This window comes from Patagioenas fasciata, chromosome 2 (assembly GCF_037038585.1).
Source record: "Patagioenas fasciata isolate bPatFas1 chromosome 2, bPatFas1.hap1, whole genome shotgun sequence".
Taxonomy (NCBI): domain Eukaryota; kingdom Metazoa; phylum Chordata; class Aves; order Columbiformes; family Columbidae; genus Patagioenas; species Patagioenas fasciata.
The window spans coordinates 117,871,636-117,993,531 of record NC_092521.1 but is presented as its reverse complement, the minus strand read 5'-3'; the positions used below and the strand labels follow the sequence as shown (position 1 = coordinate 117,993,531).

The 121,896-nt window shown below is 40.8% G+C and overlaps 2 protein-coding genes across 4 annotated transcripts; both read left to right on the top strand.

Moving 5' to 3' along the window:
* Positions 1-7,784: 7,784 nt before the first annotated feature.
* Positions 7,785-65,287, top strand: TRANK1 (tetratricopeptide repeat and ankyrin repeat containing 1). Of its 3 annotated transcripts, none has more exons than XM_071804812.1 (25): positions 7,785-7,876; positions 14,903-15,137; positions 18,827-18,961; positions 20,760-20,883; positions 22,245-22,395; positions 23,422-23,540; positions 26,010-26,093; positions 30,539-30,677; positions 31,255-31,386; positions 33,522-33,689; positions 36,318-36,476; positions 36,842-37,093; positions 37,952-38,128; positions 39,669-42,545; positions 43,053-43,252; positions 43,726-43,863; positions 45,213-45,353; positions 46,037-46,193; positions 47,343-47,431; positions 51,617-51,720; positions 53,859-53,991; positions 54,872-55,017; positions 56,767-59,825; positions 61,453-61,554; positions 62,561-65,287. In XM_071804812.1, exons 3-25 carry the CDS (start codon positions 18,828-18,830, stop codon positions 62,668-62,670), a joined length of 8,895 nt encoding a protein of 2,964 aa, XP_071660913.1. In that variant the 5' UTR covers positions 7,785-7,876; positions 14,903-15,137; position 18,827; the 3' UTR covers positions 62,671-65,287. The 3 variants fall into 3 exon arrangements, with proteins under 3 accessions (XP_071660913.1, XP_065687019.1, XP_071660914.1); XM_065830947.2 differs by lacking the exon at positions 7,785-7,876 and adding an exon at positions 7,969-8,071; XM_071804813.1 differs by lacking the exon at positions 7,785-7,876 and adding an exon at positions 9,175-9,193.
* A 20,682-nt stretch (positions 65,288-85,969) lies between these two features.
* On the top strand, positions 85,970-114,853 carry DCLK3 (doublecortin like kinase 3). Its single transcript, XM_065832981.2, has 5 exons — positions 85,970-86,361; positions 101,206-103,094; positions 110,480-110,612; positions 111,525-111,692; positions 112,558-114,853. The coding sequence occupies exons 1-5, from the start codon at positions 86,292-86,294 to the stop codon at positions 112,752-112,754; spliced, it is 2,457 nt and encodes an 818-aa protein (XP_065689053.1). The 5' UTR covers positions 85,970-86,291; the 3' UTR covers positions 112,755-114,853.
* Positions 114,854-121,896: the final 7,043 nt, after the last annotated feature.

Below are 121,896 nucleotides of genomic sequence, written 5' to 3'. Positions count from 1 at the left end.
TCTACTTGCTATTCTGTTCCTGCCACATGAGCATTGTATATATTTTATCAGTGTTTTTTTTCCTCTGGGATTTAGTATATTTTGAAAGATCAGTTCTTTTGGCATAGCCTCAGCTAGGGAAAGCTCAAGATTAACTTAAAAGTATTGTATTATATATAGAATTATTATATATTCATGGAAATAAATTGAAGGATAAACGTTTTAAATTATATACGGGTGTCCTCATCCTGAGATATAAGAAATAATTTTTTTACCATGGGAACAATCAATCACTAGAACAACTGCCCCAGGGATGGGGTAGAGCCCCCATTGCTGGAGGTTCCCAACATGCAACTGGACAGGGTGCTAGACAATCTCATCTAGGCTCCCTTTCTGTCATGGACAGAATGAAAGGGATGCGCTTCACTCGTAAGAGAGAAGCAATCATAAAATTTATCGATATAAAGCAGGTAACAAAGATCATTGGTAAATACGACAGTGGTTTAACAAGATTTGATGGCAAAGTACACATGATTATTTACTGCATAGGAGACAGAATCAGACAAGATTGTCAGGAAGACCCTCCTGTTGAGTCATGAGGTTCAGAAAGGACCTTCTTGCTTTCTAAACTTCTTCTCAGGCTGGGGTCTAGGTGCAGCTGGATCCAGTCCTAGTCCCAGACTTGGTCAAGGGTTTATGTCTAAAGGATTATATATGTACAAACAATCTTTTATATCGCTTAGCTAAGATTTCAAATTTTAGCATGCTGTTAGTCACTTACCGAGGATCTGTTGCAGCAAGGAGTCTCTCAACCTTGAGGAGCAACCTTGAGATGTGTCCCTACTCAAGGGGAGATCCCGGCGTGCAGCCTGCTGCCATGCAGAAGAGCCCAAAGGCCTGTGCACTGTTCATGGAGTAAGATGATTGACTCATATTTGCATATCAACTGCAGATGTTAGTTTCTTCCAAACTGGACATTGACCAGTGCTGTGGTTAGGTGGGCTCGTTGCCATAAATTACCCCTTGGCTGTTGTGTTGTTATCTGTCTCCCCCAAATCCACTTAGAGAGGGCTGCGGCCATCATGACCAGACGCATCCATTACCACTGCCACTGGTGGTTATCGCTTGAGCAGGGCTACAGGACAAGGTCAGGTCAGGGGTGGAGACAGGAGCACACCACCACACTTTCCTACCAAAAGTTGGACCAAATGATCTTGGGAGACTCCTTCCAACCTGGACTCTTCTACGGTTCTGTGATCATTGCACGATTGAACTGCAGGGAAAAATAATTGCTTTCTAATATTTTCTTTGGCAATAAATACTGGGAGTGTTTTAACCTAATTTTAATGTGATTGCTAGAGGATGAAAAAGCCCCATTTTGATTTTGCTCTTTAACTTAAATACCTTACAAGAATAAAGAAGATATATATGCTGAAGTTTTGATACCTTAGCCTTTCCTTTAGTAACAAACTAGCTCTTGAGAGATACCTGAGTCTGGGGCCAAAAGCTCTCTAATGACCTCCATATTCCTGAACCTTCTAAGATAAAATAATTAAAAAAAAAAAATTAAAAAGCCTAATTTCCAGAAAGAAGTGCAACAGAGGATAAACCATACTCTCTCACCTTGAGTCAGTGCTCTGCATGCTTCATATTAAATACGTAACTATTCAGTTACTGGGCAGCATTTGGGGAATTTTTACCACTGCTGTTCTCAGGGTATGTAATTTCTCTTCAGTGGATATCAAGAGTAGCAAAAGCACCATCAGCTGAGAACACATGCAGGGTTTTGGATGCACTGGGGTTTGCAGCACTGTGGCAACTACACCTACATTGGTAACTGAATAAAAATGACGTGGGGTTTGTGTATGGTTTACCCTCTTACTGTGCTGTAATTAGGAGGGGGGATGAGAGAGGAAGGAGGAAATCATAAGAGGTGGAAAGAGGCTTTTATGTTAGTGGAGGGCAAATGGACTGCTGAAGCTCTTCCAAATTCTCACTTCTGAGTTTCACTTCCATGAAGAGACCTTGTTCCCAATGACAATGAAGTCTAAAGCAAATAGCTACATGTCCAACCAGGGGAAGACCCCATTCTGCAACACGTGGCTGTTGTTCAGAGGAACCACCTAACCAGAAAAGCACAGTGACCTGCAGAATTTTGTAAAATCTGCATCATATTCTGCAGAAACTTCTTGGGCTTTTAGATAATAGTATCAGCAGTATGGAACTCTGGATTTGTTGCCTGCTTGTACTATGGTAAGCCTGTGAGTCTTAAAAATGCTGTGGAAAAGTTGGTGGGACATTTGAAAAAGGAGTATTCAGACATCAACTAAAGAGATCCTAGCCACTTTTGAAGTTAATCAGAGTATATTGCAGCTATATTTTTCAATTAGTATGACAATAAATGTGTAAACAAGATGTGCCTTTTTGCAGGATATGGAATGGAATGAACACAAAAGCAACCACTTTTTCACCACTTTCTTAACACAGTGGTCATTTAGTGCACGGGATGTATGTGAGGGAGAAGGATGGATATAGTGCATGGTAAGGAATAAGTGATTCAGGAAGCAAAATCTCCAGCGGCTCCAGAACCAGGCAAAGGTCTAGATACTGACTGAACAAGCAGTCCTACAGCTGGAGGAAACATCCTGCATGGATGGAACAGACCCAGCGTTGTCATGGCTGGATGCTTAGTTCTGTACAGGAGTGGCCATGCCAGCCATTCTGTACCCCTGGGATGGAGCGGATCATGCTGGCTTTGTTGGAAATCCTGGAGGATGGGTGGCAGAAAGTGTCGTTTTCAGTAGTCACTGTCATTAGCTGGTTTTGGAAGGCTGAATCACATAAGGGGAAAAGAAGAATTTGGAAAAGCAGTTTGCTCCTCTGCACACGTGGTGGCGGTGCCCACTATTGGCAGTAAAACCGAATACTTTCTGCTTAAAACTTGGCATGTCCTTATTACAAAAACAAACACGGACACTCCTGACAATGTCTTCAGGTGTGCAGGTAGGAGTGTGCTGGTGCTGAAACCTGGATGAGAACATCCTGTGCAGGTTCTTGATGGGTTTCCTGATGCACAAGTATCTCCCAGCCTTTGGGCATCTTTCCTAGGAGCATTCCTCTTTCTTTCTGTCACCGAGACTGTCACCTCTGTTTCTCATGAAACAAAGCTCAATGCTACTCTCTCTTCCTAAAATCCCATCCAGTTCTTGGTGTCATAGATGGATGTGTTCTTTGCTGATACAGGCTTACCTTCACGCTCCAAAGCAGACAGTGGCTCTTTGCTACTGTTATTTTTGTGATTGGCTTTATGTGGTCTTAGCTATCTTGAGGCTTATGTCATTCCCATATCACATCATCCATAGGTGGCTGCACCCCATTAGATGGTATGGAAGCACAGTGGCATGTATCTGAAGTTGTTGGCTTGAAATTACCTGAAGTAGAACTGAGGTAAATGTGTGGATTTACTTCAAAACAAAAGATTACAAAAGTATGCATCTTTGTTTTATTATTATTACACATTTCTCCCAGGATGACTCATGTCTGATGACAAGCCCTGTGTTTTTGTTTGTTTGGTTGCTGCTGGCTGTTGATTGCCCTTTCTCCGAATTCCTTCAGGCACTACTGCTGGGGAGACTCACTAGTTCCAGCTGGTACCAGTGAGCCCCAGGGTGTGCCTTTCCTCCAACCTTCATCTGCTCTGTTCTCCACCTTTCTCTTTCTGCCCCTACTTCCTCTTGTTCAGCTTTTTTATCTCCAAAACAAATAGACTGATATGACAGGTGCAGGAGAATGTTTCTTTACCCTGGTCACACCTATTGCTCTTCCTACCCGTTCTTCATCACTCACTTGGTTTCGTTTCTGCCTCTCATAAGACTGAACTACTCTTACAGGAGTGATTACACTTCATGTAAACAGTCTTGAACTGGCTGGGTTATTCCACATTGTTTAGCAAACAGAAAAGGAGATAGTAAAGGAAGAAAACTATTTGTGTGGTACTAAATGAGTTTTATGCTACTGCAGCTTTAGTGCTGGTATCAATAGCCAGATTAAAGTCTAGCTTAGGGACATCCTTAGAGCAGGCCTCATGGTGTAAACTATTGTATTTCTTTCATAAAAAGTTATACAGTTCTTGCTGTCACAGGACTCCAGTCCCAGCTCAGGACACAACTGTTTTAAATGTATAAAGAATAACACTGGAAAATGGCTGTTGGCTGCACTGGTGGCAAGCACAGGAGTAACAAAACCCCTTGTTTTGCAAAGAACACCAATGATTGTGTGTGGATTGCCAAAAACTGCTTCTACAATGATACAGATCTTTTCTTGGAGGGTTATAAAATGCCTTCATAGACAGTCAGATGGTTTACAAGTATACTAGCATACATGATGCTGACACAGGCAAGGTTAAGCAGTCAGGCTTTAAGGAAAAGGAGTAACAGGAAAGGATAATAAGCAAGATACATTAGACAAGAGAGATGTGAAGGCATTTTTTTTCACCATTAAGGCAACTAGAAGCAAAATGATAAAATAGACATGTATTTGCCATTATTTGTGTTGCACTATCCTTTACTTATTATGCGCTTATGATTCCATTTAACGTTCTTTTAAAGTTATTATTGTGAAGTACCTGCTCTGTCTGGGACAGGTTTCATGAACTCAGAAATAAATTAGGGTAAACACAAGTTCATCACTAACATTACTACGTCAGTTTGGAGATACGCTTCTAAAGTAAGCAAACATCCTGAAATAAGCACCCTGATAGAAGCTACAGCTTGCCTATCTCCACAAAACCACACCTACTACACCTACAAACACAACCATTTGCCCTCATTGCTCTAATAATAGCTGGAGGCATAATTTATGGCTATTGTATTTTTGTTGACTAACTCTCTAGCGCAGGGCAGTTATACCAGGAAAAACATGTATTTCTGTGTATGGTGTCAGGGAGCAGCAAGGGCCAACAGCTCCCCAAGGGACGGAGAGACATGGGGATCCCTGAGGGACCAGCTGAGCAGGGTCTTCCCCAGCCAGGTTACATCCCACTGCCCCCAGTGAGGGAACTGGGCAGGCTGGGGGGCAGCTGGGAACAGCCCCCTGCCCAGGGCATTGGGCAGCTCCATGGGGATGGGGATGAGCTGAGGCTAGGCTGGGATGTCAGCTTACAGGTGGGGATTAGGATCAGGTCCAGTGAGGGGAACCAGGGTCAAACACAGCCCCGTGATCACCAGGTCCACAGGCAGGAGCTGGAGGGTGACCCAGATGAGGTTGTTCAGTGCCCTTAAGTCTGATTGAGGTCCTCAGGGCTCTGAAGTATGCTGTAGTTTGTCAGTGTACCAGTTCATGTTCTATCGGTGTCGGGTGCATGTTGGCACTACAATAGAGACAACTCCTTCAGTTGGGAGCTGAATCTGCATCCCACCAGATGCAAGTCTCTCGCCCTGAACCCTGTGTTCAGTTTTGTGCCTCTCATCATAAGAAAGACATTGAAGTATTGGAGAGAGTTCAGAGAAGGGCAACAAAGCTGGTGAGAGGCCTGGAGCACAAGTCTGATGAGAAGCAGCTGAGGGAACTGGGGCTGTTTAGCCTGGAGAAAAGGAGGCTGAGGGGAGACCTTATCGCTGTCTATGACTACCTGAAAGGAGGTTGTAGCATGGAGGGTATTGGTCTCTTCTCACAAGTAGCAAGTAATAGGACAAGAGGAAATGGCCTCAAGTTGTGCCAGGGGAGGTTTAGATTGGATATTAGGAAAAAATTCTTCACAGAAAGGATTGTCAGGCATTGGAACAGGCTGCTCAGGGCAGTGGTGGAGTCACCGTCCCTGGAGGTGTTTAAAAGGCATATAGACGAGGTTCTTAGGGACATGGTTTAGCGCTAGAGTTAGGTTATGGTTGGACTTGATGACCCTGAGGGTCTCTTCTGAGTGAACTGATTCTGTGATTCTATGATTCTATGTAGCAGGATCTGATCCAGGCTCAGCGCTGTGCTCTTAGAAGCTGGGAGATGCTGGCTGTTCTGGAAAGCAAGAATTGTTGGTGGAGCAGCTCCCTCAAGCTCAGCATGGCTGAGGGCTTGTGACATGAGTTGCAACTGTCTTTCCTGGATGTGTTACGAAGCGTGGTCTTCCCCTCCAAGTGAGGTTTTCATGTCATTGAAAAAGGAGAAGAGCTAAAAAGCATGATTTCTAGCATCAGCTTTGTGCCAAGGCCCATCCCTTCTATGCAATGGATACACCTCCATCATGAGCTCCAATGTGCAGGTTCATGTCTGTAGTGACACGGCAGTTGCTGGATCTGTTACTCGCTTTCCTATCCGAAAGAAATGTTTTCCCTTGGAAATGTACCTGCTATAATGCCTGTACTCTATAGTTGTGACAGAAGGGGTTTAGGAGCTAGGTATAAAGGCCTTTATGCATAATTTTATGCTATTTTGCTGGACTTTATGAGCATGTCCTCCCAGTGCTCCTTCTTCTATGCCAATGCCCCCATATCAGCCAGCATGCCTGACTGCTTACCTGAGTGCCTGGGTGCACCTCCCTTGGTGGGTCCAGCCTTTCCAGTTTCTGTTCCTTCTCTGCTCTCTTAGAATGGCGAAATGCAGTAATTTGCAGAGTCAGTAATTCACTGGCAATGTGTGCGTGTGGCAGGGACACAGCTTTGGGAAATATTTTGCCCTTCATGAGAATGAAATGCCGCACTGCACACCAGCTTAAGGCTCACAAGCTGCCAAGGGTCATTTTTACTGCTGAGTTAAACAAACAAAAAAAGAGGTTTCGTTTTGTGTCTCATGACGCGTTTGACAAACAGACTCACGGCTTGCAAACATTGCTTGTTGTGCCAGTGTTTAGGTCAGTCTCCTCCAAGCCAAAAAGCAGCATTTTCCACTTTCTGTACCAGAAGTGAGGTGGGTTTGGTCCTTGGTGTCTCTGCACTGAAGTTAAACATCCCTAAATAACAACGATAAGGAGTTTGGAGTTTACATGAAATGCCAGATACCTTAGTCCCCATCAGCCACTCATTCTTCTCAACATTTATAATCTGGTGATCAATGCAAGCACTTTTGCCTGTCTAAGAACTGCAAAATTCCACCCATGAACTTTCATTTCTTTAAGTCATTTATTGAACAATATTACAATTGGGAGCATGCAGTTTTCCCAGCTTGTATTGATGCAACTTCAAAATATCAATTGTGGCTGTACTTCTGGCTGCCTTTTTATGTATGTATGTATGTATTTATTTTAAAGTGGCTTCACTTTGTTATTTCGATGCACTTCATGTGAAGTGATAAACACCCCCATGCTAAAGTGAGCATTACTTTGTTTCTCCAGTCCCTAAATGCAGGCTAAGTTACGTGAAAACTCAGCGCAGAAGATAGACAATTAGCAGAAATTCATTTTTACATGAGAAAGGTGTGCAGACGGTAATATTTGATGACAGAACAAGCCGATTAAAAATGTGGTGCACAGAAAAGTGACCTATTGGACCATCTCTTGTCAAGTACTGATCTTTGGCTTCTTGATCCACATTTCCCAATGGGAAACGATGAATTAGGAAACAATCACGACAGGAGACGCCTTTGCTCTCTGGGGTTTCCTTACACCGTGGAAGACCAAATCAGTGGCTTCTTCCTCTGAGCAGTGGTTGTCTTGAGAAATCACGGGTGACAGTCACGCGCCCCGGCATGAAGGAGTGACCGAGGCAGGGACAGACGCTGATTTTTCCACGTACGCTGAAGACACTGCTACGTCATTTAAAAAAAAAAAAAAAGGCATTTACACTCCTGGCTGCGGCGGGGCGGGGGGTATAAAGCCATCTTACAGGTTTCTCAACGTCCTGTGAGGAAATGGTTGCCCGGTAACACACAACAGCCACCCCCTTACCCCTTCCGGGACCCAGCGCAGAAGGTAGGGGACCCCCCCGCCCCCCCAAATCCCCTCCCCGGGGGCGGGGCAGTCTCGGTTTCGATTCCGCGCGCTCGCCCCCTACACCCGCGGTGATGACGCGGGGGGCGGAGCGGGCCGCGGGGTGCCCGTGTTTATGGGCGGCAGCGGGAGCGGGCTCCGGGGACCTCGGTGCACGGCGGTGGCGGGGGCCGGCAGGTAGGTCCACCCCCTTCGGGACATGTGCGTGGGGAGCGGCGGGGGCATCGGCCGCCCTGCGCCTGCCTGGCGGCACCGCAAAGCCACTGCGTCTGCGGCCGCTTCCTGCGGTGTTTTTTTGGGGGTACGGCTGATGGAGCCGCGGTCGGGGTATGTACCCGCCGCGGCGGGAGCTGCCCGCGCTGCCTACCCCGTAGGGTTCTGCCTTGCATGCATTGCGCGGTTCGTCGTGCACTGGACGGCTCTGCCTGCACAGCAATAGGAGCTGTTGCCCCGGGGGGGAAGTGGGTTCCCACCTTGGTGGAGCTGGCGTGAACTTCCCGTGTACTTAAGCGGGAGGTTCCCGTAGATCAGGAAGTTGTGTGGGGGGGAGAAAGGGGTCGGGCTTCGCGGGCGCGGAATTTAGCGTGCGGGGTGTCGGGGAGCGAGTGTAGCCGGGCTGGTTGGGAAACTTGCCAGGGAATGTGGGGGGTGATTGGAGGAGAAGAAGGGAAGAGCTCATTCCTGCCCCTGCCAGGCGTCGGGGAGTGTGTGCCGGCCTGGTACAGCTTGCGCGGAGGAGCTGGGGGAGATGGGGTGATGGATCCGTGCTTGAAAAGAAGAAAGAAAACTCCTTTGGCACAGCCTGGAGCTAAGCATTGTCCTCAGTGGTTTTGGATCCTTTCCCTGAAAAGCAAAACTGTTTTACAAGGTCGTGGAGTGGTCACTTAACAAAACAGACTTTTTGTTTGAAAAGGAGTTTGGGCACAGTGTGCACTTCAGAAGAAAAAGCAAAAAGATCTCTCATCAGTCTTCCTATTTTTTTCGCCAATTTACAGAAAATGAACTTCAGGTTGATAGAATGGGCTTATTGCAAATGGGAAGAGGCTTTGTTTTCTCATGAAAACGTGCAAAAGGGGGTGTTTTCTACCAGTGTTTTTGCCATCATGCAGTTAAACTTGTCAAGTGTTGGCTGTGAACTGTGCACAAGTTTGAAAACCTTGTTGTTTTGTTTTTCCCATTTCAGATGCGATATCATCTTGAGCTAATTTGTACCGAGGAAATATGAGGCTGTTTGTTGCCGTTGCTTTCTTGGCCGGTCAGCTCTGTTTGATGCTAGGCTGAGCAAACAACTGCAGCAGGGTAAACACCTCCCTCCTGGACTGAGTTGGGTCTTGTATGGCTGAGCTAGACTAGGAATTTCAAGGTTGTTGTTGTTTCAGGGAATAGGAAGCAGGGTTAACTTTTTCCACTATTTTGTGAGTTGTTTTTTGTTTTGTTTTTTAAGACAGTAGCGACACAGTTTAGATAGCATGTTGAACATGTTTTTGCATTATTTTTTCTGTATGTAAAATGGGAGGTGATGCAAGTCCTTTCCTCATTTACTGTAAATCCTGTATGTATACACAGAGTTTTTCTTTAAAATGCAACTCCATGCTTGCCTCAACCATATGTTCTGTTAGGTATAACTTGTTATTGGTAGGTTATAAAGAGGGGAGGATCATTTGAAACTGAAAGCGAAAAAGCCCATTTCATTTCACTTAGCAAAACAAGGTGTGCTGGTGAGCTAGGCCAAACCTGTCACTGCTGCAAGCTGTGAAGCGGTCTTCAACAAAAGAATAACCAGATGATCCTGTGTTCGCTTCCAGCCTGGTATTCCATGACTCTACGGAAAGGTAGTCCACATGTACTTGGTGTGAGTTCAGCTTGCAAGAAAAGGAGGAAAGATGTTCCGAGATGCCACCTTAAATCCAGGATGATATGTCATGGCCTTGTGTGAGGCCTGGTGTGAAATATTGTGTCCAGTTCTGGGCCCCTCCATTGGAGAAGGACAGTGAACTACTGGAGAGAGTCCAGCACAGGGCAACAAAGATGCTGAAGGGAGTGGAGCATCTCCCTTACGAGGAAAGGCTGAGGGAGCTGGAGCTGTTTAGCTTGGAGAAGAGGAGACTGAGGGGTGACCTCATTCATGTTTACAAATATATAAAGGGTGAGCGTCATGAGGATGGAGCCAGGCTCTTCTCGGTGACAACCAATGATAAGAAAAGGGGTAATGGGTTCAAACTGGAACAACAGGAGGTTCCACTTAAATTTGAGAAGAAACTTCTTCTCACTGAGGGTGACAGAGCACTGGAACAGGCTGCCCGGGGGAGTTGTGGAGTCTCCTTCTCTGGAGACATTCAAACCCGCCTGGACACCTTCCTGTGTAACCTCATCTAGGTGTTCCTGCTCCGGACAGGGGATTGGACTAGATGATCTTTTGAGGTCGCTTCCAATCCCTAACAATCTGTGGCATTTGTCACCAAATTAATCAGCAATGTGTTGAAGTCGTGCCTGTAAACAGAGAGCACTGTGATTTCTTGTCTTTCAGTAGTGTTATTTTTCTTTGTAATTTTTCTAGAGGGCTTCCGAGAATGCGGTGTGATGTCAGTGGTGTGAAGATACCTTATAGACAGACTCAGGACATCCCAAGTGGTCTGTAGGAGCCAGTCAGTCAGGTTTCAGTTGCCCTTTTCATGGATGTAAAATTCTGGTTTCACAGGGTGTGCTCACGGTATAAAGCAGGTAGAGAACTGGTGTCCAGGGATCTGTGCATCCATCTCATTTCATGGAAAGTGTTGCCTTGTTCTTGGTGATGTGCTTTTGATTTCTGTTTCCTTGCCACGTTGCTTCCTGGTCTAGAACCTTTCCTATGTGCATGTCAACCAGAAGTCTCTGCTCAGGAGAATTTGATTGTAGCACTTTAGTAGTGTCCTTGTCCTGAGGTTTTGCTTGGGTGAGTTGGCAGGGTCGGCCCAGTACTTCTGGCCAGGTTTGGGTCCTGTTTCTGTGGTCTTGTTTGCTGGTCATGCATCTGAAGAGGAACTGAGCTTGCTAAGCAGTGTGAGCTGTGTGAGTTTGGTGTGTGGCTAGATGCAGTTGTCAGACAGCTGGGCTTAGTTATGAGTAATTGTGCTGGTTTTGCAGGGGTTGAGTTAATTTTCTTAATAGTGGTTAGAATCTTTTCAGTAACTAGCACAGTCTTTTGTTTTGGATTTAGTATGAGAATAATGTGATAACACACTGAACTTCCCATGCCTTTGCCTGAGACAGAATTAATATTTTCCTTTCCATTAGCTAGGCTGTGTTTCAGTGTTGGTATGAAAAAATAATGTGAGGACTGGCTTGTGTTTTGCCAAGGGACCAAAGGCTTTTTCAACTTTCCAGCTGCAAGTGCATATAGAAACTGGGGGGCGGGTACAGACAAGACAGTACCTGGATTGATATCCAGGCTGACCAATGAGATATTCCCTACCATTGGTGTCATGCTCTGTATGTAGCCAGAGCTGGCTTTTATGGCTTGCTGTCTTTCTGGGATTTGTTCTTTGAGACGAGGGCACTTTTCTTCCGGGACCAGCAGTTCGGTGTGATCATGTTTTGAGTGCATACTACTGTCCAGGGAGACCGCTTTTCAGGGATCAGCTGTATGTGATCAGTGTTCACAAATCATTGCTCAGGGATGGGTTGGATATCATTGGGTGGTGAGCAATTGCATTGTACATCACTTATTTTGTATCTACTATTATTATTATCTCTTCCTTTGGTGTCTTATTAAACTGTTTGTCTCTCAACCCATGACTTTCTTATTTCCCTTTCAGTTCTCACCCCTATCCCATTTGGGGGTGGGGTGTGAGTGAGCAGCTGTGTGGTCCTAGTTGCTGCCTGGGGTTAAGCCATGACAGCTCCTGAAATAAGTATATGTTTTCTGCTTTACACCATCAGGGTTATGCTTATATGCATTCAAAGGAGGCTGTTGTTGTCAATAAAGCAAATAAAACTGGCTAACGGGCAGAGCATTGCCTCTTCAAGTTATGGCCTGCTAGAGCCTTCTCATCCTATATTTTTCCTGTTTTCTTCTTGGTCCTGCCCTGACATTCACACACATCTATACCAGGACATATGGAACACGTCATTTGGAAGATTTATTTGCAGTGTCCTTTTGCTGGTTGACTGCTGGACTACCTGGATGGATGGTACCAGTGTTGGGCATGTGGCTGCAGGGATCCCTCTGATGTACCAGGTTTGGGTAACACGACAATATGTTCTCGGTGGCATCATGCTCTCTGAGCCAGTGTGTGATCGTTGGGCAAAAGCTAATGAGAGCCTGGAGATTGATAAGAAAACATGAGTTATTTGAATGCTGCTGAAATATATTTAGTTGTCACTCAACCACATTTTAGATGCATTGTTGGGCTTTTTTTCCCCTTACCTGTTCCCAGCTGGTAATGTCTGCCTGTTAGGTTAAGAAGGAAGAAAGTTTGTTTATTCCTCTGCTTAACAGGAATGAGGAATGCACAGTCTTTAGCAGTTAGAATACTTGGAAATAGGAGGATGCTCCTTTTTCACCACATTTTAAATTCAGATTCAGAGTTCCTAGATTGCTATACTCCATTTGTTGCTTACATTATGGAAAGCTACTGTGCTTCAAGAATAAAAACATTATTATACTACCAAGTAATGCCATAGGGATGGAATCTCAAAGTTTAACTTTTGGTATCAAGAATAATTAAAACATGTATTTCCAGCTTCAGATGTTCAGAAAGCATGAGCTGGCCTCTTGGGGCAGGTAGCTGATATAAGGAATACAGCAGTTTTCAAGAATGACAAATGGGTTTTCTGAGCAGTCTCTGTTTTTGTTTTCAGGCTCATCTGCTGAAGTGAAAGGAATCAAAACTTAGCCTTTTAAACCCCAAAAGCTGCTCTGCTGCTCAGGACAGTCTGACTGAAGCAGTTCAGTAAGACACTGACCATCACAAAAACATAGGAGTTGGCAAAATGTGAAGTAAATGGGAATTTTGCCCACTGGCAACAGTGTGGTTTGGAACCGATTGTTTGTGACTTAACCGTATAATATTTTGATTTAATACGGAGGGATCTTGACTGGCTGGATCAATTGGCTGAGGCCAGTTGTATGAGGTTTAACAAGGCCAAGTGCTGGGTCCTGCACTTGGGTCACAACAACCTCAGGCATTGCTACAGACTTGGGGAAGAGCGGCTGGAAAGCTGCCTGGCAGAGAGGGATCTGGGGGTGTTGATTGACAGCCGGCTGAACATGAGCCAGCAGTGTGCTCAGGTGGCCAAAAAGGCCAACAGCATCCTGGCTTGTATCAGGAATAGTGTGGCCAGCAGGACTACAGAAGTGATTGTGCCACTGTACTCAGCACTGGTGAGGCCCCACGTTGAATCCTGTGTTCAGTTTTGGGCCCCTCATTAGAAGAAGGACATTGAGGTGCTGGAGAGAGTGCAGAGGAGGGTGACGAAGTTGGTGAGGGGCCTGGAGCACAAGTCTGATGAGAAGCAGCTGAGGGAACTGGGGCTGTTTAGCCTGGAGAAAAGGAGGCTGAAGGGAGACCTTATCGCTGTCTACAACTACCTGAAAGGAGGTTGTAGCATGGAGGGTGTTGGTCTCTTCTCTCAAGTGGCAAGTGATAAGATGAGAGGAAATGGCCTCAAGTTGTGCCAGGGGAGGTTTAGATTGGATATTAGGAAAAAATTCTTCACGGAACGGGTTGTCAGGCATTGGAACAGGCTGCCCAGGGAAGTGGTGGAGGCACCATCCCTGGAGGTGTTTAAAAGGCATATAGACGAGGTTCTTAGGGACATGGTTTAGCGCTAGAGTTAGGTTATGGTTGGACTTGATGATCCTGAGGGTCTCTTCGAAGTGACCTGGTTCTATGATTCTGATTTTTTGGGTAGAAATTAATATGCTTCATTTTGCTGTAATGCTTGTGCTGGTGGCCTCAGTCCAAAAAAAGTGAACAGAGTAGACCATCTTATCTGGTTTTGTTGGTTGTGTGTTGTTTTGTTGTTGTTGTTGTCGTCATTGTTGTGGTTTTTGTTTGTTTTCTTTTCTCTGAAGGACAAGGTCTCAGCAGTGTGCTGGGAAGGATCTTCCAGAACTTAGAGTGTCCCCGCACATTTATGTGTTTCATGGACTCCATAGTTTAGGAGAAATCCCGGCTTTATTGTTTTTGGCTGAGGTGGAGTTAATTTTCTTCATAGTAGCTCATATGGTGCTGTGGTTTAGATTAGTGACCAAAACAAGGCTAATAACACTAATGTGTTAGGTGTTGCTGAGCAATGTTTGCACAGTCTTGGGGCTTACTCTGTTTTTTAGTTTATGTCCCCCCGCAGTGGATAGACTGGGGGGCCTGCAAGAGATTGTGAGGGGACACAACTAGGCAGATGGCCCAAACTGACTGAAGGCAGAGTCCATGCCATGTAATATGCTCAGCAATAGAAAGGGAGAGGAGGTGGCTGAGTGAGATTGGTCATCTTTTGCTTGGGACCTGGCCGGGCATTGGTCTTCCTGTGGGAGGTGATGAATGATTGCCTTTGTATCACTTGTTTTGTTTCCTTTCTCTCTTCTTCCACTTCTCTTTTGCTTAGTAAACAATTTTTATCTTCCTTTTACTTTTCCTTTCCTTTTTCACCATCCCACTGGATATAGGGGGGAGGGAAGCAAGCACTTAGCTGACCACTGGGGTTAACCCACAGCACTCACCATGACAAAATCTTTCATTATTTATACTCAGATGCAGTTGTGACCTTTACCTGTATTGGTTAACCCAGCACCTGTCCTGATTTCAGCTGGGATAGAGTTAATTTTTTTTTCCCTAGTAGCTGGTATAGTGGTGTTTTGGATTTATTTCAAGCAGAAGGTTGATAATTTCGGGAATATTTAAGGGAAGATTGGGGAGGGGGATTGTAAACACGGTCAAATAGCTTGCACCTGGGCTGCAGAAAAACACTTATATCATAGTAATTGCTCTTTAGTCATGTGTGCTTCACAAGTGCAACCTCTGTGTTTAGGTAACAGACCTGTGGTGGACTCAAAGGCACTTTATCGAACATGCTTGAGGTTCCTGCTCTGCTGTGAGGAAGATCAAAGCATGATGGAAAACCTGCAGCTGCATGAGTCCTCGAAATACAGGTGAAAAGCATCAGGATCGGCGATCCTCTAGCATGGACTAAGCTCCTCAGTACCTGCATCTCTGCTTGTGTGCCTCTGCTGGAGTGCTGTGTCAGGGATCCTTTGGTTTGCAAGGTATTGAAAATAAATTTACTCTTTGCATTTCCTCCATGGTTTTGTAGTTGTTCCTGTGTACTGCTTGTGCTCAATCCCAGCGGTAATACACTGGTGTTTTGGTTGGTTGTGGTTTAACCCCAACTGGGAACACAGCTGCTTGCTTAGCGCCCCCTGGTGGGATGGAGGAGAGAATCAGAAAAGTGAGAAAATTCGTGGATTGAGATAAAGACATTTTAATAATTAAAGCAAAAGCCACACACACACGCAAAGCAAAACAAGGGATTCATTCACTACTTCCCAGGGGTAGGCAGGTGCTCAGCTATCCCCAGGAAAGCTGGACTCTGTCGAATGTCGCCATTACCTGGGAAGACAAATGCCATCGCTCTGAACGTCCACCTCTCCTTCGTCCACCAGCTTTTTTACTGAGCATGACATCAGACGGTGTGGAATATCTGTTCAGTCTGTTTGGGTCAACTGTCCTGGCTGTGCCCCCTCCCAGCATCTTGTGCACCTGGCATGGCATGAGGAGCTCAAAAGTCCTTGCCTACTTTAGCAACGACCAATACATCAGTGTATTATCAACATTATTCTCGTTCTATATCCAAAACACAGCACTATTCCAGCTACTAGGAAGAAAATTTACTCTATCCCAGCCAAAACCAGGACACCAAATCAAGGACATTTTAGCAAGGAGGCTGGTGATGAACAAGAAACTGGAAGGGGACTGAATTGGGACAGCTGACCCGGACTGGCCCAAGGAATATTCCATACCATATGATATCATGCTTAGTATATGAATTTGAAGAGTTGTCCAGGGGGTGGTGATCGCTGCTCAAGGATGGGCTGGGCATTGGTCAGTGGGTGGTGAGCAGTTGCTTTGTGCAGTGCTTGTTTTGTATATTATTTTATTATTATTACTATTAGTCTCCCTTCCCTTACTGTCTTACTAAACTGTCTTTATCTTGACCCATGAGTGGTTTTGTTTTGTTTTTTATTCTCTCCCCCATCCCACTGCTGGGGGAGGGGGATGAGTGAGCAACTGTGTGGTTCTTAGTTTAACCCCAGCTGGCAACCATGACAGTAATAGCCAACATTTTTATGTAATGGTCGCCGCGTTCAGCAGACGTAATATAATAGCGCTTCAGTTAATCCACTGGTTTTGAGTTAAAATTGTTTATGCTTCGGGAAGATGTTAGGCAATAGCAAGACATGCTGTGCTAGTCAGCACAGTGATTCTTTTGGATCATTAACTTAGATGGCAGCCTGCATATTTCTTGGGTCTGCAAAATTTGGTGTAGTTGCCGAAGCCTGCGGCAGATATCCCAATTATTGAAATTACCTACAGTTTGGAGCTTTGGCTGGGAAACTCCAGTGCTGGAAAAGGATGGGAATTCGTGTTCTGCTGGAAAACCTGCTGCCTGGAGTGGGGAGGGGATGCTGGCTCTTCATCTGAAACACAGGAAGCTCAGTTCCAAAACTTCTCAGCACAGGGCACGTTTGAAAGTCCTTTTAAAATGTGTATTGCAATTGAGGGGTTTTTGTTGTACAAATAAATACTTTTTATTTGTAATTGTACTTCAAGTAGTTTAAAATGAAAAGTAAGATAAGTATAATTCTGGGTAAAAATTTCACCCGAAGCAGAAGGATAGTCTTCTTAAAAAAAAAACAAAAACAAAAAAACCCAAAAAAAAAAAACCCCAAACCAAAAAACAACCCAACAAAAACCAATGAATGCTTGAAATTCAACTATGATTTAGAAAACCACAGGTTCATGTGTATTGCTACATGAAGAAGATCCTGTGGTGTTGAATTGTTTGGGTATAATTCTTGGTGAAAATAAGTTATGTAACCTTCTGATTCTAAAATGTTGCAAGCTGAAAGAATTAAGAAAACATGAGTTAGAACTATCTTTTAGCACTTGGACTTAGCAGTGTCATCCACAGCATGCCTCTTCATACCTCTGTGTTCAGAGTACAGTACTGATTCTTAGTGTTTCAGAGTCATCATGAGAAGTACTATAGAGAAAATATGCCAGTAGCATTTCTTGGTCTGTCCATAGGTTCATATACTTAAAAATATCTAGTTTGCTCTGTTGGGAAGAGACCCTGCAGATTATGTTGGCAGGTTGTGAAGTTACATACTGTTAACTGGTTTTGTTCCAGGCCTGCTAATGCCTGATAATAAGTGAATCTCTGCATTCGTTTTTGGTGAATTAAACTTATTTAGTAGTACTGAGATTTGTGAGTTTCATATAGGTTTTTTGCAGGTAATGGAGCTGGCTTTTGATCATAAAACCCATCTGGTTGCTAACTGTTAGGAATTATGGTGACGTTATTTACTCTAACAAGTAATGTGCTGAAGATAATGAGTAATAGAATGTCTATAATGAGTAGAATGTCAAAAGGATTTAAAACAAGGGTTATATATCCTTGAATGTCAGTATCCTTATCTAAATTAACTTGATATGTCAGCAAAGTTCCACAAACTGGTGTCCTGAAAGGGAACTAACTAATTATAATAAGAAAACCACACCTCTACTCTGGAAGTCGCCCACTGCCCAAAGACCCCGACCCACTGAATGTGAACAATGAATTTTTAAGATGCTGTATCTTTAAATGAAGGTGAGAAGACTCTTAGCCAATTAACATATATAATAGGTAGGAATGCGTATGTAGTAGAGAGGAGGAGTTCGATACAGACCAATGTATAAATAACCTAAGTCTTGGAAACTGAGGTGTGCTGGTTTAGCGGACTACCACCTAGCACCCCTTTCTGAGCAGAACTGTAATTAAATTAATATCTTGACTCTGTGTGTGGATTGGGTGGAGAATCCATCTTTGAGACAACACGTGTGAAGACAGTTCTGCGCAAGAATTTAGCATTGGATTTTTCTCTTGTCTGTGACTTTGATGTGTTGTTTCTCAACATACACATAGCTGTTTTTCCTCTTTTGTTTGTTGCCCTTATCTAGCTGCCTGATCATGTGCTAAGTTTTATGTAATGAACCTGATTTTGCAATTCTAATGATTAAATATGTTTTCAGTCATTTGGAGTTAATGCCTGTTTCAGCTTTTGTTTTCTTTAGGTGCTTGCAATATTCATTTTAAGAACTGTTTTATATCTGATTTGAGGTCCTTATGTACTATTAAAATACTTACATTAGAGTGTTTTCATGCAGTAATCCAGTTTTAATGTGGTTTTGTATCCCTTGGGTTGTTGAATGTGTATCCAGAGAGGCTGAACAAAAAGCATGAAGATAAATAAAAAGCAAGTTGATGAGTTTTGTGTTTAATTGCTTGAGATGTATAGCTTCATGTATTTCTTAAACATACAAACTCTGTTCTCTTGGGTATTTCCTCCTGCACTTAGTGTGTGTGTGCACGCATTTAAATAATTTGGAATCTTAATTTTAAAAATATAGTTTAAGACTTGAGGAGAAGAACTGAAAAAGTGCATACCAGTGATAGATCTGGTTAGCTGAAGTTGATTAAAAAATAGATGAGAAGTTGAGGCATCGACAGCAAAGAGGAGGCTGTCACCTGAGTTATATTTTACTATTCCAACTGCAGCTAACAAAATATATGTGCTCTTTTCTCCTTCTTTTCAAATATGCAAAAACTAAGGTGAAAATCTAAGTGGATTTTAGGGAAATAAGTGTCTCATAAATCAATGCTTCTGTTTGATTAATTTTTTTTCCTCTTAATTAGCATGGATGCCATGGAATATGCACAACATATGAGACAAGCTGGAAACCAGGATTTTAAAAATGGAAATTACGCTTTGGCTATCAGAAAGTATGATCAAGCTCTAAATACGCTTGGTTGTTTAATACAATGGGTCCCGTAAGTATTCTTGAATTACAAGATTTAAACCATAAGACAGTCTGAAATTTTTGCAGTATTACAGTTAACTCAGAACTGTATTTCTTGCCCTGGTACCTGATTTTCTTGTATCTTTTGTCACACTCTTCAGTGTACTAGTTTTATAATTAAAGAGGAATTGCTGTTCCTGCCACATATGTGGGAGATTAGTTAGTGACTGTAATCTGAATATTTTATATAAGTATCAATTATAAATTAGTGTAATTAAAACACAAATTAATTTTCCATAAACCATGTTGGTTTCTGTTAAATTACTTCTGTTTCTTAGCTGACATGCTGAGATTCTGCTATGTCTGTGGCCTGTTGCTGCATGGGTCATCTGATTAAAGTGATTCATGCAAGTTACTTTGTTCTTGTTATTTGATCTTTCTTAGTATTCTCAGATAATTTTTTAGCAGAAGAGTTCTTTGAGTATTTGTTTCCAAATGTTAAGTGCTTGTTTTCATCAGTTAACACCAGTTGCTAATGTTATTAGGGATTAAATAGTTGAGTATTATGTTAACAATCAAATATTCATTACCATGTATTAACACTGCTATTAATGTAATTTAACACCAGCCATTCATTTATTTTGATTGCTACCCATTTAGACTAAGTAGTAAAGTAAATCTGGAGCATATACAGGAAGTATGTGTGTATATATATGCATATATATATGTATATATATATATGTATGTATATACACATATATACACACCAGACAGAGCTGAGCAGGTTGCAACCAACACCTGCCCCTCACAGGCAGTGAGGCTTTGTCGTACCACAGGGATCTGCTCCTGAGCATCTCCTGTCCCCTTGCTGTAGGCTGCCTCATTAGGATTTGCCTGTGTGCAAGAGCATGCCCTGCACGTGTTCGGTGTAGGTGAACCAACTTTCTTGAGTGTATATTTGTAGATAGGAGTAAGATGAACGATGCAGCTCTGTAGCACGTACTATTTATTTGACCACAGGCAAGACAAGTTTTCCAGGCTTCCCAGTTCCCTTGAACTGTAGTCCTGTAATTTGTGTGTAACTCTTTCCAGAAAATCTGTTGGATCCAGCAAATGCTTTGCATACTTTAGTAAATTCTGTTCTCTAAAATACATTTTTTTATTTCTTACCTGGTGTAGATGTGGATAATTCTGTTGACTTCATCAACCGGTGATACAGTAAAATGTGTTTAGGTTGTTTTTCGGTTGACCAAAATGTGTTTAGCATTCTTTCCATCTAGCAGCTTCCATTTGTGTGTTTGTTTTCTCCCATTCTTGGTCACTGGCTTTCACTGAGACATATCTGGATGTGTTAAGATGGTCTAAATCAGTGGGGTCAAACTCATTTTCACCGGCGGCCACATCAGCCTGGTGGTTGCCTTCAGAGGGCCAAATGTAATTTTAAGTTATATTTATACAGTCCTAAAATTACATTTGGCCCTCTGAAGGCAACCACCAGGCTGATGTGGCCGCCGGTGAAAATGAGTTTGACCCCACTGGTCTAAACTCTTCCTAAATCCTGATACTGTGTTATTCCAGTGGGTTGGCTTTTTACTTCAGAAGAGACCAGGATATCACTAGGATATCACTTAGGATGTCACTAAGAGATTTTTATAGCTGCTGTGTGCAAGTGATCTTTGTTTTCTACAACTCCATTTTTACCTAGGATTTTGTTAGGTGCGTGGTATGTAGACCTTTTTCTTGTTGCTAACTATGAAGTACAATGCATCTTTTTTCAAGCGAGTAAACAGTTATAATGGTTATGCTAAAGACTTTTTTTTTTTTTTTAGGTGTGCCAGGGACATAGCTGTGTTACACTGCAACAAATCAACTGCCTTGTATAATCTTGGTAAATGGAACGAAGCAGTGTTTTCTGCCTACCAGAGCTTACGCTGGGATCCAGAGTATGTTAAGGTATGCAGATGTTTAAATATGTTTTTTATTGTGTTTTGTTTTTGAGGTGTGATAAGCAAACATAAAATAAAGCTCCAGGGTTGGTGTCTGAGTCTGTACATGAGTATCAGAATTACTACTGTAATAGTACTTCTGATGAAATGAAGCAGTGCTCTTTTTCACCAGGAGATGCTGGTTCTTTCTGGGTCCCAATAAGAGAGCCACCAATGCTTTCAAGAAACATAACTATTTCATTAATATCCCAGACAAGGTGGCAGCAAGTAATAAAATCTTATGTGCCCTTGTGATGCTGGAGACCCCGAGATGACACAGCACCGGCCACGTTTCTGCTGGGGCCATGGAACGCTGCGTAGATCCCATCAGTGGTGATGTTTACCAGCTCTGTGTTCACCTATGGTTTTGCAGAGCCTGGCTTATGGTACAGATCCATCAGTTACTGACAGCAGCCAGGTCTGGGATGGGCACTTAGCTTTGAAGGCTCCCTTGGACTGTGTGGCCTGATATTCTTTACATGTTAATGAGCCCACAGTTCCTGGGAGCAGTACGTGGCGCTCCAGGTCATGTTGTATTGCCAGTGGACAGAACAATACACTACACGTGCACTTGTGATTAAGTACACACTGATTAAATGCACATTGACTCAAATATGCATCTGCTGGGAATAAATAGAGATTGTACAATATTTATAATATGGAATCATAGACTTGGGTTGGCTTTTATGTACAATAAATAGTCTTCAGAACTAACCGCTACAGACTCCCAGAGACTTTAGTAGAAGATATTTGATTTAGATATGGTAAAATTGCACGGAAATATCAATTTAACTTGCACTGTATTGCAGCATGCCAAATACCTGGTTTGAACAAATTGACTCCACTGTGACTCTGAGCCAGTATAACCTAGTTGTGTGGTTAATATAAACATCTTTGGGTGCCATTGGCTGATGAATATATGCGTTTTGGTAAATTCTGCAAAATGCAGTGACCTGAGGATATACATTTATATTCAGGACCTTGTGATGAAAAACAAACAAACAAACAACAAAACAAAACCTGTTCAGAGGAGGTCAAAATATTGTTCCTAAAAGTATGTCTTTCATCCTGTAGTTCTTTTGCAAGTTTTGTATTCTGGGATCTGTCACTCATAGTATCTTTGATGACATCAGTAGCATATTGTGAATTTCAAGGGTGTTTATTGCACTTTTTTGGATCTATGTTTAAGAAGCTGTAAAAATAGTACTACATGTCATTTTTATAGTATAATTAGAGAATTTAGGAAAAATGATAATATTTTATTTTGTAGTAAAGATCTCTGAATATTTTCCCAACAATGATCTTTTTTGTTCTCTTTTTTTTTCTCAGGCTTATTATAGAGCTGGCCAGTCACTTATCATGTTACCAGACACTTATGAGGCGATTTCTATGTTTCATCGAGGTTTGATTCTCCTGAATGCTTCTGCAGATCGAACTCAAGTTGCTGATTTTGTAGCAGGAATCTTCATAAGTGTCAATGGTAAACTCAAATTAAGAGCTTAATTTTTCTAACGGCCTTTCAGTAGTGATGACAACATCACTACAACAATAACATCATCCTCATTAGGGCATCCTCTGTGAGATCATTCATTTGATCCTTAGTGCCTCAGGTCTGTTTGAGGATTATGAATAAGTTGAGTGGCCTGATCAAAAGGATGTGGTGAACTTGGTCCAGTTTATATATAGCAGATGCCAACAATCCCAAAACACTGTGCAGGGGAGTGTGTTGTGTCACAAGAACACATCAGTTGCGGAATAGTTAGAAATGGTTGAAATTCAGAGTCAGGGAGGCAAGGGTTGAGATTTGTGGCTACAGACCCCTAAGGCTTTAGAGGTTTTTGTCCAAACCACTCTGCTTTTCTTTTAGCTAGGTAGATTTGAAAATAATAAGAAGATACTCAGCTTAAACTTGAGTTCACAGGGCAGTGTATTCCAGTGTGGGGGACTTTCCCTCAGCTAGCAATGGGCAGCAATGAAAAGAGGGAATTCGACATTTCTGTGGCATCATGCGGGGTTTTTTTTTGTGCAATATCCACCCTGTTTCTCCCTGCCCTCTCCTCCTCTACTTGTGTTTTTGTCCAGTTCACAGGCTTTGTCTGGTAGGGCCTGCAGGTGTGCCAGGAGATTTCGAGTTGTGCCCCTACTGCATTTACTTGAACTTATAACCATGTGTTAAGGACCTTGATTAGCTTTAGCAGCATCTGTAGCTGGGCTCACCCACTGGTGGAAGAACCACCACGAGGTTCACAATGTCTTGAGGGTTAGAGATGTTCCTTGAGGGCAGGGATTAGATTTATTTTTCCCCTTGTTTAGTGAAGACTGGCTGCTGATAACAAGGTGCAGTATCAGTTGGGTGGCTAGGGATATTTGAGCCCCCATTTGGTGTTCTTCTAGGTATTAATCAGGCTAAAACTGTTGCTGTACAAGGATGTACTTTAGTTGGAGACCCCGACTTTTGACAGTGCTGTGTATACTAAACAATTTTCTTGATTGCTTATTCTTGCAGATGAACAAGTCTTCCCACCAACTTTTCCCCCTGCATATGATTATATTTTCAGAGCAAGGTTTGATGCCCTGGTTTGGCAAGGAGTGATAGAAAGGTTGGCCCAGAGAGGGAAATGGCGGGTAAGTCTGTTGCTGCATTACCTACTGCTACAGAGTGGGTGCTCATGTCCTACCTCATTGGGGGTGAGCTCATGTTACCTTTAAAATTCAAACCAGGAGTATTTATTGTTTGCTAGTTCAAATGTCTTTGTTTTTAAGACTTGAAAAATACTTTAAGTGATAAATAATTTCTGAAATTCATTTCTCAAAGGGATACAGTGAACTTGAAATCCTGCTTGTCTCTTGCTGTTGTCTCTGCTATAATTACAGTACCAGCTAGAGTCATTATTCTCGAAAGGAACCAGCAGGAAAAAATATGTGTTTATTTGTGGTCCCTTTTACTTTTCCTTCTGTATGATAAGCTGGATTTTTGAAACTGTCCATGAAAGACCCACAGATAAAGGGCCATCTCAGTGGAAGTATGTGGTTGTTAAAAAAAACCCAGATCATTTAGAAAAATCAGAAGGTGAATCACCTGAAATTATTTTAATCTTCTTTTCTATAGTGACTGTAAAAAAATTGATCGTTGTCAGGGTTACACCTGTATTGGCTGTCAGTGGTGAGGTGCTGGCAGGGGGGGCTGCAGGGGCTTTCTGAGTTCCAGTGGCCCCACCGCAGGACATGGCTGAGCCCCTCAGCTGTGGTGGTTTTGCCTCTGGGAGAGGGTATTTTAAAACGGGCAAAACCCTGCCTAGCAGAACAAAGGGGAAAAAAAAGTGAGAGAAACAACTCTGTGAGCACCAGGGTTGCAGAAGGAGAGGAAGGAGGGGGAGGAGGTACTCAAGGACAGGGGTTCCCTGGTGACCTGTGGAGAGACCATGCAGGAGCAGGCTCCTGAGAGGAACCTCAGACCATGGAGGACCCACACTGGAGCAGGGAAGAAGCATAAGGAGGAGGGAGTGACAAAGAGGGACTGCTATAGACTGACTGCAGCCTCACATTGCCCATCCAACATCCCCTGCAGCAGACAGGGACATATTCTGCTAAAACAGGTTGCTTAAAGCTCAGTGTAACCTGACCTTGAACACTTTCAATGCTAGGGCATCCACACTTTCTCTGGGGAACCTGTTACAGTGTTTCACCACCCATATAATAAAAAAATTCTTCCTTATGTCCAATTTAAACCTACCCTCTTTCAGGTTAAAACCATTGCACCTTGCCCTGTCATGACAGGCCTTGTTAAAAAGTCTTTCTTATAAGCCCTCTTTATATATTGAAAGGCTGCAATAAAGTCTCCCCAAAACCTTCTCTTCTCCAGGCTGAACAATCCCAACTCTCTCAGCCTGTCTTCATAGCAGAGCTGTTCCAGCCCTCTGATCATTTTTGTGGCTTCCTCTGGACCATCTCCAGCAGGTCCATGTGTTTCCTGTAGGGGGGCAGAATCACCTCCCTTAACCTGCTGACCATGTCTCATTTGATGCAGCCCAGGATACAATTGGCTTTCTGGGCTAGAAGCTCATGTTGCCATCTCATGTCCAATTTTTCAGCCCCCAGGGCCTCCTCCACAGGACTAATCTCAATCCTTTCGTCTTCCAGTCTGTATTAATACTGGGGATTGCCCTAACCCAGGTGCATGGCAACCTTGCACTTGGTCTTGTTGAACTCAAGGACATTCACATGGGCCTGCTTTTTGAGCCTGTCAGGGTCCTTCTGGATGGCATCCCGTCCCTCAAGCGTATCAACTGCATCGCTCAGCTTGGTGCCATCTGCAAACTTTCTGAGTAATTGAGTGTACCATGCAATCCCACTACCTGTGTCACTGATGAAGATATTAGATAGTTCTGGTCCCAGTACAGACCCTTGTGGGGCACTACTTGTTACTGGTTTCCATATGGACACTGAGCCATTGACTATAGCTCTTTGGATACAGCCATCCAGCCAATTCCTCATCCATCCAACAGTCCATCCATCAAACCCATATCTCTCCAATTTAGAGCTAAGTATGTTGTGGATGACTGTATCAAAGGCCTTAAGGAAGTCCAGGTACATGACATCCGCAGTTCTTCCCTTGTCCACTGGTGAAGCTAGGTGGGTTTTCAAGGAGCAAGGTAAAGTTTCTAGGGATACTGGGAAAACAGAAGAAGATACAGTATGCAATTCTTGCTTTCTGCTCAGGATGTTGGTGTAGCTGGGGAGTCTCATCTCCGTTAATGTAAAGGTCCATTCCTAAAGCAAAAGGTCACTGCCAAGGTATATTGGAGGGACTTTTAGAGCCTGATCTTTCTACATGTTTGGGTGGTTGGTTTGTTTGCTTTCTGAGGAAACTTTCATCAGCCACAGGTTCCCACAGTCTACTGTGTATTACATTAATTCAGTTGAAAAATGAAAAAGGAGATACACTGATCTGTTACGACCTTAAAAAAAGATCTGAAATGTTGTTAGCTCTCATTTGCTTTCCTACAAGATCTTGTGAGGCAATGAAAAACAAAGTCTCTAAGTATGCTTTTAAGATCGCTTATTTTCTTGTTGTTTGTTTGGGTTTTTTTTCAGTCTTGTCTGTTGTTGTTGTCTGAGAAGAAAGAGTTGCCCACCAATCTCAGAGTCAACCAGTTATCCCTGAAGAATCTCTTTGAGGTAAAGTAGCATCCTTTAAATTTTGTCTATTTCTTTTCTTCCTGTTCACTTTAGTGAGAGATTTTCTGTCTTGTGGGTGAGTGTAAAACAGATATAAGAAAAATCAAATGGAAAATAATATATGGGCTTTGTATGATTATGTAAAACCATCTATTTTGTCCCTTTTCACATGAAAATTTAAAAAATTTTTAATTTGCATAATTTCTTTATGTAACTTAATATTTCCTTTAATTTGATCAAAAGAAGACATCTTTCTCTCAAGTACAGCAAGCTATTCATGTCACACTTCTAACCTGACAATTAATGCTGAAAAATGCCTAACATCAGTTAAGTTGGGTATGTTTTCCAACAAGGAGAACATATGATATACATGAGATAGGGTATTTTTATACTTTGCTAGCCTGTCTCTGAACTGAGTATGATTACAGGTAGTTGAGCTGGGTGCAGGGTTGGAATTTTCCCTTCCCTCAACACCCCAAATTTTTGGTAGATTGCTTTATACCTGGGCAACAACTGCTAAACTTTCTCCCTAGAGGCTTTGACACATTCCACATGACCTTGAGGATTTTGTCAGGATGGAAGCGTAGTCATAGACTGAGTAACCACAATTCCTAATACCTTTTACTGAGATTATGTCATTTGCAGACCGCGGAATTTGATCTTTATGTTGCTCTTCTGAAACTTGCTCTTTTCTTTAGCTTGTAATTCCTCGTGTTCTGCCGCATTAGGCTCTGCCCACAACTTTGTGTGAGCTAGGTGGCCTTGTAGGGCTTGCTGCTGCTCACTCCTGCTTTTGTGCATGGATATCCCACCAAAACACTTTGAATGCATGAAGGGTGTGCACAGCCATTGCTTCTGGCCCCTTGGGAGCCAGGGTGTAGCTGGAGGCCAGCGGTGAGCCAGGAGCTGCTGGGAGTTCATCAGCTCTGCCACTCGGGAGCAGCCAGTGTCCACAGCAGTGATATACCAGTTTTCTAAAGGCATCTCACAATGCATGTGTGTTATCACACAGAAGATGTCCAACCTGTTTCAACTGTACCCATGTAAAGCCTTTCTTACGGACCATTAAAAAATTCTTCTCTATACATTTTTTTTGTTTTATTCTTTCATTTCTTTGTGTGTATAAGTTAATTATAGTTCTGCTGTATATAACCTATTTTTAAAACATATAGAATCATAGAATCATTTCAGCTGGAAGAGACCCTCAGGATTATCAAGTCCAACCATAACCTAATCTAACTCTAGCACTAAACCATGTCCCTAAGAACCTCATCTATATGCCTTTTAAACACCTCCAGGGATGGTGATTCCACCACTTCCCTGGGCAGCCTGTTCCAATGCCTGACAACCCGTCCCGTGAAGAATTTTTTCCTAATATCCAATCTAAACCTCCCCTGGCACAACTTGAGGCCGTTTCCTGTCATCCTGTCACTTGCTACTTGTGAGAAGAGACCAACACCCTCCATGCTACAACCTCCTTTCAGGTAGTTGTAGACAGCAATAAGGTCTCTCCTCAGTCTCCTTTTCTGCAGGCTGAACAGCCGGAGTTCCCTCAACTGCTTCTGATCAGACTTGTGCTCCAGGCCCCTCATCAGCTTCATCACCCTCCTCTGCACACTTTCCAGCACCAAAACTGAACACAGTATTCAAAGTGCAGCCTCAGGAATACACGAGTACGGTGGTATGATCACTTCTCTAGTCCAGCGGGCCGCATTATTCCTGATACGAGATATGGTTACCCATTCATTGTGAAATTCCATTAGACTTTATGCTGAAGTGTACTAGATTTCTAACAGTGCCGTGGTTCTCCTCGCTCTTCAGAGGGTGTTAACTGTAGGCTACGCAGTACATTTACTTGTGTTTTGCTGGCTGGCAAATTAACAGTTTAGGGCATGTTGATGGAATCTACCAAAATTTGCCATTTGACTGTTGCAGTGCTTGTGTTGCCTTTGTCATAATAATTTCAACTTCGGGCTTTTTCCATAAATTTATCTCAGTTCGGTGCCTGACAGAGTGAGCAGGAGTAATTCTGAAGAAGAAGGGGAAGGCAAAAGAAATTGATCGACATATTTTCATAGGCTTGTTTATAGCAATAGCATAATTAGAATCATAGAGTAGTTTGGGTTGGAAGGGACCTTCAAAGCTCTTCTAGTCCAACCCCCTGCAATGAGCAGGAACATCTTCAACTAGATCAGGTTGCTCAGGGCCTCATCCAGCCTGGCCTTGGATGTCTCCAGGGATGGGGCATCTACCACCTCTGGGCAACCTGTGTCAGTGTTTCACCACTCTCATTGTAAAAAATTTTTTCCTCATATCTATCCTGAATCTCCCCTCTTCTAATTTAAAACCGTCACCCCTTGTCTTATTGCAACAGGCCCTGCTAAAAAGTCTGTCCCCATTTTTCTTAAAGGCCCCTTTTAAGTACTGAAAGACTGTAATGAGGTCTCCCCAGAACCTTCTCTTCTCCAGGCTGAACAACCCCAGCTCTTTCAGCCTGTCCTCACAGCAGAGCCGTTCCAGCCCTTTGATCATTTTTGTGGCCTCCTCTGGCCCCTTTCCAACAGGGCCATGTCTTTCCTGTGCTGGGGGCTCCAGAACTGGATGCAGGACTCCAGGTGGGGTCTCAGCAGAGCAGAGGTGGAGAATCACCTCCCTTGACCTGCTGGCCATGCTCGTTAGTGGATGAGCATATACAAGCATGCCTTGATTAGCCATCATTTGGCAGGCATGCTGTCTTAGTCCGAACGGAGTAGCCTGTATGGGACTTCATGCTGCCCGCCACAATCTGCTGTGTGTTTGCTCAGTTTTTTTCAGGAAGGACGGGTGGCTCAGAGTTTGGTGCTGGATCACCCATGTCCATGGCCAGGCAGCAGCAGGGCTGTAGTGCTAGAGCAGAATAGCTGTGGTGGGGACAAGGCATCAGTGCTTGGGATTAAAGCAGCTCCAAGCAAAGGTGCCCCTTGCAGCTGCTGTGGTTTGCAGCTCTTTGTAGCACTCTGGCCTAGGGCACAACACCGAAGCAGTCCTGCAAGGGGTGTGAATGTGCTCCTCACACTCACACTAAAGCATGGCAGTGCAGCAGAGGACACATGTAAGGTGCCTTAGCAAAAAGTCCTCCTTCCTAGGCAAGCCAAACAAAATACCTCATTGATACAGAAGGATAAAAGTGGGTCACCTTTGCAAAATAGTATGTCCTTTGTTGCTGAATTGGCCCCACCAGTCTTGGCTATTCTAGTGGGTTGTTGTACATGTGAAAGACTGAAAAAATCAATATGAAAAATCTCTAAGCACTGCTACTCTTCTACAAAATTTAGAAAATGTGGCTTTCTGACAACTTGAAGTTCCCCTGCTGCCACTACATACTGCCTGTAATTTGTTCTATTTTGATTTTGTAACTGTGCACAAACACTAATTCTTGCCAGTCAAAATTTGGCATGAGGTGTTAGAAAAAAAGGTTCATTTGTGGATGTTGAAAGCATGTGTGAAGACTGCTATTTAAAAATATGACTGGCACAAATGGAGGAATTATGTCTGAACAGTGTTTCCGAGCACCCCCTCATGTCCTGATCCTTCTGGCATATTGTCTCAATTTCCATCTGAGCTTCCTCTACCCACGTTCAGAGTTCCCCATATTGCTGTAGCCCTTATAGACTGTGATTCTTGTTCATTAAGTCCTTGCTGGAAAATCCTTTTTCAGTTCAGCTACCTTCTGCTCAGGCTTTGTGCTTTCAATCTTGGTCTGTAAACTTCCTTGAAAATTCCAGACTTCTATCAGATCACCTTCTAGGAATTTTTCTGCCCAAAAAGCTGTCTCCCTAGGCTTAACACCCTGTTTTTGTGTGAGCAGTCATGTTATCATTGTTCTCTTATTGATGCTAGATGCTTCCTGAGCTGGGTGAGAGTAGGGCTTTCCCCTGTTCTCTGTCCATGGGGTTCCTGAGCTGTAGAAGGACTGGTTACCGGAGTTCCTTAAACCTCCTTCCCCCAGTCTCTAACTCTTTTCCCAGTTTCAAGTATTTCTCCAGCCTTTTCTTGCTTTGGAGTAACTGCCTGTGTAAACTGCCTCATCCAAGCTTAAAAGCACAGTATCTGGTTACAGCAATATTTGCACTGAGATACAGTAACACTTATGTAGACAAGTATGAGGAATAAAGTTGCAGTCAATTACAGAGAAGAAATATAGAAATTATTCTAAAAGAGACTTCAGGTTCAGTGTTCTTCAGAGCAGGACAAGATTCTTTTAAGATAAACATCTCTTTGGAGAAGAGTATTTGTTTTGACCTTCTACTGGAATTGTTTAAGGTATAATAGATGTTTCATTTTACAGTGGAATATGGTTTGATTGTTATTGTTCCGCTGCTTCTTGTTGTAAAAAACATGGAAATAGAATTAAAAAAGAAATGCCTTGTGTATGTTAAATAACGTGTTGTTCTCTTTGTTATCAGACCTCTGAGTTGTATGGTCATGGTGAGAAGATGCAAGAAGTAGCGGAGTTAGTCAAGTGGCTAATTTCCATGGGGGCGAAAGTTGAAACCATTGGCGTGTATCTACTTCATGCTGTTATCAGACTGTGTATCAAAGCAAGTGAGTGACATCTGCAGCTAAAGTAAAACAACAGTGGCCTTCATCAGAGAACTGACAGCTACAGCTTTCTTAATTTTTTTTTTTTTAGACTAATGAGATCAGATCATCTACGTATAACCTTGCATGTGTCAATAAGGCAATATCGTGGAAATGCTGTAAACAGTCTCTCTGATCATCTCTGCCTGATAGTGGTACAAGCCCAATGTGTTTGTCCTCTTCCATGGTTTGAAGCAAAAGTGTGATTGATGTGGGTCTTTCATAACCTGAATGTTTCAGCTTTGACAAAAATACAGTATTTCTTCCTGGCTCCCCAGTGTGGAGCAACAGTTTCTGTATGTACTACAGAGTCGTGAGTCAACCTCAGATTTGCACTTGCTGCGAGTCAGCGAGAATGTAGCGTCCTGTCTCCCACAATGCAGCTGGCTCTTACTGCGGTTTCTTTCACATTTTTATTCTCTCTCCTACTACCCATCTTCAATAAAAGATCTCATACAGATGCATCTTGCCACTCCAGGATCTGTTTCTTCTGTATCTTTGTTTACCATGTAAATCAAGTGGGGTTCTTTTATCATTTCAGGAAAGAACCATCTCTTCAGGTGGTTACTGACTCAGAGGCCGGACTTGAAGGATAGGATCAACCAGCAAGATAGAGATGGATGCACCCTCCTGCATATTGTGGCATCTTCCAGTGGATATTCTCAGAAACGCAGTAAATACAATTATTTTTGTGTGTATGTGTGTGGTGGCTCGTTTTCATATGGAAAAATGAATAATGGAAGAAAAATTCGGACCCCAGTGTTTACAGTTCCATGCTAAGGAGGAAGATAAGAAAGTCCTTTTATCTGAAGGTAGACTTTGTAATGGTAACGAGTATTTAAACATTTCAACAATTCCCTTTTAAAACTGTGATTGTGTCCATTTTCTTTGCTCTTTGGTTTGACTGGTTATGATTTTCCCACAACTATGCTGCAGTTTCTAGAGTCATAGAAGTTACCTTTTAAAGTTTGTTGTGCCCTTAAAATCATATTAGATAACCTGGAGACCTATCCTGTTCTTTGAAATAGATGAAGATTTAAAACATAAGTAGAAGTGTGCCTTGTCAGAGGAGGAAAATGAAATGCTTACCTTCATGTTTTCTGTGGGATTTGTTAGTTTAGCCTGGAGTTTCTTCTTGTATCTTTTACTCTCCCCAGTAGGTGGCAACAGGAAATAAACGTCAATGCCAAGATAACACCAGACTTCCAGGTCATTAAATGCAATGATATTCTGGTGGTTCTTGTTAATAGTATGAAAGAAACGCACACAACATGTATCTAAATAATTTCATTTTCTGGAAAGGTGTAACATGTCTTTTGCAGCAGTTCCATCTGTTGCTAAATGACTCCTGTATTTTCCAGAATAGTCCATATATATATATATTTATAAAAGTTTTTTTTTTATATTTATATAGTACATATATATTATATACAGAATAAATATTTTTATATGTATTTATTTATTAAAGTTTATTTCCTTATATTTATATAATATATATAGACATGGCATTTCAAAAAGATGGACCCAGTTTGAAATCCCACTGCTTTGAAATTGGGTCCACCTCTCTGAAACACCGTGTTATACATTTTATATATATATATAATATGTAATATATATAATATATTATATATCTACAATGTATTATAGTATAGTCTGTTTTAGTATATTATAGTATATTTATTATATTTATATTTAGAGTATACTTGTAAACATATCTAGAAATAAACCCTTGCACCCATCTGTTAACAAAACCAGTCCCTAAAATAGCTTGAATGGTCAGTCTTAGACAAACAAAGCAAGGCCTTTGTGTTAGTCTGCATCATTTCTCCCTCATCTAGATTTTGCCTTTGGCACATGCAGTACCAGAGGCCATGTGCTGTGGTGGTGTGCCGAGGGGAAGTGTGGTGGTCCAACACTTATTTGCTCACTGTTGCTCAGTCTTCTCCTCCATGACTTGGTGATCTGGTGCTCCTGCGCTCTCCTGGCTGTTCTGAGGACGTGGCTTATAGCAAATGTGCCTCTTTGAAGCAAGAGGAGCACAGGCAGCTGCTTGCAGGGGTGCAGAGTTTCCCCTGGTAGTGCAGTGTGACATACTACGAAGCGAGCATGTCATCTTCCAGAATATTAGATACTGTGTCAAGGCTTTAAATCACCACTGTATTTATGGTGTTTATCTGTTATCTGTAATACTTGTGAAATGCTATAGAGAATAGTAGTTTCTGTTGAATGTAATGGTACCTACCATTAGTCAAACTAGACATCTTTGTTATAAGGCTTATTACCAAGAAAATCATGTGGTTTATGTTCACTGGAGAGAAACTCAATGCCTAGCTGTGTGTATTCATGCCTAAATATGTGAAATATTCTGGTTTATTGAATCACCTTCCAAACAGTAGCAAAATCCCTTGTTTTGATTTTTGTTTTGTGTACAAACCAGTTTTCCTAGAGCCTGGAGAAGAGGGCTGAGGCATAAAGGAGGAGGTGAATTCCACATAGTGGCTCTGGCTAGTGAGATGCTCATGAGGCATCCAGTCACTTTGTGTTTCTGTGCTCACATTTCCCAACTAATAATAATAAAGACACAGTTTTAATTTTTTTTTTGAAAGGGTTTCTTTTGGGGAAAAATACTTGACAATATGTCATTCTTATGACACTGGAAAAAATGAGATTTATTTTTTCAATTAAAATCATGCTAGAAATTGTGCTAGGAAATTAACAATACAAACAAAAGAAATGGAAAATGGAAAAAAAATACCTGAACAATGAGAATTATTCTTTCTCTCATGTTTTTTTCATGTAATGTTTTAGACCAAACAGAAGATGTGATCATGCTCCTGAATTTTGGGGTTGACCCCACTGTTCCAGATGCACGGTCAAGATACGTCATAGATATCTTGAAAAAGAACAAAAACTTCGATGCTGTAAAAGCAGTCAACAATCACATTGAGAAACGTACTTCCACTGAGAAACAGACAGGTACTACATGGACTGTGTGCTCTTCCTGTTTTGAAATTATATCCTTTAGATACAGAATTGTTTTATTTGTAGTTGGTAATAGTAGGTGCTTTTTATGTAACTCTTCCTATGAGCTGTCAGCCTGATCTCCTATCAGTCAATGATGAACATCTTTTACTTGCCTGAAGGTGCATGCTGTCCAACTGATGGTCTTAGTTTATCATCTAATAAGTAACTAGAAGTTGCTCTAAGTTACTATAAGCCACTGTTTATTTTCCTCACCCTTGACATGATGCTCCCCCATCATAGAAACTGCTTCTTTTTGATGCTTTTTCAGTTTTAACCTTTTACCTTCACTTTAGTGTTTGGAAAATGAAACATTTTGTTAAAGCATTGGTGGCATATTTAAAGTGTTTTTAATAACAGAAAATATTGACAAAAAAAGAAGCTCTGAAACAATGAAAATGTGAGTGAGAAGTTGCTGACACTTTTAAAAACAAAATAACATTTTAGTGAGAGGTCTTTGTCCACAAGGTTCTAGCCTTTGATCTGTGTCAGTGATATGCAGCTAAAACTCCTGTATGACTTGGAAAATTTTAACCTCTACACATGTTTGGGAAAAGAGTAGCTGAGCAGACTATCAGGCTAAAACTACAAAAACTTTTCATAAGCAAAACAGGGAAACTAAAATGGAGTTGCACTCTGGAAGTATGATGAAACTTCAAAGTGCATTTTAAAAATTAGTAACAATACCTCCGGACAGTTTGCGAAGGACCAGTTGTCATATAGGAAGACACAAATCTTAATTGTCCCAGTGCTAATGTGAAATTCCAGTCTGCTTTTTTATAATAGGCTGTTAATTCTGAAAAGGATTCTGACTTGTCTGGGGTCTTTTTATAAGTTTCCATTCTGAAAACTCATGTGTCAAGTGTGATTACCCAAATAATGGCGATTTCCTCTTCCACTCCAATAAGTGAGAATGGGAGAACACACAAATTGTACAGTTCTCCCCCAGCGTGACCGTATCGAGACTGGCTACCGCTTATATAGTTTCTTGTCTGCCCTGATGAATGGAGCAAGCCCAAGCCGCCTATCCTGCAGTGAAGTCAGAGAGATAATAGCTGGGGCAGGAGGTGGGGAGCTGTCTACACTCAGGATGCCCTGCGGGATGCACTTTCTTGGCAGCACGGTGCTACAGCTTGGTTGCTATTTACATCCCAGCTCTGAAAAAGGCTGTGGTGGGCCACAGACATTTTGAGGGGAGGATCCAGTTGTAGGAGGCCACTTGGATAAGCTATTTAGAGTGTCCACATGAGAACTGAGGGACTGGCTGGTCAGGCAGGATGTTCCTGCTGGACTCTGAGGTTCAGAAACTGAGGTGGATCCTGCAGCTCATCCTTTCGAGCTGTAGTTTAGACTGGTGTTTAAAATCAAGTCCAAAGCATGGACATTGTTCATCTTGAAAGCTTTTCTTCAGTACAGTCTGAGATGGTTTGGTGCCTGATCTGCTTGTTTTCTGTGTCACTATCCAACCAGAACTTTAAGGTAACACCTGTATTAGCATTATTACTGTATTATAGCCCAAAGCATAACCTTTTCAAACCAGGACTTGCTTGTGTCATGCAAATCTCAAAGTACGGATGGAGAAAAAGACTGCACAGGCAAATCAAACTTGGCAAAAAGCCAGTTTCATGTCTGTATTGCATAGAAGTTTGCTGGAAAGCAACAAGTTTCATTGCACTTCCATCTTGTGGCTCCTGGCAAGCAGATTCCCACAGTTCTTCTGTCTTTACTGTAGAGATCTTCTGCTCTGCTCTGGAGAAGGTCTTAGCCCAGTGGTTCTCAGTTAGGAGGTTAACACCAATTCCCCTGTGGTGGTAATTGCTTTGGTTGTTGTTCCAGGTAGCTCACTCTGTCTTTTGTAGTCAATTTTTCTTTTGCCAGTGCACAGCCCCCAAGAGTTTTCTAGGCTTAATTGCAAAATGAGAGGCTGGAGACTAAGACACGGCTTTACAGGTGACAGTCTGAGGTTAATCCTGGCTGCTAGAAAGATGACCAATGTTGTCTGACCCTTTGTTTGGTCTTTGATGTACTCCTCAGAGCCTTTAGGAAAATCAGGCCAAGTCTTTCAGTTGTCATTTAAGGGCATTTATTAGGACATAATTTAAAATCTGCCATTGTCTGTTACCTACGTATCTCTTAAACTTGTAGCTGTGATTTTGGTGTGTGTGTGTCTTGTTTTTTTTTTTTTTTTAAGAGGACAAATTATTTTATGGCTGTGTTTCTTAAATGACACTGAGGAATCAGACAAGCCCAGGACACCTGATTAAGCTGAAAACATAACTGGTTTTAGTAATCTACTTAAAAAATTCTGAACAGTGATATCACTGCAAAGCAGCAGTGTTCTGCCTGCATGCAGATCAGCAGTTCAACCTGTGAACTATTACTATTTTCAGCCCAGTGTGTTATGGTAAGGAGTATATTTGATGAGTGTGTCAAATACCCTTTGGGATATGAAGTCCATCACAGGACTGTTTTGACAGTAAGCATTTGAACCATCTGTTTTTAACCTGCCACAACACATTTCTCAGAGCCCTGAAAACATGACAGCAAGGAACTGGATTTTTCAATTTCTGTAATGTTTTGCAGGGGGCAATGAAAGCAGATCCATAGCTGATACAGATTCTTTCTTGGATGTTATTGAACAGTTTGTCCAGTTCTACAAGCTTGAAAAAGGAGCACATCATAAAAATGTTTTGAAGGAAGATGCAGTGAAGCAATTTGTGAAACAGCTGTCTTCTGTGAAAGGTACAGCGAGTTCCCATTCTCCCCTTCACAAAACTCAATTGCTGTGAAAAATGTGTTTGATGCTAACATACGGTTTTGGTCTCTTGCCCTTCCTTTCCTTCCCTGCTTCTGCAACTGATATTACTGAAACAGTGCACTTTTACTAATTTTTGCTGTTGTGTTTTGCACTTAGAACCACCAGAATATGCACAAAATTTTGGTATGATGAATCAAAATGTTCAAACGTATTTGGCTGTCAGCATCAGGACAAAAAGATGCAAGCGTACTTTCAGCTTAATGGAGTTCATTATACTGAAATTAGTTTACAATGAGATTGATTTTATTCTGTGGTTTGAGTGAGTTGTGTTGTCTTGACTGTCTTGCAGAAATTCCTGAAGGGATGATTTGCAACATCTCCCATGACAGTGCTAACAGCTTCATAAAACAGTTGCTGGAAAAGCAGATGTGGCCTAAAGTTTTGCTGCTGCTAACAGGGAAAGCCAATGGGGAAGCGCCGTCTGGTGGAGGACTCTTCAAAAACTGCAGTCTTACTGATGTTGACATTGGCAACATTATCCAGCAGTGTGACAAATCAGATGAGCAAGTGCACCTCATAAGATGCTTGATTGAACGAGGAGGTGAAAAACCGTGCAATATTGATGTGTTATCATAGATCAGACATTTTATTTGGCATGTTTGGAGCAACATTGTTTCAGAAAAACCAACATATATTTTTTTGTGGCTCTGTATAACTGCAGGAGCTTGTTGGAGTGTAGTCGATTGGCTGCATCCGCTGTGTGTGACATGGGGAAGCTAGTAAGGCTGTGTAGGATGGAAGATGTTTTTCAAATGAAATTGGGCTGTCAGGATTGGTAAAAGATAAAAGGCCAAAGATTATTGTTGCTTCTTTGCTTGTAGTTTCTTTGTTTTTTAATTTCTCTGTCTTCAGCCACAATATTATCCTCATAGAAACTGTAAGCCAGGGTTCAGCCTGTTGTTGCAAGTAATTGACTACTTCAGTGATTTCAAAGGCATAAGCAGATGTCGTTCTTTTTTTAGCTAGTGTAGATGTCATAGTTTTTCTTTTTTCGCTTGAGGTTTGTTCCTAAGATCACTCTGGCATTTTTCATTTCATCTTTTAGCTTGATGTTAGCTATAAATTGTGGACACACAGTCCTGCTGCAACCTTGTGAGTGCCAGAGGTGCAAGGAGGCTTCTTGCTTCAGTCAGTGACTCACTTGAAGAAGATAGGTTCTCGCCTTTTTGTCTTCCTATCACAACAGGAGAGCTGGTTGCTCAACTTAATGGGAGATCAGAGGAGATTCTGAAGATTTTCTTAGTCAATAACTCTTTAACAGATGCATGTAAAAAGCTGACAAAAAAAATGTCACCTGCTCAGCAGTCAGCATGTACCTTCATCTGTTTAGAACTTCGTGTAATTTGCAGATTTGACCTATTGGATTTAACCCCTGATATTTTCATGTCCTTCACATCAGCTCTGCCAGATGGGACTGGGACCAACTCAGAAATACCGCTGAAAATATGCCTCAAAAAGAAATATTTTGAACTGGTATATTTGCTGTTGACCAAAGGTGCAGATCCTCGAAATGTCTCTATTGCACAAGGAGATACCCCTTTGCATGCTGCAGTTTCCATCTGTTTAAATAATAGAGGTAAGGCTTGTGTCTGCCTGGGCCGAGGCGTCACAAAGGGCTCTAGCAGATGTGCACCGTTTGTTTTCACAGCATCTGTTGAAAACATCCCCGTTTCTTACCTGTCCAGCCCACTGCCCCTTCTGCTGCTGTTTACTGATGTGGTAGCAGCAGATCAGGGTGTTTGACTGTGTCTCAGACCCCAAAGTTTGCGGGTCAGAGGATACACACCAGTCTTTGTTAAGCTGATGCATTCTGCTTTCTGGTTGCAGTGGCTGGGACTGTGAAGAGAGTTAATGGCAGCTCAGCTGACCAGGGAGAATCAAGCAGCTGTAATGTTACTGTTTTAGGAACACATTCTTGTGTAATCAAGCTGGTTTAGAAAGGAAAGCTCCTCTTTGAAACCCTGTAAAATGTGTACTGGGTAGGAATGAAGCAAACAGGAAAGATCTAGGAAGAAACAAAGGTAAACGCAGAGCGATGGCAGCAGACTTTAAAGGAAATCCTGCAGTGGCATCTGAAATCTGTTTCTCTGTTTAGTTGTAAATCAAGCAAAGTTTAGTTCAGAGGAGTAGTGAGTGAAAGGACTGTAGGACTTACATGAAGAAATTCGGATATAAGCCCCAAAATCAGGTTTGATTTTAAATTAAGAAAAAAAAAATGGAGATGAAGGATTAAAATAATAAAAAATCCTCAATTTATTAATTTTTAAAGTAGACACATTTAATTTAGTAGCTTTAGAGAGATTAAAAGCATAAATACTGCCAGTTGTAAATCTTAAATCAGAAGATTATGAAGTCCAGTGACAATATCTTAAGTATTTTTCACTATGTAAAGTTTTTGAGGTGGAATTTCTTTACAATGATTTTGGTGTGTCACTATTTTACAGTTAGGAAAGAAAAGTTGCACATATATTATCTAGTTTAAATCACATCTATTATCTGGATTAAATCCAGGAAGTCATAAAGTGTATATGTTTATATTTTGTTCTGTTTTGTTTTGTTTTTCCCTGAGGATGTATTGTGCTAATCTTCTTTTGTAGGAAATTGTTCTAGGGACCTCAGATATCTGGAAATAATTTGTATTTGCCACAGGTTACTTTAGTAAGCCAAAGTTATCTGCAGCAGATTACTTCTGGATGGCGTATTAAAATGAAGCAAATGACCCCAGAGCGGTACCCAGAGCTGCTGCCTGTGCACATGACCCGAGTCACCAGCCCACACTGGGTAGCAGCCGGGGCTGATGTTGGAAGGTGAACAAATCTATCTGCACCTGGAGGTTAAAAAAGGAATGAAACTGACTGATGCTGCAGGAACAGTTGCAGCACTAGGGATTTTTAAAGCTTTGCTGCCATTGCATTGTTTTTCCTTGGATATTAGAAAAACTCACTTTTGAGCCACTTCAAATAAGCATATTTTACAAACATGAAATGTAGATTTTTTTTTTTATTTTGAAAGCAAGTTGATTTTCATTTAATAGCTGCAAGAAAAGTATTAAAAATTATTGACCTTCAAAGCAGCCTTGTAAAGCAAGTGATTATTTTTTGTGTTCTTTCTTTCAGATAACACTGGTTTTAACATCCTGAACTATCTACTTGATCTCTTTGCTTCAAGACCTTCTGATTTTCCATTTCTTAATCCAAACATACAAGATGAGAATGGAAATACAGTGATGCATGTTATTTTTCAGAGAGGATTTTCAAAACAGGCTAAGAGAATAATGGAGTCATTGGCAAAATTTGATGTTAACTTTAATATAAAAAACAAACTGGGAAGAGATGTCAGGTATAGAATTAAAAAAAATGACCCACTGCTACTTGCTTGGAATAATGCCGCACTGGAGAAGAAGAAGCACCGGCAGGATATAGCAGGGCAGTCAGTTAAAACATCTAAGCCCGTTCCAGCCTCTGAGATTTCACAGCCAAAGAGCACAGGGCGTTCTTCATCTGGGTCCTCATTAAAGGCACCATCTGGCAACGCATTGCATAATGTTTTAAAAGCCCCATGTTCTGTAAAGACAAAGAAAGATCAATTGGTAAAGCAGGAAACAGAAAGAATAAATAGCCCGTTAACGCTGCGGGAAAGTCTAGTGCAGGCAATCACAGCTTTAATTCAGCAATTGAAACTGGGTGACACCCTGAGAAAGGATCATCCTCTGGTACAGAAGCCACCTTCAGCCCAGACTAATTTGGAGGAGGAAAGAAGTGAGTCCTCAGAACCTTCTGGAAGCATAGCTTATCCTGAAGGAAAAGGGGATGACTGGGAGAAAAAGAAGGGAGCAGGGGAATTTAGTATGGACCTACCTAGTGGAGGGAAGAAAGAACCAGAGGAAGAGGAGGGGACGATTCCAGATACTGAGGCATATGTGCAGGAGTTCGATAACATGACCTGGGAAATAGAGTGCACTCCTGAAATGCTGAAGACGTTGGGCAGCAAAGCGGTGCCTCATTATCTGAAAACTAAAACTATAAAGACAATTAAGCAGCTTGGCAATGGGGAATGGACTAGGGGTCTTCAGAAGCCACTGAAACATTTGAAAGCTGATATCCAGCTTTATGAAGCGAAGTTGGGCAAAGGTGCAAGAATGCTGTGGGAACTTGCCATCGACTTTTCTCCTCGTTGCAGTGAGAGTGCAGAAAAGATTATGGAGGCAGAACAGACAGAAAGTCTTCCAGAAAAATCAGGTAGAGTTTACACAGAAATAATCAGAATTTGGGCCATTGTTCTCGACCACTGCAAGCTGAACCGTGTCTTAGATAATATATGTATTTCCTACAATCGTGGTTTATCCTGCATCTTGAGGAAAAAGCTCAAGGGCATAAATGAAGGACATCAGAACCACAACATGACAACACAGAAGCGTGTTCCACGTTGTTACATTGAAGACCTAGAAGCAGAAAAATCGAAAGAACATACCATACCTGAGTATTTCCCTCCAGCTAGTGCAGCAGAATTGGAATACAACATAATGAAATTTCACAGCTTCAGTACTAACATGGCACTTAACATTATAAATGATGTACATTCTTCTGTTGAATACCCCTTCCGAGTTGGGGAGTTGGAGTACGCCGTAATTGACCTCAATCCAAAGCCCATGGAACCAATCATTTTAATTGGACGAAGTGGGACGGGAAAGACGACTTGCTGCTTGTATAGGCTTTGGAAGAAATTCTATTCATATTGGGAAAAATCCGCCTTGGCAAATGGTCCTCTGCTGGAGAGGCAAACATGGCAGCATAGGCAGTACAGCGGCATTGAAGAAGCTCAGTTACAGAAGGAAGAGAGTGAACTAAATCAAGACAGTGATGATTCCAGTGAGGAGCAGGTGAGTGATGAACAAGACGGGGACAGTGAGGATGAAAAGGTCCCTGCAAGCACAAGTGGTGCAGAAATGAATTTGTGTGATGACCATGAAAAAGACCAAATGTGCAGTGCAGAAGCATCCAGCAGGCTGGAGCACCTGCACCAGATCTTTGTGACAAAAAATCCTGTCTTGTGCCAAGAAGTTCAGAAGAATTTTATTGAACTTAGCAAGTCTTCCAAGGTAACCAGTCACTTCAAGCCTCTGGAGCCAAATGTTCACAAGCTACAGGACATTAAAGATGAAAATTTTCCACTCTTTGTCACCTCCAAGCAGTTGTTGCTGTTACTGGATGCATCCATGCCTGATCCATTTTTTCCAAGAAATGAAGATGGAAGCCTTAAAAGAATCATTGTGGGTTGGAGTCCTCAGGAAGACTTGGTGGTACCAAATTGGCAAGATGAAGATGAAGAAGGTAATGTTGAAGCAGAACACGATGATGAAAGAGCTGCAGATGTGTACTCTAGGGAAAGCGATCCTCGGACTTTTGTGACTTACGATGTATTTGCAAATGAAATATGGCCAAAAATGATAAAAGGTAAAAGCTCGTACAATCCAGCACTGGTTTGGAAAGAAATAAAGTCATTTCTGAAAGGCTCTTTTGAGGCACTCAGTTGCTCTGGGGGTAAACTTACTGAGGAGCAGTACAAAAAACTGGGCCGAAAGAGATCACCAAACTTTACAGAAGACAGAAGTGAAATTTATCACCTCTTTTGTCTTTATCAGCAGATACGATCGCAGAGAGGTTACTTTGATGAAGAAGATTTGCTATATAATTTATCTCAAAGACTCTCAAAGCTCAGGATGCTGCCATGGTCCATCCATGAGTTTTATGGTGATGAGATACAGGATTTCACCCAAGCTGAGCTAGCACTGCTAATGAAATGTGTCAATGACCCTAATGCCATGTTTCTAACTGGTGACACGGCCCAGAGCATAATGAAAGGAGTTGCTTTTCGTTTTAGTGATTTGAGGTCACTGTTTCATTACGCGAGCAAGAACTCCATGAGCAAGAAGCAGCGTATTCGAAAACCAAAAAGGATATATCAGTTGTACCAGAACTACAGGTCTCATTCAGGTAAAGTAACACATTTATTTATGATCTGAACCTGTGCTCTTCAGATGTCACTAATGATTGAAGTTTTCTACTGGTGAATTCAAAACATCTTTAAGCAGTCTGTTTTTGTAAGAGATCAGATGATCACGTTTTTCTGACATGCAAATTCTGTGTTTTGACACCTGAACTGGAAAACCAAGAACTAACTTTTTTTTGAACACTCATGCTTACTGCATGTTTTGACTGTATTTATTTGAAAGAAAACTTTGTTTCTCATTTAGGACCTTCATTTTGTGAGGATGCTGCTAAGTCTTTGTAACATCTGTTCTGATCTTTATTATGCCCAAGAATAACATGCACTCAGAATGGCAGAAATATGAAGTGTACCTTACAACTTTTCTTCTCTGACTAGTGTTTTTTGCCATATGATTTCTTAATTTCAAAATTCTAAAAAAAATCCTTTAAAACTATTTTGTGAGAGAGTATGAGACAGACTGAAATTTAAAATCTGCTTTCTGCTTATTACAGGTATTCTCCGTTTAGCATCTGGAGTGGTTGATTTGCTTCAGCATTATTTCCCAGAATCTTTTGATCGTCTTCCTAAGGACTGTGGTCTGTTTGATGGGCCAAAACCTACAGTCTTGGAGTCCTGCAGTGTTAGTGACCTAGCAATTCTGCTGAGGGGCAACAAAAGGAAAACACAACCCATTGAATTTGGAGCACATCAGGTTTGCTTTTCTTACTTACACAGCTTTTTCCAGATTCTTTCAGCTCTGTTGCTAAATCAGCATTTTATATGGACTGCCCACAACTTTCTTTTTGAAGCCCTTCTATCTCACTGATAAATTATGCTTTTTAAACTTAGAAATCTTTATTGAGTTGGTTTCTGGTTCTTCTTAGTACATGTCTGGCTCTTTCTGTTCTTTTTTGCATCAGGTGTTGCCTATCCCATCCCTTTCTAACTCCAAAATTTCTTACACCAGATCTGCAACTGTCTGCACATACCACGCGTTTGTCAGTCTTCTAGTGGCAGCTTTGTGACCTTTTTTGCAGAGTGTACTGGTATGTCTGTGTTAAATGTTACCTGGTTTTGAGACATCTCTGGCATTTTCGTGACATGTTTGTACGCTTTCTCTATGCAGCTGTTAACTTTTTTTCCCGCTTCCTAATATGTTCTTTTTATTAATGTATTTTGTGACAGGTGGTATTAGTGGCAAGTGAAACTGCAAAGGAGAAGATACCTGAGGAACTCAGTCTAGCACTTGTACTGACAGTTTATGAAGCAAAGGGCTTGGAGTTTGATGATGTACTCCTTTACAACTTTTTCACAGACTCAGAGGTATTTAATTCTTATCCATTTCCTGTATTTTTTTCTTGTCTTGATTTGACATGTGGTCTAATTGGTTTCCAGCTGGGGAAGGATTCTCTGTTTCCTCTGAAGATGGGTGGTTTCATCACAGTAGAAAATAGGGCTAATAGCTTTATGAATTGAGACTGTCTTCCCTTTGTGCTGCATTTTCCTTCAGACTGGCTGTTGCAATTTAAGGGAGAGCTTTGGGGTTCACACAATAGTGCAAGCACACACACACACACATTTCTGCTGCATACTGAGACTACTCTGCTAGCTTACATCTTGTCAATTCTTTTGGCGTGCTAGCTCATGGACTTGAAGTCGTGTCTCAGCCCCAAACAAAATGAAACAGAATGAGCAACCTCGTCTCTCCAGGGTTTCTTGTAACTCCAAACCTGAGAAGGCTGTGGTCCTCAAGGCTTCTTGCAAAGAGATACTGACCACAACAGCTTCTCTGTTGTTGCTGAACATCAGTGAGTTCTCCCCCTTCCCCCAGCCAGGCAGCATCCCTACTGAACATGCCTGCAGAGACTCAAAAATGCCCATGACTGAGCTGTTCTGCAGTTAAATATTCAGTGTGAATGTCTCTGTTGCAGATACCCTCTGCCTCTAGCCCTCGAAACAGTTTCTCATGTGATTTTTAGCTGAAAATGTATAGTCCACCCAAGGAGGTTTTTAAGTTTAATATCAAATTTACTTATTTGATGCATTAGGTGTTGCATATGATTTAGCCTTAGCAGAGTGATACAGCAGTATCCTGAATCACAAGACAAGCGTAATATAACAGTGGGCATATACAGCAGAATCACAATACAAATGTGATTCCCATTAGCAGTCCCTATATGCTCCACCATCATGGTGCTGGGTGACCCCAGGAAGTAATAGATAGTTTGAAGCTGGCTCAAGCCAGTCATACTCTTCCAGGTTTGTTTTGCTCGTTGCTCAGTTTTTGCACACTCTGCTGGGCTGCACTATATATTCACTTTCACCCTTGTTGGTCTGGGCGGTTCAGGAGGACGTTACTCTGTACTAGGTATTTTAGGGAAAATTGTTTATTTGGCTTGATGGCCACCTGCTACAGACATGTATCTCAAAGATTACCCTCTAATCCTGCTGGTGCTGAGATGAACTTCAGCTTTCTTGGTGAAAATTGGTGGTTATTCTGGAAATTCTTCCCTGAGATTGTTGTTGTTGTTGTTGATCTCCGCTCATCTCCTCTGAGCATTCTTCAGCTGGGGGAGTGCATTGGTCAGTCACAATGTAGGACCTTATCTTTTGCATATGTGGATAGTAGTGATTGCTCCTTACAAGTAAACCTCATTCTCCTGACTTTTTAGGCTAGCAAAGAATGGAAGATAATTTCTTCTTATACTCCTGATTCAGATGTGCAAGTAGGAAGAAAATTGCTAGTCGAAGTGCCTTTAGAGGATGCTACTGGTGTGCAGAGAAGAACTCCTTTTAGTGTAGAAATGTACAAGGTGAGTTTTTCTTAGCATTGGGAATTGGAAGGATAAACTAAATTCTTAAATCTTAGAAGTTGGGAAATTTCTTGAAGAAATCCTTTGATACTTTAGTTCCGTGTTTATTTAGCTTACTTTATCTTTTTGGTTGTTCACATTTGTATTAATATAATCTTGATTTTGAAACATAAGAGGTTTTTTGCAAATGTAATTTGATAAGAGAACAAAAACTACTTGTAATAGACTTTTATGTATATTTGCAGAACAACTGTGGTTAAAGCAAATCAGCTTGGTGATATTTAGTATTACTTTAGTCTGGTTTCAGATCGGTGTCACTACCTTAAAATTAAGGAAACTTTTTAGAATCCAGTGAGTCAGATATTTTCAGGATTGTATTGTAAAAAATGAATAATTGTATGTGCAAGTGATTAGAAGGAAAATGGACCATGACACCTGCAGCTGCTAGATTTGCTGTAGCAGTAGTTGTATGTGAATTAGCTGTATAATGGCTTATGTAATTGAAAATCTCATATTTAATATTTAGATTTGCTTACTTAAAGGTAGTTTTTATTTATTTTTAATTCTGCATATGTTCACTGTTTTCTTATAGTTGCAAAGTACGTATCTTTCTAACGATCTAGCTCATCTGGCGTTGTATTTTATTTTGGTGCATTGCTTTTTGTTTTTGGCTTCTGCTTCAGATGCTGAATGGAGAACTAAAGCAATTGTATACTGCCATTACAAGAGCCAGAGTAAATCTTTGGATCTTTGATGAAGACAGTGATAAACGGGCCCCAGCTTTTAAGTATTTCATTAAAAGAGAATTTGTTCAGGTTGTCAAAGCAGATGAAAAGAAAGGTAAAGTTATCCTAAAACTTTCTTGAAAGACTTTCAGACAGGACAGCCTACTTAGGCTTTCTTGCTTTTAGGCTGTGTAATAAAGCCGTTTAAATTCCTTGTTCCCTCTAACAGTATGCATTGATAACTGCCCTTGCAAATTTCCATTGATTTCAGCGTGTCTTATTTCTTTTGGCTCCAAAGATCAGTTGTATATGTTAATACGTAACTTCATTATTAATTCATTAGTATAAGTTTTCCTACTGTTGCAGAAGAGTCAGAGATCACTCAGACAGATCTGATCTAGTAGTTAATTGAATTCTAACCAGTAGATTTAGGTATGTAAAATAAATACCTAAATGATGGATTGGCAGTCAATACTATTTACAACACTTAAAATTAGTATGGGATACAAGGATTATCGCATAAACTTACTATACGTATCTTCCATGTTACGTGCATGCAAAAAATGTCACCATCCCGTTGATACCTGGTGTCGGGTAAGGGCAATTTCTCATCCTCAAGGGTTAACCCCGAGAAATGTCCCAACTCAAGGGAAGATCACAGCTCCTCAGCCAGCTGCTGTGAGAGGGATTGCTCAACGGACCCTGATGGCTGCAGATACTTATAGCGTGAAGTGCTTGATTTGTAGTCACATTTTCTGCTGTGTTTATACAGTTTCAGCTGCTTATCAGACCAGTCTCCAGCCAAACTGTTTGTTTTGGTGCTGTGTTCTCACTGGTAGCCTCACACAGTAGGATATACTTGGGTTAGACCTCCTTGATGAGCTGCTGCTCGGACCAAAGTTTGGTTAGTTCAAACAGGAGAAGTGTATCTGTCACACCTGCACAGTAACGAAGGCTGTTCACAGAAAGCCATCCCAGCTAAAAACGTTTTATCAAATGTAAGAATTTGGTTTCTGTAAAAACAGTGTATTTCCTCAAAGGTTTGTCTAAAAAGCAAGCATGATTTTTAAAGGTCTTTCAAAACCAAACCAAGCTTGTTGATTTTCAGTGCTGATAGGGAGGGATAAAATATATTAACTCATAGTTACCATTACTGGTGTGAGCTCAAATCATAAAGAGTTAGGAACATTATGAGATGTTAATGCTTAGTTTTTGGTACTTGATAAATGGTTTCTAACATAAAATGATTGCCCCAACCTTCTAGAGTTAGATGACAGCATGTTTGCTAAAACTTCAACTCCAGAAGAATGGATTGCACAGGGAGACTACTATGCTAAACATCAGTTCTGGGAGGTAGGAGCATCTGTTTATCTGAAATAAGGATTCTTGTCTATTCTGAAATATTACTTTTTCTTTGCATAATTATCTGTAAACTTTCAGTTGCTCTGTAGCAGTTTATCTTAACTTGTGGTTTGTAGTTGTGTAGGTGTCTGCAGACTACTTGTAAACAGCTTGCAAGAAGTAAGCAGGGAGAGCAAGCCTTCGGTCTGTAATCTTCAATTCCCTACTCATAAATTTGCAGTCCAATGAGGGAAAAACATTTTAATGCACACAAATGAAAGATTATTCAAAAAAATTATTATTAGCAACAACTGGAATTGACTGTAATTTGTGAATCTAAACCATGTGCTTGATAATTACACATTGCTGTAGGAAAATGAAAACATTTATTGGAAGTATATTGATTTGGGTTATGATCTCAGAGCCTTTTTATGTTCTTTTTTCAACAGTTATTAGGGATGGATACAAAATACACATTAAGGAGCAGCACGTAATAACCAAGGGAGCACTAAGAAAACTGCAGAAGAAGTAGCAAAATTATGATTTTGTTCCCTTACTATTTAAAGAAAATGGAGATTTGACAGTCTTTTATTTCCCAAATTGATTGTTAATACAGTCCAGATATGGGGTGACACTTAATGGGATGGAAGCAAAACCCAGCCAGGACACCACCACCAATTATTCTACAGGGAATTGTGGGAAGTCTCTAGATCAACTGCCCTTGTCCTTATGGATGATTTTAACTTCCCAGACATAAACTGGGAATATCATAGAACAGACAAAAAAGCCCAGGAAATTTCTGGAACATGTTGAAAATAACCTCTTGGTGCAGGAGCCCATTTAGATTTGTTGTCTGTAAACAGAGAGGGACTCATGGGCAAAGTGATGATTGCTGGCTGTCTTGGTCACAGTTACCATGAAGTAGATGTTTCAGGTTGTTGATGATACCCTGTTTCCCCAAAAATAAGACAGGGTCTTATACTATTTTTGCTTCAAATGATACTTACTCTTTTACATGTATAGCTGCTTGGATACTATTTAACTTTTTAAATGAACTGTAACTACGGCTTATTTTTGGAGTAGGGTTTATATTTCAAGCATCCTCAAAAATCTTGAAATATCATGCTAGGGGGAAACAGGGTAGGAGAAAGACTGCCAGGAAACCTTTATCCCTGTTTATGGTGAGAGCAGACTTTGGGCTTCTGAAGAAGCCAATTAGTCAAGTCCCCTGGAAATCTTACTTTGAAGGTCTTGGGGTCCATGAATACTGGTCACTTTTTAAGAGCCATCTCTTAAGAGTGTAGGAGCAGGCAATTCCAAAGTGTTAGAAGTCAAGCAAGTGGGGCAGAAGGCTGGCTTGGCTGAGCAGTGATCTTGTTCTAGAACTTAGGCAGAAAAAGAAAGTGTATGAACATTGGAAGCAAGGACAGGCAACACAGGATGATAACAAAGATGCCGTTTGCCATTGTAGGGAGAAAATTCATGCAGCCAAAGCTCGATTAGAATTCAAGCTTGCCAGCACCGTGAAGGACAACAAAAAGGAGTTTTTTTAACAATGAAAGGAGGATCAGAGATAACATCAGTCCATTAGTTGATGAGGTCAGTCATCTCACAAATTGGGACACAGACAAAGCAGAAACCTTTAATGTCGTCTTTGCCTCTGTCTCTAACACTGATTATGGGCCCTGGAACCCCAGAGCCCTGTGTTGGGAGACTGTGACTGGGGGGATGACACACTCCCAGCCAACTTTGAACTTGTTTAACACTTGCTGCTCTAGCTGGATGTGCCTAAGTCTATGGGGCCCGATGTGATTCATTCCAGTGTACTGAAAGGGCTGGCCAATTTTATTGCAGGACTTCTCCATTATTTTTCACTATTGTTAGAAGTCTGTAGAGGTCCCAGTTGACTGGAAGCTGGCAAATGTCCCAATTTTCAAGAAGAGTAAGAAGGAAGATCCCGGTAATTACAGACCTGTCGGTTTTACTTTAGTGCCTGGTAAAATTGTGGAGAAGGTTATTCTGGGAGTTACTGAAAATCACCTGAGAGACAATGCAGTCGTTGGTCACAGCCAGCACGGATTCACAAGGGGAGAGTCCCGCTTAACAAACTTAATTTCCTTTTATGACAAGATCACCCATATAGTTGACCAAGGGAAGCTAGTAGATGTGGTGGTTTTGGATTTTAGCAAAGCTTTTGATAATGTCTGCACAGTATCCTTCCAGACAAAATGTCCTGCACACAACTAAACATGTCCACAGTACGTTGGGTGAGCAGTTAGCTGAGGGGTCAGGCTCAAAGAATTATAGTGAATGGGGTTATATGAGGCTGTTGGCCAGTCACCAGTGAGGTTCCCCAGGGCTCAATTTTAGGACCAGTGCTCTTTAATGTTTTTATAAATGATCTGGACATAGGAATTGAGTGTACATTAAGCGATTTTACCAACAATACTCAACAAGGAGGAGCTGTAAACTCCATCAAGGGTAGAGCAGACTTACAGAGAGACCTGAATGGACTAAAGAGCTGGGCAACCGACCATATGAAATGCAACCAAAGCAAGTACCAAATTCTGCGCTTATGGCAGGGTAATCTTGGTTATAGGTACAAATTGGGCCACAAGAGGCTGGCGAACAGCCAAGTGGAAAGGGATCTGGGGGTCTGGGTTGATGGCAAATTGAACATGAGCTAACAGCGTGCCCTGGCAGCAAAAAGGGCTGATCATGCCCCAGGGTGCATCAAGAACAGCATTGCCAGCTGGTTGAGGGAGGTGATTGCCTGACTCTACACTGCACTGGTGCAACCTGACCTGGAACACTGTATGCACTTTTGGGTGCCTCAGTGTAAGAAGGACATCAGACTATTAGAGAGGGTCCAGAGAAGGGTGACCACTGTGGCGAAAGGTGTCAAAGGCATGACTTATGAGGAGCAGCTGAGGTCACTTGGTTTGTTGAGCTTGGAGAAGGCTGAGGGGTCTACAACTTCCTCAAGGAGGGCAGTGGAAGCGTGACCAGCGATGGGACATGAGCAAATGGAATTAAACTGTGTCAGGGGGAAGTTCAAATTCAGTATTAGGAAAAGGTTCTTCACTGAAAGGGTGGTTGGTCACTGAACAGGCTCCCCAGGGAAGTGGTCACAGCACCAAGCCTGATAGTTCAAGGAGCACCTAGTCAAATGGTTTAGTTTTAGGTAGTCCTGTGAGAAAGAGGCAGTTGAACATGATGATCCTTATGAGTCCCTTCCAACTTGAGATGTTCTATGATTCTATGAATAAAATTTTGGGATCCTTTTTTGATGATGAAGAAGGAAAGCTTCCATTTTTTGTTGCCAGCAACATATAATTTTTATCGGGTAAATAGATATTTAGAACAACGCAAAAATCAAAATAATTAGTTGCCACTATACAGTCTTTATCTTCCCTTGAAAAAAAAATAGACAATTTTCTAAATAGACAGGAAAGTATTTAGATAAAAACCACACAGCTGAAAGAATTTAATCTTGATATCTGGAATGTATTAGCTGTATTATCTGCTCTTCTTCTTTCTTTATAACCCTGATCTTTGCTTATCATTGCTACATTAAGAAGAAATTGTATGGTGAATTTGGCAGTTCTAAGAATGGCTACTAATGTGCAATTTCCGAACACAAGCAAACACTAAATTGCTAGATAGAATAAAGAAATAATAATGGTGTTGCAGAATAAGTGAGGTAATAATGAAGCAAACCTTGCTAGGAACATAGTGACTCCTGTTGTTTCTCTTTAGCTTATCACAGAAAGGGCCTGTTATGGTAAATGCATGAATAAATATTCCATGCTTTTAGGTTTTAACTTTGCACACATTGGTTTTCCTAATTTTTATTAATAGAATTTATGTGGTAGATGCCTGGTGACTGGTTTAGGCCATCATTCAAGTTGCATGTGCTATTTGTTCCATCAGTGTAGCAGGAATTTTGCTTTCACTACTTTCCTGTAAAAACATTGTAATTAAAATTCTAATTGTGCTAGACACATGTGGACTGACTTCAAAGCTTTTCTTTTTGTCCTAAAAAAACGCTGTAATGTTTTACCTTTTCCTTCTTCCAGACATCCTGCCAGTCTTTTTGTTTTCCATTACAGTGACTGTAAAATGAAGTATTGCTTTTATGTGATAAGCCATGGGCTCGGTGCACATTTGTGAATGCTGTGTGTGATTTCACTTCAGGTGGCAGCCAAATGTTACCAAAAGGGAGGAGCAGCAGAGAAGTCGAAACTGGCCCTGGCACACGATGCTGTTCTCAAGGTGCACTCAAAGAAAAGCAGCCCCAGGTAAGTGTAAATGCAAAGGAGCAAGTGTCATTCAGCAGCACCAGACCTCATGTGTGTGTATAGGGAGAGATTCCCACCACAGTTGTGGAACTGGACTGAGACATCAGAGAATCACATGGGTGATATGTCTTCACCTCTTTGTCTGGGGGTGGCAAAAGATTCAAGAAATTAGGAAGTCTGGCACAGCTCCAACAGGATCTGGGGCACTGCTCGCTTTGGGGAGTAGTGAAAGCAGTTGTACACCATGGGCTGTCAAAACCACATGTGGCCATTGAAAGGGCTCACTGGTTATGTGAGAGAAGAGCAACAGTGTGTGTGTTACCTCAAGAGGCTTTATATTCTTAGATATAGATAGAAAAGCATATAGAATCATAGAATCATTTCATCTGGAAGAGATCCTCGGGATCAGTGAGTCCAACCATAACCTAACCTAACCTAACTCTGGCACTAAACCATGTCCCTAAGAACCTCGTCTACATGTCTTTTAAACACCTGCAGGGATGGCAGCTCCACCACCTCCCTGGGCAGCCTGTTCCTATGCCTGACAGCCCTTTCTGTGAAGATTTTTTTTTGTAGCATCCAATCTAAATCTCCCCCGGCACAACTTGAGGCCATTTCCTCTCATCCTGTCACTTGCTACTTGGGAGAGGAGACCAACACCCTCCATGCTACAACCTCCTTTCAGGTAGTTGTAGAGAGCAACAAGGTCTCCCCTCAGCCTCCTTTTCTCCAGGCTGAACAGCCCCAGTTCTCTCATCCGCTCCTGATCAGACTTGTGCTCCAGATTCCTCACCAGCTTCATCACCCTTCTCTGCACTCTCTCCATCACCTCAATGTCCTTCTTCTGATGGGGGGCCCAAAACTGAGCACAGTATTCAAGGTGCAGCATCAGCAGTGCTCAACTCCAGTTAACCCCACTGCATATTCACTTAACAAAGAAGAAGAAATGATGCTGTACAGTTGGGAAGAAAAGTCACTAACAAAAAGTGTGCTCTGAGGTGAAATTAGTGTTAGAATCAATCTAAACTAAATAAGCAGAATTGGGTCTGAACCGAAGGGCAGTTTTAAAGGGACAGATTTTGAAATGACTCATTTACTTTGTTCTGTCAGCTGGGCAAGATAGCTCAGGGGAGGAAGTTTGGAGTTTCCTGAAGAGGCTGGAAAACTGTTTGGGACTTGTCTCAAATAAAACATGATAAAATTTCATGGGGAGGACTTTAGAACTAAGTGAATTAATTCCTGTTCATTCTGGGGAGGCTGAAAACTAGCAGAGATATCAGAGTGGGTAAGGAATGACTAGAGCAGAGAAAGCTAACACTGAAGGGAGAAGGGGGAAGGTCTGGAGAAATGACTGGATTTAATCAAGGTTTTACCTTTTTTAATTACCTTTTTTATATTAGTGTCTCTGACTAGAAGTATAAGGTTACTCATAAAATTTTGTGATCATACAGAAGTAGCCAATGGGACTGAAAAATCTTTTTTTTCAGTTGGCTGTAAGCTGGACTGCTTGTCAACTGGATACAATTTGAGAAGAAATTGAATATATTAAGATATGTTGACAGAACATATGTAATAATTAAACTGTGAAAGTGGCAGGCTTTTAAGTGGAGTTATTAATGCTGGCGTACAAAGCATAAGTAAGATTCCAGTGTGGTCTATAATATGAAATTCTCTGTATGGTTCTGATTCTCCAGGCTCAGGAATGATGAATTCAGACTAGGTCTAGGAGGAAGACAAGCATGCTGTGATGATATCAGAAAGGCTGGACTTGTTCAGTTGTACAGAACAAAGGCTGAGAACAAATTTGATTGTTGTCTTTATGGACATTGGAGCTAAATAGCAGAATGGAAGGAGCAAGTTAAGCTAGAAGAGAGGAGGAGCACAAAACTACACTAGTGTACTTAGTTTGAGAATTTAAAGAAAAAAACCCCAACTTTTTACTGCCATAGCAGTGAGGTTCTGGAACAGACTTTGGACAGAACACTGTCAGCCCAAAATATAACTAATTGTAAGGTAATACCTCATGAGGTTATATGTGAAGAAAAACAGGATGTCAGCTTTGGTTGGATTCAGTGACAGATCATGTGATCCTAAACTTAATTTGGATGTTATTTGTTATTTTCTCCTACTTTCTACAGGGAAAAACAGATGGAATATATGACATTGGCTAAAACTTACTTGGAGTGTGGAGAACCAATACTGTCACTAAAATGTCTGTTTCAATCAAAGGAGCTCCGGCTTTGTGCAGAATTGTGTAAAAAGTTAGGAAAGGTATTAAATCCTCTAAACTGTCCTCTCCTTGTCACTTTTGTTTTCCTACAGCTATTTTTCCCCTCATATTAGTCATAAGATAATAGTATTTTTCTCTGGAATTGTACTGGCTGAACTAAACCAGCCCTTTAAGCTGGGCCATTTAAGAGGAAGCATTTGTCACAGAGTAGCCAGAAGAGGGTGAAGAGGATAATGATGCAATTATGCAGTCTAGGTTTATTTCTTTGTCTTTCCTCAGATGTTACCATCAGTCATTTTTGCTTTGCAGTCAGAAATTAATTAATGACTCATTTAATGAAAATTAAGCTGTTACTTCATTCAATACTCTGATACTGAAACTTCACTGATTACAGCCATCTAAATGGAACCTTGAAACTTGCAAGGATTAAGTAATGTACTAACAATTTTCTAAGCATATGAGGATGTTGAACATTTTTTGTTTGCAGTGCATTTCCACTAGAAGAATGTAAAGTAATTGTTCCAAAATATTCTAAGTTACAACTTCCCATTCTGCATCCATAACTGTTTTAATTTAATCCTGTCGATTCTGAGAAATTGGCAAGTCAACAGTAGTCTGTGTGGTGTTTTTTCATAGCAGACAGAGCTGGGCAAATAAAAAGTGCATTGGAAATCCATTATAATACCTTTAATTTTACATTGTAGTTTTTAAAACACAAATATTTTGAAGTTTTTAAATAATATGTTTGGTTTTAATGATGGTGGCATTAATATGTATTTGATTACGTTCAGATATTTTAATTACATTTTACCAAAGTGTTCTTCTCTATGAGACACATGATGGAATTACTAAATTTATTCTATTCATGTAGTTTTGACTGTTTGGAGCACTTCAGTTTCATTACTGACTTATGCATTGCAGATGAAAGACGCTGCAGTTTACTATCAGAAAAGCCAGTGCTATAAAGAAGCATCTGAATGTTATGAACAAATTGAGGAGTTTGATCTGGCAATTAAAATGTACTGTCAGGAAGAACTCTATGAAGAAGCAGCAAAGGCAGTTGAAAGGTATGTCTTCCAAGACGGTACTGAAGTATAATTCTCTTTTCCATTTCCAAATTCAGTATAATACAGCTAGTTCACCATAAAATTTTCACTAGAGTTTTGCCTCTTGACTTTGTTTTATATGAAGTTAAATTAACTTTGTCAAAATTCTCACTTGGGTAATGATAACATGGTGGAAGCTATCTACCACATTCACAGCTGGAGCAGTGACTAGCTTCATTTTCCTCAGAATTTTTTGCAGTCTTATTACTTGTCATGTAGGTTCTCCTTCAGCCAGTCCTTTCAACTAGATTCTGGTGATAAATATGACAAAAACATTTAATAGAAGGATTAAATACTTATTTTTTTAAAGCATGAAATAGTGATGGACTTAACCACTTAGTCACTGACTTCTGTAAGGGTATAACCATTAGATGTGTGGTATATAATGTAGCAGTTGTTGTAGCAAATTAATTATTTGTCTCCCAAAATCTCTAACTTAGAGCAAAAAATAGTGATTTGAATGACCAGCTTGTGCTGCCTCTCTTAACAGATTCTTGGTCCCAGTCCTCGAGATGAACTTTTCCATCTCCCCTGTCCTGACTGGGGCAGTTAAGAACTGCCTTGCACTGTGCATGATAAACTGATTTTATTAGTATCATTTTGACAGAACTTTGCATCTGGCACCATCCCTGTGGCCTCCTCAGCACATTCTTGCATAACCAGTTCATTTATTTGCCACACCTTTCTTTGTACCTAAATCGATTGATGGCTTTTAAAGAAATACATGTAACAATTAGAATTCTAGCAAGGCCTACACTCACACAGCTTCACTGAAATCCTTTGTGAGGTACCTTTAAAAATGGCAACTTTTTTGAAGGACTAAAGCTTGTTTAATATGTGGAGATAATCTGATGAAAAAGTTCAAGCACTAAAGTCACCTTACCAACTAATGATTTTTTAAAATCAGCCTCCCCAAATCATTCATGCAAATTCATCAGCCAAGGTACAAAAATCTGTACTCCCACGTTTATCATGAAAAAGATGATAATGAAAGGCTATGATAATTTACTCACCCATCAGGAAAAAAAATAATTTATTCTCAGCACACAGGAGAAAATACTTTTACAAGACTGGCTTAAGGAAATATTGGCTGATAGAAAATTATTAAAATAATAATTAATAATTGAGTGTTTTAAAGTGCATGTTTTGAGAGATGCAACAAGGTACTTTGCTCGGGCACTTATTAAGCAACCAAGTATGTGTCGGTACATACAAGAGAAATTATAGAGTTCTCTAAACTGATTGGTATATGGAAATTTTTATATAATATTATTTATATCAGTCTGTGGAGAATTCATTGAAATTCTGATTTATTTCATTCTGGCTTCTGTTCATGTAAACAACGATTCCATATTGAGACTTACTTTAATAAATAAAGATTATCCCTGGCAAAATGTGATTAAATAATTTGTAGAGTGATTTGACAGCATGGAGAAAGATTCACTAATGCTGTAAACCTTGTGACTTGTTTGTACCAGAAGTTTTAATGATCTTGCCTTATTGTGTAACTAAACTCTTTCTGTAGATCTTTAAGATGATGTGATTGTTTTTCACATGACAGACAAATCACTTGAAATAGTTGGTCTTTTTAAAGGAAGGGCTTCTGGAGGTAGCTATTTGTTTAATCTTTTGGTGGCTTTTGGAAAACGCAGTATTTTTTTGTCTAGATTGCTCACCTGTGATAGTAAATTGGTGCATCTATTATTTCAGATATGAAGACATGTTAAATACAAAAGGACAAATGGTTTCCAAACTCTCATGTACCGCGAATCAGTTGTATTTGGAAGCAGCTGCAAAGTACCTGAGTATGAACAGAACTGAGGAGATGATGCGAGTCCTCTCGAAACTTGATATAGAGGATCAGCTTGAGTTTCTGAAGTCTCGCGGATGCTTGCGCCAAACAGCGGACTTATTGAAAAGGGAAGGTCGAGAGGAAGAAGCTGCCAAGTTAATGAGACAACATGGGTTTGCTCTGGAAGCAGCCAACCTCACATCTATAAAAGAGTTTCGTGCATCGTGTTTGCTTGCGGCAGCACGTGCCGGTGTGACTCGCTGTTCGGAGTCGGCCCTGGCAGACATGGAGGTCATCCTAAGAGAAGCCCTGGAACTTTGTGAACAAACTGGGCAGAAGTCTGGCATTGCTGAGGCTGTGTTTTTGCAGGGAGCTCTGAACGGAGACTGCGTCAGGCTGAGCAACGCGTACTGTCAATTCCTATCTCTGAATCATTCTGCTGGTGCAGTGGAAGCTCTCTTTGCATTGTCTCGCTGCAGCACTGATAGCCAGAACATCCTCTTCATGGCACCGCGTGGCTTAATGGCTCTTCTGAGCCTAGTTAGGGGTTTGAAGAAAGCAGCCACCAATGTGGAGAAAGATATGGTGAAGTCATGCTTTGCCTATTTTGGGATTGTCCCAACAGGTGACAGTTGCCAGGTGTCTCAAAATGAAGCTGAACCCATTCTCAAGTTTTTGTCAGACAAGCCAAGTCTAAAAGAGAAGAAGACAAAAGGTGATTTCTCAGTAAGCACAGAGGAGGTAAAATTGGCTTTGAATCAGCACTTGTTAAGCAGATTGTGCTCTATCACCCATGAGTTACTGAACAAGCATTACCCTGATATTTGTATGAAGTTCATTGCTGGCTTGAACTGTGAAGATAAAACCTGTGAGAATTACCATAGGCCCTTGTTGCGTCATGAAGCAAAGACAATATTTCAGTGTAAAATGCATCTGGTGGCAATAAATGGACTGCTGTTGGAAGCCACACGCACTTTCCCTAAAGAGCTACTGAATCAGTGCAAAAGCTTTGATGAGATTTTGACTGCTGACAAATATGCATCATGTAAAGCCCTCCTACAAATGTTTTTTCCTAATCATTTTCATTTGAGAATCCTGTCTGAGAACCCAAAGGCGTGCAAAGAAACACTGGAGTTCAGTAACATTATTTCCAAACCCTGTAGAGCGCTGTTGAAGGAGTACATCACATTTAAGTTTAAAAAGGAAGACGCTGTAGCCAGAAGAGAATCAACTGACTTGTGGCTAAGTGCCATGCAGGTTTTCATCTTATCTTCGGGATATCCTGAAGAGCTTGAGAAACTTCTTTCTAAGGAAGAGGATGATTATAGCAAAGAACTAAACTTTGTTCTAGTAAAGAGTAAAGGCCGAGGAGGAAAGGCCAAAGGAATAGAGGGCAGACATGGTATGTTGCTACCTGACAAAAATGATGAAAATGCAGGGAAAACACACTTGTGCTTCTTTCGACTTCTAGAAAATTCACTTGAGCAATTCTATGTTCATAAGAACCCGGAAAACTGTAAAAGGTTTTTTTTCCGTTTTATGAATGTCCTGGTCAAGAAATGCACAAGGTACCTGATTCCAAGCATAGGAAATACGGTGATGTTATTGGAATTCCAGTATATTCTTTGCTGTGCTGTCCTGATGCGTCTGTCCAAGAACCTTACTCTCTGCTTTCCGAAGAGTTACATTGCTCTTCTTCACTACTGGGAGTTTTTGTTCAGAAGCAAGGAGCATAACAGAGAACTTCGAGACACGTTTTCTATCATACAGGAATACAGACCAAAGGACCCATATGTAGCTGTACAGAATTTCATGTTCCATCTCTGTTATCTAGCAAAAGTTTTGTGTGGAGTTCATGGAATGTTCAATGTCCTTCTGGATGCTTTCCAGGATCCTGACTGCATAACTTCAGGGGAGGCTGAGCGGACTGTAGTGCTGTGCTTAGTGATGTTACTGAATGCTGACCAGGTGCAGGATTCTAAATATAGATCCCACTTATGTCACTACTTCCCTGAAATCAAGGCAATGCTGCACTCAATGAGAAAAGACTCTCCCTCTAAAGTGCCTGAAAGATTGCTAAGGGTTGTGGAACAAGTGAGTGATGCTACACATGTAAGAGAAATCGCTGTAGGCCTGCAAGAGCTTCTGAAAGAGCGAGATGCAGAGTACTTGGTGGACTGCCGATGGAAGTGGGACTCTGCGTACACTCAGGGGCACCCACCCATACGGGGCATCCTGTATGAGACCATAAACCTTGACAGGTTTGTGACTTCTTTGGATAAGACAGAATATGCTGATGAGCTAGAAAAGGAACTTGAAGGGGTTCCTTGCTTAGAAGACCAAAAGGATCCCCTGGAAGTCATTGCACTCAGCAAGCAACAGAAGCAAGAACAGAAAGCATCTGCTCAACGCCAGCTGCGTCGTGTCTTCCTTTTCGTTTCTCTGTGCATGAAGTGGAAAAGGAAGGCTTGCTCCAAAGCTGAACCTGTTGCAGTGGAAGGAGAGGAATTTTTATCAGACATCTTCAAAAAAGCAGATATTGACCAAACCCAGTGTGACCTCTGTGGAGTCAGGTTCATCCAGAGCTCTGAGAACTATTTCAGCCGGTCAGAGAACGTGGAGCCAGATGCTTCTGAAGCTGTGACACCAATGGAGATCAGTGGGGAAGAAAAGTTGCATGCAGAAGGAAATGCAACTTCTGTGGCCAGTGAGGCTTACACAGAGCACAGAAACACAGATGAACACAGAAAGAATAATGCTGCCTACGAATACTATGCTGACTTTTTCAGAAGAGAGATAGATCCAATAATATATGATGGACTGGAAGTCGTGGAAGCTGTTACAGAGAAGACTTACACCCGAGATGGCTTAGCGTATAAAGAGGGTTCCAACTTACGCCAGAGAAAAATCAAAGAGAATATTAAGAAGATTTCAGATGCAGTAGAGGAAATCTATGAGAGAAAAGACTGGGCTAAAGGTAGGACATTTCCAGTTTTACTTCAAACAATTTAGGAAGTTATTTGTGGCCAAACTTCTCCACCTGACAAAGCTCCATTTGAAAATCTTAATGTTGTCAATAGAAGGGTATTTACAGGTATTTCAGGTAGCTGGGGAAAAGAGTAACTGAGACAGCTGAAAATATTTAAAAAATATATTCTCACCTCTTCCAAACACAAAGTAAAATTCAGGTAGTACAGGTGAAGTGAATAGAGGTGAATTTTAACTACATGATCAGATGTGCAGTGTTCTCTGAATTTATACAGTCTTATGGCAGCCTGTTACATTAGACCGGATAATATTTACTAATTTTTCTACTATTTCCTACTTATTTAGTTGTGCCAGCTGTAGTAATTTGGATATGCAGGGGCAGAGTGTTAGGAGTACTTGGAATCTTTGGTTAAGGATATCCCTGAACTTGTAATTTTGCTAGGGCTGAACAAAAGTGAATACTTAACTACAAATCTGTAGGGTGTCAGGCACTCAAAGTCAACCCTGGTATTATAAAGTTCAGTAAATTATGGTACTTAAGAGGTACGTATTTTGATATTTGATTTATTTTTAACTCATATGCATAAAGCATTATTCTATGCTGATTTTTGAAAGCAAAATTGAATTGCTGTATGAGTAGCCTAGGAGCAAAATTGTTTGGGGTACTTGATGTGGGAAAGTGACATCTTAAATCAAAACATTGTTATTGGCTTTAGTTGTAGAAATCCACCAACCCTGTCAAGTTGTCACTTTGCCTGTGATGTCTGACAGTAATGAAAAACTGTGATATTTGATATGTTCATCAGCTCTGATCAGTGAAATGCATTAAATTTAACCTAACTAAGAGTTAGGTTGTGGTCTTCATGTGTAAGCTTTATATTTACTCCTTGTGGAAAGCTTTTACATATGAATGAAGTCCGTAAAGTTTTGCTTAGTATTTAGTTGGCTTTCTGTTCAGTGAACCATAATACTGATGAATATTATATATATCATAGACTTAGTTAGGTAATAGTTGATTTTCGTATGACAGTTGTTTGATATATGTTACCTTGTTCTTCCACTCAGTGAAACTATATTTACAGAAATTATTTGCCTTTGAGATTCATTTTCCCTCACTTTGTAACAAGCATTTTTCCAGTCCTTAATGGTGCAGTTAAGCAAGGACTACAACATCTTGGGTCTATGTTTTACTTTGACTTGTTTAATTTCATAGGGATAAAGAAAGCCAGGAACTCAAATGCCCAAAAATAGATCACAGAATGGTTGGGGTTGGAAGGGACCTCTGGAGGTCATCTAGTCCAACCCACCTGCTAAAACAGGTTCACCTAAATAAACCAGAATGTTCTCAGAAGTTTCAGGTATACCTTAAAAGGGACAGCACAAGGATGGAGAGCCTCTCTGATAGTGCTAGAAATGTTGACTGAAATGGGGAGTAACACATACAGCATCTTCATCCCCATTTGCCTGCACATGAGATCACTGGTGATTGAGACTTCTTGCTTTTCAGCATCATCATAGAGCACAGCTCTGAGTAACTTAATTTTGTACTTGGCTTTTAGCTGCTGTCCATCTCTTAGCTAGCGTTCTTACAGAATGTTAATTGTGCTCCATTTCAGCTGAAGAAATAATAACCAAACAAGCCAACAAATTGGTTGCCACCGTTGACGAAGCTCGTAAGTGGTTGAAGAAAATGGACTCTCATAGGATAAAAGAAGGAGGTATGTTTTCAAATGGATGTTTCTGTGCCCCTAGAGAACACTGTTCTGTGATGGTCTCTTAGCATCACTTCAGTCTCAAAGTCAGCAGTGTTGAGGATATTCACTTGCCCTCTAGGCAACAAGAAATGGGCACCTCCGTAGGGCAGGGAGATTGAAGAGGAGCCATCTTCATCTTCACCAGCAAGGCAGTGCTGTTCCTTAACTCTAGTGCAGCAGTGCATTTATGGGCAGTGTAGATCCAAGTTCTTGGAAAACAGCTTCCTAACAAATCTAATCCTTAGCTTGCTTTTAAGGGTTCTGTGGAAAAATATTATAAGCAGTTGGTTTTATTTTGTTCTCACTTCCATTTCACTTGGTTTTGCACCAAAAGTAACATACACTGATGCAGTCTATTGCATCACAGACCTCTGAGGACAAATTTAAGACTTCATTGTTCCTACTTGTGTGTTTAGGTTTAAGAACATACTTAGGTGGTGGGATTGCAGCAATTGCATTAAAAGGCAGCAATGAAGTGATCAGGCTTACAAATTGCGCTACATGTAAAGCATTAAAGTAGCTGTATTTTAGAAAATGTGGTTGTGATAAAGCCTTGTGTTAGACTTTCCTATTCCCAGAAAGATCTAGTTAATAAGACTACATGGAAGTGCTCTCGGTGTCTCACAAGCAATATTATAGTCTGTCTTTTAAGTCAGTAAGCAAATATATTGTCTGCTGAAACTGAACCTTGAGGGAAGAGAGACATACTTCTTGAAGTCAAAACCAATAACAATAGAAATGGATTTTCAGTGTAAAAATTAATTAGTAGTGGAGCAAGTGGCTTAGCAGTCTCTGGTTCCTAGCAGAGCTATTAAGGACATTATCATATTAAGCCCAGTACTTCTTAAACATGATTATATGAAGGTATATTGCTGGCATATAAAATGGCAACGACATAGCTTGTCATACTATCAAAAGGAAAAGGTCCTGAGGTTTTTCATTCTGCATTAATTTCTTGTTTTTAATATAGGCTTTGTACATGATAGAGACTTGGAAAATGAAGTGGAAGATGAAAGCATGGCTTTTGAAGAACTTGTCAATAAAAAACTCTCAAGAAAAAAAGGAAGATGCGGGAAATGATAATTAGAAAAAAATATGCAGGTGGCTATTCTATCCTCAACAATGTAATTTTAGAATTTTAAAAAATGTTGAAAAGAAGAAGAGAGGGATGGGGTCAGAAATGAGAAGAGTCTGAAGAGAAAAAGCAACTTATGCTGTTGGGTTTTTAATCACTTGTGTCAGAATAATTACCTATGTGCTGATGATGTAGTTGTTAAAATACGTGACAAGATGAATTTCCTTTCAAATCTATGTGGTAGCTTGAAAGTAATGAAAAGCCAAAGAAAAAAACAAGTAGGAAAAAATAATGTTTCTGCCTCCTATTAGGGGTATTTTTCCACTCAGTCTTCTAATTTTTCTTCTTCCCTGTTTAATTACATCATCATTCTTCTGAGCTGGAATACTCAGAATAATAGAAGGATAGTTTCTCTCATTTAAAGAGGTTTTAATCGGTGTTTTTAGGTTACCATTGTAAATCTGCTGTATTCTGAGTCTTCCTATGTTTGGAAAATTTTGAGTCTTTGGGTGAGGTACTTGCAATATCTCTCTTTTCTATTTTTATATACAAGAACAGTAGTTTCTAAACACATTCCTATTTTTGACAGTGTGAATACTTCTAATTAGATATGAAAGTTATATATTGTATGTCTTCTTTTTGATCAAGTTTTGATATAAACTGTTACCTGTACATATTGAAATAGAGATAATCTTTCTTTAAAAGAGTATTACACATTTTAAGTGTTTTGTAATTTTAATTGACAAAAGGCTTTTTGTAATGTATAATAATGTTTTTATAAATTCTGTAAGATATTGAAAATCACTTGATCTTGTCTTATTTTTTGAATGCGTTCTGCAAGCCGTATGTGACTTGACTGCATGAATGGGATTTACAAGTTGGGTCCAGCGTATCAGTTCATACTGATTCTGTTTTACTTCCTTGATTTCAATGTCTCCAACATATTGTAGTCTCCTTTGGAAACATTTTAAATGAATGCATTTGAATGTTAAACCTAATTAATTAGAGTATTATTTAGTTGTTAAAATATTTTTGTCTTGAAAAGGCAGCCACTTTGTATACATAACAAATTGTTTCAATAATTACCTTTTGCCAAAAGCTTAATAACTTGTTATTATGCTCAGTGTCGTGGAGTGGGACATTTTACATGGGTAAAAATGAAATGTCACTGTAGAATGGAGCAGCGTGGGCAGCAGTAATAGTTATCTATTGCATTGTAATTGCCGTTGTCTGCCAGAAGACTCTTTACCAAGTGCTTCGTTTTAAAGAAGCCTTGTTGCTTAAGCAAGCGTCTAGTAGGTAGTTTAAAAACATACACTGATGAAATGTAATGCTAGTTGCTTGCACTGTATAGAAATCAAGAATTAAGAAAGTTGGATCATTAATGTAACGTCTTTGCCTTTTTTTCTATAATGGTGTGTGTTTTGCATTTGAAATTACTCCAAGAAATTTTCCTGATTACTTTCTCAGCTTGAGTATTTACGTTTGTGGCAGATACTTTCTTTTTATGGGAAAAATGGAGCTTTAACAAAATTATTGCAGAACGCCAAGCAAAGATAAAACAAAGGAGAATTAAGAACAGAAGTTATATTGCATAAAGAACTTCTTGGGTACATTTCTTTGGTGCAGGGACCTGTCATCCTTGGTGTGGTTCAGTACAACGCTGATCAGTATCTGATTCTGAATCAGCACTCCCAGATGGAACTTAGTTCAATAGCATGTGAAAGAATGACTGCTAGCCAAAATTAATGGCCGTTCAAATTTCATGGTTCATGGTTTCAGGACTATATTAGGCTAAGATTTCAGTAATGTTCAAACAGAGATGGGAAATCTAATTTGATCTCCAGTCCAATATCAGTGCTTAAAGGTTTTTTTCTCTTGTGATGACACACATGGCGGTCTCTTCAGATAATAATGATCTGTGTGCATTAATCCTATTTGAGTGTTTAATTAGCAAAAAAGGGTTGTCCAGATATACCCTTGTGGTTTTTATTTGTTTATTTTAAAATCTTTCTCACCCCCGGTGGAAGCTCCAGTGTTCTGGCACCAGCTAATGCCTTTGACTCAAAGGGCTTAAAAGCCATGACAGGTGCCTTGGTACATGCGAGATGCTTATTGCGCTGAAACCTTGGAACCGAGTGGAACTGGATGCAGGCTGTCAAGCGAATCCACCCACTTCTGCCTGTCTAAGCCATGCTGAGTTGAAAAGAATTTAGAAAAGACTTCAAAAGCACAGAAACCGGTGACTTAAAATCTCTCTCCCTGATGATATAAAAATGACACCTAAATGCAAAAGAAGAACAAACTATGTACTGCAGTTGGAAGACAGGGGTGTGGTCTGAAAGGTGAAAATTCTCCAAATATCAAACTACTCAAGAAAAAGATCTCTTGCTTGCTTGAACCTCATATTAATACAAAGGACTGTATGGTAAGTGATGGGTATTTTCCACCTTTTTTTGTTTATTCCTCTTAAAAGCATAGTTTCATAATATTGCCCCCAGTTTTATTCTAAAACACTTTCCTAAGAATTAGCTGTTACAAACTCTGACTCAGCAAAACATTTAAACACTCGCAGTTTTTGAAGTATTTGCTTTCAGTCCTAAAGGGAAGCCTTTTGCCTTTGTGTGCCTTTGTGCTCACTGAAAACGTAAGAGGGAGGAAATTGTCTTATCTCTGTGTAAAAAACAATAAAAAAATAAAAAAAGTGATAATAATAATAATAAAATTCCTGCCAGGAGTGCCTGTAACATTATTTGCTGAAAACTGATTAGAAAGCACCCTTCCTTGTATGAAAGGGGACCGCAGCTGTTCCTGCTGAGCTTCTACTTTTGATGTTGGAGCATTCAATTTTCATGAAAACTTTCACACCTCAACTAACTAAAGTGTATCCAGGTCTTGCTGTGTGTTAAAATTTATGGCACCTCCATCATTCAGGCTTTCAGTTAGTGTGTGACTCAGAAATTTATTAGCGAAGTACCAGGCAACATCCATACTCTTTACTTCTTGGTGTAGTAGATGTCAGAAATTCTGAGTCTCTTCCTTAGTGCACATTTGTAAGAGCTGGTGTGGCTGGGAGTGGAAGAGTTTACATATTTAATTTTGTAATTTCATTACTACATTCATATGCCAAGATTTCTGACGGTACATATACTCAAAGTAGAACACTTAGAGCCAGACAGTTAAACACTAAAGCAGTTGAATTTTCAGATTAATAGCCATTACAAACAAGTGGTCTGTGAGAATTAGAGCATTTATTTCAGTGTTCTGATGTGGACTTATGATACTTTTTTCAGCCTGTGGTCTGAGCATGGTATGTCTACGTGCACAGGTGGTGTGTATTCATGTTGTCATCTTTGCTGTGTTGATCCTGCCTTGTTGCAAGAGGATGGGTTCCAGTGTCTTCAAAGTCAGATATGATCATCCTGTGCTGCTTGATCTGTGGAAATAGTTTTCAGGTATGAATTGGTAGAAGATGCTTACTTGCCTACAGGCCATCTTCCCTTTAGTTTGCACACAAAGTTTCATGGTTTAAATAAAGATGTAGTTGTAAGTTACTTCAATTTGGCTTCTGATCAGCTGGTTTCTGTATTGTCCTGGGTAAACCAGTGTTGGAAGTTTAGCAAAAAAAAAATGATAGGTTACCTCTAAGATCTTCAATAACATAAATAATAATTATACCAGAAAGTAGTTTTCACTAAATCTTGCAGAAGTAAATCCTTCTAACTGCATTTTGTGAAGGGGTGAGTGGGTCTTCACTGAAGCCACACCACACCAGTTCAGTGATACATGCCTCTCTGTGAACTATTCATTGTAACGTGCTTGTCTTGTGCGTGACATGCTTGATGAAATCATGGGATGAGGTTTTAACCTTTGAACAATCAGGGACAAAACACTTGAGCTGTTTCAAAGTTGGCTGATTCTCTAGAAATAGGGTAGAGCAGAACATTAATGAGGAGATCTGCCACAGACTTTCGAGTTACTCCAGTATTAGTGATGTCCCACTCAAAGTCAGCATATATGTCGTTTGGGGCACCCTACATGCATTATACAGCCTTTCTCTCAGGATTTTTACATTTCTAGTAGTTTTGGGCAGGGTTCCCAAAACTAGAAGCGCCCATGAACATGTAGCTACTTAAAAGGACTCTGAAGCAGTAGCAGATGAGGTGCCTATTTCCTATGGAGAAAGTTGGGTACCTCAGTATGGGATATGGAGCAAAAGAGCACTGAGCTGAGAGGTACTGGTGATGTGAAATGGTGTTTCAGATGACAAGAGATGCAGAAAGGAAAACACTGAACACATTTGAGCTTTGACTGGGGGAGTCTAGGAGTAGAAGAGCATCAGAAGGGTGCAGCATGGAAACCTTCACTAGTCTCTCTGTCCAAAAAAAACCCAGATCAGAGTTCTCTATTTTCACCAGGAGACAGCCAGAAAAAAAAAATGATTACTTGGAGGAGGATGTGATGATGAGTTACTTAAATAGTAGCCAGGTGGCTGGAGTCCTTCTCTAGGCTGCTGAGATGGGCAGGTTTTAAACTTAGCCCTCCCGGGAGGATGCTCTGAGCCATGGGCTGTTTCCCTGGAGGAGCATTCACTGCAGCTGCTGCTGAAGGTGACTTAGTTCAGGATTTTTTGGGGGGCCAGAGGGAGGGTGGAAGAGGGACCCATTCAGGAAGGGAGTTGTGGGTGTCAACACCAGTAGTCCCAGATGTGAAAAGCTACCAGCCCTTGAAAAGGGACCGGTAGCACCAGTGCTAGTGGTGCTTGGTCACCAGGGCAGGGTTGAGACCCCTTTCTCTGATGACTGCTGAATTCATTGTGCAGCAAAACAAATTCAGCAGAAGAGGTGGAAATACCAGCAGCCCGGTAGCCAGGCCCATCATCTGCTAAGCTGTAGGAGATGCGGAGTTAAACCTGGATCTCCTGTTCCCTGGGAGAATGCTCTGATATACAGGCTGGTCAATAGTGACCTTTCTACGTTTTATGGGGATGCCCATGGTGTGCAAGAAGCTTGGGGACTGCTTTACTGCACTAAGGTAGAAGATGAGAAAGATGCATTTTCTGGATCCTGGTTGGACTTACAGGTAGGTAACATGCTGAGCTGCCTAACCTTGTCAAAATACGCCAGTCTGGGTGTAAAACAGGGATACTGGTTCAGACCAAGGGCTGTGCAGCTGGATATCTTGGGTTTGGTATTGGCCAATTGCTAATCCCATCCATTTTCTTCTGAAGCCCTTCCCTCTACCAGTCTGCTCCTTTATAGGGTCAAGTTTGAAGTGACATTACCTTTAAGGCAAGGAATGCTGTTTCACAGCCCATCCCCACTCCTGCCCTTGTGTCCATTAAATGCTGATATTACTTACATAACTCCATCAATTTTTAGAGTTGGGAGTTTTTAGGACAACTGGCGCTTTGCAATCTTCTATGATAATTTTTCACTTAAAAGTGATGGAGTAAGTTAGCAGTGCTGTTGTATTTATTTGTACCATGATGATCAGGAAGATATAAAGCATGTAAAATCATTTAGAACCACGTTTTCCACAGTTCCTAGGTAAAACAAGGTCAAATTTCCTTAAAGATGCACTTTAAGCAGTTAACAAGGAACACTTGGCTCAAGACCTGCATCAAGAACAGAGAGATCAGGCTGAAGTGAATAAGTAAGTAATGAAAAAAACCTGTCAGCTTCCAAGTCACTCTGTTTGTCTCTGTGAGTAACATGCCTTTTTCTTGACCCTGTCACTTTGAATGTGTCTGCTGTTCAATCTGATGCTTTTCAGACAAGATTAAACACCAGCTAATAGAAAGGAATTTCCCAGTGTTACATTCACAGCTTCTCACCACTCTTTACTTTGGCTGGAGGAGTCACTGATGTTTAAAAAAGGAATAAACTTGTAGTAAAATGAGCTGTACCTGTGAGCTGGGGTATTTATAGCTCTGTGCTCTGCAGAAGTCTTGTTGTAAGGGGGAAGAAAAGACTTTGGTTGTTGTGTGGAATACTTTTTGTGTTGAGAATTAAAACAAGATTGCTCTTTGTTACTGAACTCTGAATATGGGTTGTGGGAGACAGGACAATTTTGCTCATTTCCACCACCAGCCCTAAGGACATAAATCCTTCTTTATCCCCTCACTTTGCCCATGTATGTGTGGTCCAGTTCAGAAACAGCTATCTCTGCCAATTTTTGCTGGAGGATCTTTTTGAAGCTCTTGTGGCTTGTGAGTCATTGAGATAAAGATGCCAAATCTTCAGTAGGTAGTGTTTTGGGGACCTAGATTAGACAACTGCCTTTTGCCAGGAGGATCTATAACTCTCTTGAGCAGCTGTCAGGACTGACTCAAGGTCGTCCAATGCTGGAGCCACCACTTAGGACTGGCTGCCATTCCCCAACTGTAAAACAATCCCTTATAGGTGTAACGAGCTTTTAATATGAACTGGAATCACCTGGTAATGTATCATGGGGCTTTGATTGGCATCAGTGATGCATTGTCTTTTTTGGTTGAAGCCTTTAGATAGGATTTGCTAGAGCACAATCTGAAGAAGTTGTATCCTTGTAGAAGAAAGGGCACAATCTTTCCCCATTGAAAGCTGTAGTATGGACCTCCATTTCCATATTCTTGTTGACCGAAACTGGAACAGGAGAGGAAAGGAGCCCCTTCTTGTCTGACAGCCATCTTTCAGCCATCCCCATTTTGTACTCATTCTGTAAAGGTTACTAAAATATTAGCTAGGAATGTGGGATTAAATAAGCTATCTACCTAGATCGATTGATAGATAGACTTCCTTTGACCAATGAAACTCAAAAAAGTCCCAAACTGTATAAATCTTTTTTTCTTTATGAAAGCCACAGTAGTCAGAATAAGAATGAAGCTGGGAGGTTTTACCTCGAAGATAAATGAGGCAATATCTCCCTTTTTAATCTAATTACTTTTATGCTTTCTCTTTAACAGTATTTCAAGCCCAGTCCTTGAGATCTGGGTTAGAATACTGTCCGAACACAGGTTTTTGTTTTCCCTTTAGTTACATGTGGTGGACAATCTTATATTCACGACCACAAGCTTTCCCCACTCCTCCTAGTGCCAGTCCCACAGTTTTAGAAATGTTGCACACTGGCTTAAAACCAAAGGATTATATTGTGCGTTTAATCAATTTTGATGCTTTCTATATGCCTTTGTTTCCTGAATCTTTTAGAGTGTCTTCAGCCAAACCTGATTTTCCTCCCTAGACAGGGGTGCTTGATTTACCACTTGCTTTCAAAGAAAACAAAAATCTGAAGCAAGCACTTTCTTCCAGGAGCCAGGTATTGAAGAGAAATACCAATTCATCATGAGACTTGGGAATAAACTTCAAAATTTGGAAATTGTGAGGCATATGACTGAATTGGACTGTTTATAACAAAGGAAAGAGAAAGCAAAATAGTTTTATCATCGAATTTCCTCTGTTCATTTCCATTCCTTAGAGGTGGGGTGGAGATGATCAGCAGTGAACACCATGTGAGATTGTATAGCAGCATTTTAGTCAGCACCTAATGAAGTGTGCTGTAGAAACCTCCTCTTACACAGGGTGTTAGCTAAGAAGCGATGTCATATTTCGAAATGAAGCACTTGGGCAGTGGGTGTGTGTGGAGGAGAGAGTGGGATCATGCTGTAAAAAGTGCTCACATTTTTAGCCAGACAGCACTTCTGCAGCAAATAAAATCTCTCTCTCCAACAGATGGAGGAGAGGTGAGTGGGAGGGAAGTTTGGAAGTGCACTTTGTCATTTCTGTTCGCTCACTGCTTTGGCTGCAAGGGAGGGTGCATGAAATACCAGCCGATAAAAGGGTGGATTAAAAAGTGCAGCAGTACCAAGGAGGAAGAGACAGCTCTCCATAATTATGGAGCAGCTTCCATCTGGGACCATCAAAATGCTTTGCAAACATTAAGCAGCTTTATGATATCCCAGTGGACATGTATTGATCATGGAAAAAATTGGAAATAGAGAGTGTATGATGAGCTTTAGGTGCACAAGAATATTGATTTGTAGGGGTGGACTTCATGCTATGAGTGTCTTCTGCTTACGTGCCTGACCCAGCCTTCCCCTGGAATAGAGTGTCATTTACTTTCCTTGATCAGGATTAATTAACCTGTCGCTTTCGTTAGAACTGATGACTTTAAAGCTCCCCTGGAAAACAAGTTTTCTCATCTGAGAATGGCAGGGAGAGAATCACTGAGAGTATCTGTACTTCTTCTACCTGCAAAATCTTAATTTTTCCCCCTCAACAGTTGTTTTAAATGGGGAAAAAAAGTATCTTTGTTGCAATATAAATTAATTAGCTTTCCACGATTCCTCAAAAAAGGACTGCTGTTTTAAAACAAGGTCAAAATCATGGTTACATGAAGATATGTATTTGGGTGAAAGGTTTAAACACAAGCTCAGAGAGATCTGTAAGTTCCGCTGCCCATGCACTGGAAGTAAATTTCTGAGTATGCTTGCATTCAGCATAAACCCTTCCAGACACATTTTAGTCTTATTTATACTTGTGGGAAAGTGGAGTAAATTGGTAAAAATCAGATTGTTTTCACCAGAATGAATGGAAAACAAGCAAAACCAGTCAGGTTCTTCAAGTCTTAGTTCAGGGCAGTCAGGTCTCAATGTGGAAACTGAAGTGGACTTTCTGAACTACTCTGACCTGTTTGGTCAGAAATCAAAAAAAGGATGTTCTTTTGGCAGTTTGACTGGATGTCGATAGCATCAAACTGCTGGTGAAAGCTACAGGGCAATGAACCTCTTGTTTTCTTTCTCAGGTTCTAGAAAGTGCTTATTTCTGAGGCTAGGAGACTGCATCTCTGTGTATATGAGGATTTCTTAAGCTAAGCATCTGAAATATTAGACTGTTTTTCTTTGGGAGGTGATTCTGCCTCGGTCACACAAGGGCTTGGTGTTCTGGCTGCTTGATTAGGTATCCAAAACACGGATTCAGCTCCTGGGTTTATGCATTTTATCTGTGATATCTCAGACCAATCAGTGCTGTTTGTTCCTGCCTTGCTAAACTGGGGTAGCAAAATACATTTGGCAAATGTCTGGTGTTCATCATCTTACTATTTTTATAATTGCAAACTATTTGTGTCTTCAATGCTGACTCATAAAGCAAGGTATTTCATTGAAGCTGAAAGGGAAATGACCCTGCATCTTTTCCAGCTTATTTGTCATCTAATTTTTCTGTCCCTCTTAGGGGATCTCTGTCCTACTTTCTGTCACACATATTAGTCTTGGCTGATTGATATGAAGAGATAAAGAGCCTTGAGCAAAAACAGTTTTATAAACAAAGACAGAAAAATTCTTTTGCTTAGTTTATGAGAAAAAAATATCTGAAGCAACATGGAAGAGCATTAACTGACCCATTTCAGACTATCTTAAGAGTATATTAACAGAGAAACTAAAATATAAGTTTGATAGTTTATAAATTTTAAAAAAATATATATAAATAAACAAACTGATGGTGGCTTCATTGTCATAATTTTTTTCTACTAAAATTTGTTTATGACTTATGACCTGAATAGTGCCATGAAAAAATGTGTATTGCAGATTAGATTTATGTATTAAATCCTTGTAAATTACACCTAGGAAGAAGTCTGTATTTGTTGTCAGTCATAGAAGTCCCATAAATGAAAAAGGTGAAATCACTTCTGGTGATTTTTCATGTAGAATTTGCTGAAGTAATAAATTATATGTAGATATTCTTACTTTCTGTGGCATGAAAAACTAAATACAAAGACCATTAGAACTTGGCAAGTTGATTGGGAGTTGAAACCTGAATGAAGAAAATTTATACCTAATGACAAAACCCTGAAGAGGAGGAGTTAACATTCTCTGCTTCTAGGTATCTTGAAGGACAGATGGCCACAAGGAATTCCTTACTCAAATAGTTTTAACTTCAAAATATAATTCAATAAAATGTTTTGTTATTATTCATAGTATTCCATGTAATTATATTTAATTGATTAAAGCATATCAGTTTTTGCCTGTTACATGTAATTGAAATTTCCATTCAAATTAGCTTAAGTCAAATCATGAATAAAAAGGAATCCCCTTAGAAGTAAGAAGCATTGTCTGGCTTTTTCTAATTAGAGCACAGTCTAAAAAACTAAGTTACCTAATTGTATCTTCTTCTAGTTACTGAAGAAAAAGTACTAGATTTAGGAAAAACATCTCACTTATTGGCAAAACATCATGTCTTAATAATTGCTAAAAGCGAGAATCAATCTTCAGAAAAATAACTAAGTATAACAAGTGTGGGATAAGAATAAAGCCACATTTTGAATCAGGATGTGTTCTTTGCTGAACTAAATCATGTTAAAATTAGCTTTTTCAGCCTTACCCATATGTTACCTTTCTCTCTGAGCTCTTGTAGGCTTTGCGTGCCTTTGATGAGAGCTGCATTTGTGAATCTAATTTTTCTAGGTTTTTCTTTCTGGTATCAGTTGAGTAATGAACAATTAATAGATGACCTCAAATGATTGGTGACTTCAAATTTACATCTTTCTCTCTCTCTTTTATATTTAGTGAAAGCATGAAGTCAATGCGTCCAGTGGATGTGCTAGGCACTCAAATACCAGGTGCTTGGCTCCACAATGAAATCCAAAATCCTCTGTTCAGAAATATATACAGTTCAGGAAAAGAATAAAACTTTTCAGGATGTGATCCACTGCAGCCATTACACTGATTTATGAGACCAGCTAAAACACACATCTGCCTCAATCTAGGCATGTGGAAATAACAGAAAGAATGATGAACCTCTCTCTGAGGTGCCCTGGTGTCCACATGGGATCCATCTCTCTGAAGTGTCTCCTGAAGCTCCATCCTGAAGGCAACACTGAAATGGTGGGAGCATTTGGGCACAAAATGGGAGCACAGTCATCCTCTTTCCCACCCAGGATATTCAGACCAACAACTCCCACCTTGAGACCATGACACAAAGCCAAGGAAAGGTTCCCTCTTGGACCTGGCCCTGTCATGCAAACAGTCAGTAAGAGACTTACTGGGTGAGAAAGGGAGGGGGTAGAAGGACCAAGACCTTGCAGCCTGGTGCTGGGCTTGCTCAGTTATGGAGCCTGCACACCTCTCTATGGCTCTACATTTTACACTAAACAGCTTCTGGATAAAATGAAGGTGCTGACAGCATTTAGAGGTGGCTAAGGGGAAAGGGAGGTACTCAAGAATATTATTTTGGTTTGGTGAACTCAAGTCTCACTTCTGTGATTTTTAGTGCTTTCTTAAGTCTAGCTCTTTGTCACTCCTCCGAGAGTTAAGAAGTAAAAGAACTGGCACTGCTTTGTTTCCCTTTGGATTTATACCACGTCATTTAAAAAAATATGCAGTGAGTAAACAAAGCCGTAAGTCACGTGCAATCATACCCAACCTACTGGAGTTATTAACAGCACACACTTATTGACTTCGTCATGGAGAGATACAACTTTCTTTTAAAACCTCTCCTCAAAAAGCGACCATAGAAAAACCCACGCTCAGATGGACTTCATTCTGAAAGAATTCTTGTTGAAAATTTTTCGGTATTTACCATAGTGAAATTCCACTGAATTGTCCCCCTTTGGAGTGCTCCCTGTATACTCAAAAACTGCTAAGCTGGTTATCTTGGCTCCAGATACTCTCTATGCCCTGCAATATAGAGGCATGTACCACTATAACACAGAAGTTTGATTAAAACATTTTTTAAATGTCTGAAACAAATGAATTCCCATTTCTGCCTTAAAAAAAAAAAAAAGTTTAAAACAAAAAACAATAATCTGTTCACATGGTGTTACTCTTTCCCTTATCAACTTGCTGGAGAGACTTTTTGTTGCGGTCTTGATTCTTAAGTGCAGTTCGCACTCACCCCAGGACATGAAGCACTGAGTAGAGTGAAATAATGGATGTACCCTCCTTAAATCTTCCCGTCGACAGGGCAGGGAACAGGGAACAGCTAGCCTGCACTTTTTTTTCAGAACGTAATGTTAAAGACAGTTCTGCACAGAATGAATTGTTTCCCTCAACTCTGATTGTGAGGAATTTGTCACACATTCGACAGTACTGACACGTGACCAACCCATGCATTGGCACATGTATGATCTGTGTGTTTAATACATTCAATAATTAAAAGTGCCTAGCACTCCAACCTCAATCAGTTACTTGAAGTGGGTAGAATTCATACAGGAAATGTCCATTTTGCTCTTTAAAGAATCTCTAGGTTTGTCCCTAAAATGAACAAAGTTATCCATAAAAGCATCTCATCTGGTTGGTTTCAGCAAACAAACTAGGAGTTTTTACATCTCCAATTAAGGCTGATTTGCTCTTTTCCTCATCTTTGACGGTAAAACTCAACAGATCATTCTAACTACTCCCTGATACAAAAATGATGTTTTGAATCACATCTTCAGACTTATGCAAAGGTCTAAGCTATGCCACATTTCAACACCAGCTTCATGCATCATTGAAGTGCATTCAACAGTCTTATGGTGATCTTCAGCACAGGCACAGGAAGATAAAGGGCTGGCTAAAAGCTCCAATTAAGTTTTGATTGTGAACTTCACTCCTTTCTTTACAAAAATCATCAGACAGATGCTGTATCTTGTTAAGTAAGAAGAAAAAAAAACAAAAGAGAGAGCTGGTGAGATGCACAGTTTTTCATTCAGATTAGTTTGCAGGTGCTGCTCACAGGGCTTTACTGATGATGTGAATCAGTTGTCTGGGTAGCAAAATATTGTCCCCAGGCTCCCAGACTGTGAGCAAATACTCCGCTGCAGGCCTCTTCCTAACAAGTGTAGAGGGATTAGAAACCATTTGCCTACTTTGAACTGTTTCGCTCCTACTTGCCCATGTGAGAGAGGTTTATGGATCATTTAAGGGAGGGAAGAGTGGTGCTTGCAGGGGACGTCTTTAAAGTGAACTTAAATTTTTGGGTGACATAGCATGTTTTCCAGGCAAACTGCTGCTTGACTAGAAGAAGTGACACAGGCAGCTGGCCGCCCACTGCTTTGCGGTGCCTTTGCGTGAAGTCTGGTGCCACATGGGGTTTTGTGAAGTGATCTGCAATGGATTTAAGATGGCTTTGAAGAGACTGTCTGAATTTTCTCAGAGGGAAGGAAATTGCCACCTGTTTTTCTTTTCTCACCTCTTCATCATTGAAATGTTAAGTCTAGTTTTCCTTGGTTTAGACATAGACTGTGAAGAACACAGGCAAATGAGAAAAGTATAAATAAAAGGTAGCCATCTGCAGCTGTAACAATAAATACCATTGTCTGTAAACTTAATACTTGATCCATGTCTTCAGCCTGAGGAGACTGGAAAAGCATTCACATCAGTGCACTGTTCCTCATTATTCAGCATGTGTAGAAAAAATTCATCCTTTTAAGCAGGAGGAAAATTAGTCTAGTCTTAAGTCTCTTAGTTCAAAGCAGTTTAAAAGCTTAGCCTAGCTGTTTAGGAATAAAATTTGAATGGAGGACTGGTAGAAAGGTGTTTGTCTCTTGCAGAACAGACAATTTAACTGTGTAATAGATCATCTCCGCAATGGTGCACCCACATTAACTATTTCAGTCTAAGCCTCCTCTGAAAACAGGACCTTACAAATAGCATTGGGTAGAGCACTAGAGCATAAGCTGGGACCACAAATCTGTGCAGGGAAGGAGGGACAGAAAACATCTTAAGATTATCTTACGCCAAGTTCTGTTCCAACAGATTGTGTCTGAGAGAGGGGCTGCTCTGATTTAACTGAGTTGGGAGGGGGATGACGGATTGTGCCAATACTGTTTGATGTGTAATGTATATGGGTAGAAACAGGGAAAGGAGATTGTTTCCCACTCCCTCTAAAGGAGCTTATTACTGTATCTGAAGGACAACTAGCAGAGGAAAGGCTACACTAGGCACGGTCCTCTTGGCTGAGTAGCCATGGTTCAGGAGGCCTTCCAACTTTTTCTCCACTTTCTTTCACTGCAGTATGAAGAGAAGGGCAAAAACAGAAAAAAATGGCTTGCTGCCCTGTGGCTGTGGGCTAAAACACCATCTCCATTGAAATCCTAATAAAGCACTTAACTGCTTGCTGTTGCCTTTTACATCTTTCTCCTTTACTTGGGTATGTGTAGATTGGCAGCTACAGTATATAGAAGCACTTTCAGTACTTGAGCTTCCCCTGTGTTCTCTGAGGTTGAGCAAAGTTCATCAGGGCCATACACTTTCTCATGATTTTTCACCTTGTCCAGTTAGGTGCTTTTACACTCTCATTTTGCAAGGCTAAGTCAGGGAAGCAATTAAATTAATGCATAAAGAGCTCAAAAGCTTGTAAATAATGCAATACTTCATATTGGCACAGAAAGCAAAGGAAAGTGCTATCAAAAAAAGGTGGCAAGACTTTTAAAGTGCTTCTCTGATGGATCAAAATTAATGCCATGTGCTCATTTGAGTTGTTCTTCTAAAACCGACAGTGTCTGTGCTGCAGTGTGGGCCCCATCTTAAAATCAGTGTTTTAGGAAGGTTGTTCTGTGAGTAGTGGGACTAAGCGATCCTGGTTTCCTATGAATTGCCCTTTGCCTCCAGTCTTTAATATCCCCTCCATTACACTTTCCTCCAATTTGAATAATTTCTGGTCTCTACCATGTGCTCCTGATGCAGCAGCTGCCAATTCTTGACCTGAGAAACAGGACCAGAGCTAATGTGAAGCTACCCATGGAAGATTACCCATGTTTGACTGCCAGCTGGTTGTCAACAGCTGCATGTGTGAAGAGCAGCCACATCCTAGTTGCTTTGCCTTCATAAGGGAAGATAATTGGGCTTTTTGTGTGCTGGCCAGCTTTAAGTTTTCACAAAGTGTATACAAGACAGTTATATTTCAAATGTCTACCTTTTTGTCAATTTTGGTAGAAATTAGCCATTGGTTTCAAAATTATTGTTTGAGGAAAGTGCCAAATAAGACAGGTGCAGAAAATCACTGCCTCAAAAGACCTTCTTCCTTGGGAAGTCAGGCTTGAAACAGTTAATGCCAGCATTGCATATTTGTCTCCTCCCTCTTCAACCTGCAAGGTTGATATTTCCAAGATAGTCTTTGTCAATCAGGAGGGCTAAGCGTTTTTTTAATGGTAATACAAATTCTCATATAACTGTAGCTGAGGCTTCAAAATATCATCGTTACATTGTAAGTTTAATTTAAAAACAAACAAACAAAAAAGTTGCCAGAACAGGTTCTCCTGTTTAGGTTCTCTAGCTGATTTGGCATCTTGTCCATGTAAGCCCAGCATAAATTGCTAATTCTAACCAGGGCTCCCAAAAGTTATGGAGTGGCACCAGTTGTCCTAAGCATGCAGAAAAGGAACAGCTGATGACTGTTTTTACACACTATCTTCCTCTAAATGTTAGAGGGTGCTTTGCAATGTACTATTATTATTTATACCTCAGCAATACCAAGAAGTCCTTGCTGAAAGTGGAGCCTGAAGGTTCTATTTTTTTTTGTATCTACTTGCTGTAGGAGATAATCTTGTCCCCAGCTCCCGTCTATGCCTTTCCCCAAAAATATCACAGCTAATTAGGCGAAGAGTGGAAGAGAGAAGACAGGCGCCACGAAATGAGGTGACTTGCGCCTGGCTCCAGAGCAGATCAGTGTCTGAGCTGACAATAGAGCTCAGCCTCCCGCCTCCCCATCGGAATCTCTCCCTTGGACTCCCCCGCCGCATCTCAAGGTCCCAAATAAAATGTTGCATTTTTAATATGGTGTTACAAAACTCAAAGTTTTAATGAAACATTCTAAATACTTATTTAATGTAGAAAACTGTGAAAAACCCTTGAAATATGCTGTGTCTTGGGACATGGCTGAGCAGTATTCACTCACTTTTATGCAAGGTTATTAAAATCTTTGTTGAAACAAGGAAAAAAGGGGGAGAAGAAAGTAATTCATTTCAAGGATTCTGCTTCATCACATGCTTTACAGGAACTCATGAATTGTCAAGCTGCTGTGACCTCTCGTGAGAATTATATTCCCAGTAAGTATATTTGTGTTTACATTATCTTTAGCATAAATGCATGAACACTCCACGCGTTTACCATGCACAGGCTTGTCTTGGCCTTGTCAAAGTGATACAATTTTGTTCACCACCACATTCTTTTCCTTAATATACTTTTCTCTCTTGTAGGACTTTTCTTTCTTCATTACTGACTTGGATCACAAATGGTCTTTATTCCCCTGTTCTTCTGAATTAAATAGGTAAATGCAGGTACCTGTGGATATGAAAGGGGTTATGAGTCATACAAACATAAACATGTTAACTTCTCCTTGTGTGGGTTGAAATCCATTAAAAACATTCTTATTCCATGTGGCTTAACCTTGTTCTTTTTTCCTCGTCAGTTTTAACTGACAAGCCACGATTAATTAAAATGTAATCTTGGACCCAGCTCATCAGATTGTTAGACCTGGGCATCACAAGGCATTCGTGTAATTCCAGGTGCAAAGACATGCAATTTTACATCATTGTCTGTCAGTATCATTGTACTTTGACGATAATGGATTTAATACCTGGGATTGCAGGGCAATCTTTTGGGGGTTAGGGCAGTACAACTGAAGGTTAGTTTCTCTAACTTCCCCTCCCTATTGAGTACGAAGCAACAGATTCTCTCCTGTTGCAAGGGCACTTATATTTCTTTTTTCAGCTTTCATAAGGACATATATACTAAGGGCAGGCTGGTCCCATAGCCTGCTTTCCCAGATGGTTTTCCCTGCCTGAGGTGACTGCCAAGGAGTCCCGCTGAAGTCTATGTCCATGAGATCCCCACCTGTGTAGGTTACCCCATGAATGAAAGGAAAAGGCCTCAAGTTTCACCAGGGGAGGTTGAAATTGGACATTAGGAGAAATGTCTTCGCTGAAAGGGTCATCAGATGTTGGAACAGGCTGCCCAGGGAAGTGATTGAGTCACCATCCCTGGAAATGTTTAAAAGACACGTAGATGAGGTTGTACTCGGTGATCTTGAGGGTCTTTTCCAACCAAAATAATTCCATGAACCTATGATTGTTTCTATAATTCTCCTTGGGGAGGAGTGGTGAAATGCTGAGTCCCCATGTGCCTGAGTTCCCTCCATGTCATGTGTGCTTCTACTTGAGAGACTGAGAAGGCCACCAGGAAGTCTGCTGTGTTCAGCACTGTACTGCAAAACCATGGGGAAGCAACAAGTTCTGTCCTGGGGAAAAAAGGAAAAGTGATACTGTAAGCAAGCAGAAAACAACGGTGATGTGCCCTTTTTGCTGTCCGAATTTTAATTGCAGTGGAATGTATCCAAGAGTGAGGAGGAGAATATGGATTCCTTACCCATCTTTCCCAAGAATCATAAGCATTATCAGTTAGACTGGACCGTACACAAGAGACAGTTTTCAAGTGTTCTTAATGAATCCACAGAGGATGGGATGCTTCTTATGATGATGCAAAAATCCACATTTTCATTTATATTTGAGAGGTTTCTCAAATCAAATCTGCAGTTTTAAAATTCTTGCTTTACCCACCAACAGTGAACCAGGGAACTGGTTATGTGACAAGTCCTTATTTCAAAAGATAAACTTTAATTTAAGTGAGGATTAATTTGAGAAAGATCTACAGCCATATTACACAGAAGTATCTCACTAAGTCCCTCCCTTTTGCATGTGTGAACATGACAGGCTGTGGCCACATTCCCCAAAGATACACAGAGGCTGGTCAATTGAGTCCAGTCCACCTACTCCTGGAAACAGAAACACTTTGCCTGTTCCAGACTTTTTATTCAATACAGAAGTGAAGAATTGAATTTACTCAAGTGCAGCTGCTGAACATGGGGAGAGAGAAACATATATCACCCATCAAATTGCCTAAAGAGATGCCCAGAAAATCAGTGATGCCTCTTCTGCCTTGTCAGCAGCAGCTGTTTTCCTCTGGTGGCACTCAGAAGTCAGACATGTTCATCAGTACTGACCTGTGTTAGATTAAATGACCTTGGGGTAAAAGTGTCAGACTGGCATTGTTATTTCTGGTTTACTGATCTGTTTTTCCCATCTATCCTTATTTTTCTGGTAGTATTCTATTTCTATAAGAATATAGACATATATAAGAATATAGACATATGTAAGAAAGTGGCTGCTTCCAAACACTATGAATTGTGTCATTTAGAAATGTACCTGTACACTATCTCACACTGCTTACAGCTAAATTCTCGGTTGCCTGAGACAGTGGCAATGAAAATTCTGTGTCCCATAAGCTAAGATTCCTCTTCACTTCACATAAGGGCATGAAATAAGCTGATAGGTAGCAAGCAGAGGTATTCTCAGCAAGGAGAACATTCAAAACTTCCGAGCAAGGAAGGGAGTGTATTTTCAAAACTATGTTGACAATCAGGGAATTTGGCTTCTTAAAAATCCACACGCTTATGTGTGTTTAGGTATCTAAATACCTATGGCACTTCAATAAATGCATCCAGCATCAAATATTGTAATGATAATGGTAAGTATTGAGACACATAAAGTCAGGCAGCTGGGGTTCTGCTTCTATTTCTGTGACTTGCTATGTGACCCTGAGTCTCTTTGTGCCTCAATCTTCTCACATCTAATAGTCATTTAAGATAATAAAATAAAAGACAATTTCTGCACCTTAACTGTTTCCTCCAGCTCTAGATTTTGGTCAGGTCATCTATTAATGAAGTTCCTACATGCCCTACATCACTGTGTGAGATTTCACTGAATGTTGATTATCTTTGAGATACTTGAACGAAAGGCACTATTAGGATATATAACAAAATGTCTTCCTTGAGAACACTCTTAATGATGGACATGCTATTTTGTGAGTCTTCCTAGAAGGCAAGAGTCATAATCCTGTATATATTAGTTTAGCACAGGTAAAGGACAAATCCAGAGTGTGAGGGGATGTCAGGCGGTCACAGTTTCTACTCATTCAATCCTAATGAGTTGCTCTTAAAATAATACATTACCAATTTCTAAAACAAGTCATTGAGAATTATCCACATCATTAAAACATTGCCATTTATAATACAGCTATTATCAATGCCCTTTTCTATTGCAGCTTCTAATTATCTGAATTTGACACTGATTAAGTATATTCATGAATTAGAAACTGAAATAAGGCAGTATGTGAGAGGAAGATAACACAACTTACTCTGGTGAACCTATGGTGCTTTTTTTCTAAATATGCCCTTTAAACAAAAAGTTAATTCTGGAAAGAAGTACAGAATTATGTTCATTATCATTATTGGTTAGGTAATGAGAAGCTGCTAAAGTCTGAGTTTTGCTTTGGGTATCTGCTGGTCTGCTGACTGAGGCTGAGGATGTTTTGGATCCTGATCTTTTATCTCGTGAGTTTGTTCAGTGCTGTTGTGTAAATGACTGTAATATCACTGTTCTGGCAATATGATATATTGTTTTGGTTCCACTCAGATATCAGGACTTGGTGTTTCTATTGGGAGGTATTTTCTGCATTGCATTTAGCATACATCTAAGGAGTAGCATGGATGTAAGTACTTAATTTTTTGTAAAATTTATTTTTGAGGGTGGAGGTTAAACATGTGTTGTTCAAATACAGTGGGGCATTTGTTTTTTGTGGTTAGAATAATGCCTGTCATTTTTGTTATTTTGCGCATGGCTTTTGCTTTCTCACTGAAGACAAGTGAAAATTTGCTTCTGGAGTTCTAACAGCAGCTGACTGTCAGCTATTATCACCTTTATTCAGATTAATTCCTTCACCTTTTGGCCATTGTATTTCATATACTCAAGCCACAGAACACAAGATGGAAACGTGCTTTGGAGAGAACTCACTTTTATTTTAAATCCCCTGTAAAGGTCAGGTTTTTGTCTTTATTTTTATATTAAGTGCATCAGGTTTCTTTCTTAAAAGGGCGTCATGATAACTGCTGTCTTGTTTCCAATACAGATATTTTTGCAAATATGAAATCATGCCTGTTAGTTCTGCCAGTAGCAGCAGTGTCAGGATGCCTGCCACACACGTCTGTATTTCCAACTCTGTGTCGGCGAGAGCCACTCTGTGTCGCATGATGTGACAAAGTTCAATGTGCCCAAAGCAACCATTGGCTCCTGGGTGTTTGGAATATCCCAGCGCTACGCGGTATTCAGATTCATCTGAAAAGGAGAGGCACACTTTTCTTTATAGACTGAGGACAGATTCTGTTATAGAGCTCAGCTGCAAGAATTCAAACCTGTTTTGCCTCCTGGAGGACTATAAACAAGCTGGAAATCCACTGTGTATGAATGTCTTTCACATACAAATGACAAGCTAACATTTTTATTATTGAAACCACATCATGAAACTGGTAATTTTATGCTGATTTCTTCAATATTCTAAATTAAATTTCTGGACATTAGGAAGACAGCTCTCATCAGACTTTGTGAATAAACTGATTAGCCCTTAAGGTAGCTGTTTTTTTCTTGTCAATGGCCAATCGTAATGTATTTTAACTTACGTAAAACAGAGGCAAATAAATATGTGTAGTTCAGTTGTTCCTCTGCTCTTCCTACTTTTTCCTTACTTGATATGGTAAGTGTGTACAGGCGATTTACCATTTTGAAAACAATGTGTTGTGGTATCAGAAGGGACAATCATATCTGGGGTATGACTTAATAAATCCACCATGAAAAAATGAGGATTTTATTTTAATTTTATTTTCCTAAGAACGTGATGAGAAACACAGAAAAAGCAATCTCTGAGCATGATCCTCTATAGAAAATAATTTCCCAAGAGGATCAGTAGGATCTTTTGTTTTACAGATCTCCTTTAAGTACAGCCCTTGAAACAGAACAGATGCCAGCAGAATCCTGGGTCTCGAGGGAGGAGAAAAGGGAGGGAAAGAATAGGTGATTTCTAAGACAGAAGGAAATAATTGAGATTAGAGCAAGGTTGAAAGAAAACAGGATTTCTTCCTGAAAGAGGCTGAACATCCATTTCCAAGGGTGTACCAACATAATCTGTTGTCAGTCATAGGCATACGTAGATACCATGTGTGTGACCTGGGTATGCAACACATCGACACATGTATTTGACAACTTTCTGCTCATTAGTCATTAGCCTGTAGTCATTAGCCTGTGAAATTAAGCATTCTTACAGGTTAAAAGGCTATTATTGAGAATAAAATCTTGTGGTTCTTGTTTGTGCTTATTAAGAATTAGTAAAGGAAGTTGCAGATGGTTTAGTAGATGAATGGGATGGTTGAGATCACCGGCTGGTTAAAAAGTGGATTAAAAGGAAATCAGCTTCACTGACTTTTGAAGAAAGAGGTGACAAATTTCCAGAAGCAAGTAGGAGTGAAATGTCTTCAGAAGTATGTATTCATTCTTCATCTGGTTTTCGTTCTATGAGAAGAGATGTAAGTACTACCAGTGAGTGCTGACTTTTGAGTCATGTTGCATTCTCATTTTGGAAACCAACTGCAGGGACTAATACCAGATAATTAGGATTGATACTTAGCTCTTCTAAGGATTTTGCATCTACAGACAGCAAATCCCTTTAACTGGTGTCATTATCCACATTTTACAGGTAGAGAAGGTCACACACAGAAATGTGGAATAACCTGATGGAGAAGTCCCAGAGCCAGGAACTGAACACGGTCCCTGAATTCTTAAGACAGCATTAAGTAACTGAGATGCCAAGAACTCCAGAAATTAGCAGTGGCATTGTTTAAAGAACAATTTGAAAGATGAGGAATGGAAGAAGACACCTCCTATTGACTTTAGTGAAGCCAAGATTTCACATGGGCATTGAGTGTCATAGAAGAGGTGACCTGTTATACCATACCAGCTGCATGTGTGAAAAATGGCTGAAAAGCAACGTGCTAGTTACTCCAGGCAGTTCTAACCCAGACCTATTATTTGAAAATAACTTTGATACTCGGGGCAAACAGGTAACGATGATGTAGGATTAACAAGCTTAATGGGGTAAGGCAAAAATAAGAAAATAAATATAGAATTATGGAGTATTTGAGATTTTAAACTTGAAGATTTGACATGGAAGTGAAATTATGCTAAATTTTTAAATAGCAACTTGTTAACTTAACATTATAATTTGTTGCAGATTTTGACATCCTGGGTTTTGACCAGTTTCCATGACATTGTCTGTCTATACTTTTATTTTACATGGCTTCATTCATCAGATAGTCTAGCAAAATCTAAATGCTCTGTATCAGAATCAGAAAATATATTTCAACTTTCTGTCCATGTATTTACATGCAACTCTTAAGAATCACAGTGAAAAACATTTCAGGATAAGTATTTTTCTAAGGTCTACATTTACAGAGGTGTTCGTGTCAGACTGTATTGCCTCAAAAATTATTAAATACTCTGGAATTAAAATCATAGAAGACAAGTTAGTTAAATTGGACAGCCGAACAAAACTTTCAGTAAATGACAAAAATGAGAGTATAAGGGATATTTATTTAGCATGTTCTGCTTTCTTCTGTTCATACAATTTGAGCCCAGAATGATGGAGCACTAAGTCCTTTAGTCTGACCTACTATATATCCTTGGCCACTAAATTTTATCCAATTATGCCTGTGGTAAACCAAATTACTTCTGTTGGGATACAGAATATTTTTCACAGAGACATCTCGTTTTATTTGGAGATTTCCAGAGAAGAAAACACAACTTCACTCCATAATTTGTGCCAATGTCTGCTCATTCCCATTGTTAACATTTCTAATTCGAATTTGTCCAACTTCAGCTTCCATATGTCAACCCTCTGTTATTCTATTCCTCTACAAGATTAAAGGGCCTTCTAGTTCCTCGTATTTTTCCTCTATGAAGGTATGTATGTGCTGTTATCCAATTGCATCTTCTTAGTATGGTAAGCAATTTGACTTATTTTTATACAATCCTTAAATCATCTTTGTGTTTTGTCACTTGACTCACATATTTTTCAGACATGCCCCTATAACTATGCATGCCAGACATGTAGCCAGCATCCCATGGGCAGCCTGGATGCTGCAGCACAGGGAGATGAAATTAACTCCTTTGTCCTTCTCATACTTTATGAAGACATTGGGCAACCAGCTGTTCATGCATCCAATGTACGCTTTATTCGCCTCACTTAGCACTTGTCTTTTTAAATACAAGCCAAACTAAATTACTTGCCAAGTCTACTTGGCATGTATGGTGCTACAACGAAAGTGTCTGCATTCATGAGCGGGCTTGCTGCTGCGCCTGGCGTCCTGCCACCTGGGGAACAGCTGCGGGGATGCGTGAAGTCCCATCACATCACCAACACCCGTGCCGGGCGAGTGGGCAAGAGGGGGAAACGGGGACTCCTCGGTGTCCGGGGCCAGGCACGACGTCTTCGCTGGCAGCTGACAGGAGAGGGGCCCGGGGATAAACGAGAAGGGGTCGCGGCGCCGGCGGGAAGTGAGCGTACCCGAGGGCGGCCGACCGCCTGCGGCGGTGGCGGCGGGGAGGTGCCGGACTGCCCCGAGAGGGCGGACCGGGGCGGGTTGTGGAGGTGTGACTGCTGGTGTGACCGTTCCCCGGCACCGCCCTACCCGCCGGGTCTCCTCCTTTCCTCCCAGCCGGGAGGCGGCGCGGAGAGACCGGGTGTGCGGTGGGGTGCGGTGCGGGCAGCCCCCGTCCCCAGCCAAGCCTCCGCGCCATGCCGGCCGCCGCGCCGCCCCCGCTGCACCCCGCGGCGGGGTCCTGCTGCCCCTACGGCCACTGCGCGGGTGAGTGCCCCCTTCTCTCCATCCCCAGCCTCGGGGGCAGCCCCCGCGCCCCGTCACCGGCCCCTCTGCCCGGCAGGTGGCCGGCTGGGGGATCCTTTTGGGAAGAGGGGGGTGAACCGGCGGCGCCGCACCCCGGCTGCGGGGGGTGCGAGGCGGATCCGGCGGCGGCGAAACTTCCTCCCCGAGACCTTGCGTGTCTGTGAGGTTGTGGTGACCGCCGTGGCGTCAGGGAGCGGGGGGAGCTCTCGGTGATGTTTGGGCTTGATATAGGAGCTTGAGAAGGACGGAGGAAGGGGCAATTCCTGCTTGGCGGTGGGACTGAGGAGGGAGGGGGTCTTCAGGAGGGAAGGCAGGATTCCCGAAGCTGCGAAGTTGGGGTGATCGTTCCACCGTGATTGAAAAATCAATTACTTGTATTTTTTATTAAAGCCCCCCCCCTTCCCCGCCCCGGCCACACTTTGTATCGTAGTGAAAACTGACGAAGCGGCTTCGTGTCCCAGCTTTTGGGAAGCAGAGCAAGAGGTTACAGCAACACGGAGATCAAGTCTCTGCTGCTTCCCACGGGGTTCTGGGTGGGGGTCAGGCGGTCGGTACCCCCTTTCCCAGGCTGAGAGACCCCCCTCAGCAGCCGTGCCGAGGTACAAGAACAAGCTACGGAGTCTGAATGTGGAGTCAGTGTTTACTGTTCTGAAAGGCAGGCACGGTGTCACCGGTACTGCAATAAAAACTGAAGATTGGAAGTAACTTGCACTCTTAATAGTCGGTGTGAGTATAGTTCATTTGGGATGAATGGTCATGGGCTGCTCAGAGAGCACCGAGGCTCTGCAAAAATAAAGTAAATAGCACGTGATACAAAGATTTTAAGCTGTTGCACAACCGTGTGTTAAAACATACCTGCGGGTTGTGAATTTTCCCTCAGCTGGGAAATTACTACAGCTGGAGCTACATGGGTTAATAGGCACAGGCTTAAAGGGTGAGGAGGGAAGGTGTGCTGTGATTCGATAGCCAGTCTTCTCTAGGTAAAAATGCTGGTTGTGTCCTTGTGTAGTTATATTGGTTATGTTTGCTCCTATTTAATAACATAACAGATATTTATAGGAAAGCTATTCCATAACTTTTCACTGCACAGTGTTATTTTTTCCCCTCCTTAGGGGACATTCAGTACACAGCATCAGCAGGACTGGATGAGCTGCTGGTTTGAGCTAAAGGAACAGTTTTCAGGTTGTGAAACACTGTGTTTGGAAACAACCCCATAAATGTGAAACTTTTGTTACACTGTGTACTGAAAGGTTTGCTTTTTTAAAAACAAACAAACTCAACAGTATGAAATAACTCTGGCTTCTTCCTCTGAGCATTTAGACTGCAACATTCATTGTGTGAAAGGATGGTCTAAGAGTATCACCAATACTGATAGTTCATCATGCATGCTTTTGCTACTAGCTTTGTATAGAAATGAAAATATATGTATATGCATGTTTGCATGCAAGTTTGTCTTCCCACTTCCTTGACTCCTTTTTCTTTAGCCTCCCTTTTTCTTCTTGCAATTCTTGTGGTTTTTATATGGTCTAAATGCAGGTTTTACTCTCTGAAATGTTGAGAACAGCAGAGTGCTGAAACAGTTGGCAAGTGAACCCAAGCTTACAAAACATATTACAGCTACTTTACGTAGTAGAAGTGCAGTTATTATAGCAACTCTGTCAGGCTCTTCTCAAGAGGTGGCTGCATTTTATATCCCAGGAAGCCATCCTGCCTCCAAAAAAAATACTGGTCCTGTGGAGTTAGTCTCTTTCTTGTAGTGTAATGGGTGTAGATCTCCTGACATGGCATGACTCTTAGTACGAAATTTTGTAGGATGTTAGGACACAACAGCTGAGAGCTAGCTTCTTATAAATCTCCGTCTGTGGTTCATTAGCCTGAATTGGTTAATTGGACTTAAACTGTCAGCAAAGATAAGGTAACTTGGTTTTAATGCAAGATATTGGCAACTGTTCAAGCCTTTGCATTTAAGCTGTGCTAAAGTTACTTTGTCTTTATTTATTTATTTTTTTAAAAACACTCAATTACCTTGAGCAAGTTAACCTGGGTTTTGAATGTATCTTTGTCTGGTAGTGTCACTATATGCTTTATATCCATGTGCACTGCTGCTTTTTCTAGTCATGATCTGCAGAACTTCACAATTTTTGCATCTGCTGGGCTTTGAGCATGTGGTGGCTACGGGAAGTTGTGTGGGATTCATTTCCCCATTTCTAAGATTACTTAGCTTAGTTTGTTTTCTGCAGAAACAGCTATAGGTTTGCAGAAATCGGAAGCTGGTGGTCCTTCCTTTTCCAACAGCTCTAGCATGAATTGAGTTGGTTTTTGTCTCTGCTTTTCCTCTGTTCCTTTGACTTGATGATTCCTAAACATTTAACAACATTTGACATCAGTGTTATATAGATTTTCTTATAAATATGATTAGCATCAGAACATTATGGTCTGATCCAGATCTTACTGAAGGTAATGTGAATCTCTTAATTAACTTCAGTGCAACTTGGATCAGAGCTGCAAATGTAGTTGAAAGGGCTGAATGTGACACTTCTTAACAGTATACTATTTTTCAGGTTTTTCTTATTTTCAGGGCATGGGGTCTGTCCTTTTGGAGTGTTCACCAGGAAACAATGAAAAAAAGGAGTGAGAGCTGCTGCCTTGATTGGTTATAATGTAAATTTGGGGGTTTGGTAATGCAAATTGTTCATCTTATCTAGCAGTAATTTGCCTTCATTGCAGATGAAAGTCTGCACATTTACTATCTTCTCTCTGTTGCTAGTATAGTTTACTCAGTCTAATTATTGTAAGAATGCGAAACAATTATTTATGTCATTTATTCTTAGAAGAAGCTCTCATTAATCATTTTGAAAACACCATCTCCCACTCAATCAGTATTGCTAGCCTGCGCACATACTCCAATTTTTCAGTTTTCTTGTCACCCCAAATAATGTAGTTAATGGAAATGCTGAGAAATGTCTGGTGCTGTGAAAATCCTGATCTTTCTGCTTGTCATCATGCTTTTAAGTCTGATTAGCATGGGCTTAGAGTTCTCCCTGAGAAAACAGTTTTCTTTTATAAGTTCTGTGAAACAATTTATTTTGCAATGTAGACTTTAATATATGAGTCTGTTCTGAAAACATGGTTCTATAATAATGGGGCTGGAAATTCTACATTTATGTGCGAGCTAAACTCTTAGATGTGCTAAATTTCCAAAGAAAACTTTTGGGTAATTGCCGCTTTTGCAAACCAGATGGAGAATCAGACTCTGGCTGGATATTTCCTTTAGTTATGCAACAAGGTTATTGGTAATAAAGGATGTGGAAGCCTAATTAAACCCTCAGTGACACCTCTGCAAGCTCTCTTATTTTCACTGGGTTTGCTCAGTTGCAACTGATTAGTCATCAACTTGAGATTTAGGAAGCAATGCAAATAACATCTCCCCCAAGAAGAAACAGAATCCTGCTCCTTTGACTGAGGCAATGTTGGCTAACAGGATTAAAAGCAGTGAAAGCTTACTTGGTATTGAAACATGAATAATTAATTTGAAATATATGGTAGTTCAGGAGTCAAGAGCATCAACATGAAAGTGAAACTCCCTGTACACAGAGCCTTGAGAAGCACATGGAGGGCTTTGCCAGATGGATCCTGGCAAATATTGAAGTTGTGTAAGATGTTTTTATTTCCCTCTGTCAGTTCTGTCCCACTCCTGAAAGATTCTTGATGGAAGGTCCCGGACTGCAGAGCTCACTTCTCTGGTTACTGGGGCAGACCCTAAAGCTGTCAAACTGCAGAAAGCAGCCATGGCTGTTCCCAATAAAATACATAGCCTGTCATCTTTGAAAGAAATGAACTAAATGAGCAGTTTCATAATATTCTTTTTTTGGTTTTATGCAGGGTAGCAACTTAAACTGAGCCTCACACCTCCAAAGGCACTGATTCATTTCACGTGCAGTCTTACGTATCACTTAGTCTTTACAAATTATGCATCTGTATACTTCTTTAAAGGGCTTGCTTTATGCTCGCTTTTGATTTGCTACCCTTAAAATGTCAGAAAGAAGATAATGAAAGTGGGGTTCTGCTCAAAAAAAAGAGAGTAAAAATGATGGCACTCGTGACTCATTATCAGACTACTTGAAATTTTTACCTTCATCTGCTGCTCTGGGCGTGATTCAGCTCAGTTTAACAGTAACACATGGTAATAGCCATCTGTGTTTGCTGTAAATATTTTATTTTTTTAATTACAAATGGCTTGATTTAGAAAAATCGTAAACTGTGCAGTGGGGTGGCTGTGGGCCTGCAGGGGAAGAAGGTGAGCACCTTGGAAGGTGACTTTTGCCCAGCCACTGTTGCTGGGTGGGAAAAGGAGCATAACACTGAGAGAGCAAAGTAGGCTGCCCTGCAGCAGGCTGGGCCCTGCTGCTCCATCCTGGGGGGAGCTGGACAGGAGAGGGCTGGGACAGGCTGCAAAGGGGCTCTGAACATTTAGCCAAGAAGGGGGGTTGGAAGAAGAGGCAAGGAAAACCCCGAGTTTATCTTCTTTGAGGAGAAAGAAGGAAAGGTCCTGCTAAATGTCATTTATCACTTGTGGTTCTCATACAGTAAATATGATCACATGTTGCTGTGTGCTGAGCCTCCTACATGCATTTCACTGTAGGATGGTACCCACGGTGGGGCTGGAGTGACACAGGCACTATGAGGAGAGACTGAGAGAGTGGAGTTTGTTCAGCCTGGAGAAGAGAAGGCTGAGAGGGAATCTTATCAGTGCTTCCAAATATCTCAAGGGTGGATGGCGAGAGGATGGGACCAGGCTCTTTTCAGTGGTGCCCAATGATAGGATGAAGGGCAATGGGAACAGACTGAAGCACAGGAGATTCCATCTGAATATGAGGAGAAACTTCTTTACTTTGAGGGTGCCAGCGCACTGGAACAGGCTGCCCAGAGAGGTTGTGGAGTCTCCTCTGAAAACATTCAAAACCCTCCTGGACACATTCCTGCACAATCTGCTGGGTGAACCTGCTTTAGCAGATGGGTTGGACTAGATGATCTCCAGAGGTCCCTTCCAACCCCAACCATTCTGTGATTCTGTGATCCATCTCGGAACTCATGTAGCCATAGCGATGGATCCAATTCCCTCAGCTGAAGTCCAGCCATCTGTGAGGTTTTCACCCAGGGTGAACCTCCAGACAGTCCTTCCCATCTTAGGAACTCCTTTGCTACAAAATCTGCCTGCTTTTTAGCTGCTCTGGTACCCTTTGCTCTTGAGGATCTCCCATAAACTCAGAGGTCTATGTCCTGAAACCGGCAGTGAAAAGGGAGTGAGAGAAATGGGCAGGGAGAAGGGAGCAGAGTCCCTTCATCTCTATTTCTGAAGTGAAAGATTGGGCAAGAATGAAAATGGGCATTTATGGGACTGAAAGGTGTGAAGTTTGCAGTTTGCATGTCATAATGGATGTTTATTTTATTCTTAAAATAAAAAGCTTTCATTCTTAAAATAAAAAGCAGGTGCATTGAAGATATGGTGTATGATGCAAAGTTGCAAAGTCTTCTTGCCTGCCCTTAAGAGGGCAGGGAGTGGGTACATGGGTGTGCATCTCCCATACCCTTGCTCTCTAGGAGTAGCCACTAAGGACGTTTTCTTTCCTCACAGCTGACACTTTGGCACTCACTTAATGGGACCAGACATATTTGTCCGGGAGAAACCTGACATACAGCCGAGTTTGCAGGGCTGACAGTTAAAGGAAATATAATATTGCATGCAAATTTAAGCATGCTTGATGTGACATTGTGAAAGGTAATGAACTCTGAATCCCCTCATGCTGACTTTATAGGTTCTTTTAGGGCTAAGACTGTATATTTATTTTTTTTCTTTCCTTTTTGTAGATGAACCCAAATTAGTTTTTCTTTGGTGATGTTAGAGCACTGCCTGAGCTGCTGAGTGATTTTAGTTTTCTGCAGATTGGGTTACACTGGGTCAGGCACTGGTCTCCGTTATACTAATGCAAGTTAGACATGGGTATGCTGGCATAAGGATGACTGGAAGTACCCAACAGGGTAGCAGAAACAATGTTATAGAAATGAAACTGATTCTATCTCTCGTTTGTTTGTTGTTTTTGTTTTTTTTTTTTTTTTAATTGTGATAGTATTAGAACTGTTCTTGAAAGATTCTACCTGATAAATGGTATTTTTAATATTGAACATAGATTTGTTTTTCATCTGCACCAGTAGCTGATGCAGATAAGAATTCATGCAAATGCCACGATGAGTTGTTTTTTAATGGAATTAGATGAAATACACTTAAAATAAGCACAATCTAAGTATTTTTAGAAGACTTAATTTGGTTTAGTAAACCATGGTTATTATTTAATGTGATTTACAGTAATATGTTATTGCATAGTATATTTTGTAACTTCCTTACCATCAAATGCATTCTGAACACATATGATTTGTTTAATGTATTAAAAAATTTACTTCTACAAGGCCATGTACTTGTAATCTAGCATTATTCAAAGTCAAGCCTTCATGACTATTGATTAGCAGTGCTGTCCCTGCAACCTGTGTTCCTGTGCATTAAGATATAAACATTAATTACACTATCAGATGCTGCATTTTCCCCTCCAGGGTCTCTGGCTCCATCAATGCATATGATGGACAAAGCTTACCTAATGAGCGTCTGCTTACTGTTTCCTCTGGCTGTTTGTGCCTTTCACTGCGTGCTTTCTGAACCCTGCTGCTAATACATGCTCATTAACTTGTGAGCTGTTCTGTCATGGTTATTGCTACAGCAACAAACATGGAGCAGTGTCTCTGTGATAGCTGTAAAGAGAGGGCGTGAACTGCAGTCAGTGGGAGTCAAGATGCAAAAAATAAAGTCAAAAGTACTTCAATTTGGGGAAGAATGCAACTTGGAACACCTGGGTCCTGGATTTTGGGGTGACTTAGCATTATCTGTATGTTGTGTTTTTATTACGATGTGTCTGAAGTGCTTCTTCCAGTAAATTCTCTTGCAGTTGTGAGGACTGAGCAGGTTTGTGGATCAGGTCGTGGGATACCACCAGAATGTACTCCTCTCTATGAAATCTAGATTCAATAGTTTGCTTTGAAACTCTATGGAATTGGTTGAGAGAAAATCTGGTTCTTCAGGGCTATGCTGCCATACACAGAGAAACTATTCTTCTTCCTGTATTCTTTCACTACACGCTTATCAGCTCTAATTACAGGGGTTAAGGTCTCTATGGGCAACAGCTTTTTTTCTTTTTTTATGGCACAGTCCTGATTCCACTGTGTCTGGGGGAGCATCCACTGTACCTGGAGGAGACATAGGAAAAACTGTATGCACTTCTGAACTATCTTGTGTGCAAGGAGGAAGTGAATGCAAGTGATGCTGACAACTTTGTTTGTTTGTCCTGTCTTAATGATGACATTGGTAATGTTCTCTTAATGTAGTCAGCTGTTTTTGTGCATGTGGTTTTTCCTGTTCTTAAAGAAAAAAAAAAAAAGCAAGGTGGACTGTTATAATATGGTAAGTGACAACAAAAGCAGGTGGATGTCCTTGATGAAGAACTTCAAAGGAACAGACCACGCGAGGACAGTTCTGTTGCTGGCTCCTGGTCCCATCCTTTGCCTAAGCTCAGCATCCAACCTGTTCTTATTCTCACCCTCACATTTTACTCCTTCCCTGTTACAGTCTCCATCTGCTTCCACTGTGTCAGCAACGTTCATAGAAATTGCCATCAGCCGGTATCAAAGTTCATAGGAATTGTGGTCAGACAGTGCCTGTAGTCCTCTTATGACTTCTTTTCTCTGCTCTTGGTCCAGTTCTTCACTAGGTTTCCTTTTTCAGTTCCAGTGTCTGGCTCTGCTACATGCAGGCTGGCCTTTGGATGGTGACAACCCTTCCAGTTCCCTCTCCTGTTCCCAGCCTCCTTCTTCACTCCCTGCAAGTTCCAGCTCCCTCTCCCAGCTCCTACTGCATTGCATCTCTCCTTGGCATTTCCATAATCAACTTCCATTTTTAATCCCTTTGCCATACCCCGTTTTATAAGAAATTTCTAATCCTGCCTCTTTGCTGAGCTAATTTGTCATCCACAACACATGGGAGGACAGTGATCCCCTTTTCCCTCGTCCTGTTTTTCTGTCTCTGAACATGTTTGTCTGTAGTAGTAGTTTCCTTTGGTAGTAAAGTCTCTGTGCTCCATGTTTTTCTTCTGGTTTCCCTTTTGACAAGCCGTTTCTAGTCTCCTTGATTTGCCTTATTGACTCTCAGTCTGGCTGTGAGAAGTCCAGCCGCCTTTACTCAATCTCAGACTTTTGATTCAACTGTTCAACTTCTACTTTTTATTATTAACATTACTGTCTTGGCCTCATAGCTGGTGGGGTTTTTGAAAGCAGCCAGACTCTGACCTCCCATGGAAATGGCTTGTGTAATACCTCTGAATGCCCAGTTTTCAGATGTTCCTTTCCTTCATGATCTGCTCTGTCTGCTTTTGTCTGAATTGAATAGCTACTGCACAGAGGAGCGCCATGGAATCACCAAGAGGATGGAGAGACAGACTGTTGTCTCGGTTCTGGTGGTTGATGCTCCTGGATCAGTCACTAAAGTGGCTGATCCAGTGGAAAAGACATTTTTCAAGCTTAGCTTGAAGCATGCTGTGGTCCTCAAGGTCCACCATACCACTGAGCTGTGTGAGCCTTTGAAACTTGCATAGGTTCGAACCAACTGGGACTGTCCTGCAACGTTTGACACTATCTTGCTCCAGTCCTTGTGAAATTTGACTTTCTTTTTTACTCGGGATTTTATCTGGACAAAACCAAAAGAGCGTGACTGCCTTTTCGTTGTTGCTGAAATAACCACCAGTCCTGACTCAAACAAATTCTCTGCCCTAAGATGATGTAAAGAGTAGGGAGGGAAGAAAAGGAAAGAGAAGGTGCTACAACTACGGCTCTTTAGAGAAAAATTCCCCAGTAGTGTTTCCAAAAGCAGGGCTGTAAATAATGCCCATGTAAAATTTACTTGCTGTAAAAGAATGCCTGTGATCATATTTTGTTTCCATGTAACTAATTTAGTACATTGAGACTTGTTGTACCACTGCTTCAGTTTTGGGCACCAACAGTGTGTGCTAGCCCTGACAGTTGCAACATTTAATAATTTACAGCAAGAAGAGGAGATCAGGATGGCATACTTCTAGAGGACTCAGATTGCATCCTGGAGGTGACTGCTGATGCACACTGGTAACCTGTGTGAAACATGCTTGGCTGCTCTGGGTTAAAGTCCAGAGACATTCTTCATCCTCAGGTACTTCAAGATACCTGTTGATACTTTGACATGAATGAAATGGTTTGGGTTCCAATTAAGATTAAATTTTTACTCTATGGTCTTTGTTTTGCATGTTCTCAGCAGGAATTGAGGTGCTTACGGAGAAAACAGACATTTCTGTCCCTTCGCATTTGAAACAATATTTTGGTTATGCTATATTGTGATCAATACATCAAAACAACTCCCAGATACACAATTTTTGTCATGTGCAGCTTGACTGCTAATGCTGCTCATGTTTCGGGGAGTTTTTATGTTTGCTTTTGTAAGTGGAGACTTTCATGTTGATCCAAAGTCTTCTGAAGAAATTGCAAGGCTTAAATAACAGCATTTTGTTCACAGAAAGCAAATCCATAACTAGATCTTATTGCAGTGTTGCTTTCTGTTTTAAATTGTGCTATAATACTCCTTGTAAAAATTTAATTCCACTGTAGCCTGTGACTTGATAACAGAATTAGCTGCTGGGTGAACCATTCACTTAATTACTGGAACTGTGATCTCAAGCAGGAGAGCCAAGAAGGAATACCAGATGAGTGGAAATATTTTAATCAATGAACAAAAACCTAGAGACTGGTCAAGGGAAGGGTTAAGTTTTGAGGGGCAAATGGCAGCCATATGTTTTTAATCGCAAGAATAGGTGACCTCTGGCAAACCCCATTACTGTTGTAGGTGGTGTAGCCGGGCAATTCCTAAAGATCTAGATTGGTTGAAGAACTGTATACACACTTTAGTCAGAACTTAATTATTCTGAATGAACACTATTTTACTCCAAGCCCAGAGTATGAGCCAAAATCCTACAATGAAAGGTCTTCTAGAGGAGTTTTTGTGGTTTCTTTCCCTTCAGTGGGATTGACTGGGACTATCACAGGTGGTTTGTGAGTTGCATTTTGAAAATGAACCACAAAAGCTGCCCTCCCTTTAGCAACCTTTTTCTCTCTCTGTGCTCTGGTCAGCAAGTGCTGAACTTCTTGTTCCTTCTGCCTGTTTGAGCCCCCAGATACATGTTTGTCCCATCTTACCTGCTTCTCTAGGGAGTTGGTGTGATTGTTTACCCTACAAGACCATCATTTCTTCATCATAGAATAGAATCATAGAATCGTTTCACTTGAAAGAGACCCTCAGGATTATCAAGTCCAACCATAACCTAACCTAACTCTAGTACTAAACCATGTCCCTAAGAACATCGTCTAAATGCCTTTTAAACACCTCCAGGGATGGTGACTCCACCACTTCCCTGGGGAGCCTGTTCCAATACCTGATAACCCTTTCTGTGAAGAATTTTTTCCTAATATCCAATCTGAACCTCCCCTCGTGCAACTTGAGGCAATTTCCTCTCATCCTATCAGTTGCTACTTGGGAGAAGAGACCAACACTCTCCATGCTACAACCTCCTTTCAGGTAGTTGTAGAGAGTGATAAGGTCTCCCCTCAGCCTCCTTTTCTCCAGGCTAAACAGCCCCAGTTCCCTCAGCTGCTCCTCATCAGACTTGTGCTCCAGGCCCCTCACCAGCTTTGTCACCCTCCTCTGCACTCTCCCTGGTACCTCAATGTCCTTCTTATGATGAGGGGCCTGAAACTGAACACAGTGTTCAAAGTGGGGCGTCACCAGTGCTGAGTACAGTGGCACGATCACTTCTCTAGTCCTGCTGGCCACACTATTCCTGATACAAGCCAGAATGCTATTGGCCTTTTTGGCCACCTGGCCACACTACTGGCTCATGTTCAGCTGGCTTTCAGTCAACACCCCCAGATCCCTCTCTGCCAGGCAGCTTTACAGTTATTCTTCCCCAAGCCTATTGCACTGCCTGGGGTTGTTGTGACCCAAGTGCAGGACCCAGCACTTGGCCTTGTTGAACCTCATACAATTGGCCTCAGCCCGATGGTCCAGGTCCCTCTGTATGGCCATCCTACCCTCCAGCAGATCAACACTCCCACCCAGTTTGGTGTCATCTGCAAACTTACTGAGGGTGCACTCAATCCCCTCATCCAGGTTATTGATAAAGAGATTAAACAGAACTGGCGCTAATACTGAGCCCTGGGGAACACTGCTCGTGACTGGCCGCCAACTGAATTTGGCTCCGTTCACCACAACTGTTTGCGCCAAGCCATCCAGCCAGTTCTTTATCCATCGACGAGTACACTCATCCAGGCCATCATCTGGAACTCTGTATCACTCTGCGAGTCCTGGTTTTCTTTTCTCTGTGCCCATGTATGCAGCTTGACTGTGCTGCTCCCATACAGTCTTCTGCCCTCTTAATCTTTTACATCATCCTATAGATTGATACTTGTTGGTATGCAAGCATATGAGCAACCTGATCTAGTTGAAGATGTCCCTGCTCATTGCAAGGGGGTTGGACTAGATGACTTTTAAAGGTACCTTCCAACCTAAATGGTTCTGTGATTCTAGATACGGATAGATGCTAAAAATAGATACATGCATCCATCTATATTAACAATTACAAGAAATACGGATATTTGATAACCATTAGCTCTCAGGATAAAAAAACCATTTTATTTCTGATGTATAATTTGCCAGTACTCAGACTCATTGAAGTGTGTTTTTGATCCCACCTCCCTCTTCCTCCTTCACCCACTTGTATATAAATATGGAAACAAGGTTTTGAAGCGATATAAATTGTAGCTATGGGATTTGTGTATGTGTGTGACCTTTGAAGGCTTTCTAGAAATGCTTGTTACTGCTTTAAGTATATGCACTTTCCTGACAGATTGAGGCTTACTTCATGCATGTCAATTAAAATAACTATAGCATAACTGCAAAATAACAGAAATTATGACTGAAAAAGTTGTAACAGGCAACCAAGATTATTTTTTTATTTAAGTAATATATAGTCATTGTGACTACAACCTTGACAAAATTTGACACTTCTACTTTTCTCAGAAGACATTAGGAGATTCCTTTATGCATTGATTTAAGCACTCATGTAACTTTCTTCTGTATCTTAGAAGAATATGCAATATTATTCCTAAAATTAGTATATGTTAACTTCTGGTTTGTGTCAAACTGTTTTTGGCTAGAAATTAAGCCAATTTTAAAAGCACATTCTTGCATTGTTTTTAATAATTACATAGAACCACTCTTTTTCCATTAGTTACATAATTAAAAAATAAACTTGGTTTCTGTTTAAAGCTTAGCCAATTTAGTGAAGAAAGGAAACACTACTGATGTTTGTGTAATTCAAACAATCAACAGTGCAGCCAGGCGCTTAAAATGAATGGTTTGTAGAAAAGTGTGATAATAGCAGCATAGCTGGGAGAAACATAATCTGTGGGAAAAGTCATTAGTAGTGTAGCATTGTTTTTATGTTGTACTAAGATTATAACCAGTAAAAATGTCACAGACTGTTCCCATAAGCAAGGTAATGCTTTGATGACAGTGGATATGCAAGACTCTGGAAATGATGTTTAAATGCAGAGCTTTGGCAGTTCCTGGTAACCAACATGTTCTGAAGTTGATTTAGATTTCAGGGAACTATTATTACATCTCATTTCCCCCCCCCTCCCCTCCCCATTCAGAGTAGGCTTTATTCTGGGTGGAATGTAAATATCTGATTGCTGAAAAATTGCTAGCACATATGTAGTTGTCTTTTGATAACAAGAGATCATCCTTAAAAAGCAGAATGAAGACAGAAATAACTTGTGCAACCACCAAGCATTAGTCACTGGTGGCTCTTATATAATGCTTACGTCTTCCATCAGCATGCTGGCAGCTGGGCTTCTTTGTGATATTTACTTGGAGAAGAAGTGTCTATCTAATTTGGCAGAGGAAGAAAATGAAACCAAGATGTAAGAGATGTGCTGGGGAGCACACAGGGCTTATAGCTGGTGAGAGTATTAAGAAGTGTCCATCCTCATACGTGGAACGAAGGCAGCAACAGAGCGGGGGTTCGAAGCAGTGTATTTTTGTGGGCTTTCCCCACTTAACCCCTGGCCATTTGGATCTGCTATTTTTGAGGCAGAGGGAGTAAAACGTTCCAACAGTTGCTGTAGTTTTCCCTATTGTTTGTTATTCTAGGTGAGGAGGCGTATTTCCTCTTCACTCTATTATGCCTTGATGAAAAGGACAAATAAAAATACATAGCTTGAAGTACAAAAAATGGCTTTTCAGCAGTTGAAAACCAAAATGTAGGAGGCTTACGCTTGCCGGAACCCTTGAACACACGTGTGTTAACCCTCGCACCAAGAGAAATACTCATATGCACAGATTTTCCGTTGTGGATTTGCACGCTGCACTGACTATGTAATCGTAGCAATATATAAAAATGAGTGGCATTCTCTGGGAGATAAACCATTTGTGTATGGAATTTTCCTTGTAATCATTCAGTAATCATTCTGGCTGCTTGATCCTGTTAGATGGTACATGTTGAATGTTTGTTCCCAACTGAACCACAAGACTTTTAAATGGAATTGGAAGTACTCTGTGATCTCATTCTGAAAGTTCATTTCTTGAGGCTGAAAAGAATTGCATTGCAATCAAGTTTTCATCTGAAATACAAGAAACTGGAGTACTTTAAGGAGACATTTTTATTCTTAGCTTATTGTTGTGTTTATAGACAGTGTATTATGCTATAGCTTGGCTTGTCCATAACCACGTATTATGTTTTCAGTTTTTCCTTTTTAGATTACAGATGAAGGGTGGTACTGTTTTCTTGTTGGTCAGTGATCTAAGATGAAATATTGTACAGAAAATTGTTCATGTCCTTAAAAAATATTCAGGAGTTTGTGCAATTTTTACATAATTTTAAAAAATAAAAATATCAAGCCAGAATGTCAGAAAACTGGGACTCCAATTATTAAACAGAACTAAGATGACCTTTCTTTAAGGGAAAATATTAATTTATGTTACTATTAAATGTACTATAAAATTGCTGTAAAATTATACCAAGTAATACTTTTTAAAAAGAATCTCATTTACTTAATTTGTTATGAAAGTCTAGAAACTAAATTTATGGTCCAGGAAGAGTGAAGATATTTATTTATAAGAATATAAGGTTGCATACACATAGCCATCTCTAGGATTTTTAAACCAGAAGTAATTAATTTCTTTTACTTCATGCAATTGTGGAACTTGCTGTCACAGGGTTTACAGAGACCAAAATTGTAATTGGGCTCAGAAAGGAACTGAGTGAGTTCATGGTAGGTGGATTCATCAGAGGATGCTAAACAATCCGGATGCAATCCTGGCACAAGTAACCTTATTTTATTAAGATTTCTGGAAGATGGGAGGAGTTAGGAGAAAGATCTATTTGTTTTCAATATTATTATTTTTAATAGCATTTCTCTGTCACAAGGTGCATTTACATTTTCTCAGAATCTTGAAAATGTTGCATGTATGTGGAGTTATTCCTTAGTGTCAGTTAGTTTTTTATAAGCGTTGAAGGCACCTACCCTTACTCTCTGAGGTCACATACACTGATATGTAGAACACTATTACACAAAAAGATCTGATGATGCAAAATAAATAATCTGCTTGCTTTTTGTTTACTTTAGGGCGCCGAGGCTTCTTTGACCGTTCATCACACAACGGAAGCTCAAAAGTAAGAGAGAGGAAACTGCATGGGACTTGTCCTCCTGTTGGTCGTGGAAACGCTGGAAAACCTTGTTCGAGTGAAAGCAGTCATAGGCCCCCATGTTTTAATCCCCGCAATGGTTTTCACACAATACATTCAGAGCACAGTCCTGTGAAGCCGAGGATTATTACAGTGGTGAAACCCGGTGGACACACACTCAGAAGGATAACCTTGCTTCTCAACAGGAGATCGGTCCAGACCTTTGAACAGCTGCTGGCTGACATTTCAGAAGCTCTGGGTTTTCCACGCTGGAAGAATGACCGTGTGAGAAAGCTTTACAATCTGAGAGGCAGAGAAATCCGAAGCGTTTCTGACTTCTTCAGGGAAGGTGATGCCTTCATAGCTATGGGGAGGGAGCCCCTTACTTTGAAAAACCTGGAAGTGGTGTTACAAGAACTTTATCCTGAAAATCCTTATGCTGCCTGTGCTGCTATTCAGCAGAATGAGGAGCAGTCCCAAAAACTGAAGAGCAGGCTGTGTGACAAGGCTTTGATAGTGGACAGTGGCTTTGATGAGACAGAAATTGCCAAGAGCTGCAGTGATGGCATGTCTCCCAAACTGGTAACTCGACATGAGGGGAAAAGTCAAGCCAAGACAAAGCAAGAGGAAAAAATGAGAACCAAAAAAAAGTGGACTAGAGAGAGCTGGGATGGTGAACATGGAATAAAGCCTTCTAGAAAAACCCGAGAAAGTGAGAGGTACCTTAACCATGAACGAAGTCCTGAGGAGGGATTAGGAGAGAGTTTAGAGGAGTTGGTGAGGTGTGAGAAGTGTGAACAGGAATGGCAGGCCAGACAAAAGTTACAAAGGGAAAGGCAGGCTGAGGCCTCATTTGAGAACAGAGACCTGAACACAGGTGCATGTCAGAGGTACCAGATAGAAAGAAATGCAAAAATCAGGAATTGCCGAAAATCTTCAGAGGCTTGTCTGGAAGGTGAGGATGTTGGTTGGAAAGATAATGGCTGTAGGAGGACGTGGAAGCCCCTGCCTAGGAATGATAATGAAGGGCTGGAGAAGCAAAAAAGGAGCATGGAGAAGGAAAGGGATGTGGAGAAACGTGAAAACCATGGGAAGGAAGTAGTGAAAATCAAGAAGCATACTGTAGAAGGGCTTCAGGTAACTCATGAAGTGAGGGAAGAGAATGGAAGTAGCTGTGTAATGAATCAAAGTGGTTGGCTAAAGAAAGACTCTACAAGGGATGCTGAGAGACCATCTAAGACATATAGGGAGGGCAGAGAGGGACAAAGGGCTAAAGAGGAGGGTGCTAGAGGAGAGGGCAATATTGCACATAGAGAGAGTGACATGACACGACGAGAAAAAATGGGGGAGCGCAGAGTCAATAAAGAAGAAAACAAGGCTCAGGGATTGGAAAACACAAGCCGGAGGCATACCATTAAAAGCAGAACTGATGTGGAAAAACACTATGAGATTGGCAGAACTATTGGGGATGGGAACTTTGCAGTGGTGAAGGAATGTCGCCACTGTGACTCCAATCAGATCTATGCCATGAAAATTGTTGACAAATCCAAGCTGAAAGGGAAAGAGGACATGATGGAAAGTGAAATTCTGATCATTAGGAGTCTCTCTCATCCCAACATAGTAAGCTTAATTGAAGTGTATGAGACAGAAGCTGAGATCTACCTAATCCTGGAGTATGTCCCAGGAGGGGACTTGTTTGATGCAATCATAGAAAGTGTGAAGTTCACGGAGCATGATGCTGCTGTCATGATCACTGACCTGTGTGAAGCACTGGTTTATATTCACAGCAAGAACATTGTCCACAGGGACCTCAAACCAGAGAATCTTTTGGTAGGTATTGGCAAACATACTACATATGTGCAGGAGTTGAATTTATTTTTCTTTTAGTTATGAATCTTTGAATATTTTTAAGCAGATACTGTGCAGAGATAATGCGCTGTGGTAGAACTGTTTGGAAAAATAGGTACAATTGCTGTGCATTACAGATAACAGTGCTTGCAGATAGAAATTCAAATAAAAATGACCTGGCTTTCAGGGGTAGTGAGCCTTTGTATTTTTCTGAAAAACGCGCTGTAACTTGTCATCTGACTTCCAGGTGTGCAAGGATGATTTTTTTTTTTTTGCATGAAGCATCCACTGAGTCATAAGGCATCTTCTGTGCAGACCAAAAGTTACTAAAATTGCTAATTTAGCTTATTTATTTGGTGGACTGCAGTCACACATCCTGCAGACCACTGCACTAGTCTTCTACTGTAGTGATTTCTATCTTGTGACAATTTATTTTCTCAGGAGCCGAAGTACAATGCAAGTGATTGAAATAATCTGACAGTAAAATCTGAGTGTTTTGCTGAAATACAGCACTGAAGTCAGCTCAGATACTAACTTCACACCAAAAAGTTGTTTTTTTTCAATACATTTCTCAGGCTACGTTCTTTGCATCCAGCACTGAAGTCAATGGAGTTACTCACATGTGAATATGCGTAGAAATGCTTGCAGTATTCACACTTGACAAGACACCCATTGTAGAACAGAAACACTTAGCAGCTCTTCCTTGCTAATTGTGTTACAGTCTTCTACTAGAGTTCCAAATTTCCTGATACCAAATATTTGCCAGTCTCTAAGAAATCAAATTTGATCTGCTGGTGGAAGGTCATAGTTGGTTAACCAGAAAAAAAAAAAAAAAAGAGATAATAGATTATCTAGTCCTATGTACCATTCAGTTCTTTAAGGGAATTAATTTTTGGTATAAATCAGTGTGAATATCTGGAGAAAAGCAACAGTGTAGCCTGTATAATATGCAGAGATTGAACACAGCTGGGCCTGAAAGGTTTGCTCCAAAACCTTTTGACTAACCAGTAGCATCTACATGAAGTCCTGCCATGCATCCTGCTTAGTCCAATAAAATTCCTTGGCATGTGTGTAAATAAAAGACAGTGAGTGAAAGTGGCTGGTTTGCAGGAAGAAATTTGCATCTAGGTCTCACCTTCATGGCTTATTTTGCCCTTAGAACAAAACGTCACTTAGAATTGCAGGGCTTTTTCCAGAAGCTGATTTTTCATTTTGAACCAGGCTCTGCTCCTTCCTCTTTTCTGAAAATAAGCTAGTGCACCTGGAACACCTGGGACCAGATGCTTCATTTCTCTCTATAATATGTAATTATCACAGCGATGCAGGTAGAGCGAAGGGAGGCACGATACAGGTCTGTTCTGGTTGTATTCACGTTTAGTTCATAGCACTGCAGAACAGAGATTGCTGGGCGGTGACAAAGTTGTGTAGCACTGAAATAATCACATTGCCTGTTTTGATAGTCAGAAAATATTTTTAAAGAACAGAGTGGCTCTCAGCCTGTATGTATTTTGTCATATGAGAGAGAACAGTGCTACCGAAACACTATGGGAAAGAAAATTGTGCCTGTCCCAGTTTCACCTTGCTGCTAATTGGCTGTGAAAGCCTGTATTAGATACCATTTACAAACAGCGTCCTTTGGAAGGTCAGTCTGTTCAACAAGCCAAATGATTTTATAAGGTCTTGATAGTGTTGGATAGCTCATGTTGCTATCTAATAAGCATCCCTATAAATATAGGCCATTTAACCAAGATTCTGGCTTCTCTGACTTTTAATGTGCTGCCTCTAACCCCTTGAAGTGGTTGGAGCAATAGCAGCAGAGTAGGGCGGAGAGCTACCAGTGATGTTAACGTAAGCTGGTGCTGAACAACAACAGTCAGTATTGAAGTAAATTTCATGGATTTATCTGCTGTTGGTGGGTCAGGGACTGGGGGCAGCCTTCTGGAGAGGAAGCGCATTGGTGGAAAGGCTGGCATCTTGCAGGGATGTCCTTGGTTGTGGGATACCTCTTGTTGCACTTCTGATTCCTATACTATGGATGTTTAAGCCTGAATTGGTCCCCCTTGATTTTCTTCATGCACAGAGGACACAAATAGGTATGTACTTTTGGGATGCTGACTTATTTGTGCTACTTTGGGATCTTCTTTTGGTCAGGTGAATCCTGTCCTTCATTTTTGTCAACTATTTTTCCTTAAACCTTTCCAGCAAGTGGGAAATGGAAAAGATCCTTGGTCTCTTTTACTAAGGAAATGCGTTTAGCTACTGTACACCTGCTTTGTGTGAGAATGTAACACTGTTCCTTATGACTTTTGAAGATACTGGCTAATTTCCGTGACAGCTGATGGAGAAGCAGTGAACTGGGAAAAAAGTTTCTGTAAGTTTCAGGAAAATAAGCAGCTGAGGAAAGAAGGAAAACCCTTTCTGTCCCTACAGAGGAAAAGATGGAAATACACTCTGATGTGTAGTAAATTGTAAAATTATTGACACAAGAAAGAGATGGAAACCTAGTTTAATTATTAGTTCACTGCATGACTGTTCCTCGTATGGAACTGTCCTCTAGTTAGAAACTTCTGTAAGAGTCTGCCATTACCTTTCTTTTTGTTTTTCCCCTCCCTCTTTTACTACTGCATGTGCCCACAATGACTGGACTCTGTGCAGCGCAGCTGTGAGGCAGGAGGGTGGTGACATGTGCTACAAAAACAAAATCTGTTTGACAGTTGATGTGAAGACAGCTGCTCTGACTCTCTCCCATCTGTTAACACAATCACCTGATTCAGGACTAGGTGTTCAGCAATAAAACCTTTGCTACACCATGTGGTATATTTGGTCCCACAAAAGAAACCAGTCACTTATTTAATGCTACCTGGAGGAGTGGAATTTTCCTGGCACAGTTTTTAGCTAAGGGACAGTTTAATTCTACAGGTGTTAGCATTTCTTGATTTGTGGGTCAGAAATTAATTTCAAATTGTAGTGATTTTTTTTTTTTTCCAAGTTGGAGCTGCAAGAGATCGAAAGTCACATCCTTGCCTGCTTTTCTGGGGGACTGGCTTGCATTAGTGGTTATAAACTCATCTCCTTGTATACTTCTCAAATGTACTAATGCGGTAATTTTTTAACACTCATCTTTATAGATCATAGAAGAGTTATAACTTTTTATGCATTTGAGTTTTTTTCCTCCCCCCCCCCCCCCCCGCTTCTTCTCTCTCAAGTTTTCATATATGTATGAGAAGTTCAAATGTTGCTTTTCTTTCATTTAATTTTGCTTTTCTGACAGTATTTACATATACACAAAGTGCTGTCAGAGGTTTTCAAGTACGTTTGGGTTAAAATCCTGTTTAACCTCTCAAGAGCTTTCAGTATGATTAATCTACACAGGGAATTTTCTGTAAGATTTTTTTATAACGATTCTTCTAGTTAGAAGCGAGGGATGTCTGAAACTCGAATGTATAAGCAGTGCTTTTTGTTTAACTCTCTTTTTAATATACAAAATGTCCAATGGTCTAGCTTGCTTTTGTGACGTCTAGATGAAGAATCTGTGCTACTGTATATGTGTGCATGCAGAGGAATATTAATGCTATAAATAATCATCTTAATCGCCCTGATGGGTGATAAAGTAGATATGTAAACAAACAAGGACATGAAGAGCTGAGAGTCATCAACAGACAGGAGAAAAGGAAATGATCAATTAATCCCTTTTTTGAAGAGGCTCTTGGCTTTTCAATAGTATATTATAATCTCCTGGATGTATGGCTGGGATGCCTAGAAGTCCTCAGACAATACTATCTTGCTATGCTGGATTTGACCGTAGTGAGCAATTCTGACTGCCTTTAGTCCAAGACTAACAGATACTGGCTTCCCTTGCTGTTGAGGGATACAAGTAGTTGTGTTGCCTAAATTGTTTTTTCTATAGAAAGTGTACTGCATATTGGTCTTCCATTTCTCAATTAGCTCTATAGGCAGGTAGGACAGGGCAACATTTTAAAATGGACCTTTGGAACCATTTGTTGTAGTTTTGAATGCAGAGGCAGTAATAGCTGTTTCTTGGGTGTCACAGTAAGGCTAGTATGTTCATCTTATGTTACCATTTTTCCTTTGTTCTCACTATTTCACAGGGCAACTGCTGTAGATGTCAGAGGCTAGAATTCTCTTGAGCAGGTTGCACTTTTCTCTGATACTGCTATGAGTAAGTCTGGCCTCAGGAAGGAGTAAAAGAAACCTGAGAAGCTTTTGTTTCTACAGTGAAGCATATTTGCATGCTCAAGGTGATGCCTGGTGATGGAAGGGCAGACTGGAGAGTAACAAAGTTGGGGATGAAGGGAATGCTCATCCTTTCCCAGCTGACTTTGAGTTATTCTGAGCATAGTGTTACTGAAGATGCTGAGGTTTTTCAGGTGTGCTGACAGGTTACATGCTGTCTTTGAAATGATTGTCGTAAACCTGTGAAAATATACCCACAGTGCATGCTGTTCCTACCTGTTCTGTTGTTAAGGAAAATGAAAACTCAGTGGTTTTGTCCTGGAAGAACAGATGGTGTACTGTTGCCACCTGGTGCTGTGATGAGAGATTGGGAGTCGAGCATCCTGATAAAAGAAAAAAAAATACAACAGTGTATTTTACAGAGCAAGACATTTCCTGCTGATTTTGGGACTGGGATTAAGACCAGTGTGTTCTCTGCCCTCCCCACCTCCCCAATGATTTCTAAAAAATTATATAAACATTTCAGTATTATTTGCCTTAGTACAGTAGCATGCAGGATCTTAACTGAAATTTCATGTGACATAATTTTCTTATATAATTTTAAAAGCTTTATTTATGCAATATGAATATATATTGGTGCTCCAATTTTCATAGTGCATATGAAATTGTGCATTTCAATGGTGAGTTTTTGTAGCATTCTACTGTTATTACCTTTATTGTTAGAGTATAAATCCTGTGGATAGATGCTGCTCTAGAAAGTAACTTACTTTTGAAATGGTGGTGGTTGGTGCTTTGCTTTGTTTTGTTTTGTTTTTCAGATGTTGTGTCCACAGTGCATCATAACAAAAATCATCCTGAAATTTACTAACATAACTGAGAAAATGGCGATGGCAGTTTACCTTTCTCCTGCAGAAGTTTTGACTGAATGGTCGTAGTAAACTTTATTTTCAGTTTCATACTGAAAAATATTTTTTCTTAGAAAGAAAAAAAACCCAAATGGTTTGCTTAATCTAAACTGGAAGAGTGCTTATATTTTCTATAAAGAAGATTAAAAGGGATTAGTAGGCCATGATGTATTGTTTTGTAATGTAATATTTTTTCTTGAAAAAAAAACAAAGCAACAACAACCACTAAAAACCAACACCACAAAAAAAACCCAAAAAATTTTGCTTAATCAAGATTGGATGAGCACTTGAAGTTTCCATAAGGATGATAAATGGGCATTAGTCAGCTAGTAATGTAGGAGAGCAGATTTTGTCTCATCTGTGCCCTTAGTTGTCTTGTGATAGGGACCATTCTGAATTTTTGGCTTTCTTAAGCACTGTCTGATGGCAAAGTATGAAGTGTTAAAGCATGGTATATACCTGTTGCATTGTACTCCAGTTTGTTCATTCGAAACTGATGTCCAGATTTCCTTGACTTCCTTGTAGACTTTTGAACTGCTGATCTGTTCCTCATGTTCTAGAGACAGACCATTTTTCATTTAAAGCAATTTCATGACCTTTTTTACTTCTTAAAGAATATTTGAATATCAGTCATCAGTATTAAGAATACTGCTCCATTTACTTGTACTGCTAACATTCTTTGTGACTTGGCCTTTGAATCATAGAACAGTTTGGGTTGGAAGGGGCCTTAAAGGTCACTTAGTCCAGTTCCCCCAGCAGTGAGCAGAGACATCTTCAGCCAGATAGCTGCCACCTCTCTGGGCAACCTGTGCCAGTGTTTCACCACCCTCATTGTAAAAAATTTCTTCCTCATGTCTAGCCTGAATCTCTCCTCCTTTACTTCAAAAAGCATTATTCCTTGTCCTGTTGTAACAGGCCCTGCTAAAAAGTCTGTCCCCATCTTTCTTATAGGCCCCTTTTAATTACTGAAAGGCTGCAAAAAGGTCTCCCTGGAGCCTTCACTTCTCCAGGCTGAACAACCCCAACTCTCTCAGCCTGTCCTTATAACAGAGGTGTTACAGCCCTCTCATTATTTTTGTGGCCTCCTCTGTCCCCTCTCCAACAGGGCCAAGTCTTTCCTGTGCTGAGGGCTCCAGAGCTTGGACACAGGACTCCAGGTGGGGTCAGAGCAGAGGAGCAGAATCACCTCCTTCAACCTGCTGGCCACACTGCTGGTGATGCAGCCCAGGATAGGATTTGCCTTCTGGGTTGCAAGCACACCTTGCTGCCTCATGTCCAGTCTTTCATCCACCAGCACCCCCAAATCCTTTTTCTGAGGGCTGCTCTCAATCCCTTCATCCCCCAGCCTGTATTGATACTGGGGCTTGGCCCGACCCAGGTGCAGGACCTTGCACTTGGCCGTGTTGAACCTCATGAAATTTGCATGGGCTCACTTCTTGAGCTTCTCCAGGTCACTATGGATGGCGTGTCATCACTCAGGTGTGTCAACTGCACCGCTCAGCTTGGCGTCACCCACAAACTTGCAGAGAGTGCACTCAGTTTCACTGTCTATGTAATTGACATATTTTGTTTCTTAAAGTAATGTTTCATTAACTGCGGTACAAATTAATGCTAAAGACCCATGCATACAAAATTAAAATGGGAACAAGTATTTCGATTACTTTCCAGGTGGATATAAGAGATGGGAGCTACTGACCCATTTAGGAGGATATTCTGCATGGATCCATTTTTCCAACTCTTACTGTATGATGACTGTGACTCATTTATTTTCAGGGCAGCATGTGCAGTAGCAGAGTAATTTGCAAAGAAAGTGAAGCTTTTGTTTGGTTGTTTTGTTGTTAGACCAGTATGATGGAGATGTGTTTCTCAAGTGACACTGTAAAGTTAGTAGCTTACCTCGGAATATTGCATTTAGGCATAACGACACCCACAGCATTCTTCTTTGCTTTCCCAAGGGAAAGGGAGAGTTTACTTCCCCAAGAGGAAATAGTAATGCTTAACTGACTCTTGGTTATTTTTTTGTCTTCTTTTAATTTCTTGGATATTACAGTGTGCCAGAGTTTGTAGAGTGAAATTTTCTTTTTCAATTATTGTCTAGTATATGGAGGAAAAACCCCCCACTTTCTGAATACTGCTTCTATTTCATGTTGCTTTACTTGAAGGCACTGTTATTATGACTTCTTTCTGTTTATTAGTAACTTCTTCCTTTATCTTTTTCTGTCTTAAAATGCATTTGGACTAAATATATGTATCTTTCATTTGGTATAGGTGCAGCATAATGCAGATAAAACTACTACATTGAAACTAGCAGATTTTGGCCTTGCAAAGCAGGTTACAAAGCCCATATTTACTGTGTGTGGAACACCAACGTATGTTGCCCCTGAAATACTTGCTGAGAAGGGTGAGTGTATATATTTCTAATTTGTCATAAATCATACAGTTACTCTGAACTTTCTAATTATGGAAATATTCCAGAATGTTTCAACCTACTGATATGTCTTTGCAGGGTAGGGGTTTGGCTAGCAGTGTGATCTGTGAAAGTAAAATAAACCTTTTAGCTTTTGACAAACACAACATCAGTCATGTTTGCATTATTAATGTCTATGGTAATATAACACTGATTTCCAAGCAGACAAGCCATAAAATATCATAGATAGTAATTGCTGAAATGGGTAAACAGGGAAAAGTTCATGTTGCAACCTGAGGGTAGACAGCTCCATTTCATGACTGTAACCTAAACAACTTCCCAAGGCCTGTAGTGATGCAAAAACATTGTGGACATGTATGTTAAACTTATGTAATGAGCCAAAACATGTTTCACATCAGAAGGCATTTTGGAGATTTCATATCTGAAAAGGTTCAGAACTGGAAAGGAATTAATTTTGTTGGTGACTCAAGCAAAGCTATTTCTGTGTTTTGTTCTGTGGACCTGGGTTGCACATCTCCAGTTATATCAAATTTCGAAGGAAACTTGGCACATTCTTAGTGCTTTATTTGAAGGGAATCTAGGGAGGACTACTTTAGAAATATATTCTGTATTTTCTCAATTAATCTGCAGTTGGCACTGGCCCTGTGAGCCAGTGTTTGTGAAACATGAAGAAGAGAGGCACTTTGTCAGAGCTTTTGTGTTATTAACAGGCAGAGCAGCTCAGCTCTGTGTACCAGCCGCTTATTCTTCTGTTGACTTCATCTGCTGGAGAAACTGAGCAGAGCTTCTGTGTTTCTTGGAAAACAGAATGAAAAACAAACTGTTCCCTACCAGTTGTGAGTTTTCTTCCTAAAACAGGACTTTGGTTTGTCTTTTCTTCCTTAGGCTATGGGCTTGAAGTAGATATGTGGGCAGCTGGTGTGATCCTTTACATTCTGCTCTGTGGGTTTCCCCCTTTTCGCAGTCAGGAACGTGATCAAGAAGAGCTGTTTCAGATCATACAGCTGGGTCACTATGAGTTCCTTTCCCCATACTGGGACAATATTTCTGCAGGTAAGATTCAGCATGTACAGCAGATCTGAGAAATGACTGACTGGAGTGGAAAGAACTCCCTTTTGTTCAGGACAGTGAGCTCAATGAACTTGAGTGTGTCTTACAGGTCTTTTTTGTGTAGTTCTGTGTTTGCTTTAAATGTGAATTTAGTCCTCTAGTGGTATTGATGGCTGTGAATCTGAATATTAGGTCCGATTAATTCAATTGATTCCTTCCTTTCTGAGGCAAGAGCAAGGATTTTCCTCCCCTTGCTTATATGAATTGTCTCTGTAGAAGAAGGTACCCAAATAACCCCCAGGGTTATGTTAGATTGTGAATATGTACACAGAAATCTCAAAAGCTGAGAATGAAATCCTTGCTCTGCAGAACGCAGTGTGGATTTTCTGTTGAGATCAATGGGGGGTCCACATGTAGTAGTTTTTTCCTTCTCACAGCCTAGTACAGTGTCTGTTGTGCACTCAAAACCCTAAAACCCCTCTCTTCCTGTACAGTCTTTAAAAAAAAACACGCTTAAGAGCCTTCCGTGACTTTTATTCTCCTTGAGGGACAGCATACTCAATGCTAATTCCGATGAATTTGAGCACCTAGCCTTATGCCTTCAGTGTGCTTTCAAGATTAAATTCCCTTCACTTTTTCCTCTCTTTCTGAAGGGGGTAATGATATCAGTAAAAGACATGCTGGAGATTTAACAGATTCTGTTGCTAGTTCTAAATCCAGTTGTTAGAATAGCTCCTGGGGATAGTCACAAAAGTCGTCATGGTAAAACTAATAGGAAAAAAAGAAGGATATTTCGTGTAGCTATAACTGTCAGCATCATCATGCCACTGTTCTTTTCATCAGTTTCCTTTTCTTTCTATTATAATAGCAGCAAAAGACCTCATAACCAGGCTGTTGATAGTGGATCCCCAGAAGCGCTACACGGCACGGCAAGTACTTCAGCACCCTTGGATCAGAACAGCTGGAAAAACGAACAGCAGGAATTTGCAGAGGGAAGTGACAATAAACATTGAGCGCCATTTCCGGGCCCAACGCCGAAAGGAAGTTACAGATGAGGACACGTGAAATCTCTTCAAGCTCATTTAGTCTTCTTATTATTGATTAACAAATTGTTTAAGTTTTTTAAATTAATTAGGCCCTTAGTGTATGACCATGCCTTTTTTAAATTTTTTTTTTCTTTTGGTTATTCTGAGATTCTGAAGAAGGGCAGAGATCAAATTTGCATCCACCTCCCTCTGATGTTGTGTGGTGGGAGTCTCTCTGACAGCAGTGGGGACTAGGTATTTCCTGGAGGATATATATTATTTTTCTTTACTGATTTGGGCTTTTACATTACAAAATGTGTATCTGTTTTAGATGACAAATATTTGCTTCTGTGGCTGACACTAGAGATGACTCTTCTCTTGTCTCTTTTTGTGTCATATCTTCCAGGAGTTCTGTTTATAATTTGTGTTTATAATGTATTCAAAATAGCTGTCTGCGTACACATCCTGCACTAAATCTCTAAACTGTCTTTTCACCAATTCCTGCTAGCAATGGAGAAGGTGAGGAAATTAAAAGAAGTAAATACATTCTTTAGCTGTAGGATATGTTAAATAAGCAGCAAGATACTACTTATTAAGTTGTGAGGGAAGAAAAATCCTTATCGACTAAATCAGATGTTTTATGATATCTTCCTTGCCAACAACTTTCATTGGATGTTCTCAGGGACAGGGCAATGGACTGTACAATGTTTGTTAAATGATGGTGGTACTGTGTAGTATGGTAGCTTCGTTTGTTTGTGAGAAGAGGGAAGGTATCATGGCTCATACCTTTTTGAGACTATAATAATAATTTTCAAAGTGCTTTTTATCCTACTCTGGGACATAGGAAGTTAAGCAATTCTAAGGGAACTTTGGTTCTTTTCCGAAAGGTGGATTTATGGAATGATAACCTAAGTGCTTTTACGTACGTACTTTTTTCTTAGGAGACATCCATGGCACTTGTGACTCTTCCATGCTGATGGAGAAGAGAAAGTTGGGAAGCTGCTTTTGTGACTTAAGTTAACCCTTACCTTCATGGTTCCCCTTTCATCAACACATTTCACAGCTAAATTGCTTTTATACACTTTTTCAATGTAGTTTATCAATTTTTTTTTCCCTGTTGCCTTCCCTGGGGACTCTTTCTCCTTGCTTCCATGAGAATGAGCAACGGGATGAAATTACATTAAAATTCAACTTAGGGAAAAACAACAACATGTTGACTGTGGAAGGGTCTCCCAGGGGAAGTGTCAGATGCTTCATTGCATGTGGTTTTTGTAATTTGATTGGATGCAGTTTTAAAGAAATCGTGCTGGGAAAAAATATGGTCCTGAGAAGGGCCGTGACCTAGAACAGCTTTTGAACCTCAGAATCTTTGGTTAACTAATAAAATCCAAAAAGCACTTAAGTTGTCCATTTTATAATGCTTTGTCCACAGGTTCGATGTGCTAGCGAATAATATTGACGTTAAAATATCTGTGGTATTAGAATTGAATTCGTAGCTTGTAGAAATGAATGAAGGTGTTTTACAATTGCAGAGCTGCTGCTCTGTGTATTTAATGAGAAATGTCTGGAGCATTTCAGAACCAACAGAACATTTTCGTAACTGTATGAACCAGAATATTATTTTTGGTGAGTGCTAATATTTCGTGTGAACTTCATGAATTACCAAAAAGTGTGGGGTACTGTCATCATGTTTCTTTTTCAACTTGTGACAGTTTTGCTGCAAGAATGATGTATGAAAGTAGAGACAACTTGGCTCTTAAAGGAGAATTGCACTTTCAATTAAACTGGTTTATTTTTAATACATACTGGAATAAGACTTCCTGTGGTGTTCAAGAATTTGTGAAACAAACCAGTCAAATTTTAACTGTATGCCCAAGTAGTATTTATATGATATGTGATACCTCTGCTTTAGAAGCCGCGAGTCAGGAAAACTTTACATTTTCCTGAAAACAAGAATGGATTTAAGTGCTTTCCTGAGTTAAGGGTATGTGTAACCTCATATTTTAAATGCATTATGTGGTGTTTGACTAATAGTAATAAATTCTCCTATGTTAATTTAAGTCTATTTTGAATAGGAAACTGTGGAAAAATAGCTTCTGACTTGCAATATTATATTTTGTAATTATCTTATTTTTAATATAGTCATTTAAGAATAAAGCTTGAAGTGACAAAAAAGAATACTTTTATCAGCAATGAATCTGACAGCTTGGGGACTGTGTTATGAGTTTCCTTTTTCACCTTTAAGAACCTGCCTACAGCCTTATTCATAGTGCAGAAGGTGGAGAATTTGCTTGCAATGAATATATAAGTAATTTTTTTTTTTTTCCCAAGTTCTCTGGATCCCAGACAGGCTAAACATAGACTGTGCTGTTACTGCATTGCATCTGTAACTACAGATACCACTGTGGCAGTGCTGAGGGACAGGTTTGCTGATATTGCTAATAAACATGTGGCATTAGTCCCTCCTCCTTCAGGTTGGAGGCTGAAAAATCTTCCAGGTGCTTCTCAGGGTTTTTTCCTCTTCCGTTTGCTCTTTCACCTTTCCCCTTTTCTCTCTTTTTTTTTTTTTTTTTTTTCCTAATAATTACTGTCTCTTTGGATTCTGGAGTCGTCTTCCCCTTAGGCTTTCGTTACTTGATTGGTTCCTTTGTCTATAGGAAATCTGAAGAAGCTCAAGGCTGGGGAAGGTTACAATCTCACAGAAAGAAAGTTCTTTCTGATTTGTTAGGAGGAAGAAATAGCCCTTCTTGCCCTTCTTTAAATCTTTGTGATTATATTTTCATATGGACTTATACTCCACTGAAAATAAAACAAGTTATAGTGTCCCTAACTCTTTACATACTAACAAGGAAGAAAGTCAGAATGTCCCACCAAGAAAAAACAAAAATACCCCCAAAAGCTAAGTGCAAAATATGATATTAATTCATATTGCAGACCTCAATAATAAGATGCACTTACAGAGCATTTGCTAGGTGTAAGGCAACGGAAAAAAACCAGTTTGTTTTCTGGAAGCTTTTGCAAATCAGCCAAGTATGAAGCCTTTCATGCCTATTAAAGGTGTTGGTTGATCCCTGTCTCACAACTAGGGATCCTGACTGAGTTCTATTTATTTCAGGGTTATTTAATTACTATCTGGCATTGACTATTCCAAAATTTTTCTCTCTTTAGAAACCAGAGACTGTGACTCTCTGTCATCTTTAACCACAGACATGGCTATTCTCTAGTTGGTTGCAGTTTTTAAGCACTTTCTCATATTTTCATGCCCTAACTGTAAGACTTCTCTGACTTCTGAGGCACCAAGATCCAAACTTAGAATTGGGTCGACAATATTTCATTTCCTAGTGACACGTGCCTCATAGAGTTGCCTTTTTTTTTTTCCCTAAATTTTTTATTACTGGGTCAGCATTTAAAATCAGTCAAGGCTTTCAACTACAGTAGTGAAAAAAGTGGTCACTGCAGGATCGTTGGGGTCTGTGTAAAATTGTGCTAACTCCTTAGAGATCACAGAGTCCTGTGAAGTATTTTGAGCATTCTTGGAAGCCAATGTTACCAGCTTTGTGCGTCAAACTTTCATTGACTTTGTTAGGAGTTCCAGAATGTTAAGTCCAGGCTTTTAGTGACTGCCTGTGACTGACAAACTAAGTAGTAACTCTCTCCAGTGGTACAGTTTTCACTATCTAAAGATAAAGCAGTCCCTGGATGTTTCCCTCCATTTGTCTGCCAAGTTCAACTACTTCACTTTCATGTATGCTATTACGTTTCATTGATCCTAGACCTCACCTACCTATTTTCTATGACCTACTATCTGTCCTGCTGTCATCTACCTGTAATGACAGTCTAATGACTCCCATTACTGAAAGATGGTGGAATCTTCATATATTAATATGTTTTTCTTGAGAACATGCTGCCCTTAGAAATGGGAAATAGAAATGGGGCAAGCACAGGAACTGAGCAAAAATTTTTGAAAATATTTAGGCATCTGAAGGTGCATGAAAGATACTAGCAGTTCACATTGCATAGTGCTTGTCTGCCTTAAAATGAACAATGGGAATTTGGTCCTTGTTTGTATCTTTAGTGACCTAATATTTAAAAGTGTGTGCCCAAGAGACTCGTGATTGAAACTTGGCAGTACAGCAGAGACTCTCTTTCCTCTGGGACATGGATGCTCTGACTTTTTTATTCTGGGACCCTTCTTCATTGAAGATTTGTTTAGCTACTCTGTGCAATAGCTGAACTGAAACCCCATTAAATCTGCCATCTCTGTTCTGACTGGCATTATAGGTGTATTTCCCATATCTCTGTTACTGTAAGTTTTTGCTGTAGGGTGAAAGAGGGACAGTGGTATGTTATTTTCTGGGCTTGGGCATTTTGGTTTGTGGTCCTGTGTGAAAGTGAAGTTTCTGGAGTTGACTGCTTGCTTTTCTGCAAGGATCCAGATTTGAGGTGGTATTCAGTCTGCTTGAGAATACAGTAAATTTGCTGTGCTTATGTAAACTGGTCTTCCCAGAGACAAGTAAGTATCAGTTTGAAATCTTCCTCCTATCTGTTGCCTAGATTTCTCTTAAAAAGCATTTTTTCCATATGTTGCTTAAATTATGTTCCTGGGTGTGCATTCCTCTGTCCTGGCTGGAGCATGGAGTACAGTACAGCCAGCCGAGCTGATCCCAGGCTGCCTCCAGTGCAAGGAAAGGGCTAATGCAGAGATTTGGAGGCCAGGGGCTGCTGCCATCCTGCTGATGAATGAGAGAAGCTTCATGAGCTCAGAACAGCACCAAAGTTATGTTAGAGCAGAGCCCTGCCTGACGTCAGTCTGTCCTCTCACTTCTGCAGCTGTGGCACCCAGCAGCCTTGGGCCAGGGTCACCTTCTGTCCTTGAAATCTTTCCATCTCACCTTTGCTGTGTCCAACTTTGAAGCCTCCGCTACTAGCAATGGTGAAAATAGCACCTGGTGCTTGTGCAGTGCTTCATGTGTTCAAAGCTCTTCACAAACATTAACTAATTAAGCCTCAGCAAGTCCTTATGAGGCAGGTATTTATTCCAGCTGAGTGTTTGCATTCACAGTTAAGAATATGCTAGATGTAATCCTGCTGTCAGACTAATTGACTTAAATGTCTAATTCAGTAGATTCCCCCAGGTAAGTTCAGTTTAAAAAAGGTTAGCCTGGGGAGGGGAGTTATGCGGTGGGGATAAACAGCACAAAAGGAAATCCTCAGTCAGGGAAAGGTAAGGGTGGCTGTCAGTGGTGGATTTAAAAACAGTCAGAAAAACAGGAGCTATTTTGTCATAGCTGCAAGATATCTTCAAAGAGACTTGAATTAACCTGGAGTTAAAAAGTCAGTGTCTGTAACTGGGTTTGTTTCAACAGGAGAAACACAACTACCTTTCAATAGCAAGGAGTGCATCAACGGACTGAGGGAGACTGCTCTGTGCATGAGCACAGGTTCAGACTCTGACCTGGACTTTTGTTTTGCTAGAGAATGATACCTTCCCTTCACATCTTGCAGGAGGCCAACATCTAACCTGCTTGAGGCTGATGTGCACCAACACAGACATTTCTGACTGTGGTGTTGAATGGTAGCTGAAGTGCCAATACATGGTACTCAAAAGAAGAATGTCTTCTGTCTGGGACAGCCCAGGCTGTACACTGCACATTTGTGCAAAGCAGCATCATGAGCTGTGAAGCCATGTGCTGCAGGTCCAGCCTGTCTACTGAAATGTGTGGAGAAGAGGAAAAAGGTCACAAACGAGAGACCTGACATCCAATCTAAACCTCCCCTGATGCAACTTGAGGCCATTTTCTCTTGTCCTGTAGCTTGCTACTTGGGAGAAGAGACCAACACCCTCCATGCTGCAACCTCCTCTCAGGTAGTTGTAGACAGTGATAAGGTCTCCCCTCAGCCTCCTTTTCTCCAGGCCATACAGCCCCAATTCCCTTAGCTGCTCCTCATCAGAGTTGTGCTCCAGGCCCCTCACCAGCTTCATTGCCCTCCTCTGAACTCTCTCCAGCACCTCAGTGTCTTATAATGAGTGGCACAATACTGAACACAGTGTTCAAGGTGTGCTCTTGCCAGAGTTGAGCACATGAGCTTGCTGATTTGCTGTGATCTCCCCTATATGTTTTTTGTGACTCTCCAGAGGACTAAAAGGCATTTCAGGAGGTCACTACTCCATGTTCTTCCAAGGTAAAATGCCTGTGGCATTCCTGATGGACACTGTCTAGTCTGTTCTTTAAAAGCTTGAAGAAAAAGATCTCATATGCTTTTCAGGCAATCTGTAATATTATTTTGCTCTTCTTACTGTCAGAAAGTGTTTCCTAATATCTCTCTTGCCAAATCCTTAGTTCACTGCTTCTGCTCATGGACAGAACAGGTTATTCCCTTCTCTTTTTCCACCTGAAGGTTGTTCTCTCCACACTCACCTCTCTAGAGATGTGATGGGGCTGGCTCATGACTTCAGCTGGAAAATACCTGGGAGACAGGAAAAAGTTTTGGCATCCTCGGCTTTGTTCTCCAGTAGACTTATTGTCATTTTCTCAGGTTTTAACATGGGCTGGAGCTGATCAAGCCTACAGTGGGATTGGTATCTATGCTTAAGTGCATGTTTCATCTTACTTCACTGCCTACACCTCATTTTGGTGCTGTCTGTAAGCTACAAGCACTTTCCAGTTTGGGTCTTGCCTCCCCCTTTGCACCAGTCTCATTACTTCAGATGTGGCTGCAGCACATATAAACTTTAAAACTTGTGACATTGCTGCTGGAGAAACACTTCTGAGAATTGAGCACTTTATATGAAGATCTGAAGTACTTTACTTAGACCAGTACTATGAACTTGAAGAAGAAGGAGTTCTACAGAGACTATTTAAAATACCTTCTGTGTGGCAAGCACCCAGGGTGGACTCCTGTGCTACAGGAGGTATGAGCAGGGTGTGAACAGCAGCTTACAAACAACAAAAAAAGTCCAACGCCTTTCTTCAAAATTCCACTACTGAAAACAATCTTTGTGGAAATTCACAGTGAAAGTGAGCAGCAAGTAACATTTTTGCAGTTGATGCAGAGAAACCATTTTATTGCCTGTCTCCTTTGCTAGAATCTGCAAACTTGGCTTTGAAAAATTTATGTGCCTGTAGATTCAAGCTGACAGGTGTTACAGCATGAAATGAATTTGAGAGCGGAAAAATGGCAATATGAAAAAGTATGTTTAGGAAACAATATGGCTCAGGGAACTGTATTAACCTGTTGAAAATGTTGCTTTACATATTGTGACATCAGGAATGTTTATGTCAAAGTAAAATCCAATAATGCTACTGTGTTTAGAAGCAAATGCTGCTTTTGTGATCACCCATTTCTTATAAACAAAGGAATGGTAGTTTAAAGCAGAAACATCTGAATAAAATCTCTAAAGAGCTTTAGGTATGTGACAGAATATTTTGAGTACTTTTTTTTTTTTTAATATTCCGATAAAATTTCTACGATGATGTTAATTAAATGACTGCAAACACCTGGAAAAAGCATGTTGTCAGGTAATATTACTCCAACATTCAAATTAGTGTGGGCTTACCTTTTCAGTGTTTCCCTATAAACTGGGCCCTTGGATTTTAGGAAACTAAAGCTTGACACTACATTTTGTTACACAACACATGCGTGCACATGCATGTTGTCTCTAATGATTGTATGAGTTTATACTTACCTCATTTTTTCTAATGATGCTGACTTGTCCTAGAAGCTGTACTGCTCACAGTACAAAACACTTGAAAGGATTTTTCTATTAACTAAAATGATAAAGGTTTACAGCGCTTCAGTGTCTTGAAGTATCTCTTGAAGTGAAGAGCCTTTTAGGTAATTCTAGCTTTACTAAAGCACTTCTAATATTTCAGTAAAAAAACCCCACCTCTCATGATGTGGCTGTATTTAGGCGAAGTGACATCCAGAAGATAAACAGGACAAGTACATGCTGGATGTATTTATCACACATTTGTAGTGTTTGTCACAACTAGGGCTGTACGACCTGGCAGCTGATCTGGCTGTAGACAATAGAAATCATTCTTTCTAAACTTGTAAGGAAAATGAAAGTGGAAAGGACAGGAAAAGAAAGAAGAGAAAAAGAGAGGTGAAGGACTGCAGCAGCTGACTGAATGCTGTTCCCACACTTCCCATGACCTGGTGAGCTATGGGTTTGTTGGTGACCCAAACTTGGATGTCAGCAGGTGCTGTACCACTAGGCTGAGCTCACAGGTGTTCACTGGAGGTTGCTTGCTCCCAAATTAGCCCTGCACAACCCTTTTCTCTTCTGCGCTCATAACTGGTGTGAGGTCTTTTTATTTATTAGTACTTCAGGTAGCTGCTGAGTTCACTTGCCTGCTTGATAAGGTCTCTCATGCTGGGCAGAATGTAGCTTTTTTGCACCTGTTTCAACTTCCCTCAGATCCATTTGACTCATAGAAACTCTGCAGAGCATTGTACTAAAAGCACTGGAGCTTTCTCATCCTTTGCATGTCGGTCTCGGAGCATATCAACTAGCAGTTATTTGTTAGATGGACACTCTCCTTTTTCATGTTAATAGAAGTGTACTTTTTCTTTCCGAAGATTTCCATTAACAGCCAATAGCACTTGTATAAATTATTTCCCACAGGGCTGTCTCCCTTGCCAGGACTGAATTATTTAACATATTCCTGCTTCAGGCAGCTGGAGGATACACACAGAAACCTCATCGTGCTCAGAAAGTCCCAGGTAGCCCAAAGAGTGCACAACTCCAGCCATAGCTTGGGAGCTGTATACTAAAAACTGCTGATGAGCATGAGCTAAATGCTCAGTTTTAGGCTCAGGATCTTCAAAGCTTCAGAGAAACATGCAGTGAGCCTGTGAAACTCCATGTGTGATAGCGGAAGGAAGGTAGGAATAGGGAGGTGGGTACCCATTGCTGCTCAAGCCAGCAGTACCAGACCTGCCTTGGCTTGCTCATGGTCTAGGGAGCTATGTGTGGAGCAGGAGCACATCGCTGTGGATGCAGCACATTTGAGGTGGTGGTACTTGTCCCCCATGAGCAGCAGGGTTATTTTTCTAGGAGGTGAGGTGCTGGAGAAGAAAGAGGCAGATGCTTGCCGTGAGTGGGACTGGAGCTTGCAGTCCCAAAGCTTCTGCAGCCCTGCACATCCAGCCAGTCCCAGCAAAAGCCACCCTGTGAC

Coding starts and splice junctions, on each gene's coding strand:
- DCLK3 (XM_065832981.2), top strand. CDS start 86,292: ATGCCGGCCGCCGCGCCGCCCCCGCTGCACCCCGCGGCGGGGTCCTGC. Junction 103,095..110,479: donor TCAAACCAGAGAATCTTTTG/GTAGGTATTGGC, acceptor CATTTGGTATAG/GTGCAGCATAATGCAGATAA. Junction 110,613..111,524: donor TGAAATACTTGCTGAGAAGG/GTGAGTGTATAT, acceptor TTTCTTCCTTAG/GCTATGGGCTTGAAGTAGAT.
- TRANK1 (XM_071804812.1), top strand. CDS start 18,828: ATGGATGCCATGGAATATGCACAACATATGAGACAAGCTGGAAACCAG. Junction 36,477..36,841: donor ACAGCTGTCTTCTGTGAAAG/GTACAGCGAGTT, acceptor ACTGTCTTGCAG/AAATTCCTGAAGGGATGATT. Junction 59,826..61,452: donor GAGAAAAGACTGGGCTAAAG/GTAGGACATTTC, acceptor GCTCCATTTCAG/CTGAAGAAATAATAACCAAA.